The sequence below is a fragment of the Hippopotamus amphibius genome, chromosome X (assembly GCF_030028045.1).
Source record: "Hippopotamus amphibius kiboko isolate mHipAmp2 chromosome X, mHipAmp2.hap2, whole genome shotgun sequence".
NCBI classification, from domain to species: domain Eukaryota; kingdom Metazoa; phylum Chordata; class Mammalia; order Artiodactyla; family Hippopotamidae; genus Hippopotamus; species Hippopotamus amphibius.
In genome coordinates, this window is record NC_080203.1 from 89172974 (window position 1) to 89317152 (window position 144179).

The 144179-nt window shown below is 41.3% G+C and overlaps 5 protein-coding genes and 1 non-coding gene across 13 annotated transcripts; 2 read left to right on the forward strand and 4 right to left on the reverse strand.

Annotated features, from left to right (window-relative positions):
* Nucleotides 1-3759: 3759 nt before the first annotated feature.
* LOC130841619 (transmembrane protein 203-like) lies at nucleotides 3760-5074 on the reverse strand. The gene has a single exon (XM_057717747.1). It carries the CDS (start codon nucleotides 5072-5074, stop codon nucleotides 4664-4666), a length of 411 nt encoding a protein of 136 aa, XP_057573730.1. The 3' UTR covers nucleotides 3760-4663.
* Nucleotides 5075-14816: 9742 nt separating this feature from the next.
* ALAS2 (5'-aminolevulinate synthase 2) lies at nucleotides 14817-32255 on the forward strand. The gene is made up of 10 exons (XM_057717748.1): nucleotides 14817-15030; nucleotides 15694-15816; nucleotides 16644-16754; nucleotides 19094-19316; nucleotides 19870-20054; nucleotides 22645-22824; nucleotides 25499-25663; nucleotides 26223-26491; nucleotides 28030-28192; nucleotides 32012-32255. Exons 1-10 carry the CDS (start codon nucleotides 14829-14831, stop codon nucleotides 32173-32175), a joined length of 1785 nt encoding a protein of 594 aa, XP_057573731.1. The 5' UTR covers nucleotides 14817-14828; the 3' UTR covers nucleotides 32176-32255.
* APEX2 (apurinic/apyrimidinic endodeoxyribonuclease 2) lies at nucleotides 23407-40947 on the reverse strand. 3 transcript variants are annotated; one of them, XM_057717746.1, is made up of 7 exons: nucleotides 40693-40947; nucleotides 39621-39704; nucleotides 38586-38766; nucleotides 37891-38037; nucleotides 37070-37139; nucleotides 33858-34559; nucleotides 23407-23465 (listed from the first exon to the last, which is right to left on the reverse strand). In XM_057717746.1, exons 1-7 carry the CDS (start codon nucleotides 40847-40849, stop codon nucleotides 23442-23444), a joined length of 1365 nt encoding a protein of 454 aa, XP_057573729.1. In that variant the 5' UTR covers nucleotides 40850-40947; the 3' UTR covers nucleotides 23407-23441. The 3 variants fall into 3 exon arrangements, with proteins under 3 accessions (XP_057573729.1, XP_057573728.1, XP_057573727.1); XM_057717745.1 differs by lacking the exon at nucleotides 23407-23465 and adding an exon at nucleotides 27619-29109; XM_057717744.1 differs by lacking the exon at nucleotides 23407-23465 and having other exon boundaries at nucleotides 33264-34559.
* A 2917-nt stretch (nucleotides 40948-43864) lies between these two features.
* On the forward strand, nucleotides 43865-107904 carry PFKFB1 (6-phosphofructo-2-kinase/fructose-2,6-biphosphatase 1). Of its 6 annotated transcripts, none has more exons than XM_057717418.1 (14): nucleotides 43865-44055; nucleotides 45169-45217; nucleotides 84997-85152; nucleotides 85991-86057; nucleotides 86877-86951; nucleotides 87393-87449; nucleotides 89357-89478; nucleotides 92395-92602; nucleotides 95351-95497; nucleotides 98984-99088; nucleotides 103269-103398; nucleotides 106055-106117; nucleotides 107199-107263; nucleotides 107589-107904. In XM_057717418.1, the coding sequence occupies exons 1-14, from the start codon at nucleotides 44028-44030 to the stop codon at nucleotides 107646-107648; spliced, it is 1332 nt and encodes a 443-aa protein (XP_057573401.1). In that variant the 5' UTR covers nucleotides 43865-44027; the 3' UTR covers nucleotides 107649-107904. The 6 variants fall into 6 exon arrangements, with proteins under 6 accessions (XP_057573401.1, XP_057573400.1, XP_057573403.1 ...); XM_057717417.1 differs by lacking the exon at nucleotides 45169-45217 and adding an exon at nucleotides 81609-81734 and having other exon boundaries at nucleotides 85059-85152; XM_057717416.1 differs by lacking the exons at nucleotides 43865-44055; nucleotides 45169-45217 and adding exons at nucleotides 48196-48522; nucleotides 81609-81734 and having other exon boundaries at nucleotides 85059-85152.
* Nucleotides 107905-109764: 1860 nt separating this feature from the next.
* Nucleotides 109765-117667, reverse strand: TRO (trophinin). Its single transcript, XM_057717410.1, is given in 14 exon segments — nucleotides 109765-110213; nucleotides 110216-110544; nucleotides 110546-111531; nucleotides 112316-112430; nucleotides 112985-113056; nucleotides 113473-113515; nucleotides 113609-113688; nucleotides 114385-114476; nucleotides 114992-115047; nucleotides 115309-115332; nucleotides 115335-115369; nucleotides 115485-115588; nucleotides 116216-117334; nucleotides 117623-117667. Coding segments are annotated over 14 exon segments (3549 nt in total).
* On the reverse strand, nucleotides 112665-112793 carry LOC130842801 (small nucleolar RNA SNORA11). Its single transcript, XR_009050578.1, has one exon. It is a non-coding gene; the product is annotated as a small nucleolar RNA SNORA11 (small nucleolar RNA).
* Nucleotides 117668-144179: the final 26512 nt, after the last annotated feature.

Sequence of the window (144179 nt, forward strand, 5' to 3'; positions counted from 1 at the left end):
AGAAAAGCCCATGACCAGATGGTTTCACTGGTGAATTCTACCACACATTTAAAGAAGAATTAATAACCATACTTCTAAAACTCTTCCAAAAAACTTGAGGAAGAAACACTCCCAAACTCATTTAAGGAGGCCAGCATTACTCTGAAACCAAAGCTAGATAAGGACACTACTAGAAAAGAAAACTAGGTGAATATAGATGTAAAAATTCTCCACGAAATATTACCAATCAAATTCAACAGCACAGTTAAAGAATCATTCACCATGATCAAGTGGGATTTATCACTAGGATGCACCAACACTTAGTATCTTTTAATGTTGTGATAATAGCCATTCAGCACCACCAGACCAGCTTTACAACAAATGCTAAAGGAACTTCTCTAGGCAGGAAACACAAGAGGAGTAAAAGACTTACAAAAACAAACCCAAAACAATTAAGAAAATGGGAATAGGAACATAGATATTGATAATTACCTTAAATGTGAATGGATTGTATGCTCCAAACAAGAGACACAGACTGGCTGAATGGATACAAAAGCAAGACCCATATATATGCTGTCTACAAGAGACACACTTCAGAACTAGGGACACAAACCATCTGAGAGTGAGGGGATGGAAAACAATATTGCATGCAAATGGAAATCAAAAGAAAGCTGGGGTAGCAATACTCATATCAGACAAAATAGACATTAAAATAAAGACTATTACAAGAGACAAGGAAGGACACTACATAATGATAAAGGGCTTAATCCAAGAAGATATCACAATTGTAAATATCTATGCACCCTACATAAGGAATAATACATACATAAGGAAAATGCTAACAGCCATAAAAGGGGAAATCAATAGTAATGCAATAATAGTAGGGGACTTTAACACCCCACTCACACCAAAGGACAGATCATCCAAACAGAAATTAAATAAAGAAACACAAGCTCTAAATGAGACATTAGACTAGATGGATTTAATTGGTATTTATAGGACATTCCATCCAAAAACAACAGAATACACTTTTTTCTCAAGTGCACATGGAACATTCTCCAGGATATCACAGCTTGGGTCAAAAATCAAGCCTCAATAAATTTAAGAAAATTGATATCTCATGTGGTTTTGGTTTTCATTTTTGTGATGATTAGTAATAACGCTCAGCACATTTCCATATAGTTGGTGTCCATTTTCATGTTTTTTGGGGGAAAAAGATGTCTGTTTAGATCCTTGGCCCATTTTAGAATCAGACTGTCTTCCTGCTACTGAGTTGTATGAATTCTTTATATATTTTGGCCAGTAACCCCTTATCAGATACACGGTTTGCACGTATTTTCTCCCAATTTGTCCCACCCCCCTTGGTAACCATAAGTTACCTCAGCCATTATTTCTTTAAATAAGCTTTCTACCCCTTCTCCATCTTTCATCATTCTGGGACTCCAATGATGACTTATTTCTTTCTTTTTCTTTTTCTTTTTTAAGAACTTTTATTGAGATACAGTTAACATACAATAAACTGCATATATTTCGAGTGTACAATTTGGTATCCCAATCTCCCAGTTCATAACTTATTTCTTTTGATGGTATTTCATAATTTCCATAGGCTGTCTTCATTCCTTTTCATTCCTTTTTCTTTTTGCTCCTCTGATTGGATAATTTCAGTTGATCTGCCTTCTAGCTCACTGATTCTCTCTTCTGTTTGTTCAAGTGTGCTGTTGAAGTTCTCTATTGGATTCTTCCATTCAATGATTGTATTTAGCTCCCAAATTTCTGTTTGGTTATTTTTTATGTTTTTTATCTCTTTGTTGAACTTCTCATTTTGTTCTTCTACTGTTTCCCTGATGTCAATAAATTGTTTATCTGTGTTCTCTTGTAGCTCTCTGAGCATCTGTAGAATAATTTTTTGAATTCTTGAACACTTCCTTGAGCTCTATTTCTCTGGGGACAGTTATTGGCGGTTTACTGTATTCCTTTGGTAGAGATGTATTTTCCTGATTTCTCATGATTCCTGTAGCCTTGAGTATGTATCTGCACATTTGAAGGAGCAGTCAACTCTTGTAGACTTTATGGACTGACTTCAGTAAGAGAAGCATTTCACCTGTGAATAGAGGCAGACTGTATCATGCTGTGACCTGAGTCTAGTGGTCCAGGGAGCCAAGTATGGGGGTTTATGGTGGCACTGGGTCTGGGAAGCATGATGTCTCTTTAGCTTGGGCCATTGGGGTCCACAGCACTGACAACTAAGTGGTCCTTGGTAAGCATGGTTGGGGGGTACACAGTGGATGCAAGGATTGTTAGGGTCCTTAGTGGCATCTCCAGATTTAGCAGCTGGGGACCAGGGCAGGCAGTGGTGTTGGTCAGAGCCAGTGGTGTGCACACACTCAGCTGCAGAGGCTAGCTGCAGATGCCTGTGCCTGCACACTTTTTCCTTAAGCATGTGTGTTTCATTGGAGGCTGATGATGGGAGTTAGGCTAGGGACATGCAGGTGCACAGCTAGAAAAGCTAGCTATGGGTAGCTGTGGTGTTGCCAGCCAGTGATTGAAGGCAGGGCTTAATCCAGGCCCACAAATAGCTGCAGGCCTGTGGCATTCCTTGTGATCACCTGTGGCTCCAAATCTCCCCATCCCCCTCACCCCAGGCATGTGTACTGCAGTGGAAGCTGATGGCTGATGACTGGAGCCAGGCTGGGAGTGTTCTGGTGCACAGCTGGAAGGGCTAGCTATGGGTAAGTGTAGTAGTGCTGACCAGTGACAGAAGACAGGGTCTGATTTGAGCTCAGAAGCTGTTTCAGAAGCCCTGGCTTTTGGTGTGCCCAGTGTGGCTGCACACTCTTCCTCAGGGTATAAATACTGCAGTGGAGGCATCAGGCTAGTTGCATGTAGATGCACAGCTGGAGGGACTAGCCCCAACCACAATCACAGTGGTGAAAGTCACCCACAGTGCCTAGGCTGGCATTTTGCACTCATATAGATGCAGAGGCTCAAGCAGGCTATGGGTGTGGCTCCAGGGCTCTGCAATAGCAGGTAGCTGGCAACTTATACTTGCATAGCTGCAGGGTCCTAGATGGCTGATGTTATGGTTCCATTCCTGGGCTCTGGCAGGGGTGGGAGGAGGAAAGGAGTGGGAAGGGACTCAGATGGCTGGCATTAGCAAATGCAAATACCTGTGGAGTGAAAGCTGGTGAAATCTACAGGCAATCCATAGCAACTGTGCTGGCTGTTAGTTTCCTCAGTGGTGGAATCTGCGGAATTCGTCTTCAGAGCAGGTCTCTGTGAACTATGATTGCTCCTGCCGTATGTCTGCTAATAATAGCCTCTGCTTTTCTTCATTCTTCTTAGCTAGCTCTACACAACTCAGCTTTGCTGAAAGTTCCCAAAGTGGGAACTTTCTGCAATGCCTCAAGAGGCTGGATAAGTTGCTTGCTCACACCTACTCTTCCTTTCCTAGAGAAAGGAACTCTTTCTAGGTTTAAGTTCCTTCTTGGTGCTAAACAACGCTGGTTTGGGAGATGGGATGATGCAGGTGGAATGAAGTTGTCTTCTTTCTCTGCTTGTGTGGTTCTCCAAAATTCTCAGATTTTTTTGTTCCATTGTGTTGCTAAAATTCCTAGGAGGACTCTAGAGGTTTTCCAGAGCTGTTTTTACTCATGGATAGCCAGTCAATCATTGAACATTTTGGCAGGTGGAGTTGGGGAAGTAGGGTTCGCCTGCATTTCATTTTTCCCCAGAAAATAATAGCTGATTTCTCATCAAAAACCATGGAGGCAAGAAGGCATATTTTTTTTTTCAGCAAAACATTCTCTTATTTTATTTTTATCTCAGCAAATGTTCTCATTTGGCACCTGACTGGCATCAAACCAAAGCCCTCAGGCCGACAGGCATGGGCTGAGACCATCTGCAAGCTTCCCCTGTGTAGGTCTCAATGGCTAAGGCATCAGAGCACCCGTTCATCTCCCTGGTCCCTTAGGGCAGCCTACATGTCTCAGGTGCGCTAACAGTGCTGGCCACCAGGTGGTGGAAAAGTCGTGACATTGCAATCTGCTGGGATAGGTAGCCAAGCAGCGCCTTGAAAGCAAGTTCTTTTCTCAGGCAACAGATCTCCAGATGGGGTTCTGCTCACACTTATTCAACATACTCCTGTCTGCCTGGGCTGGAATGAAGAAAAAGCCATCCTCCCCAGTGCCATTGGGGAGGAGACACAAGCTGGTTTACAGTTTTTAGCACTCAAGCATCTAAGGAAGTCTTGTCTGGGGGGATGGGGCAGTAAGCTCTCAGGTCAGCACTGCTTGCCAGGGGAAACCTTGAGTCCAGCTTTGCAGCCTTTGCACAAGGGGTACTTTCCCAGGATCCATGAAAATACTCAGAGTCCATCAGGACATTTTACTCCTTTGCAGTTTCCAACTGTCAGAGGCGTTCAGGACTGTCTGGCTTTCTTGGGATCCGCTCAAGATCTCAATTCAAGATTAGCTATTCAAAGCATGAGATAAGAGGGAATACATTTTAAGAATCAAGGCTGCTCTCTGTAGCCCTGCTGAAGGAACAATTCCAGGCATGATTGAGAGAGAGAAAGCTGGGCACTGAGCAGGGCACAAGCTGCCGTTGAGACCCAGACCTCTCCCCTGGTGCGGCAGATGCGGGAGCTCAGCCCGGGGTCCGGCAGTCCAGCCTATCCTCTGCGAGGCTAGTTGACCCAGCAGGCGCGGATCATCAGCAGCTGCAGGAGGATGAAGACAGGGGACGTGATCAGGCCGAACCAGAGCTCCCGGGTCTGCTCCACCAGCTTCTGGCACAACAGCATCTCGAAGACGAACTTCAGGCTGAGAACCGTGAGGACCCAGAAGAGGCGGAGCACAGCCAGCCGCTTCTCTCCGTCCTGGAAGAGGCGCACGGAGACGATAGTGGTGAAGTAGGTGCTGAGCCCGTCAGCAGCGAAGGAGGGCAGGAACACGTTCCACCAGGAGAGGCCGGGAGCCAGGCCGTCCACACGCAGGGCCAGCAGCACGGAGAACACCAGCAGGGCCAACATGTGCACGAAGATCTCGAAGGTGGCGAAGCCCAGCCACTGCACCAGCTCCCGGAGCGAGAAAAGCATCGCGCCGGTTGAGCGCGGGCCAGGCCCCGGACAGTCGTCCCACCCGCCGGGCTGCGCCGCCACTCCCCACGGGCCTCGCTGGCGCCTGCCGCCGTTGCCGCCGCGGCGAGCGAGAGGCAGCGAGAGGCAGCGAGAGGCAGCGAGCGGCCCCGCCTGCCCCGGCGCGCCGCCGCTCCCCCGGCCCGGGCCCGGGACCCAGCACTGGCCACCAGCGGACGCCCGCCTCGCTCGGACGCCATGCCCCGCCCGGCGCGGCCCAACAGCCAAGAAGGCATATTTAAAGTGCAAAAAGCAAAAAAATAGTCAACTAAGAATTCTATATCTGACAAAACTAATCATCAAAACTAAAGGAGAAATCAAGACAGCCCCAAACAAACAAAATCAGAAGAATTTGTCACCAGTAGACTTTCCCTACAAGAAATGCAAAAAGGAGTCCTTCAGGCAGAAACAGAAGGATGCTAGATAGCCATACAAAGAAATAAAGAACACTGGTAAAGGTAATTAAATAGGTAAATATAAAATTCAGTATTATTTTATTATTTGTAACTTTTCTTTTTTGCTATATGATTTGAAAGACAAATTCATAAAACAATAAGTCAATACTAGTGGATATACACTGTATAAAGATGTAAGTTATGACAATAACATCATAAAGGGGAAAGGACAGAGGTGTCTAGGAGTATAAGAACAGAGTTTTGCATGCTATTGAAGCTGTTAGTATTAATTCAAACAAAAATGTTATAAATTCAATATGTTACTTGTAATCCCTAGGATAATCGCTAAGAAAATAACTCAAAAATATACAAAAAGGAAAATGAGAAGGGAACCAAAATGGAACACAACAACAAAAACTCAAACACAAATGAAGGTAGTAATGGAGATAATGAGGAAGGAAAAGACATATACGAAAAGTAGCAAAATGGCTGAAGCAAATTATTCCTTATCAATAACAAAACTTTAAACGTAAATAGATCCAAAAATGGGCAGAAGACCTAAATAGACATTTCTCCAAAGAAGACATGCTGATGGCTAACAAACACATGAAAAGATGCTCAACATCACTAATCATCAGAGAAATGCAAGTCAAAGCCACAATGAGGTATCACCTCACACCAGTCAGAATGGCCATCATCACAAAATCTAGAAACAGTAAATGCTGGGGAGGGTGCTGAGAAAAGAGAACCCTCCTGCACTGCTGGTGGGAATGTAAATTGGTACAGCCAGTATGGAAAACAGTATGGAGATTCCTTAAAAAACTAAAAATAGAGCTACCACATGACCCAGTAATCCCACTACTGGGCACATACCCAGAGAAAACCATAATCCAAAAAGAAACATGTACCTCATTGCAGCACTATTTACAATAGCCAGGATATGGAAGCAACCTAAATGCCCATCAACAAATGAATGGATAAAGAAGATGTGGCACATATATACAATGGAATATTACTCAGCCATAAAAAAGAATGAAATTGAGTTATCTGTAGTGAGGTGGATGGACCTAGAGTCTGTCTTACAGAGTGAAATAAGCCAGAGAGAGAAAAACAAATATTGTATGCTAACGCATACATATGGAATCTAAAAAAAAAATGGTACTGGGACTTCCTAGGTTGCGCAGTGGTTAAGAATCCACTTGCCAATGCAGGGGACATGGGTTCAATCCCTGCCCCAGGAAGATACCACATGCCGTGGAGCAACTAAGCCCATGCACCACAACTATTGAGCCTGCACTCTAGAGCCTGTGAGCCACAACTATTGAGCCCATGTACCACAACTACTGAAGCCCACGTGCCTAGAGCCCGTGCTCTGCAACAAGAGAAGCCACTACAATGAGGAGCCCACACATCACAATGAAGAGTTGCCCCTGCTCACCGCAAGTAGAGAAAGCCCATGTGCAGCAACGAAGACCCAACACAGCCAATAAATAAATAAATAAATTTATTTATTTATTTTAAAAAATGGTACTGATGAACCCAGTGGCAGGGCAAGAATAAAGATGCAGATGTAGAGAGTGGACTTCAGGACACGGCAGGGGCAGGGGACGAAGGAGAAGCTGGAATGAAGTGAGAGTAGCATTGACATATATACACTACCAAATATAAAACAGATAGCTAGTGAGAAGCTGCTGCATAACTCAGGGAGATCAACTCGATGATTGGTAATGACTTAGAGGGTTGGGATAGGGAAGGTGGGAAGTAGTTGTGGGAGGGAGGGGCTATGGGGATATATGTATAAATACAGCTGATTCACTTTGTTGTACAGCAAAAACTGGCAAAACAGTGTAAAGCAATTATAATTATACTCCAATAAGGAGCTTAAAATTGTAAATAGAGTAAACTCTCCAATCAAAAGGCATAGATTGGCAGAATGGATGAAAAAATATGATCAAACTATATGCAGCCTACAAGAGTCTCATTTTAATCAAAAGAAACTGGTAGTTGAAAGTAAAATTATAGAAAGAATACTCCATGTAAATAGTAACCAAAAGAGAACTGGGGTAGGTATACAAATATACAAAAATGACTTTAAGTCAAAATGTGTTTCAAGGTACAATGAAGGACATTACATACTGATTAAAGGGTCGATTCACCAAGAAGCTATTATTATAAACATATACACAACTAACAAGAGCATCACAAAATACGTGAAGCAAAAACAGAACAGAAGGAAGAAATAGACAATTCTACAATAATAGTTCCATACTTCAATATTCCACTGTTAGTAATGGATAGAATAACAACCCATAAACAGAAGATGAATAATAGAGAACTTGCAAAACACTATAAACCAACTAGAACTAATAACATATACAGAATGCTTTGCTGGCAATAGCAGAATACATATTTTTCTCAAGTGCACATGGATCATTCTCTAGGATACACCATAAATTGAGCCCCAAGTCTCAGTTAATTTAAAAAGAATAAAGTCATACAAAATATCTTTTGTGGTGACAATGGAATGAAACTGAAAATCAATAACAAGTGAAACCAGAAAATTCACAAATACGTGGAAATGGAACAACACACTATTAAACAATCAGCAGGTCAAAGAATACGTCACAAGGGAAATTAGAAAATACTTAGAAATGGATTAAAATGAAAATACAACCTATCAAAACATATGTGACGCAGCAAGGCAGTGCTCAAACAGAAATTTATAGTTATAAAAACATTTTTAAAAAGAAAAAAATGTATCAAACCAATAACCTAACTTTACACCTTAAGGAAATAGGAAGGAAATAGGAAATTAAAATAGCAAACTAAATCCAAAGTTAGCAGAAGGAAGGAAATAATAAAAATTAGTTATAATATTATAAATCAAGTATACTTCAGTTAAGTAATTAATTAAATTTTTTAAATGATGTTGGCAAGTTGATGAGAGGACACTCACATACTCTTATGTACCATAATTGGGGATGTAAAGCATATGTATAGCAAAAATTGACAGTATCAAAAAATTAAATGTCTATATATCCTTTGACCCAGAAATTTTTTTTAGGATGCTACCATATAAAAAATGTTCTCACACAAGCCCAAAGATTTATTGCTACATTATTTATAATGGAGGGGGGAAATCCCTGGAAGTAACATAAATTTCCATTAATAGGTGAGTGTTTAAATAAATTATGGTAACATTCAGATTCTGGAATAGTATGACTCCAGGAAAAAGAAAGAATTTATATGGAAAGAACTACATGGCATATTGGCATGTGGTCAAATGAAAAAAAAAAGAGGAAATTGTAGATCAGTATATAGAGTATGTTTCCATTTATGTTAATATAATATTAATGATGATAATCTGCTCCACAGATGAAATTGACTGGTTGTGACATAGTCCTGCTGCCCTACGATTGAGAAGGAAAGGAGATAAAGATAGTGAGGAGAAGAAAATTACAAAGGGATAAGGAGACTAATAAAAAGATGAAATAGAGAACTTCAAACTTTCAACTGTATATCCTGAAAGTGAGAATAAGTGCTTAAAGAGTATGCGTTCTGGAACCGGACTGCCTGACTTCATAGTTGGACTCTGAACTTTCTAGCTGGGTAATTATCAGTTATCTCACCTCTCTGAGTCCTAGTTTCTTCATCTGTAACATGGGGATAATAGTACTTATCTCATATGATCCTTATGAAGATGGGCTAAATTAATCCATATAAAGCATTTAACAAAGGTCTGGTGCATCATAAGAACTCAGTCAACATTAGCTGTTATTTCTTTGGACCAGACACTGTGTTGTATTTTCTGTACATGATGTTATTGAATTGTTACAATGACCTGGATGTCATCTATGGAAGCTGACTGTTACAGAGCCCTTCCCTCTTATGCTACAGTTGCTTCTGAATTTTATTGCTCTCCTTTTATAGTTGAGGAAAACAAGGGTCAGAAAGATGGTTTGCTCAAGGTGCCCCAGTCATATAGGGATAGTCTAATGCCAAAGCCCAGCAAACTCATTTTACTACTCCAGAAGGAGACAAGAAAGAAAATAAAGAGGGGAGAGCCAGTGCTGGGTGAGGGGGGAGGCAAGAGGGGACTACATTGGGTTTTATCTCTAGCAAGGGCCTGAGATAACTTTGGGGCCAATGTGGGGCCATGCCAGCAGAAGGCGGGGTGGGTGGAGCTGAGCCAAGGGAGAAGGGATAAAAACCAGGTCCTGACCCACAGCACCCAACCCGTCGTTCGTTCGTCCTCAGTGCAGGGCAACAGGTAAGTTGCTTTCAGCCTGGTGCCCTCTTTCTTGGTCTGCTTGACCACCTCAAGGCTGTATATGCTGCCTCTCTGGCCTGACTAGATCTGACTTTGTTTCTTAGACTCTGTCACTCTGTCATTTTCTTTTCCCCCCATGTCTCTTCCTGTCTTTCCCTGTTTTCAGCTTTCCTTTGTCTTTCCCCCTCTTGTTTCCTCTCCTTTGTTAGTTTTCAAGATCACTCACTTCACTTCATCATTCTCTAACACTCTAGCTTTCTCTTATTTTTCCTTTGAGGTCTATATGTATCTTTTCCCCTAAATCTCTCTCTCCCTTTCCATCTCTTTGTTCTACCCTGTATCTCTCAGTCTTTCTTTCTGTCTCTCTCTTCCATTTATTCTCCGTCTTCCAGGAAGATGTCTTGATATTCTTTCTGGCAATTCTCTGTTCCTCCCTCACTTTGACTCCTTCTCTCTGCTTGGCTGACAGCAGAGCTCAGTGGGTCAGAGCCTAGAGGGCCAGAGGTAGGGAGAGAAAACAGAGTGAATGTGGGGTGATGGGAATGATGAATTGACAAGGGAGAGAATTGAGGGCATTGAGAGATGAATAATTAGCAGAAATAAGAGGAGATGGTGGGAGAAGAATGTTGTGTCACTAAAAGGGCCCTATGCTGAAAGTCAATTGATTTGTTTTCTCACCCTAATTCACTGTGAGGCAAATCATTCAAATTTTGAAAAAAAAAAAGGGCTTGGCCTATGGTTTCCACAACCTCTCCTAAATTTGATTTTGTGGTCTTCTAAATTTTTCTAAGAATTTCTGATTCTTTTTCCAAGATTCTAAAATTCTCTATGATTCTTCCATGATGTGGACAGGGTGCTAGGAAGGCAAGTAAAGCCTGATGCTTCCAACTCCTGAAGAGAAATGACCACATCCCCTCCAGACTTAACTGATTCTTTCAAAGCAGGGCACAAAGGGGAGAGAGGAGTCAAAGAACAATGCAATGAGTGGTTTCTGGCTCTCTGCTGGGATAGAGTTGTGTTGGTCCCTCTGATCTCTGGGACTGCAGATTGGCTGCTAATATGAGACAGAATTTTAAGGTGTAGGGAAAATCTTCTAGTAAGAAGAAGATATTTTGGTGAAGAAATTTCACCATTATCTCTTTGGGTAAAAGCATTGTTTAAGAAGATGCCGGCAAAGATTGGTGCATAAGTTGTCAAATGATGGAATGAATGAATGAATGTTCACCAGTGCCTGAAATTCCACTTCAGTTAGAAATCTGTTCCTGTGGTAAAGGCATTGGTTACAACTCAAAATCAAATGTCCCAGAAAGGGACCTTTTAGTGTAGGAGAGTGGATTAATGTCTAGAGTCAGGCTCTCAGTCAAGAAAGTATGTAGTAATATTTGAATCATAGATCCACGGTGGTTAAGATAGTAGGCTCTGGAACCAGACTGATTGGTTCAAATCCTGGTTCTCCTACTTAGTAGCTCTGTGATCTGAACAAGTTACTTAATCTTTTGAGGCCTCTGTTTCCTCATCTTCGAAATAAAGTTGATTTTAGTATACACCTCACAGGGTTGTTATGAGGATTAAATAAGTCAATGTATGTGAGGCATTTACAAAGGGGCCTGGCACAGTGAGAACTCTGTGAGTGTCTGACTGTTAGAACCAGATGGAATCTATGGAGTTATCTAGTCCAATGTCTATGGAGAAACTGAGGCCCAGAGAAGCAAAGTACAGAGCCCAAGTTCACATAGTAAGTTGTAACATAACAAGGACAAGAATCAGGATTGAGACAAGCATCAGATTTCCAGATCTGGTCTGGTGTATTCATGATGTTACTTCCCTTGGCTATACCTTCACTTTCCCTACATAGAAAATATAGCATATAAAAAATAATAGAAAACACTTTTTCAGTATTTACTCTGGGATAGGCACTCTTCTATATACTTTATATAGATTATCTTACTGAATCTTCACAACACCCCTGTGAAGTAGATTGTCCTTGTTATTATCTACATTTTTAAGATATAAGACATAGAGCAGAGACATGACTTTTCTAATGTCCCAGAGCTAGTGATTGGTAGAGCCAGGATTCAAATGCAACTAGTCTGGCTCCAGAGGCTGTGCTCTTAATACCCTAAATTGCCTAAAATACTCCTTTGATTTGATTTTACTCACTTCAATCTCATGATAGGTAGTAAGACAGAATGGAAACAGAGCCCAGGGTAACTAGACTACAAGGTTATGGGCCATAAAGATGGGCAGGCAGAGTGAGGCAGGGCAAATTCCAGGAAAGGAGTATCAGAACAGAGAAACTGGGACTGAAGCTTGAAAGAACTTGATAATTCAATAAATTCCAAGAAGCAGCCTGTATTTTCCCAGGTCCCTGAAAATATCATGGCTAAAATCCCCTTAGAGATGATGTGTGTATTGAACTTCTCTTTTTTATACCTAAGGGTGGGATTCACCATCATCCCAAGGCAGGACTGGACTTTGCTTCCAATCTTGGGGGTTTTTCTTCACATTACATACCCTAATGTTGTCATTATTGTTATTAATGTTGGGGAAAGGAATTTGCAGGAGCCTGGAATCTAGCCATCTGCTTTGCCTGCCTCTCCCTGGGCCATCCACCCTCCTCACCACCAATAGCCAGGGTTAGCCCCTGCCAGATGCACAGACATGATTCTAGAAAGGAACTCTTCTTCTCTCCCACACCCTGGTCTCAGCCTGGGGAGTAGTCAGTCCCTAAAAGTGATAAACTCTGGAAGCCTTATCTGTGGTCTGCAGGCTCAGCCCCAAGCACTTTTTAGCCTTTGCAAGCAGGCAGAAGGGAAACTCATATCTCCAGATATGAGGTAGGCATCAAATCCAATTCATTACCTACCATATGAGGTAGACATAAATACCTTACATTTGACAGCTGATGAAAACTGAGACCCAAAGAGGGGAAGTGACTTTCCAAGAATGTCCAACAAGGAGTTAGGGAGCTAGAATTGAAATAAGAAAAGCTAACATTTTCTTTTAGGCACTTTCCTAAAGTCTTAACATGAGTTTCATTTAGTTCTTTCAACACCCTTTGGCCTTTCCTAATTTCAGGACCCACACACCCTACCCTACATACCAACCTATGCTCCTATGATAGCCTGTGAGAGTTGGAGGGAGGATGCTCTGAGATGGAACAAGGGGAAGAGGTTGCTTTGTGAGTTAGGAGGAGGGTGTTTGCTCTGTGAGATCTAGAAGGGAGGGATATTGCTCTGTAAGAGGTGAAGGAGGTTGCCATACAACGACATGGCCACAAACTCCTTCTGTTCACTTGTCCCTCACAACATAAGGCCTTAAATACTAGAGGTGCTATTAGGTTCTACTTAGTAGCTCTCCTGGTGGTGACAGGGCCTTGGTCTTCCCACATTCCTCCATCCCTCTCCTATTATCCTGTCCCGTATCTTGTCTCACCCTCTGATGCTGGATGTCTAGTTTCTACTTTTTCTTTTAATCTATTTCTCCCTCTTGCTATCTCTAGTGTGTTCTCTCTCTCTCTCTCTCTCTCTCCATATATATGGAGATATATATATCAGCCCTCCCTCATTCCAACCCTCAACTCACCTTAGCCACCTCTCTGTCTCTATCCTTTGATCTTGTCTCTATTCTCTTCCCTCTGCCACTGTCTCACTCTCATTTCCCTCAGTAGGGAGGGCCAAGCTCCTCTTCCCCTAACACTTCTTTGTTGTTCTCCCTCACCCCCACAAGCTCTGACAGAATTTCTCCTTTACCTTTGTGCCTGACTAACTCTCTGCCCCTGCTGGATTTTCTCCTCTCCTGCTCTCAGTTTTCTGAGTCTTTGTATATTTCTCCATGCTCCTTGATTTTGCCTCATATTCTGTTTTTGTCCCTTTGTCTATCTGTCTCTAACTCTACCTCTGCTCTGTTACTCAGTCTCTCTTCTCTCTCTCTCTGTCTCTCTTCTCTCTTGTCTTCTCTCTTTCATTCTTTCTCTCACCTCAGTCTCTTTCCCTACCTTCTGTATTTCCCATCATCCTCTTGTCCTCTCTTTTTCTGGATCAGTCCTCTTCTCCTTGCTCTTATCTCTATCTATCCCCTTTCCTTCTGACTTTGATCTTTCTCTCCCGCAATTTCTGTTCTTCTAACTCCACCACTACCATTGCATCTTTGTTCTCTATTACTTTCCTCCTTTTATCCTTCCTAACTTTTCTTTCCTTCTGACTCTTCCCCTATTCTCTTTCCTCCACTTGAGTCCCTGCTCATTCATTAATTTACTTCCAAATTCAACAAATATCTATTGAATGCCTATTATGTATATTTATTTTTTCGTATCTTCTCCCTGCCCCCATTCTCTCCTCTGTCAGCATCCACCTCTTTCATTCACCCATAGACTTGTTCCCCAGATACCTTGGGTCTTGCTTTCACCTACATCTCTATCTGTGCTTTTCCAAAATCCTAGAGTAAATCCAAAGACAGTAAAATACCAGACTGGTGGCACATGGTGCCCTTTTGTCCTATTCCCTGAATCTACTTATGCTGGTACGTGTGGCCTCAAGCTCCTTGTCTCTCTGGCTGGACCTGCTCAGGAAACATTCCGAGTGAAGCCTCAGGAGCCCTGGTCAATGGCATCTGTCTGCATTAGCAGGTTGAATCTTCATTTGGCTGTGGCCAATATTCTTCGAAAGAGTCTTAGCCTTAAGTGTTGATCAAAGTGTTGGTGGGTTGTCAACTCTCATCCTGCCACACACAATCACACTTCAATGATCCTTACTATCGTAGAGGGGGTCAGTGGCAGAGTCTGAATCATAATTCAGGCTTTCTGACCTCCAGTGGGAACTCTTTCCTTCACCTCTTTTGTCTAATGATCAGTTTCCTGTTTCTTCCTCTCTGATGCCCTATTGGTACATTTTAACATTGGGAAAGTTCTTACCCTGAAATGACAATAAAGGCATCTCTGGGGAGGGTAGCAAGCATTGGCTGAGAAGCCAAAAGCAAAAGATCAAACACAAGAATGACCTTTGGCTTTTGGCCAGGCCTTCATGGTGGAATCTCATGTCTTCCACATCTTATGCAGAACTTCGGGCTCAAGATGGTGGCAGCAGCCATGTTGCTACAGCGCTGCCCAGTGCTTATCCGGAGCCCCACAGGCCTCCTGAGAAAGATGATTAGGACTCACCAGTTCCTGTTTGGTATTGGACACTGTCCCATCCTGGCCACCCAAGGACCAACCTGTTCTCAAATCCACCTTAAGGCAACCAAGGCTGGAGGGGGTAAGAAGTCACTTTTGGCAAATGGGGAAGAATGTCTTGGTCCTAGACATAAAGTTTCAAGTCATACTGGTCATCATTACCTAATAATTGGGAGGGTTCATGTGTCAAGGAAGAATGAGCTGGCCTAAAAACACACCTGGCCTCTGACTTCTGGCAGTATCTCTAAAAAGAGTCTCACTCTCCTGCCTCTCACATTCTATATACTCCAGTCATGCTGAAACTACCTAAAATTGTCTAGATTAACTCTATGATCTTAAGTTTCTGTGTCTTTGCTCCTGTAAAATGACTCTCTCCTATTATCTTTACCAGAGTATCTAATACTTCTCATACAACATTTAACTTGGGCATCATCTCCTCTATGAAGCCTGCCTAGACTTCCAGACTGTCCAATTCCAATTCTGGGTCATGTCCCTTCCCTCTTCTAGCCCATGTCCTCCCTCCCATCTCAGCACTGGTTATAATGTATCTTCAGTATGTGCCATTCCCAACAACTTAGGAACTCCCCTAGCACAGGGACCAGATACATCTATCTCTGTGTCTCTACTTACTATAGCCTGAGATAGAGCTTTGAGATATATTACTTCTCATTGACCATTGTTAAACTTACAGCTAGAAACTTATAGCTATAAATTCACTGCCACTTACTCTCTTAACTTTGCATAGACTCTCCATCTTGGACCAAGAGCCACTGTCCCTTCATGCTGTCGGAACTCCAGGATGGGAAGAGTAAAATTGTGCAGAAGGCAGCCCCAGAAGTCCAGGAGGATGTGAAGACTTTCAAGACAGGTTGGAGTTAAGTTCCACCTCATCTAACCTCTACACCGAATGCTTGATTTCACATTATCATGTTCCTGAGCTAGTCTAATCCAAGGGCAGCTCATATTCCATGATGGAAGTCCAGTCTTTTCCAGGGGAACCATGGCAGGCAATAGCTTAGACTGTGCACTGAAATGCACCTTCCCCAGCACACATACATGCTTCTGTAACTTTTAGCTATTAGTCTAAAATGAGCTGTCTAGAGTTCTTCCTCCTCTCTCCCAAGTGGCTAAATGGATTCCAACAGACTGGGATCCCACATTTAAGCAATACCACTCTATGACAATCTGTATTTGCATAAAAGAGTGAGTTTTGAAAGCAGGTACATCCTTTAGAAAGGTATGGAGCCCAGGTGAACTCAATTGGTGCAGACCACTCAAGACCACACTTGAGAGTTTGCCATATAGCCAACATCTTTCATAGACCCTTTGAGATATAATTAAGAGTAAAAATTTCAAAATTGAATTTTAATGACTTTCAGAAAAGAGTAAGGTACACTGTCCTGCATCTACCTTCCAAGTGCAAGACTCAGCACTGCTGCTCCAGTTACTTCTCCCAAGGGAAAGTCCTAGTGAGGAGAAGTGTAATTCACCCTATGGATGGTTTCCTGACACATAAGTCTCCACTTGGGGAGATGAGAAAGGGCTCCCTTTGCAGAATACTTCTTCTCTCTGTACAAGGCTTCCCTACTTCCTAACCTTGAATTTTTATATATTGTATTGAGTTTAAAAAGGACAGCACATGCTTTCTTTTTCTCCCCTCTCTTCATGGCCAATGAATCCCATACTCCCTCTCAGATCTGCCCATCTCCCTGGCCTCAACCAGCCTGAGGAAGCCATTCTCCAGTCCTCAGGAGTCAGAGAAAAATTCAGAGAAGGTCACGCACCTGATTCAGAACAACATGGCTGGTGAGTTTGCTGAGGTGGAAGTAAAAGGAGTAGGAATATGGAAGGAATGCTGAAAGGGCTTCTGACACAGTAGAAGGGATGGCAAGGAAGCACTTTAGAGCCAAAGTGAGTCTGAGCTTAAATTTTAATGCTGACACTTGCTGGATCTGTGTGCTTTGGAAAGTAAGTCACTTCCCTGCAGTAAGATTATAATAACTCAAAAAGTTATTATGAGAAGGAAATAAAATTACACCTACGGAAGGGCTTCTAACTTGTCATGAAACTTCATTAAATATTAGATGTATTCCTATTATTTCTTCTCTATGTTTCCCTCAAAAACTCTCATCCTTCACAGAGAGCCTTTTTCCCTTCTTTTTATATGTGTTTATATTCATTTTTCATAATAGAATTTGTTTTATTTTCCCAATATAAAAAGAATATAAAGAGGGAAATTTAAATCAGACTTCCACCATCCACCATTAACTTTCTGTTATATTTTTTCCAGATATTTTCCTATAACTAAATACACACACACACACACACAAAGCTACACTTCCCTCCACACACGTTTTTACTAGAAATGTGATCTTATCCACTGGGAGTTTGTTATTATGCTTTGTTCACTTAACTACTGTCATGGGCATTATTCCATGCCCCTAAACATAGAGGTGCATAGTAATTATTAATGGTTGAAATGTGTTCTATAGCATGAATGAAACATCATTTAGTTAACCAAGCACCTATATTTTAGGTAATTGTTTCCAATTTTTTCTGTGTATTCTTCCACTTTATATTATATATTGGTTTTACATGCATATAAATGTACCCAAAGATAATATATAGTATTATCTTGGACTTAGTATGGCTATACCAGAGACTATTAAGCTATTCCTCTATTGGGTTGCTTTCCAATTTTTCCTATTACAAACAGTAGTGCAACAAACATCCTTAAATGTACCTCTTCATGTACATAAGTGTTTCTCTAGAATACACACTAAGAGGTGGAAATTCTCAGGATGTAAAGGTGTATACATTTTCAATATTAATAAATATTGCCAATTAGTCCTCCAAAGTGGTGTACCGGTTACCAAAGAGAATCCATATTCTCACATGCTCTCCAGCACTTAGAATTATCAAACTTTTAAATCTTTATCAATTTGATGAGTGAAAATTTGCTTTTGCAGTTTGATTTTCCCTGATTAAGCATCTTTTTCTACATTTATTGAATTGTCTGTTCATATTCTTTGCCCACTTTTCTATTGTGTTAAATTTCTTCATTGTAACTGTTCAGAGTTTCTAAAAACTAAATTCTGGATATCCATTTTTCTGTTAAACATGCTGCAAATATGTCTCTAGGTATGTCAGCATGTGCATTTTAAAAACTCTTGGTACATATTTCCAAACATGCTGCAGCAAAGATGTTACCAATTTACACCCCTACCAGATAAGCTGACATCTGCAACAATCATGATTTCTGTCTCATGGATAGAGTTCTGGAGTTTAACAAGCCCATTAGCATGCATTATTTTAATTTATCCTAAAAATAGGGTTGCTCCATTTTGTAGCGGTAATGGTTAAAGCAGTAGACTCTAGGTCACTTATTTGTAGGCCACTTATGTGTTGTATGACCTCGGTCAACTTATATAACCTCCATATGCCTCTGTTTCCTCATCTGTAAAATGGAGATACTCTTAGAACTTTCCACATAGGGCTGTTGTGAGCAATAAATGAAATAATATCTATAAAGTTCCTAAAAGAGAGTATTAATAGGCACTTACTAAATGTTTGCTATAAGAATATTATTTAAAATTATTATTCTTATTACTACTACTACTATATTACAATAATCACAATAATACTACTATGTGCCACACAGTTTGGGCATATTACATTCTGTTTGTCATCAGATGGTCACAACTCTGCAACGAAGATATTATTATCCCCATTCTACAGATGAAGAAATTAATACTAAGAGGATTCATGACTTGCTCAAGATCACAAAGCTAGGAAGTGGCAGGGCTATGACTAGAAACCAGACCTGTCAACACTCTAGAAGTAGTAATTCTAGTAAGGAGGGTGCCATACTAACCTTGGGAAAAGAGATGAGGCCATGCCAGGGGTAGGAAGCCTGAGTGAATGTATAAATATATTACTAAATAAATAAGTCAGTGAGTAAGTAAAGGGATGGTGGAATGAAATAGTAGAGAGTTAATGTGACCCAGTAAGTTAACGACTGATTAAATAAATGAATAAATAGGAAGAGAATTGGAGAACTCCAAATCAACAGCATGAATAAAATATGGACTAGCCAGGAAGTAATTTAAAACGAATTCTTCTCATCCCCATTTCTACTCCTGCAGGAAACCATGTCTTTGGTTATGACCAGTTTTTTAGGGACAAGATTATGGAGAAAAAACAGGACCACACCTATCGTGTGTTCAAGACCGTGAACCGCTGGGCTGATGCATACCCCTTTGCTGAACACTTCTTTGAGGCATCTGTGGCTTCAAAGGATGTGTCTGTCTGGTGCAGTAATGACTACCTGGGCATGAGCCGGCACCCTCGGGTCTTGCAAGCCACACAGTGAGTAGTAGGGTCTGAGCCATGAGCTGTGGGGGGACATTCAGAGAAGAGCCAAAGCTACATATGGAAGGAAAAGGCAGAGCTGACAGTGGAAACCCGTGTTCCACCCAACACCCCTTGTCTAAGGTCCTCCAGCAAATCTAATCCTCAGACATAAACTAAGTCAACAAGCCATGTTTTCCAAACCCTTTGGTGTCCAGTGCTACGAAGGAGTGGATGAGAAACTGAGCAAGGACCACTCTCTGTGAGTTTTTACTCTGGCTGCAGAATAAGTATCACCAGAGATGGTGTGCGACCTCCTCTAGAAGGTCTTGCAAGCTAATCAAGCTCAACCTGGCTTCTCCCTCCATACCTGATTACTTTCAGCCTGAGAAGGAAGGTCCATTTCTCTCCATTGTCTCCATCTCTCCCTCTACTTGGTCATATAGGACACAGCTCATAGAGAATCACTAAGTCAATATTGACCCCCATCAAGGAAGAGAAACCTACCCAGTTCCTCAGTATCTGACAAGAATTTCTTCTCCTTGTCTCCCCTCTGTCCTATCCTGGCCAGAGAGACCCTGCAGCGTCATGGAGCTGGAGCTGGTGGCACCCGCAACATCTCAGGTACCAGTAAGTTTCATGTCGAGCTGGAGCAAGAGCTGGCTGAGCTGCACCAGAAGGACTCAGCCCTACTCTTCTCTTCCTGCTTTGTGGCCAATGACTCTACTCTCTTCACCTTGGCCAAGATCTTGCCAGGTAAGCCCAGGGCCTAAGCTTTGTTCAGGGCTGGTATCCTGCCCTACAGCATCAAGGCTTACTGCCGCCATCACTCCTTCCCTGTCTTTTGAGTTCACTTTCTCCCACTGCCCTTCCTTCTTACCCACCTTGCATATCCTCAACACTGGATGACTATATCTTAATCTCACAGAAGGATAACATCATAAATTTGCTATTTTCTCAACTGCAGTCTTAACACTTATAAACAGTCCCTTTATGTCTCGATATCAGCTTTTTCAAACTTTCTTCCTCCTTCTAAAACCTGTGGCTACCTCCTCCTTCACTCTTAGCAAATAACCTCTCATCTTACAACACAAAGAAAACAGAAGCCACCAGACAGGAGCTCCTTTAACTTATAGCCACCAAATCCACAAATTTATCTGACTGTTCATCTACCCTTCTTTCATTCTTTCCTTTTACAAATTGAAGGTGCACCTCTCCTGCCTAAAGCCAATCCCTTCACTTGTACATCAGATCCATCTGAATCCCATCTTCCCACTCTCCCAATCTCTAGCCAACAATGTTCCCAACTCATATGCCTGTCATTGTTCCATCATAGCCCAACCCTGGATGAATATAACTCTCCACCTTCTCTATGTCAATCCTGGTCTTATATAATTGCTCAGATGGGAGCCACTACAAATTCACAGTCCCCAACCGCTACAGGTCCTCTATGCTTCCTGGCAATCCCATTTTCATAGTCAGCTCTCCAAGTCTCCAAGGTAACTTTGCCAAACACCATTCTCCCCAGCCTTCTTACACCTCCACCTCACCCTCACTCATAGCAGATGACTTTACCTCCTACCACATGGAAAATAGAAGACCCTAGTCAGCCATGTCCTCAACTTCTTACCTCAAACTACCTATAAACTCATGAGCATTCCCACATGTCTTCTCCTTGCTCCTTCTCTCCTTTCACAGTAGAAGAGTTGCCCTCTTTCTTACTGACTAATCCTTACATTAGTGCTCTGTATCCTCTACCTCTTTAGGAACCTTGATCTATGAGTTCCCTCTTTCACTGTATCTTTAGCCTCTCCCTCTCTTTAAACATGTTGAAGTCTCTTGCATTTCAAAAAGCATTTTCCTTCACCACTCTCTAGCTACTGCCCTTCTCTCTCCTCCCCGTAACAAGCAAACTGCTTGAGAGAAGTCTCTACACTTGCTATCCACTTCCTCACTTCCTGCCAATTTTTCAGCACACTGTAAATACCTCCACTGCTTCTCAGAAACTTTTTCCAAGATCATACATAACCCCAACTAAAGCCAACATCTTTGGGAATGTTTTCAGTGAACCCCCTCTTCAGCCATTAGAATTCAACTTCTTTCCATTTCCTCTGCTACCATCCTTACCTAGACCAACATCATTTTCTTGATTTCACCTTTGCCCTCCCACAACATATTCTTCACAATAGTCAGATGATATTTTTAAAATGCAAACCTATCTTTGTTACTCCCCTGCCCCAAACCCTTAAATAGATTCCCCACTGCCCTTAGGACCAAAACCAAACCCTTTATCATGCCTTCTAAAGCCCTCAGTAATCTGGCCTCTACCTACCTCTTCAGGCTCATCTTTTGACACTGCTCCTCTCTTTCATTTAGTAATATCTTAATTCAAATATTCATTCACTCACTTAAAAATCAGTAATTTGGTTTTTTACCCATTCATTAAAGAAAGGTTTGCTTAGCAACTACTGTACACTTAGCCTTAATCTGGATACCAGAGACAAAATGATAATGAGATGTGGTTCCTGCTCCCAACAAACTCCCAGTCTACTTATCTTTCACAGCAGGTCCTTCAGGAAGTCATGCCTAATTTCCACAGGTTAGAAGTGATTCCTTACTCTATAATGAAAGGCCACAGTTCCTTGATGTCAGTGCAGTTTTGGGGCCCAGGAATCAACTCCATCAACCTATTTCCCATCTCTACCTGTTTTCCCAGCATTTTCCAGTAAAAAGCCCTGCATGCCTTAGGTCCTAGAGCAAGGTCTTCCCCTCTCTGGACATTAGCTTCTTCACTTGTACATTAAAGGGACTAGATTCCATGGTCACCAGTGGCCCTTCCAGCTCTGACATGTCATGAACTTGATTCAAACTGTGAAAGTCTGATAAGTATCTACCCTGTAACTATAAGCATAGACATGCTACCTGGAAGAGGTGGGATTTCATCTAGATCAGGAAGAATCTAGCATCAGTCCAAGTCAACAAACATTCCCTGGGATAAACTCCTTTCCAAGGCTTAATCTTGGTGTCTGGGAGAAGGAACCTAGGCCCTGTCCTCAGGAAATTCTCGAGCTTCTTGGGAAATTTAAATTTCCTCCACCCCAAAAAAGTCAAAGGTCAGGCCAGGGTTATAAATGCCTGGAGGGAAGAGTGTAGGGGTCAGATTTCAGGGCAGAGGAGTTCTTCCAAGAGAAGAAGAGGAGTTACAAAGGCTTCCAGAGGAGGAAGAAGCAGAGCAGAGTCTTCAAAGGGAGAAAAGAGTTGGCTCTCTGCCCCTACCAGGTCAATACTGAGGTTGAAGTGTGAATACTGGGACAGAAGCTTAAGCATTATGCATCTGTTTCTTCAGGGTGCGAGATTTACTCGGATGCAGGCAACCATGCTTCAATGATCCAAGGTATCCGCAATAGTGGAGCAGCCAAGTTTGTCTTCAGGCACAATGACCCTGACCACCTGAAGAAACTTCTAAAGAAGTCCAACCCTGAGACACCCAAAATTGTGGCCTTTGAGACTGTTCACTCCATGGATGGTATGTATATGTGTGAGTGTATGTTTACTAAAATTGGTCTCACAAAAACTATGAGGATAATGATAACAGCTAACATTTATAGCATGCTTATTATGTGCCAAGCAAAATTATTAGTATTTTACATGTATTAATTCACTTAATCTTCACAACAATTCTATGAGGTAGGTGCTATTGTTATTTCTATTTATTTATATGAGGAAACAGATACAAACAAGTGAAGTGACTTGCCCAATGTCAGAGTCAGTAAATGCCAAAGGATGGAGGCAGCTATTACACTGATCTCAAAGGTTAAGAAACTAAAGTGCAGACAGAGTACCCAATTTGTCTTGGTTGGCTCAGTAAATTGGTGCCAAAGTGAGTATCTGAACCCTAGGATGCATGATTCCAGTTCTTTCATATGACACTCCCTCCATTAGAAATTATGTGCAAATCAATCATCCCAGTGTCTGGTTTCTGCAACAGAAAATTTCACAAACCATTGCTTGGGAGATTTTTCAGGGTCCAATATGTAGCAGTGGAATCAAAACAGGTTTTCAAGTGAGACAGACCTTGGTTCAAATCCTACCTCTAGCACTTACCCAGCTCTATGACCTTGGGTAGCTCTTTAACTCTGAAGTTCAGCTTTCCCCAAGGCAAAATATCTGCTTGAAAGAATTACAGACAATGGAAGACATTCTATTTATTATCTAAGTAGAAATAAATGACCTTTATCATCCTACCTCTTTTCTTTCCCCAGCTGAAACAATGCTCAGATCATTCTATTGTTGTCCCTCTTAAGCAGAAATCATGTGTTTTAGGCATAACCTTCTGGATTTATTAAAGGGAAGAGGTCCTCAATTCATTTTAACTTGTCACTTTTCCAAGTGAAACACAAAGGAGAGTCCACTGTATCCTCTGATTTAGCCAATGTAAGTGCCATCACATCAAGCAATGGTGATGCACAGGCCGTTGAACCAAACGATCCATGTTCAAATCCCAGAATGACAACTTACTAGCTTGGGCAAGTTTCTTAATTGCTCTGTGTCTCAGTTGCCTTACCTTTAAAAATGGAGATGACAATAATAGGGTAGCTGCGAGAATTTGAGTTAATATATATAAAGAACTTATTGTCATGCCCTCTTTCACAGTTCTACAACTAGCAATGATTATATTTCTACCACTGAGACTACTCTGATTCATTTTTTTTTTTTTTGGCTGCACTGCGTGGCTTGTGGGATTTTAGCTCCCCAATCAGAGATCAAACCTGGATCAATCCTGGGCCCTCGGCAGTGAGAGTGCAGAGTCCTAACCACTGCACCACTAGGGAATTCACTCTAATTCATTATCTTTATAGTGAAAACCATGTTGGGCCCATTCCGCTTCCTTACATTTGCAAATGAATGGTTCCTTATTCTTTTGGTTGAAACCTTGCTTAAACTGTCAATCATAGGGCTGAATTCCTCCCATTGAAATCATGCGTGAGCCATCAGACTGTCCTCTTTGTCTTGGGCTCCAACTCCTGAGGTTTTCTCCCCTCCTGTTGTCCCACCAGTTGCTCACATACTTAAATCCTGGCCTGGAGTCCCTGTTCCCACCTGAAGAAGTTTCTTCTGTATTCCAACTCCCTGCACCATTAGCTTCCAGGGATGGGGAATGGCAGAAGTGTGGATTCCTGTATATGGAGAGTGGCCACAAAGTCTATACATGAGATGCACAGCCATTTGAACAACTATCAGCATAGAAGATGTCTAGAATAACAGGGAAAATGGTAAATCTGCATGGAAAATGTACATGAATACACAGATTACTTCTAATTCACTTTCATTCAATATATTGAGACTGAGTCTGTAGGAGGGTGCCCTAAGGTAACAACATTGACAGAGATGAGAAACACATTCCCACAGAGACAGAAAAGACAGAAACAGAGGCACAAAGAAACTCAGAATGAGACACAAAGATATAGAGAAAAAAAGTCTGAAGTCAGAAAGGTAGATAAAAAGGGACACAAACAGTACAAAAGAGAGAAGCGAGAGAGGAAGGTGAGGGAGGGAGACAGACACTGACAAGAAACATAGGGAGGAAGGGGAGAGGAGAGAGAAAAACAAAGGCACAGAGACAAATATGGAAAAATAGAAACACAGAAACAAAGACGGAAATAGCCACAAAAAGAGATACTGACAAAAAGCCAGAAAGATAGAAATAGGGAGGACCAGTGAAGAATAACGATATTGACAGGGCTGCCAACAGCACTTGGCTGAGGGGGTGAGTGGGATTTGAAATCAGGACTACATTAACCTGGAGCAAAAGGTGACTTTTTTTCAATTTATTTAAACAAAAGCATCATGCAGGTTAGTGCCAATCCTAGATGGAAATACAGACTTGTAGGGGGGAAAAAAAGCAGAGAGAGGCTGGCAAATAGCATAAACAAGAGGACAGATATCATCAAAATGAGGTAAAAATAGAAAGAAAGGCAAGCCTTAATTACAGGCTGGGGAAAACACACACATGCACACACAGCTTGGGTGGGAGTGGGGTGAAATCAGTCAACACATATAAAGAGGTTTGGCATAGCCCCAACTGAGAGTGCACACCCTCCCCCTTTCCCAACCTAAAGTAGTCATGGGTCACAAATTCCATGCTGGAGATGGAGCTGGGGAAGGGTTATGATCTACCTCTATTTATTGGCTTTGCTCAGGTGCCATCTGTCCCCTTGAGGAGTTGTGTGATGTGGCCCACCAGTATGGGGCTCTGACCTTCGTGGATGAAGTTCATGCTGTAGGACTATATGGGTCCCGGGGTGCTGGGATTGGGGAGCGTGATGGAATTATGCACAAGATTGACATCATCTCTGGAACTCTTGGTGAGTGAGTCCCTAGGGTTGCCCTTATATACAATCCAGAAAGAAAGCCCCTAGAAGACCCTTTTCTTCCTCCTCCCCAAAGCTGCAGGAGCTATTTGGTTAGAATTTATAGCCCCAGGCTACGGAACTCCTTGATTCTCTCCTCCCACTCCTACCCCACTGCAGAGTTGCTGAGAAAGTCTGGGAGGGTTTTTTTGAGAAGACCCCTGAGCGGGGCCAAATAGCCAAGTTCAACTCAGTGAGTGGACAGCCACGGTTCTAAACTCCTTCCCCACTAGCCCCAAGCTTCATTTTAGCTCCACTTTTGGGCCTAACCAGTTGAAGGTCCCCACCCAGCTCCTGCATATCTAGTCACTGCATATGGCAGGCCTTGAAAGTCCTATCTCAAAGCAGAATTATCAGCTCTGACTGCCTTGTCATGGACAGGAGAGATGAACAGAGACCTGTGAAGGGAGTCTGGAGCTCCAGCTCCTTGTGTTACCTGGGGCATGACTCTGTTCCTCAGGGGACTGATAATGGGGTCTGTGCATATCCTCCTCATTCTCCTCTGTGTCTCCAGGCAAAGCCTTTGGCTGTGTGGGTGGCTACATCGCCAGCACCCGTGACTTGGTGGACATGGTGCGCTCCTATGCTGCTGGCTTCATCTTTACCACTTCACTGCCTCCCATGGTGCTCTCTGGGGCTCTGGAATCTGTGCGGCTGCTCAAGGGAGAGGAGGGCCAAGCCCTAAGGCGGGCCCACCAGCGCAATGTCAAGCACATGCGTCAGCTACTAATGGACAGGGGCCTTCCTGTCATCCCATGCCCCAGCCACATCATCCCCATTCGGGTGAGAGCCCCACACTGCCCATTGCCTTCTCCACCTATCTCTTCTGGGAACCTCCTCACCCCCAGCAAACCGACACCTGCTCCTGCCAACTCTGCTTTCTTATTAACCATCCTCCTTACTGCCAGTTTTGTTGCCCTTTTTGAAAAATTATGTCATTCTGGGTTAACCAGTCTTTTTTTTTTTTTTTTGCATTAACTATTATTTCATGCTTATTAGACTGTCCTGACCCTCACAGTTTTCTCAAACTGTGGATCAAGACCATTAATGGGTCACAAAGTCTATTTAGTGGGTTATGATTAGCATTAAAAAATAAAATAGAAAATGTTGGAGTACATCACACATAGTAAAGGGAGAACTGAAGTCAGAAAATAGAAAATCAAAAGCCATGGAACTAGCTGCTACTTTGGATTCCCAACTACTTTTGTGTTTACTGCCTTTAAAAATGAACTGCTAATGCTTTCTTAAATGACATCTATGTGCGTGTGTCGGTAAGCTGGGGTGTGGTAAGGACATATTTTGGTGACTTTTACGGATGAGAAAGAAATAGTCACTGTTTTGGGGTAACCCAATGTTCCCTTGAAAGACTGTTTTTGTAAATATGTTTAACCAAGTGACAGTACCCCGGGGGTGGCTTGGGGGTGGTTTATCTTCTTACCCAGAACCACTCCAAATTAAAATACTAGCTAAGTATACTTGCTCTGAAAACAGCTTCAAGACAAGGTCCCTAGCACCACCTCCACCCCCTTTAATTTTTTTTCAATTGAAGTACAGTTGATTTACAATATTGTGTTGGTTTCAGGTGTACAGCAAAGTGATTCAGTTACATATATATATATATATATATATATATATATATATATATTTCAGATTATTTTCCACAATAGGTTATTACAAGATACTGACTATAGTTCCCTGTGTTATATAGTATCAATAAATCCTTGTTGCTTATCTATGTTACGTATAGTAGTTTCTTTCTCTTAATCCCATACTCCTAATTTATCCCTCCCCTATTCCCGCTCCCCTTAAGCATCCATGTTTGTTTTCTGTGAGTCTGTTTTCTTTATAGATTCATTTGTATTATTTTTTAGATTCCACATATAAGTGATATCATATTTGTTTTTCTCTGGCTTACTTCACTTAGTATAATATTCTCTAGGCCCATCCATGTTGCTACAAATGGCAATATTTCACTTTTTATGGCTAATATTGCATTGTGTGTGTGTGTGTGTGTGTGTGTGTGTGTGTATACATCTTCTTAAGCCAATTATTGGCTGATGGAAACTTGGGTTGTTTCCACATCTTGTCTATTGTAAACAGTGCTTCTAGGAACATTGGGGTGCATGTATCTTAAATTTGATTGCTGCGTCTGAGCAACTCCTTGATGGAAATTCTAGACCTGCCACTGACTAAGCCTCTTATGAAAAAATGTCCCAAAATTCAGTGGTGTTCCTTGATCTGGTTCCCTCTACCTACTTAATGGAGCTAGTAATAGTGGGGCCAGGGTGGCAGATACTGACAGGCTTTTTTCCTGAGCCCAGGTGGGTGATGCAGCGCTGAACAGCAGGATCTGTGATCTCCTGCTCTCCAAGCATGGCATCTATGTGCAGGCCATCAACTACCCAACTGTCCCTCGGGGTGAGGAGCTGCTGCGCTTGGCACCCTCCCCCCACCACAGCCCTCAGATGATGGAAGACTTTGTGGGTAAGTCCTCAACATAGGTGTCTACAGCACTCTCCTTCCCTTCAGCCCCAGTATGTGAAGAAGTTGAGAAAGGGTGCCGTTCAGTTTAAAAATATATTCCTGGAACATCTATTATCTGCCAGACCCTATACTAGGGTCAAATGAATGAGAAACAGTTCCTATACTCATAGGGCTTCAGTTTGGTTGAGGAGACCATGGCAGACCCAAATAATGACTTCAAGGGGTGATCAAAGTTCAAAAAAGACAATGTATGGGGGAGTTGTGGGAGCAGAGAGGAGGGCCCTGACCCAATCTGTGGGATTCAAGACAGGCTTCCTAGTGGAGGTGACACCTGAGCTGAGTCTTGCAAAGCTGTGTGATATCAGACCAAGAGAAGAAAGAGGGTATATAAGGGGTATTCCTAGCAGAAGGAAGAGCGTGAAGAAAGGTAAGGAGGAGGGTGAGAAGTAGCCTGGGATATATTAAGAACAAGAAGCAGGTGTTACTGGAACGTAGGGTAGTAAGAATGGAATGGGGGAGGGGAGTGTTTATCTATGAATCTACAAAGACAACACAAGATTTAGAGGTTTGTAGAGTTGAGTAGCTTGGGTTTTATCCTGAAAGATGCCAGTTTAGCAATTCACCTAAAATTTACTGGATTCCTGCTGGATGCAGGGCCTGGCATAGAGCAGGTTCTCATTCTAGGTCTGTTGGGTGAAAGACACATACCCAGTAGATGGTATAGCAAAGGAGACAGACATAAACATTGGTGGTATTTTTCCAGTATGATGAGTTCCAGCACTCTGGGATCTGGAAGGTGTTCATTTATGGCTAGAGAGCATAGGAAGAGTGAAATTAAGGAGGCTTTATAGGTAAGGAAGTCCCTCTGCTGCACATTGAAGTACACGTGGTATGGTGTAAAGACATTCCAGAATAACCTAGAGATAGGAAAAGAGAGGACATGCATTGGCAACAGTCATTCTGTTTGTCTGGAGCATAGGCAGAATGAGTCCCAGGAAAATAAGACACATAGGCGCCATTCATTCATTCATTTAGAAACATCAAATAATGCTAGCCAACATTTATTAAGTACTTACCATGTGCCAAGAACTGTTCTAAACACTTTTTTTGTATTAACTCACCTAATCCTCAAGGGGTAGAGATGGTATTATTAGCATTTCCATTTTATATGTGTAGAAATTGAGCCATAAAAATATATAGTAACTAGTCCAAAGTCACACAGCTACTAGATATAAACTGGAAAGTCCGCTTCTACATCCATGCTCATACCACTAGATCTATTATACTACCTCTCTGAGCTAATGATCTAAACTTCTGGACCTTTTGCTCAGTCCTCTCAATTGCTCCAGGCTTCAATTACAGAGCTCTCAGTACTCTCAGTTCTCTGAATGTTCACTTATGCTGGGCTTCTGCAGGAAAGAAATATGAGAGGCATCCACCATGCCTCCACAGTCAGTTCTTCAATGTCATAGCCAATTCATAGTGGAATCTTGCAAATGTTCTCTACAATATCTCAAATCTCTTTTCTCCACTGCCACTTCTTTAATCCATGTCAATGTGATTTCTTCCTAATTTTCCTATTTCTCTCTTGCTTCCTTCTAATCCCTTATCCATACTGACCACCAGAGGGATTTTTCTAAAAATCTGACCATATAGCTCCCTTGCCTAAACCTCTTCATATTTCCCTACTGTCTAGACTACAGCAGTGGTCTCCAAGGTGAAGTATGCAAGATGATCCATAGGGTAAGGGGATTTATTAGAATTTTATGTTGACTTTTTATCTTAAAAAATAGAAAATTAAGTATTACTGATATTGATCTCTAATATATAGACTAACAATGATATACGTATATAGTATATAAAAATACATACATTGGAGGTACATATTAGAACTTCTGTACTAATAGGATGTATAGCCCCAAAATTGGAGACAACTGGCCTGGAGAATACTCAAAGCTCCTTGGCATGGCATTCATTGACTTCTACATGGTAATCTCCATGCCTTCACTTCTTCCCCACATTCATTTTATTTCTCCAGCTACACTGTATGACTTACAGTTCCCTCATTTTGCTCTAGGCTCTTATCTCTGGGATTTTGCCAATGATGCTCCCTTCTGATTGGAATGCCCTCCCTCACCCCTTACTCTGGCTTACTTCTTTTCATCTTCTAGACTTAATAAGGCATCCTTTCATTCATTCTTTCAACACATATTTATTGAGTACCTGCGTGCTAAACACTGTTCTAGGTGCTGGGGATCCAGTAGTAAACAAAACGGACACAAAATCCCTATCCTTCTGGAGCTTACATTCTAGTGGAAGGATACAGTAAAAAAAAAAAAAAACACTTAAAAAATAAGTGCAAATTAAATAACATGGTAGTTCTAAGCACTATGGAAAAAGAGCAGGAAAAAGGGGATAAAGTGCTGTTGGGGGGGTTGGTACAGGGGCTAGCTTAGAGGAGGGCTGTAGCATTAGAGTATTATGGGTAAAGGCCACTGAAGTGACACTTGAGCAAAGATATGAAGGAGGTGAAGGAGTTAGCTGGGCAGAAATCTAAGAGAAGGACATCCAGGCAGAGAGAACAGCCTAAGACAGGGAAGACCCTAATACAGCAGTATCCCTTCTGTATTTGAAGAACAATAAGTAGATGAGTGTAGATGGAGTGGTATGAGCAAGAGCGAAAGAGAGAAAACTGAGGAGAGGCAATGTGGGCCAGACTGTGTAGGGTATTGTAGGCCACTGGAAGGGCTATGGCTTTAACTCTGAAATGGAGAGCCTTCTGAAGGATTTAAGCAGAGGAGTAACATACCTGATTCAGCTTTTAAAAGAATTTCTCTAACTTCTATATTGAGAATAGACTGAAAGAAAGAGTGGGAGCAGGGAGATCCATTAGGGAGCTACTGTAATATTCCAGGTTAAGAAATGATGGTGGCTCAGACCTGAGGATAGCACTGGAGGTGATGAGAAGTGGTCAGATTTAGAAGATAGAGCCAATGGCATTTGCTGATAGACTGGATGTGTGGTTGGAGAGAAAGAAAGATGAAGGATGGCTCAAACATTTTTGCACTGAGCAATTGGAATTGCCATCAACTGAGACTGGTAAGGCTGAACGTAGGGCAGACTTCGTGGAGAGTAGGGAGATCAGAAGCTCAGTTGTGCTCATGTTAAGTTACAGATGCCTATCAGATATCCAAGTGGAGATATAGAAAGGCAATTGGATATACAAGTCTAGAATTCAGGAGAAAGCTTTGGACTAGAGATGACATTTTCAGAATCATCAGCATATTGATGGTGTTTAAAGCCATGAAACTAGATGAGATCACACAGGGAGTGAGCATGAGAAAAACAGCCAGGGACAGACACACAACTGAGGTACTTCTGACAGCAAAGTCAGATTCTGTCCTCTGTGCTCCCACTCCCTCTAGGAAAAACCCCTGCCCCAGGCTCCCATGTCACAATACTGATGACATTGTGTGGATACTGTCAGTGTCATCTTCCTCACCAGACTAGGAGTTTCCAAGTAGATGGATTCACTTCTTGAACCACAGCATGTCTTGTACTTAGCCAGTGGTTCAGGCAAGGCCAGTACAGCTTCAAATTGTGTCACATGAGTGCTTCTTAAACTTTTATACATCACAGCACCCATACACAAATGGTAACATTCATAGCACACAATGAGCAAACTGAGGAGGCTACTTCTGGTTCTGAGACATCTCATTGGGTTGAGAGGATCTATATCTTGGCACATCTGTAATGTGACACAGGGATTAAGACCTACTCTAACCAATTATTTCCCTCCCTTCCCCTCACCACCTTCAGAGAAGCTGCTGGCAGCCTGGACTGAGGTGGGACTGCCCCTCCAGGATGTATCTATAGCTGCCTGCAATTTCTGTCGCCGTCCTGTGCACTTCGAGCTCATGAGTGAGTGGGAACGTTCCTACTTTGGGAACATGGGGCCCCAGTACGTCACCACCTATGCCTGAGAAACAAGCTGCCTTGGAGCCCCGCCCCACCCCACCTGCACTTCACTTGGGGCTGGGCCACCTCCTGTTTTCTGCTTTGTTGTGTGCCTCTAGCTGACTTGAGTCTGAAAATAAAGAGCAAAGTGCAGCATTTGTAGCCCTTTGTTTGACAGAAAACAGATAACTGGATTATACCTGACCCCTCAGACAAGTGGCAAAGCCATGAGGAAACCACGGATCACCTGTTGGTCTGACCGTTTTAGTGATACGGAAACTGAGATCCAGAAAGAGGAAGAGGCCAAAAACTACACAGTGAGTTGCACAAAGAGCCAGGATACTTGGCAGGTTTATATCAAATGGCTCTTTCCCAATGGTTTCAACAAAAATCCAGGGATTGACTTCATTCATAGACCCGGAAACTCAGGCCCCAGGTAGCCCCTGAGGCTAGATGGAATCAGCCCAAATTAATCTGCCTGGAGGAAAGGAGTGGTTCCCCAAAACTCTGGAGGTATTTTCCAACAGAGAGAATGGATGTCGTCCTCAATCCATTATCCTCTTTCCTTCCCACAGCACATTATAGAAGAGGATTTATCAGTTCTGTTTCCCAAGGTGAGAAAGAGGCTTGGCTATAGCAAGCAACTTGTTCAAGGCAATGCTCCCAACCTTCCTAAGTTATAACACACCAAAAATATTGGCATGGCACATCTGGGTGAATTAATGATATTACTTGTCTAGCAGGCAATCTTTCCTGACACTTATGCAATTTCTGGGCCTGCCTGGTAACTCTAGGGTTGAGGGACCCATTTCTTTCCACCTTGTAAGCCATTTGTGATAGCTGTGAGACATATCAGTTGAGAAACATTGGTTTAAAGCTACACAGCCCACCTGAGCTTTCTGCACCACCACACCCACCTCCTTTGCTGATCCAACTTCAGCAGTACTGGGAACCCAAACACTCAATAAAGCATCTTTATGGCGAGTACCACTCCTCCTTCCTCCCTTTTTCCTGGGAGTTATATATCATCAGGTTACAGGCAGTTGGCAAACTCAGAACTGAGATGATGTCTCTGACTCAACTCCATGGAGTACACCCAAGATGTCCACATGACATGGTGCACTACAACAAAGATGTGGACTTTATTTAGGCACAGATACATTTCCAATAAGGAAGGACGGAATTTAAAATCACAATTTCCTGGAGCAACTGGTTCCTATGTACTTCTGAGAGAAAGGTGGGAAGTGGGGTGGGGGACTGGGTCACAGCTTTAAGGCAAAAGAAGCTCACCAATAAGGAAGAGCTAGGCATGAAGAAGAGAGAGGAAGGGAGGCCTTGGAGGAAGAAGATAAAGAGGAAAGGGAAGGGTCAGTGAGGAAGGTGGAGGAGGAGGAGGAGGAGGAAAGGAGGTCTTGAGGAAGGAGGAGGCAGCTTAGGAGGAAGCTGGCCTCAGACCATGTACAAGGTTAACCATGCCAGACATCCCTAGGCCTGGGTTGGTTCAGCTGGGCCTGCCCCAGAGGAAGAAGTTGCAGCGGGAGGAGGGGTCAGTAGGAGGACCCTGGGGCCTGGCACACATGTAGAAGTGGCGGCCCAGGTTGGGTCCTGGCTTCTTCACAGTTCGCATTACACACGGCTCCCTGTGGCCCCCACAGAGGGGCATGGGCAAGGGCCCCCCCAGCAGAGACTTCCAGAATGAGGTCCGTACCTCCTTTTCATACTTGGCCTCTGAAGCCTTGGCCTGCCGCTCCACCACATTGGCCATCACGTCCTCTTCTGAGGTCTTTGGGGTCATGAGGGCACCCAGGCTAGGAAGCTCCAAGTTAGGAGAAGCTTGGGGACGACTGGAGGATGGCTGGAAGTAGCTCATCAGGTTTTTTTGGCCTCTACTGGAGCCAGCTTGACTTGGCCGAGACCTGGTTGAGCGCACACAGGCTTTGTTTTGGCGCATCTGTACCTGTGTTTGATTTCTGAGCTGTAGCGCTGACTGCTTGAATGCAGGATCTTGTTCAAGACGAACTAGGAATCGAAGGATCTTGAGCTGGGTACCTGCAAACTCAGGGAGGAAGCGGGTACACAGAGGTGGGCACTGTTTTGCCGGCACAGAGGACACGCTTAAGACTGCACCCACGGGGCAGTGGTCAGAGCCCATCACTTCAGGCAGCAAGAAGGAGGCCTGAAAGGTGTCTATGACCAGGGTTCTGTCCCCCAGCACATAGTCAAGCCGGGAGCCACAGTTCAGATGGCGGGCGCCACTGACTATCGACCAACAGGTGAAGGCCCCCTTCTGCTTTGGCTGGAAGCAGCGGTAGCTATCAATGAAGGGTCCTGTATGGGAACCAGCCTGGCACCCCAGGTTACTGAGCAAGCCGTCCATCCACTTGCGCCCTGGGTCCTCTTCAAAGCATTCCTGAGGAAAGGGAAGGGGGATGAAGAAAGAGGCAGAACTAGATACCTAGAACTGGAAGGGATTTAGACTAACTGCTTCATTTTACAGCCAAGAAAATGTGATTGTTTCAAAGAATGCTCAAGGTCATACAGTCCAGAACTGGCAGAGCTGGGATTCACTTTACATGCTTACAGATTTAAAAGCCCATGCTTCTTTTTCCCCTCTGCATCAGGCTACATCTACCTTGCACTGGGCCATAAATCCCAGATCTGAAAGCTTGTTGTTGGTTAAGCAAAGCAATTCTCAGCAAGAGAATGGAAAACAGCAAGTTAAAAGTGGCTAGTCCAGGAAGTAGGGCTGAGGTTAGGAGTTAAGAAGCCTATCGCCTTTTCATGAAAATCCTCTGGTACTATTTTGGTACTATTTGGCTTATCTTGTTGTGTGTGTCAAAGCCCTCACTGACCATCCCCTCTTCCTGAGCTGAGGGGCTCCAGGGTTTCATGTCTGAATACTTCCCTTGGCTCTGATCCCTAATTCATCATCCATCCAATCCACTCACCCACTTATTCAATGCAACAAATGTTCAAAGAACACTGATTATGTGCCGGGCACGATACTATGGACAAAGTGGGACCCTAATCTTGTCTTGGGGACCAACAAGGCTTCCTTTGAAGAACTGATCTGGAGCTGAGAAGTGAAGGCTGAGCAGGAGTAACCCAGGCAGGAGGTGTTACAAATTGACAGTATACACAAAGGACTTGAGGGGCACCCAGACTGTGGGCCAGAATACCAATAGGAGATGACTATCAAGAGATGATGGTCACTTAGACTAGGGTGATGCCAGAGACAAAATGAAATTAAGAGATGATTTGGAGCTAGAATCAACAGTACTCACTGACCAACTGAATGGGAGAGGCGGATAGAGAAGGACAACACTGACACAATTCCCTGGTTTCTGGTTGGAACAACCAAGAGGATGATGGTACCACTTAGGGAGATGAGACTAGAAGAGCCAGTCTTGTGGGAAGTAAACATATTCTTCTATTTTGGAAAGACTGTGTTTGTCATGTGATCTGGTACTATTAGTTCTCTTTCCTTGGGGAAAAAGAACATAGGATGTGCACTTGAGAGATTGAAGATATTTCTGAACTAATTATAGAAGGCATAAAGGTATACGACACTATCACAGGAAGCAGCAAGAACAGACTAAGTAAACACCAGATAAGGAATAAGGTAGGAAGGACTGAAGGCTTGCAGTTTATAGTGTACACTCCCTTCCCCACCACCACCACCACTACCACCAGTCTCTCATTATCTCATTTCTGCTCATTTTCCAAGCTGGAAGACACATTTATGTTCCCATGGCTCTTCTGTAAACTAACCAAGGAATATTCCTATAGCCTCTTCTTTGAGCCAAGCCTAGTGCTGAGTTACTGATCCTTCCCCTCATGAGGCAAGCTATGATGAGAACTGCCTTGGAGATTCTAGGGTAGTGGTTCTCAAGCCTTAATATACAATAAAATCAGCCTGGGAGCTTTTAAAATATACTGCTGCCCTGGACCCACACCCAGTAGATTCTGATTTAATTGGTCTAGGGTTGCACCGAGGTATTGATATTTTTGTAAAAGCTCCTTGTTCTAATGTGCTTTTAGGGGTTAAGACCCATTGGCTTAGAAGGACTCAGAGAAATACAACTCTGGGTTGAAGGGAGGGGATGCCCACCAATTCAGGGTATAGTCAGAAAAGCCAAAATGAGAATAACTTTTGCAATGGGCAGAGAGGAGAGGACCTGGCTGGAGTGGATGGAGGGTGTAGGGGTGCTGAGGATGGAAATGGAGACTGGGCAAAGACAAGAAAGAGCCTTGAATGCCAGGCCTGGGTGTTTTCTCTGCATCACAAAGTAACAGGGAGGTACTGAAGGTTCATGAGCAGGAAACATAATTAGGGAAATTTTCAAAGCAACGTGCAGTTCCAGGCCCTCAAAATCTGACTGAAACTCTCCAGCCCCATCTCTTGCTACTCACCTTCCTTCTCTGTTACCCCCTAACAAAACTGGGACTTGTAGTTCCCAACACACACCAGCCAAATTCTCACCTTGCAGCCTTTGTTCATTATGCTATAATTCTTTGCTCCCCGCCCCACCCCAAAGCTCTGTTCTACTCATCTTTTAAGATTTAGCCATTTTAAGATATCTCCCCTGATGTCCAGGCTGGCCCAGGAATCCTGTTTCCGGGCTCTCCTAACCTCCTAGGTTGCTGTCTCTGCCTCAGCCCTGAAGATACCATTCTATAATTGACTGGTCATGTGTCCATACCCCACCACCATGCTGATAGCTCTGAGGGGCCAAGAGCCAGAAATGACTAGTAACTGAGTCCACAGCATAATCCTCAGTGCTTTGAGAATAGAATTTCAAACTAAGCTCTGCTTTTCCAAGAAGGAAGCTTGCCCCTGGGCCAAAAACCCAGCATTCATTGGCTGGCTGAACAGAATCACAGTCAGGAGTGAGGTCAAAGCCCTAGAGGGAGCCTTACCAGGTTGACTGCATCCCAGTGGTCAATGGGGCGGTGGGCTGTATTCAGGTCACCCAGAATGATAACATGGCTGAAAAGCATAAAATGAATGTCAAGAAAGTGAAGCAGTAGTCCTGGCCCTCTACTTTCTCCTGGGCCCAAGATCTCAGATAGGCCACCTGTCACATTCAGGCCAAGGTGGGATCTAATGGCAACTCATAGTAGCCTACCTCTCCATTTTCACTATAACCTTGGTGCCTTTTACAACTGATCAACTCAATTCTGATCTCCAAAGGTAACACTGTTCCCTGTTTGACACAACTGTCTCACTGATCTCTACCTAATGGTATCTTTCTGGTCCTTCAAAGATGAGCTCAGGTACCACTCCCTCTAGGAAGCATCCCTCAATTACTCCAACCCACCCTCACTTTCCTGTCCCTCCCTGGAACAAAACTTTTCATTTGTTCCCAAGTACATTACCTTCCTCATCTCATTTCATTCTTAACACTATACTCTGAGGTAGGGATTCATACACTTACTTTACAAAAGGGAAAATAGAAGCAAGACTAGCCTTCAGGCTCACAGTGAGTAAAAGGAGGAGTCAGGATAGGTGCTCAGAGATATCTGAGTACAACACCCATATCTGTGTCATTCTACCTGGTCCTCACAGCTCTTAGAGAGCAGGGCCTATTCCAGTGGGCATGCTGGTGTCTACAACTAGGCTGTTAGGCTGTGAATGAACTCAAAAGACAAAGATCCCATATGCCTCCCAATGGACCTTGACACAGGGCTAGGCACCCAGCACAAGCTCAAGGAAGCCTTGCTGTCTAGGTTTGCAGTACCTGCCAGCTGCCAGGAGGGCTTCTGCTCGGATCTGCAGCAAGTGATAGAAGCGCATCTTAAAGGCGAGCCGCTCAGGCTTCCCAGAGTCCGCATGGGGGCAGTACACGTTGATTAGGGTCAAGGTCTTCTCCTTCCCTTCCCATGTGCTGGGGAGAAGAGAACCGGCCCCCCAAAAAAGGGGTCATTTTCAAGCCACCCTTCCCCTCCCCACACCATGTGGCTTCCACTTAACGGTTGTCTATGGGATGGAAGTGAAGCAAAGGGATAGAGAGACATGAATGAGCTGGTATACACAGAACTTGAGGACTGACTACATCTAGGATGACACTTCAGTAAACCAGGTGATGGTGCTGCCATTCACAAAGATAGGACACAGAACGAGAGCAACCTGGAGCAGTAAGTTCAGTGTTGGCTAACTTGCACCTGTGGTAATAAGAAAGTTAGACCTCCCGGCCAGGCTCCCTCTCCCCCAACCCCTCACATAGAAATAGAGAACTCAAGGCTCAGAGGAGCTGGCCACATAGTAGCTGACCATAGTAAGGTCACATAGTAAGTAGCCTATCCAGGACTAAAGTCCAGGAAAGGCAAGTTTGGGAAGTTTTCCATGGTGAATACATGTTTATAAGGCAAGCCTTAGAATCACATTCAGAGTTGAACCAGCAATGCTCTGTGGCATGGGGATGTGGGCTATTACCGGATCTTGTGTTGTGTGAGGAGGGCCCGGCCCTCACTATCCAGAGCTCGAAGCTCCTCTTGGGTGAAGTTATCCAAGTTTCCGTAGCAACCAACGTCCCCATTCTGACTGGCAAGTAGGCCACTCAGGCCTTCTTCAGCAGCCACTGGAGTAGCACTGTCCTTACAGAAGGTGGCTACACCTGGAGACAGAGAGGGTACTCTGAGCAGGCCTGGCAGCCAACAGCTTGTTGCATAGCCTATTGGCCCCGCACAGGTCACCTGACTCATCTTCATCAAATGTGGCTCTGTTGACGACTCTCCCAACTCAAGGGCCACAGATGCCTGGGCAACTCTACTCAAACCCTGGAGTTTCAGTTCCTTCATCTAGAAAAGCCACAGATTAATAATAGCTAATATTCGAAGTGCTTTACATCAGTGGTCCTCAACTTTTTTGGCACCAGGGCCTGATTTTGTGTAAAACAATTTTTCCACGGACCTGGGGGCAGGGAGTGATGGTTCAGATGGTAACGCGAGCAATGGGGAGCAGCAGATGAAGTTTCACTCACTCACCGCTGCTCACCTCCTGCTGTGTGGCCCAGTTCCTAACAGGCCGCAGACCAACACCAGTCTGCGGCCTGGGGTTGGGGACCCCTGCTTTACATGGTAGGTGCTCAGAAAATGCTAGGTATTATTATTATCACATGGCTTATTAGTTTAGTCCTTGTAATAAGCCCTAAGAAGTACACATCATCCCCACTTTCCAGCTGAGGAACTTGATGCATAAAGAAGTTAAGCAGCTTGCCAAAGGGTACACAACTAAGTGAGCTAAGATTCAAACTCAGGCAGTCTGGCTCCAGAGCTCATATAACTAACCATTACACTACTGTGTTTCTGAGATCCAATATTATACACAAAAATTATCTTTCATATGACCTCATGTGGCTTTAGTTGTTTGGATGAAAAGCCTACATTTCTTATTACCTTCTCATTAAATATTGAAAACCCTTTCCCAGCTGCCTCCATCACTTTAAAGTCCCCAGAAAGCCCCATTTACCAGAATAGCCACTACGGTGGCGGCTGAAGCTGAAATAGGAGTTATAGCCCTCAATGATAGCCAGGGGCTCTGTCAGCATATCCCCTGGGAAAAAAAAAAGATGTAAGATTACATCAGAGATAAAACTAGGACCCAGGACACAGAAAAGCCTGGAATTACAGCTTTAAGCTAATTCCTTGCATACACCAGAGCCAGAGTAGGAAGGGAAAATTAAGTATCTATGATTAGAGGAGAAACTAAAAAGCTGGGAACTAAAGAGGGAATTGATATCAGAATTACAAGAAAGGGGAAGACTACCAAATGGGAGGTGAAGAATTAGATGGGAGGAGGCTAGGTGACCAGGTGACTGGAGAAAGTTGGGGGTGGGAAATGGATATATGGGAGAGAGAACTGGGAATCTGAGCTGGGAGTAGGAGAGGGAATTCGAGGATGTGAACTGAGGATGGAGGGAAAGTAGGTAATGAGTCTTAGAGGGTGGTGGGTGGGAGAGGGAAGAAATCAAGGGATTGACCTGGGGGGAGAGGGAATTAGAGGGGCTAAGCTTGGGGTGGGACATGAGGTAGAAATGATGAGAGGCTCTCAGCTGGGGAGGAGAGATGTGGGTAGAGATAAGGAGAACTGGGAATCTGTGATAGAAGCTTAAAAAGAAGGAAATTAGGGAGTCTAACCTGGGGCAAAGATGGGGTGGGAATTAAAGGATATGAACTGAGGGTAGAAAAGAGGAATTGGGGGGCCTGTCTACTTGGGTGTGGGAGATGGAAAGTGTGTGGAGGGAGGAAATTTGGGGGACTGAGCTGGGGCAGGAGAATAAGTAGGAATTAGAGGATCTGAAAGATGGAGATTGCAAGGGGGAGGGAATTATGGTTCTACTGAAGCCAGGAGATGATGTGGGAATTAGGAGATCTAGCTGGAGGGCGAAATATAGAGGGGGGGGGAATCGGGATTCTGAACTGGCTCTAAGGGGAGGGCTCTAAGGATAGAGAAAGGGGCAAGTGAAATGATATGGCGCAGGGGGCAAATGTTACCGGAAAAGGGAAAGTATGGTAGGGGTCCTGAATTCTTGAGTACTCACTGGTTACTTTGGTCTCTTGAAGACAGACGATGTCGGCATCCAGCTTGTCCAAAATGCGCCCCATGGCCGTGGCGGTACAGTTGCTGGGCTCCTCATGACCCACCCCTTGCAGGGGGCTCCGAATCCCATTGATGTTCCAGCTCACCACGCGCAACATGCTGACAGCTAACTGCAATGTCTTTGAGGCCGCCCAGGATAGTCGCGAGCGAAAACCTTAAAACTCCCAAGTCGGCCAGGCCCAGCCTTCCGCGCACACATTTGCGCAGGCGTCCTGGTGCCTGCCGCGAAAGGGACGGACGCACATGGGGCGGGGCTTCAAGCCCCTCAATTTTCATTGGCGGGAGGAGCGGAAGCTGAAGGGGGCGGGGCGGTCGCCAAGGAGGAATGAATAGTGAGAGAAAGGCCTTCTGTTGGGCTGCTGCTCCTACCGTGCAATGCTGGCTTAGGTGCCTGAGTCTGACTGCGTTTCTACTCTGCTCAAAAGTCCCCTTGGTGCTTTCGATTACTTACAAACGAGATTTCACCACTTTTTAAGTGGCGGAACCTTAGGCGGAACCGCGCCGCGACCGAAGCCCCGCCCCCAGTGTTCAGACCGCACCCCTGAGTACTGAGAGGGCTGCGTCGCCCAGCGACCTGGGGGTGGTTGGCTGACGTAACCCCGCTTGTAAATGTGGGAGGGGGAACGTGCGAAGGGAACTTTGCGACTGCAGGAGGGAGCAGCAAGAAGTGGTCTACATTTTGGAAATTAAGCTCTTGCTGGTCGTCGTTTGCAAATACTTTCTCCCAGTCCTGTAGGTTGTCCTTTCGTTTTATTTATGGTTTCCTTTGTTGTGCAAAAGCTTTTAAGTTTCATTAGGTCCTATTTGTTTATTTGCTTTATTGCTTTTGCCTTGGGAGACTGATCTAAGACGATATTACCAGGATGTATGTCAGAGAATGTTTTGCCTGTGTTCTCTTCTAGGAGTTTTATGGTGTCATGTCTTATATTTAAGTCTTTATACCATTTTGAATTTATTTTTGTGTATGGTGTAAGGGAGTGTTCTAACTTCATTGATTTACATAAGGCTGTCTAGCTTTCCCAGCACCACTTGCTGAAAAGACTGTCTTTTCTCCATTGTATGTTTTTGCCTCCTTTGTCCAAGATTAATTGAAAGTAGGTGTGTGGGTTTATATCTGGGCTTTCTATTCTGTTCCATTGATCTATATGCTTTTATGCCAAAAGAATCTTAACTAAAAATGTTTAAAATGGTAAATTCTTATGTTATGTATATTTTACCATAATTAAAAATAGTAATAAAAGGGATGAAGAACCATCACCTCTACATAGTTGCAAAACATCACCCCAAAGGGATACACACACCCATTACCCATTAAGCACTTAGTCCCTATAACCTCCACTGCCAACACCTGGATCAATTTGCTTTCTGTTCCTGTGGGTTTACCTATTTTTGATATTTCATATAAATGAAATCATTGCAAAATGTACTAAATACCACTGAATCGTACACTTTAAAATGGTTAATTTTCTGCTGTGTAAATTTTACCTCAATTTTTAAAGCATTTACACACTACAATATATAAAATGGATAATCAACAAGGGATCTACTGTATAGCACAGGGAACTCTACTCAATATTCTGTAATAACCTATATGGGAAAAGAATCTGAAAAAGAATAGACATATGTATATGCTATACTTTGCTGTACATCTGAAACTAACACAACATTGTGAATCAACTCTACTCCAATATAAAATAGATTTAAGGGGGGGAGAGAATAATAAAATGTTCTATGTGCAGTGATATGGAAAAATCCCAAAATATATTGGGAGGGACAGGCTGCAAAATACTGAGTATTGAAAGTTTTGAATAAAACATGGGGAAAATGAGGGGACAAAAGGAAGAACTCTAATAGGGTAAGACTTAGAAAAGGGCCTCTGGCTTTATTGGGCTGGGGAAGGGGGACAGGGAAGCTGTATCAAGCCCATCCTGTAGCCATTATTTGTCTTGGGCCTTATAGCATCCCTTAGGATGTGGCCTGACAGGTACTTTCCCTTAGCTCCATTTCTCAGATGATTAAAATCAAGGCCCAGAGAATTTAAGTGGGCTACCCAAGTTCCAGAGCAGCACTGTCTCCCAATATAACCCACGGCTCTTCCATATGCATTGTCTTATTTCATTATCAGGGCAACACTGTAAAGGGCATTGAGGCTAAGTAAGAGAGGTTCAGTGAATTCACCCCAGTGTCACAGAAGTAGTAGAGCCAGGATTCAACCCCTATCTTAATCAATTCAAGGAATACTTTCCTGAGTAAGTTTTTTCTAACCACCCATTCACCTCGCCAGGTAGATATTTCCTCTGGGCCCCCACACCACCCTATGGTCCATTCTGTCACAGTATTTACAATGCACATGTACCACTGATTTCTGTCACTAGACTGCCAGCAGCTTGAGAGCAATGACCATATGTGATTCTTCTTGTTAGCCCCATCCCCTAATATAGCACACAATACATATTAGGAGTTAATAAATATTTGTTGAATGAATGAACAAAGGGCAATGTCAAGGGCATCAACAGGTTAGTGATTTGTTTTTGAGAACATAAAAATAGAGATAATAGACATGTTCAATGTCCAGGGAAAAGCATATCTTTGCATCCTTAGGTTCCTCACCCAGAACTGCAGCATAAATACTTTTCCCCCAGAATTCCATAGCCTTAAAACCATCATTCTCAATGTCTGCAAAAAGACCCACAGAGCTGCTTTTCCTCCTGGAAGACTTAAAGGTTACATTCCAGTTGCTGCCATCAGAAAATAGCCCTGCAATTAAAATTAAGATCTTGGTACTTTAAGCTTTTTCATGTTTTGGTGGTTATCGGCTTAGGATTGAGTCCCAAGAGTGGAATAATTAGGACAAAGGAAATGAACATTTTTATTGCTCTTGCTTCATATTGCCAAATCACTTTCCAGTAAAGGATTGTGCCAGTTTACACTGAAGACCAATCTGAAACAGCCCTAAGGAAATCCAGATCTTGCCTGTTTCCATTGCTGGTTTTCATTTCCCCATTCTGCAGTAGCTTGTTAATATTAGTTCTGACCTTTGGGGCAAGGTGAACACATGGTTGGCCTGAAGAGAAAAGGCTCCGGGTGACTCAGGAACTTCTTTGGCAGCTGATATTTCAACAGCAGGCAAACTCCCCCTCTTACCAAGGGTACTTCCCCAGCCTTCCCAGGGAACCAACAAGCGCCTCTAGGCTCCCTGTTTTGATGTCACCCTCTGGACCTGCTTTGGGGGCCTAAATGCAAGAGAGCTGTGTGTCGTGTGTTGGATAATTAACGATGGAAGAAAAAACCTCTAGGAGAACAGGTAGGTGAGACAGAAGGAAAAATAGATACGAGTTAACACAAACCCAAATCCATTCTTTAGGCTCTCTGGAAAGTTTTCTTGGAATAGGTGGTCACTCGAACTGTTCACTAAAGTGTATGGGAAGTTGGGGATGATATGATTTATATATCTCATTATCTATCATCCTTTCTGACCTGTCTTTGTGGAACACTGGCCCTAAGGGCAGTTCCCTAGCACTTTAGAAGTCTCTCGAACTTGGTCTAGTCCATTTTTTGAATGAACTGGATGATAGAGATTAAATCTCTCACCTTCCAGCTGGTGTATAATGTAGGGCTGGTTTGTTGTGGCACTTTGAAAAAGTTTTTTGCTTCTCTAGGCTTCAATAGCCTCCTCACTAAAATGGAAATTGAAGTCCCTAGCCTGTTTCCCTCAGAGGGCTGTCACAAGGTGAAGAGGAGTGGGATGACAGGAACCAAAGCTCTTTGGAAATATTTCAGGACTTCCATGCTCTGTCTTAGTGATCCCACTTTTTCTGTAGCCTCCACAGGCAATACCACCCACAACCCTCCAGCTGCTCTTTTCCCTGAGTGACTATGGCCTGTGGAGAGCTACTCCTATGACTAGGATAGAGCAAAGCTAGGGGCCCGGGCATGGGACTGAAAGTAGTGGGGAGATGGTCAGCCAGGGCAGTGGCTAAGAAGGAAGTGGATCCTAGGCTGCTGCCACAGAAGGCCTGATATTCACATATAGGCACCTGACCTGTAAGCATGCAATCTCCCCTCATTACCCTAATACAAATGCATTCACACCCACACACTCCAAGAATTACCAATAAGGAGACCCCATTTGTGATTTTGATACCCATCAGTACTGTCTTGATACTGTTTTTAATGAGATTCTCCCATGCTCTCCATACTTTGGGAGGATAGTTAGGATCTGTGGGCCTCAGGAAATCATACTTTATGCTTTTCCTCCATAGAGTTAACCACAAATTAGAAGTTGTGTCTTAGCTCTTGGTCTTGAGTGAGTCTCTGATACTGAGTGAAATTTTTTTTCTGTAACCAGTTAATTGGACCTCTTTCTTGCGGGAGTGGGGACTTCATTCTTTTGTTCTTTCTGTTCTGCCCCATTCAGGGTTGAGAAACTTTCTAGATCCTGCTATCACCTTCTACCTTCAGACCAAGTTAGTTCCCCCACCCTGTTCCCTGCATAGCTCTCTTTTATAAAAATTTACCTTGTTGAATGGGGATTATTTGTATACACGTTCATTTCATCTAGGGTAGAGAGATGTAGACTGAGCAAGTCTCTTCTGTGCCAGGGCCTGAGCTGGACACCTGGAAACAGATCACAGATAACTGAGATCCAGTCCCCATCCTTAAGGATCTCAGTGTCTAGTAGGAAAGTAGACCGGTAAAACACAGGTGGATACTTGCTCAGGTAAATAGAAGCATATAGGCAATGTGGGAACCAATACCAAGGCTTCTCAGAGGAGGTGAGCACTGAGCCCAGCCTTGAAGAGTGAGTCAGGTTTCATTGAGAATGGAAGGGAAGAGAAGGCATCCCAGGCTCAGCAAAGGCCCAGAGGCAAAAAAGTACACAGTAAGTTTGGGGGCCCATTGAGTCAGCTGGTACAATTTAACCATGGGGTTCTAAAGAGAGACATGACTGAAGAGAGAGGTTTGATTGAGAAGAGCCAGGACTAAGACCTTTCCATGAAGCTTGTTTAGTTTTCTTACTTCTGGGGATCAGAATTGATAACAGTGGTTACACACACACACACACACACACACACACACACACACACACACACACACACACAGAATTAGTTTCAAGGTAGTTTTAAGTTGGATTTTCAAGCCTAGACCCCAAGTTTACCTTTTCAGGCCTTGTCAAAAGTCTGCTAAACTCCTATCTCAGATTTCCTGCTGCTAAAATTATCTTTCTGCCTTTTAGCAGGGTCATGAGGACAAAATTGTAAACATAGAAGAGTGGTTCATGTGATTAGATTACCTTGGATGAGCCACTTCCCCTCCCTAGACCTCAGTTTCCCTGTGAGGCTAGTGAGAATGTTTAGAAGGAGCAACTATGATAAGGAATGTTTCTTTGTGGGCTATGGAAAACATATATGTAAAGGGTTATTATTAAGATTATTAGCATTAGCAGAGTGATGCCAGTTAGGAGACTTCTTAGGATTAAGAGAGTTGTATATCTTCCAAAATCTAGTTCTAAGACTCTAAATGTTCTGAGCCAATCTGGAAGACTCCATTCCTAAATCAAGCTAGATTGATCAGTTAACCAAAGAAAAATCCTGGACTGGAGAAATCAGACCCCCCCCCCCCCCCCATTTTCTATTCCTGGCTTGGTGACTTAATTTGCTATGGGAACTTAGGAAAATACTTCCCCTCTCTAGGCCTCCATTTTCTTATCTGAGAGGGTTGCATGAAATTATTTCTAGGGGACTTCTGTATCACAAAACCAAAAAAGTGAAAGTGAATTCATCTTTCTAATTGATTGGCATGAGCTCTTTATTTATTATAAATGTTAACCCTTTGTCATAATTTTGTAAGTTTCCTTTACTGAGTGTTTCCTGAATGCTCAGCATCACATTAGAAGTTGCAGATTAGCCAAAGAGGTGATCGATATTTTACTTCACAAAGGAAATCACAGTGTTTGGTAATATATATTGAACATTTCTCAGGTTACTTTATATGTGTTATCACATTGAATCTTCAAAAACCCTAAGGGAGTAAGTACTCTTATGAGATGGAAATACCAGGGCACTGAAAAGTTAAGTCTTCTTCCCAGGGTCTCATAGCAAGGGACAGAGGTGGGATTCCACTCAGGTAGTGTGGCTCCAGAGACCATTGCTTTTAACCACTGTGATCCACTGTCTCAGTAGATTCATTTAGAAGGGCAGGCTCTGAAATGTATTGAAAGTTTGGTATGATTTATACACAACAGCTGGAGGGAATCTAACCCTTATGTAGACTAGAATGCTGAGAATGTATTTTAGGGAACTTCTTAAAAGGCAAAGTGGAGCTGAGAACATTGGAGGTCAAGGATTGGAGATTTGTATCCCCATGAGATTGCCCCAGTGTTGCCCAGCTCAGTGGAAGAAACTGAGCTTCCTTGTAACCAATCACTGGAGGTTTATCAAGGGGTGGGAAGGTTGCAAAAGAATGAAGTAAGAGCACACTTGGACATCTTCCAGGTAAGCTATGCTGTTAGATGAGTTCTACACATAAAAGTTTCAAAACAACCAGGGGGATGGGGGAGGGAAAAGCAGAGACATCTGGGTAGGATGGCTCTGGACTATGGACTTGTCCTACTTTGAGGCCATTGCTCTCTACTCACCACACTCTGCCTCCTGCAGCCTCTCCCCAAGCCTCCATTCCCGTGGCTTGGCATGAAGAACTTTAGTCTGGTTCTGAGTCAGATCACAATGCCTTTCTCCCTAGGGGACCTCATGGCAGTTGGCAGTCATGAGAGTAGTGCTTACCATTTCTCCCCCTAGCAATGTCTGCATTCACTTCTTTTCCCAAGGTGTCAGGTTTACTCTGATTTATTTAGCCTTGGCTGGAGAGAGTATAAAGGTGACCAGATAGTGCCCATCTCTCCAAGAGTGTCCCGGACAGCACATTTTAGGAGAGAGAGAGGCCCTTTGATAGGAAAGGTATTCAGAATTCAGGGGAAGACAGGGGTTGCAATGCCATTTGGTCGGAGGCACTGAGGCAGTAAACTTTCCGCTTCCAGTTGGGGCCTATGATTGCTAGCTCAAAACATGGCGTTTTTCAGTAGGGACTTTGTGTTTGTGTGTTTATACTTGGGAATCTTGCATTTCTGATGTGGATCTCTGTTTCTGGGTTGGAACTTGACATTCTACTTGGGCCTGTTTTTTATTTCGAAGCTATGAAAGCTGCTGAGATCTGCCTCCATCACCTTTGCCTCCCCACCCCACACAGGATATAAGCACATGATCTTTGGTCTTTTATTTGCATACTCTACTAGTCCTGTCTTCATTGGAGGGAAGTGACTGGCCAAACCTGGGCCATCTTGCTGGCTGCCTTCCTTGCTGGGCTCCAACTTATCTCTTAAGTACACAGCCCTTGGAGTTCAGAGGCCTCTGCTGACCTCTGTCCAACCTCTCCTTCTCTGCACCCAAGCCCCCACTGGTACATACAGGAGCAGAGGCAGGCAAGGCAGGCAAGGACTAGGAGACAGGAGAGGGGCTGGAGACAGGCTGCTAGAGGGCTCAAAACCCCAGTGCAGCTCCCTGTCCCAACTCTGTCCACCACCTGCTGTGGCCACAGCAACAGAAGAGACAGCTAATAAGACAGAAAGTGAGGCCCCGTACCTTGTGGACAGTGGTGTCATTAGCTGCGACGCCTAAGATGTCTCAGGAGATGGCAGAGCTCACCCAAACCAGATTGCAGAAGATCTGGATTCCACACAGTGGCGGAAACAGCAGGCTGCAACGCAGGAGGGGCTGTAAGTGGGGTTTGCTTCCATGGGATTCAAGGGAGTGGTGGTAGAGTGGGTGTAGAAGAGCAAAGGACATGCCCCCCATCCACCCCCACCCCAACCTGAAAGTTGGAATAGATGAGCAGCTGGATGAAAAAGCTGTAGGGTAACAAGAGGCTAATGTCAAAAAGGTAGAGAAAGCATGAGAGAAAGAAATACAGAAAGAGAGAGATGAAGACAGAGGAAGAATGAGGATTACATAATGACCATTTTAATCAGATGGATTTTTGACTAGGAATTATTTCTTTCTCATCCAGAGCTTATTTGGAATACTTCTTGCTTGAAATTTGACATTTGTAGTTCAGTGTAAACCTATGTGTTTTATTTTGGTGACCTCAGTGAAGTGTGTGGAAATTGGTACTGATAGTGCTTGGGTGAAATAAGGTGATGGTTCCTGGCATTACTTCTCAGAGGACAGGTGCTGGGTGCACAACAGTGCCATATCACTGGTTGGTTTTGCTCCTCCCCTTTCCAAATCCCCTTCTAATAAGTCTCGGACTGGGTTGGGAAATTCTGGGTGTCCTGTCTCCTTCATTGCCTTCTTGGTGCATATGGACACTTTTGCTGCTCTGGGGATTTGAGGGAGAAGACACTCAGGGAAAGCCTGCTGGTGTAATGTTCACTTTGAAAATTTAAGAAAGAGCAGATTCAAAGGGGAAGCAATTGAAACCTGTAAATATATGTTTTAAGTACAGTATAACATTTGCCATAGATAACAGGGGACAGTTGCGGATCAAGGTGCTTCCAGCCCAAGAATTTTGGCCTGAGGAGCCATAAGGTGGGCGGAGATAAGACAGCTGTGGACTGTGGGACTCAGACATCTCAAGGACCAGCTAACCAAGCTTCCACTATGCTAATGCTAGAGGAGGTCCAGGCTCAGGGCTAGTGATGAGAGGATCCAGGAAGATGTAGGATGTTAAACATACTATGTAGAATGGAGGGTGTGGCTGGAGGGAGGGGAAAAAACAGCTTCCTGTTCTTCTTCCTCCTCCTCTTCACAAGCAGTTTCAATCACTCATCTGGCGATCTAGGAGCCTCGATGGGACTGAGAATTACATCCCACCCTCACCCACACAGCCACTCTTTATCATTTCTAAGGGACTGTTGGGTTTAGCTGGCAAGCAGGCAAGCCACTCTGCATACCTGGGTTAGGGTTAGAGTTAGGGTTAGGATGCTTATATTCCTGGGAACTCTGTCTTTCATGTTGGAGAAATAATATACCTAAATCACCTAATACAGTCTCTGTCATATAGAGAGTACAAAATAAATACGTGCTCACTTTATTTCTGAGCCTATCTTTCCTCAGCTGTAAGACAGAATTAATACCTACTTCCCCATGTTGTTGGGGGTAATTCAGTGATTCAGACTGCCTAGCTTTGAGTCCCAGCTCTGCCACCTCCTGCCTCTGTGACCTTGGAAAATTCTCTTAACTTACCTGTGCTTCCATTTCCTCATCTGTAAAAAGAAGTTAGTAATAGTGTTGTTGTGAAGATTAGAGAGCTAAAGCATATAAAATGCTTAGAAGAATGTCCAGTGCATATTAAGTACTCAATAAATGTTATTATTATTTAAACAAGAAGATGGGTGTGTGGTCTTTTTGCCCATCATACCCCCAGCATCAAGCCCGAAGCCTGGCACATAGCAGATATTCAGTAAATGGTCACTCTGCTACTTCCACTCTACCACTCACCATAGCCAAACATGGGGCTCTGTGTGTACAAGACAGTAACTCATTAATGATTGACTGAATTATGCCAGACTGCAGATGTAATAAACGTAGTGCCCTGGGCAATGTCTGCCTCACCTCCTTTGCTGTGGAGGGCAGGCTATTTACCCCAGACAGATCTGAATTACCTTTTGCTTTGAGCATTCTCTCTACAAGACCTGCCCACCCCCACAGCGGGCAGTAGGGGAGGGGAGGCACACAATGACTTAATGACTGTTCTGAGGATTAAATGCATTAACATGTGTCAAGTGCTTGAACAGCTGTATATATTCATCTGTGACTTGTTTTTCTCATTCACTGTTATTTTTTTGCACCATTTATAATATTGTTGCATGCAGTTGTAGTTTGTTTATTCTCCTTGCTGTTTAATATCACATTTTGTGAATATCCCATGGTTTATATCCATCTTACTGTTGATGTACATTTAGGTAGTTTCTAGTTTTGGGTTATGAACAATTATGCAATGATGATTTTTGTCCCCATAAATTTTGGAATCAGTTTTTCAAGTTATGCACACACACACAAACACAACCTGGGATTTTGATTGGAATTGCAGTCAACCTGTATATTAATTTAAGGAGAGTTAACATCTGTGTGATATTGAGTCTTCTGTAAACATGGTGTCTCTCTATTTAGACTTTTTTGAAGTTATTTGAGTGAAGTTTTATAATTTAAAAGGGCTTATATATTATAAGACTTTTTTGCTTATTTTTGTTGCTATTGTATACCTTTTTTAGAAAATTATATTTTATACCAATTTATTGCTAATGCATACAAATTTAATTGTGGTATTTTTGTATATTACATTTGCAACTAGCAAACCTGATAAACTTTCTTATTAATTTGATAATTTATATATAAATGACAGTTTTCTTTTTTCCTTTCCAATCTTTATCTTTTTTTAAATCTCTTTTTCTTAAATTACTGCATTGCTAGGACCTTCAATACATGTACACCAATGTCAAATAGAAATGTTAATATTGTGCATGTTTATGTTGAACCTAATTTTAAAGGTAATGCTTTTAAAGTTTCACCATTAAGTTTGCCGTAATTTTTTTTTTGTAGATACCATTTAACAGGTTAAGGAAGTTCCAGTTTGTTCTTAGTTTGCCAATAGGATTTTTTAAAGATGAGTAAATGTTGAATTTTGTAAGCATGATTTCTGTATTCACTGAGATGACAGGTTGATTTTCTATTTTAATCTGTTAATGTGAATTACATTAGAGATTTTTCTTATTTTGAACTTATCTTGCAGTCCTAGGATAAATAAAAACTGCTGGATTTTAGTTCATTAATATTTTGTTTAGGAATTTGGCATTCTGTTCATGAATGAGATTGACCTGAACTTTTTCCATTCTCATAGTTCCCTGTTTGACTTTTGTGTCATAAAATGAAGTGGGAACTATTTCCTTTCATGCTATTTTTCTGACAGAGGTTGTCCAGGGAACTATTTGTTCTTTAAATATTTGGCACAACTTCCAAGTAAAAACACCTGGGCCTGGTGCCTTCTTTGTAAGAAAAATTTTAATGGATATAACCTTTTAAATAGTTATAGAATCATTCCAGTTTGCTATTCTTGTCAGTTTTGTTAAATTATGGTTTTCAAGGAATTTTTCTATTTCACATCACTTTTCAAATTTATTTGCATAAACTTAACTCCACATTTTAAAAAGTCTCTTTTGCATTTGCAGTTATATTCTCTTATCCTTGTTTATTTGTACCTTCTCTTTTTCCTCTTGATCAATCTTGCCAGAAGTTTGTCACTTTTATAAGTTTTTTAAAATAGTAAATTTTTGGCTTTCTGATTCTTTCTGCTATGTCTTTGGCTTTTTATTTAGCTATTTTCCTTATTATTCTTTTTTTCTCTTTATTTGGATTTATTCTGTTCTTTTTTTAACTTCTGGAGTTGGATGCACAGCTTATTAATTTTCAGACTTTCTCCCTTTTGAATATAAGCATCGGATGCTATTATTGGCCTACTAAACAGAGCTGATATTCCACAGGTGCACAATTGTATGGACATATGAATTTTTAAAAATATTTCCAGACCATTTGGTAAATAAGCACTGCTCCAGGCTTTCTTAGTTTCCCCATCACTTACCCAGTTGTCCTGGCCACCTCAGTCCCTTTCCCAGAATTGCTAAGACCTACAGATTATCATCTAACGACTAAAGGGTTAATGCCTAACATAGAAGGAGGCCTCTAGTAATTGGTGCCAAACCCTTGAGCCAGCTTCTGTTTTGACAGATCAGTGCCCTTGCCATTTCCAGTTTAATTCCATTCTCCTTAGAGAACAAACATTGTATGATTTCAGTTGTTTGACATCTATTGAGACTTGCTTTATGGACCAACATGTGGTAATTTTTGGTAAAACTTCCATGAGCACTTGAAAACATGTACATTTTACAATTGGGTTCAGAGTACTATATACTTCGATTAAGTCATGTTTCTTCATCTGGCTCAAATGCTCTATATTCTTCCAGGATTTTGTCTACTTCTTGATATGGAAAATTTGTTAATGTCTCCTTGTAACTATGTCAATTTTGAAGCTTTGTAAATAGTTACAAATTTAGAATTTCTGGTAAATTGAATATCAATATGTAAGGAAATTATTTCTGGTAATCTAGTATCACTGGCATTTTGTTCCTGCACTTTTTTTCTGATATGTATATATGTCAGAAATATATATATTTATTGAGGTATAGTTAGTTTACAATATTGTGTTAGTTTCGACTATACAGCAAAGTGATTCAGCATATATATATGTATATATGTGTGTGTGTATATATATATTCTTTTTCAGATTCTTTTCCATTATAAGTTATTACAAGATATTGAATATAGTTCTCTGTGCTATACAGTAAGACCTTGTTGTTTATCTATTTTATATATGTTTGTATATGTTAATCCCAAACTCCTAATTTATCTCTCCCCCACCCCTGCTATCCCCTTTGATAACCATGTTTGTTTTCTAAGTCTTTAGTCTGTTTCTGTTTTGTAAATAATTTCATTTGTACCATTTTTTTAGATTCCACATATAAGTGATATCATATGATATTTGTTTTCTCTGTCAGACTTACTTCACTTAGTATGATAATCTCTAGGTTCATCCATGTTTCGGCAAATGGCCTTATCTCATTCTTTTTTATGGCTGAGTAATATTCCATTGTATATATGTACCACATCTTCTTTATTCATTCATATTTTTTAGGCTCTTTATTGGAATATAATTGCTTTACATTCTTGTACCAGTTTTTGAGGTACACCAAAGTCAATCAGCTGTATTTATACACATATCCCCATATTCCCTCCCTCCCATGACTCCCCCCCATCCTCCCCATCCCGTCCCTCTAAGGCATCACCCATCATTGAGCTGATCTCCCTTTGTTATACAGCAACTTCCCACTGGCTACCTATTTTACAGTTGGTAGTATACATATGTCTATGCTACTCTCTCATTTCGTCCCAGCTTCCCCTTCACCCCCCACTCCCCCAACCTCGTGTCCTCCAGTCCATTCTCTGCATCTACATCTTTATTCTTGTCTTGTCACTGGGTTCATCAGTACCATTTTTTTTTTTTTTTAGATTCCGTATATATGAGTTAGCATACAATATTTGTTTTGCACTTTCTGGCTTACTTCACTCTGTATGACAGACTCTAGGTCTATCCACCTCATTACATATAGCTCCATTTCATTCCTTTTTATAGCTGAGTAATATTCCATTGTATATATATGCCACGTCTTCTTTATCCATTCATTTGTCGATGGACATTTAGGTTGCTTCCATGTCTTGGCTATTGTAAATAGTGCTGCTATGAACATTGAGATGCATGTATCTCTTCAAATTAGATTTTTCTGTGCATATGTGCCCAAGAGTGGGGTTACAGGATCATATGGTAACTCTATTTTTAACTTTTTAAGGAACCTCCATATTCTTCTCCATAGTGGCTGCATCAATTTGCTTTCCCAGCAACAGCATAGGAGGTTTCCTTTTTCTCCAGATCCTCTCCAGCCTTTATTATTTGTAGACTTTTTAATAATGGCCATTCTGACTGGTGTAAGAAAAATATTTTTGATAGAGATAGAATTCACATACCATAAAACTCACTATTTTAAAGTGTACAACTTAATGGTTTTCAGTATATTCACATGGTTGTGTAACATCACTACTAATTTCAGAATATTTTCATCACCCCCCCAAAGAAACCCTATACTCTTTAGTGTCATTCCAGATTCTCCCCTCCCCACAGCCACTGGCAACCACTAAAATCTACTTATTGTCTCCATAGATTTGCCTATTCTGGACATTTTGCATTAATGGAATCATACAATAAGTGGCCTTTTGTATCTGGCTTCTTCCATTGAGCATAACATTTTCAAAGTTAATCCATGTTGTAGCATGTGTAGGTACTTCATTCCTTTTCATAGCTGAATAATATTCCATTATATAGATACACCACATTTTGTTTATCCATTCATGGATTGTTGGAAATTTGGTTTGTTTCCACTTTTGGCTATTATGAGTAATGCTGCCATGAACATTCTTGTATAAGTTTTTATGTGGACATATGTTTTCATTTCTCTTGAATATATACCTAGGAGTGGAAATGCTGAGTCCTCTGGTAATTCTATCTATAATGCTTTGAGGAGCTGATAAACTGGTTTTCAAAGTGGTTTCACATTTTACATTCCCAAAAGCAACATATGAGCATTCTAATTTCTCTATATCCTCGCTAACATTTTAAAAATTATAGCCATCCTAAGTGGGTATGAAATTATATATCATTGTGATTCTCATTTGCATTTTACTAATGACTAATGATGTTGAGCATCTTTTCATGTACTTACTGGCTATTTGTTTATCTTCTTCGGAGAAATGTCTTTTCAAATTCTTTGCTTGTTTTTTTTTTTTTTTTTTTTTTTTTTTTTTTATTATTATTTTATTTTTTTTTTGGGGGGGTACACCAGGTTCAATCAACTGTTTTTATACACATATCCCCATATTCCCTCCCTTCCTTGATGCCCCCCCCCTCGATTCCCCCCCACCCTCCCTGCCCCAGTCCTCTAGGGCATCTTCCATCCTCGAGTTGGACTCCCTTTGTTATACAACAACTTCCCACTGACTATTTTACAGTTGGTAGTATATATATGTCTGTACTACTCTCCCGCTTCTTCTCAGTTTCCCCTTCACTCCCCGCCCCCTCCCATACCTCGAGTTCTCCAGTCCATTCCCTGTATCTGCTTCCCTGTTCTTGTCACTGAGTTCATCAGTACCATTTTTAGATTCCGTATATGTGAGTTAGCATACAATATTTGTCCTTCTCTTTCTGACTTACTTCACTCTGTATGACAGATTGTAGTTCTATCCACCTCATTACATATAGCTCCATCTCATCCCTTTTTATAGCTGAGTAATATTCCATTGTATATATATGCCACATCTTCTGTATCCATTCATTTGTTGATGGGCATTTAGGTTGCTTCCATGTCCTGGCTATTGTAAAGAGTGCTGCAATAAACATGATGGTACACGTTTCTTTTGGGATTATGGTTTTCTTTGGGTATATGCCCAGGAGTGGGATGACTGGATCATATGGTAGTTCTATTTGTAGTTTTTGAAGGAACCTCCAAATTGTTTTCCATAGTGGCTGTACCAACTTACAGTCCCACCAACAGTGCAGGAGAGTTCCCTTTTCTCCACACCCTCTCCAACATTTGTTGTTTCCAGACTTTGTGATGATGGCCATTCTGATTGGTGTGAGGTGATACCTCATTGTGGCTTTGACTTGCATTTCTCTGATGATGAGTGATGTTGAGCATCTTTTCATGTGTTTGTTGGCCATCTGTATGTCTTCTTTGGAGAAATGTCTATTTAGGTCTTCTGCCCATTTGTGGATTGGGTTATTTGCTTTTTTGGTATGAAGCTGCATGAGCTGCTTGTATATTTTGGAGGTTAATCCTTTGTCCGTTGTTTCATAGGCAATTATTTTTTCCCATTCTGAGGGTTGCCTTTTAGTCTTGTTTATGGTTTCTTTTGCTGTGCAAAAGCTTTTAAGTTTCATGAGGTCCCATTCGTTTATTCTTGATTTTATTTCCATGATTCTAGGAGGTGGGTCAAAAAGGATGTTGCTTTGATGTATGTCAAAGAGTGTTCTGCCTATGTTTTCCTCTAGGAGTTTGATAGTGTCTGGCCTTATATGTAGGTCTTTAATCCATTTGGAGTTTATTTTTGTGTATGGTGTTAGGAAGTGTTCTAATTTCATTCTTTTACATGTTGCTGTCCAATTTTCCCAGCACCACTTATTGAAGAGGCTGTCTTTTTTCCATTGTATACTCGTGCCTCCTTTGTCAAAGATAAGGTGCCCATATGTGTTTGGGCTTGCTTGTGAGTTCTCTATTCTGTTCCATTGATCTTCCTTTCTATTTTTGTGCCAGTACCATACTGTCTTGATCACTATGGCCTTGTAGTATAGTTTGAAGTCAGGAAGCCTGATTCCACCAACTCCATTTTTCCTTCTCAAGATGGCTTTGGCTATTCGGGGTCTTTTGCGTTTCCATACAAATCGTAAGATTTCTTGCTCTAGTTCTGTGAAAAATGCCATTGGTAATCTGATTGGGATTGCATTAAATCTGTAAATTGCTTTGGGTAGTACAGTCATTTTCACGATGTTGATTCTTCCAATCCAGGAACATGGTATATCCCTCCATCTGTTTATGTCATCTTTGATTTCTTTCATCAATGTCTTAAAGTTTTCTGCATACAGATCTTTTGCCTCCTTAGGCAGGTTTATTCCTAGGTATTTTATTCTTTTGGTTGCAATGGTGAATGGGAGAGTTTCCTTAATTTCTCTTTCTGCTCTTCCGTTGTTAGTGTATAGGAATGCAAGAGATTTCTGTGCATTAATTTTGTATCCTGCTACTTTACTAAACTCATCAATGAGTGCTAGCAGTTTTCTGGTAGAGTCTTTAGGGTTTTCTATATATAGTATCATATCATCTGCAAAGAGTGATAATTTTACTTCTTCTTTTCCAATTTGGATTCCTTTAATTTCTTTTTCTTCTCTGATTGCTGTGGCTAACACTTCCAAAACTATGTTGAATAACAGTGGTGAGAGTGGACACCCTTGTCTTGTTCCTGTTCTTAGAGGGAATTCTTCCAGTTTTTCTCCATTGAGAACAATGTTGGCTTTTGGTTTGTCATATATGGCTTTTATGATGTTGAGGTAATTTCCTTCTATGCCCATTTTCTGGAGAGCTTTTATCATAAATGGATGTTGAACTTTGTCAAAAGCTTTTTCTGCATCTATTGAAATGATCATATGGTTTTTATCCTTCAAGTTGTTGATATGATGTATCACGTTGATTGATTTGCGTATATTGAAGAATCCTTGCATCCCAGGGATAAACCCCACTTGATCGTGGTGTATGATTTTTTTAATGTGCTGTTGGAGTCTGTTAGCTAGTATTTTGTTGAGGATTTTTGCATCTATATTCATCAGTGATATTGGTCTGTAGTTTTCTTTTTTTGTGACATCTTTGCCTGGTTTTGGTATCAGGGTGATGGTAGCCTCGTAGAATGAGTTTGGGAGTGCTCCGCCTTCTGCAATATTTTGGAAGAGTTTGAGAAGGATAGGTGTTAACTCTTCTCGAAATGTTTGATAGAATTCGCCTGTGAATCCATCTGGTCCTGGGCTTTTGTGTGTTGGGAGATTTTTAATCACTGCCTCAATTTCTGTACTTGTGATTGGTCTGTTCATGGTTTCTATTTCTTCCTGGTTCAGTCTTGGAAGATTGTATTTTTCTAAGAATGTATCCATTTCTTCCAGGTTATCCAATTGATTGGCATATAGTTGCTTGTAGTAGTCTCTCATGATGTTTTGTATTTCTGAGGTGTCCGTTGTGACTTCTCCTTTTTCATTTCTAATTCTGTTGATTTGCATCTTCTCCCTTTTTTTCTTGATGAGTCTGGCTAATGGTTTATCAATTTTGTTAATCTTCTCAAAGAACCAGCTTTTAGTTTTATTTATTTTTCTTATGGTTTCTTTCCTTTCTTTTTCATTTATTTCTGCTCTGATCTTTACGATTTCTTTCCTTCTGCTCACTTTGGGGTTTCTTTGTTCTTCTTTCTCTAGTTGTTTGAGGTGTAAGGTTAGGTTGTTTATTCGATCATTTTCTTGTTTCTTAAGGTAGGACTGTATTGCTATAAACTTCCCTCTTAGAACTGCTTTTGCTGCGTCCCATAGGTTTTGGGTTGTTGTGTTTTCGTTGTCATTTGTTTCTAGATACTTTTTGATTTCCTCTTTGATTTCTGTAGTGATTCCTTGGTTGTTTAATAGTGAATTGTTTAGCCTCCATGTGTTTGTATTTTTTGCAGTTTTTTTCCTGTAATTGATATCTAGTCTCATGGCGTTGTGGTCTGAGAAGATGCTTGATATGATTTCAATTTTCTTGAATTTGCTGAGGTTTGCTTTGTGACCCAAGATGTGATCTATCCTGGAAAATGTTCCGTGTGCACTTGAGAAGAAAGTGTAGTCTGTCGTTTTTGGATGGAATGTCCTATAAATATCAATTAAGTCGAGATGGTCTAATGTGTCATTTAAAGCTTGTGTGTCTTTATTTATTTTCTGTTTGGATGATCTGTCCATTGATGTAAGTGGGGTGTTCAAGTCTCCCACTATAATTGTGTTACTGTCGATGTCCCCTTTTATAGCTGTTAGCATTTGCCTTATGTATTGAGGTGCTCCTATATTGGGGGCATAGATATTTACCATTGTGATATGTTCTTCTTGGATGGATCCCTTGATCATTATGTAGTGCCCTTCCTTGTCTCTTTTAATAGTCTTTACTTTCAAGTCTAATTTGTCTGATATGAGTATTGCTACTCCAGCTTTCTTTTGACTTCCATTTGCATGGAATATCTTTTTCCATCCCTTCACTTTCAGTCTATATGTATCCCTTGGTCTGAAGTGGGTTTCTTGTAGGCAGCATATAGAAGGGTCTTGTTTTTGTATCCATTCAGCCAGTCTGTGTCTTTTGGTTGGAGCATTTAATCCATTTACATTTAAAGTGATTATTGACATGTGTGTTCCAATTACCATTTTCTTAATTGTTTTGGGTTTGTATTTGTAGGTGTTTTCCTTTTCTTGTGTTTCCTACTTAGAGAAGTTCCTTTAGCACTTGTTGTAAGGCTGGTTTGGTGGTGCTGAATTCTCTTAACTTTTGCTTGTCTGGAAAGCTTTTGATTTCTCCCTCAAATCTGAATGAGATTCTTGCTGGGTAAAGTATTCTTGGCTGTAGGTTTCTCTCTTTCAGGACTTTCAGTATATCCTGCCATTCCCTTCTGGCCTGCAGAGTTTCTGTAGAAAGGTCAGCTGTTATCCTGATGGGTTTTCCCTTATATGTTGTTTGTTGCTTTTCTCTTGCTGCTTTTAATATTTTTTCTTTGTGTTGAATTGTCGTTAGTTTGATTAATATGTGTCTTGGTGTATTTCTCCTTGGATTTATTCTGTATGGGACTCTCTGTGCTTCTTGGACTTGGTGAATTATTTCCTTTCCCATGTTGGGGAAGTTTTCCACTAGAACCTCTTCAAATATTTTCACAGACCCTTTCTTGTTTTCTTCTTCTTCTGGGATGCCTATAATTCGAATGTTGGTACGTTTAAGGTTATCACTGAGGTCTCTGAGGCTGTCTTCTAGTCTTTTTATTTTTTTATCTTTTTCCTGCTCTGTGGCGTTTATTTCTTCCATTCTATCTTCCAACTCACTTATTCGTTCTTCTGCCTCAGTCATTCTGCTGGTTAGAGCATCTAGAGTGTTTTTAATTTCAGTTATTTTGTTATCCATTGCTGTTTGTTTTTCTGAGTTCTTATGAACTGTTTCTTGTACTTTCTCTAATTTGTTATCGAGATTTTGTATCATTTTTACTATCATTACTCTAAATTCTTTTTCAGGCATTTTTCCTATTTCCTCCTCATTTATTTGGTCTTGTGGGTTTTTTTCCTGCTCCTTTGCCTGCATGGTGTTTCTTTGTTTCCTCATGGTTGTCCAAGCTTTTGGGGTTGCTTGTCCTGGTGATAGAGGTGTTTATAGAAGACTGTCCAAGCCTCAGACTAATGTCCAAGTATTGGATTAGATGAATATTCAGTCTAGGAAACACATACATGTATAAGACACACAATTATTGAATCCGTTAGGACATAAGGCTCTAGAAAGACCTGACAGAACCCCAGTGTGCTATCAGATATTCAGAGAGAAACCCAGCAGAAATTGACAACTGAAACAGAACAAATCAGAGACAAAAGCAAAAGCAAACAAACAACAAATAACACCCTACACATACAAACATCAATCCAGGGAGATTTTGTAAGCTAGGATCAAATATAGAAATGAGCTGGAGTACCACCAGAGAGAATGGAGATTCTCAGAATGTAATTAGACAACTGTACTAAGAACTAAGATAAAGACAAAAGCCTAATATTAATACCAAGGCAGTGCATCATCTGGAGAATAGGGCAAGGAGTCTGAGCAGACCGATAGTGTTGCTTATAAGTATGTTAAGATAAAATACACTTAAAATGGCTGGAAGAAAGGGGAACAGAAGAGCGTAATGTGGTTGGAAATATGCAAAGAAAAAGAAAGGAATAGAAGTGTATAAAAGAAAGGGATGAAAGGAAAGTATGAGAGATATTTTGTCCGTACTACCAAAAACTTAGCTAGATATAGAAGTATTTTAAAAGGCAAAAAAAAAAAAAAAAAAAGAGTAAAAAATATCCTTATAAAATTATGTTGTAAAACTTGTAGATCCCTTAGAGCTAAGATTGTATTTAATAAATCAAAAAAAAAAAAAATCCAGAACTGATCCCCGAATGGACCAGTTCAATAGGTATTGATACTACTATTTCTGTTTCCTTAGCGTCTCAGCTGTAAGTGTCCTTTTCCTTGCCTTGGGTTTTTTTTTTTGCGTTATTCTGTGACCAGCAGAGGTTCCTTTATTGTTCGTCTGTAAGCCTCGGTGTGTGGGGAGGGAGAGGGTGCAATAGTGGCTCCTTCTCCTGGGAGGGAGTGAGCAGTGGCGCACTGTTGCTTCAGTCAGGCTTGGAGGTGCCTGTTGCAGAGGGCGCTGGTGGCTCAGGCGTACACAGAAAGTCTTAGAGTTGGGCCTCTCTCGGGGTTTTTTCTTTTTGATGCTGGTTTTTTTTTTTTTTTTTTTTCTCTCGGCAGCCTCCCTGCTGCTGGCGTTGCAAGGAGTTTTAATCTAGCCCCGCCCGAGCGCCTGAGGGTGCTTGTTATCCCTGAGCGCCTTATGTGGCCCCGCAGGGCGTCTCTCCGCTGCCTGTTACAGAGGCGCAGAAAGAGAGAGAGAGGCTATGCGCGCGGCTCCTCCCCCCCACCCGGGAGCCTGCAGCCTCCAGCCGCCATCATGGCCGGGCAGCTCTCAGGGATCGGCACTCCTCTCCGCGAACTTCCTCCCTCCTGTCCTCTCGGTCCGTCACCCTACCGGCAACAATGTTTCTCCCCCTGAACCAGCTCTCCGGTTCCCACGCTCCCGCTCCTGGACCCTCCGTTCAGCTGCGGATCGATGTCTCGGTCCGGGAACGCTGAGCTGCGCTGCGGACCCTCCGTATGTTTCTCACTCCCTCCCGTCTGCCACAGCTCCGCCGCTTCACCCTCTTTGAGCCCTCGTAGATGCCTCCCTACCGGCTATGTCAGGTTCTCCGCAGCCCTTTCCGGTGTCCGAGGCCGTCTGCTGGTGTTCAGCTGGTTCTCTGTGGGAATGACTGTGTCCTTCCGTGCATTCCCAATGCATCTGTGGAGAGGGATGCACTCCACGTCTCTCTACTTCACCGCCATCTTTTTCTCTCCTCTCTTTGCTTGTTTTTAAACTGGGTCATTTGTCTTTTTATTTGGGGTCATTGTCTTTTTTATATTCTGGAAACTAGACTCTTGTCAAATATATGGTTTGCAAATATTTACTCCCATTCCACTAGCTGTGTTTTCACTTTCTTGATAATGCCTTTTGAAGCACAAAAGTTTTTAATTTCAGTGAAGTCCAATTTACCTACTTTTCCTTTGTTGCTTGTGACTTAGGTGTTATATCCCAGAAGCCACCATCTAATCCAAGATCACAAAAATTTGTGCTTAGGTTTTCTTCTTCTAAGACTTTTATAGTTTCAGCTCTTACATTTAGGTTTTTGACTCATTTTGAATTAATTTTTGCATATGGTGTGAGGTAGGAGTCCAACTGCATTCTCTGCACGTGAATATGTATTTCAGCACCATTTGTTGAAAACAGTCTTCCTTCTCTCACTGACTTGCTTTGGCACCCTTGATGAAAATAAATTAGAGAGTTTATGCCTGAGTTCTATTTCAATGGTTTATATATCTATCCTTATGCCAGTACAGCACTGTCTTTATTACTATAGTTTTTTTTTTTATTAAGTTTCGAAATTGGGAAGAACTTTGTTCTTCTTTTTCTAGATGATGTTGGCTCTTCTAGGCTCCTTTCATTTCCATATGAATTTTAGGATCAACTTCTCAATTTCTGCAAGGAAGTCAACTGGAATTTTGATAGGGATTTTGTTGAATCTGTAGACCAATTAGAGAATATTGACATCTTAACATTATTGTCTTAGGTCCATGAACATGGGATGTTGTTCCATTAATTTAGGTCCTCTTTAATTTCTTTCAACAATGTAAGTTTTCAGGGGGTAAGTTTTGCATTTCTTTTAAGTATTCCTAGTATTTTTTGATGCTATTGTAAATTGAATTGTTTTATTAATTTCATTTTGTTTGCTCTTGCTTCTTTATGGAAATATGATTTATTTTTATATATTGATTGTGTATCCTGCAACATCACACAACTCATTTATTAATCCTAATAGGGTTTTAGCAGATTTCTTGGAATTTTCTACATGTAAGATAATGTCATCTGCAAATAACGATAGTTTTATTTCTTCCTTTCCAAACTGGATGCCTTTTATTTCCTTTTTTTTGCCTAATTACCCTCACTAGAAACTCTAGTACAATGTTGAAAAGATGAAGCAATAATAGACATCTTTCTCTTGTTCCTGATTTTAGGGGATTACCATACAATCTTTCTCCATTACGTACAATACTAGCCATGAGTCTTTCATAGATGTCCTTTATCAGATTGAGGAACTTCCCTTGTATTCTCAATTTGTTGTGTGGTTTTATCATGAATGAGTGCTTAATTTTTCAGTTTCCTTTTCTATGTGCGTTGAGAAGATCATGTGGTTTTGGTCCTTTATTCTACTAATGTGGTGTATTACATTACTTGGTTTTCAGAGGTCTAATCAAAATTGCATTCCTATAATAAAGCTAACTTGGTGACTGTATAATCTTTTATATTTTTCTGGATTCAATTTGCTAATATCTTGAAGTTTTTGCATCTATATTCATAAAATATTGGTTTATAATTTTCTTTCTCTCTGATATCTTTGTCTGCCTTTGGTATCACAGAAATACTGGTCTCAAGAAATGAGTTAGGAAATATTCCCTCTTATTCTACTTTTTGAAAGTGTTTTTGAAGAACTAGTGTTAATTCTTTAAATGTTTGGTAGAATTCACCGGTAAAGCCGTCAAATCCTGGACTTTTCCTTGTGGCAAGTTTTTAGTTACTTATTCAATCTCTTTACTTGCTGTAGATCAATTCAGATTTCTTCTTCAGTTTTAGGAGTTTGTATTATTTTAATAATTTGTTAAATTTCATCTAAGTCATCTATTGTGTTGGCATACAGTTGCTCAGAGTACTCCATTGTAATTATTTTTATTTCCATAAAGTCAGTAGTAACACCCCTCTTTCATTCCTGAATTTATTAATTTGAGTTTTCTCTCTCTCTCTCTCTCTTTTTTTTTCTTGGTCAATCTAGCTAAAATTTGTTGAGTTTGTTAATCTTTGCAAAGAACCAGTTTGGGGTTTGTTGATTTTCTTTAATGCTTTTCTATTATGTATCAAATTATTATATGCCTCCTTGTGGTTCACATACTTGTGAATTTCTCAAAGTTCTCTCTGATGTTAATTTCTAATTTCACTCCATTATGACTGGAGAATAAGCTTTATATTATTTCAGTCCTTCTAAGTTTACTATAGCTTATTTAATGACTTAGACTATGATCTATCCTAGAGAATGTTCAATATGCACTTGGGAAGAATGTATATTCTGCTGTTTAGATGTGGAGTGTCTTATAGATATCTGTTAGGACTAGTTTGTGTACAGTGTTGTTCAAGTCTTCTGTTTCTCTGTTTACCTTCTGTGCAGTTGTTCTATTCATTACTGAAGTGTAGAATTAAAGTCTCTGACTATTGTCATCAAATTGTCTGTTTCTTGCTTCAATTCTGTTGGTTTTTGCTCCATGTATTTTGGGGCCCTGTTCTTAGATATATATAATTATTATATATTTCTTATGGATTGACCCTTGTGTCATTATATAATGTCCTTACATATCTCTAGCAATGTTTTTTAACATCTCTTTCATCTGATAGTAGTGTAGCCACTCCAACTTTCTTCTGGTTGCTATTTGCATGAGGCATTTTTTACATTATTTTAATTTATCTGAATGTTTGAATCTAAAGTGTATTTTCTGTAGCCATCATACAGTTCGATTGTGTTTTCTTTTCTTTTTCCCTCAGATCTTTATTGGAGTATAACTGTTTTACAATGTTGTGCAGTTTCTGCTGTACAACAAAATGAATCAGATGTATTTACACATAAATCACCATATTCCCTCCCTCTTGAGCCTCCCTCCCCTCCTCCCTATTCCACACCTCTAGGTCATCACCAAGCATTGAGTTGATCTCCCTGTTTTCAAAAAGATACATGTACCTCAATGTTCATTGAGGCACTATTTACAATAGCCAGGACATGGAAGCAACCTAAATGTCCATCAATAGATGAATGGATAAAGAAGATATGGCACATATATACAATGGAATATTACTCAACCATAAAAAGGAATGACATTGATTTGTTTGTAGTGGTGTGGATGGACCTAGAGTCTGTCATACAGAATGAAGTAAGTCAGAAAGAGAAAAACAAATACCATATGCTAACTCATATATATGGAATCTAAAAAAAAAAAAAAACACAAAAAACGGTACTGATGAACCTAGGGGCAGGACCAGAATAAAGGTGCAGATGTAGAGAATGATCTTGAGGACACGAGGTGGAAGGGGAAACTGGGACGAAGTGAGAGAGTGGCATAGACATATATACACTACCAAATTTAAAATAGATAGCTAGAGGGAAGCAGCTGGATTGTGTTTTCTTAATCCAATCAGACATTTTCTATTTGGATTGCTTGATCTATTAACATTTAATGTTATTATTGATGTAGTTGGATTTAAATGAACCATTTTTTTAAAATTTTCTATGTAGATTATGTCTTTTTCCCTCTATTTCTCCTTTATTTTGCATGAAGTTAATGTTATCTAGTTTAATATTTAATTCCCTTAATAATTTTTTTTGCTGTATATTTTTGAGTTATTTCCTTAGTGGTTGCTCTAAGGCTTTCCATATATCTCTTAACTATTAGAATCTGATTTATACTAACTTAATTCCAATAAGATATAGAAATGTTACCACTATATAGCTGTTCCATTTTCTCTTTTTCATGCTATTATTTCATACACGTCGTATCTTTACATGCTAAAAAAACAATAACATATTGTTATAATTATTTTATATAATTTTATATTTCAAAGAAGCCGAAAAAATCAAGAGCACATATATATTTATAAAGTTTTTTTTATTTACTGTCTGATTCTATTCATTTGTTTCTGTGGGTTTGAATTACATTCTTATGTCATTTACTTACTCCAACATAACTCTTTGCTTTGTGACTAGGTTAGGCTATTTTAGTGAAGTCTATTTCTCTGCAGTGTGAAGCCTTTGGTATTACTTCTTGGAAGGCATAGCCATTGGGTTCACTTTGACTGTCTCTTTCCCTGATTATTAAGCTGTCAATCTCATCTGGTATTACACTCTAGGATCCACTAATTACTTGATGCTTGCTATTATTTTTTATAATGCCCCAAGGCATACATTGCTCAGCAGTGTTATCTAGTTAAACTCTGGCAAAGGTAGTCTTGGAGGTTAGCTCTGACTCCAGGAGGGCTCTTTTAACTGGCTCTTTCTCTGGTTCCCTCTGGTGAATTAGCTGGTCTATGGTTTAGCTTGTTGCTCTTAATTAAGTGGACCTATTGTTTTCAAGAGCACCCTTAGGCTCTTGTATTATGGATTGCTTCTCTCCATGGGCAAACTTTCTGATCTACTACTATGGGTGCTGTGTGGGGCAGTGGCCTCTGGTCTTCTCTGTTTGCCTATCCTGGTGTAGAACCTCTGGCCTCTGGTCTTCTCTGTTTGCCTATCCTGGTGTAGAACCTCTGGCCTCTGAGCAAGTTGGAGTGAGGGTGATCAGGCACCCAGTATTCTCAGCCTGTTGCACCTGGTATATAGCCTTCATCCTATGGGTAGGACTAGATGAAGTAAGGACATCTACAACCTCTTAGCTACATTTGCCACTGCAACTTGGAGCTGGAAGGGATGTGAGGTGCTGTCTGCCCCTCCCAGTGAGATACCATATTATTTGATTGGGTGAACTGTGAGGGGGAAAGGAGCCCCATCTTCTTGGCCACACACACACCTAGAGTAGAGGTTCCATTAAACTAAGCTTGGGGGGCAGTAGTGAGGATCATGGCAAAAATGCCACAGATTCTCACTGTTCTTACTGAATTTTGGTAGATTCTTTTGAATAAACACTTCATGTGCTGTATCCCATTAGGATAATTTTCAGAGACTTTAAAAGGTTATTTTTAAATAATATTTGCCAGTATTGCTTCTTTCACTGGGGAATGGGTTTACAGAACTCCTAATGATTTTTGTGTGTTGATCTTGTATCCTGCAACCTTGCCAAACTCACTTATTAGTTCTAAGAATTTTTAAAGTTTTGGGGGATTTCTATGTAGATAATCATGGCATCTACAAGTAGGAAATATTTTATTTATGCTTTGCTAAACTGTATGCCTCATTTCCTTTTACTGACATTGCAGTGGTTAAAACTTTCAGTGCTATGTCTAAAGAGCGGAGAGGGTGAACGTCTTTATATTCATTCTGATCTTAGGGTGAAATTATTCAATCTTTCACTTTTAAGGGTAATAATGACAATAGGTTCTTGTTGTAAAGGTTCCTTATCAAGTTTAAGTAATTCATTTCTATTCCTAACTTGCCTATAATTTTTATCACTAGTGTTTAATATATGAAGTTTTTTCTACGTGCATTGACGTTTTTCTTCTTTAGCTTGTCAATATCGTGGGCTACATTAATTGATTTTTTTGCATGTTCATCTAGCCTTGCATACTTGGACTGAATCCCACTGAATCATTACATAATTCTTTTTATGCAATGTTGGATTCTATTCATCAACATTTTCTTGATGATTTTTATATTTAAGTTCATGAGATATGTTGATCTTATAGGCATTTTTTGCATACTCTACTGGTCTCGTTTCTGTATCAGGGTAATTCTGCCCTCATTCAATTAATTAGGAATGCTTCCTTTTCTTGTTTTCTTGAAGTTATTGTGTAAAATTTGTGTTAATTCTTCTTTAAATGTATGGTAGATTTCTCAATTGAATACATCTGAGCTTAGAGATTTCTATTTCTGGAGATTTTATTCTTAATTCAATTACTTTAATGATTACAGGACTATTCAGATTGCCTGTTTCATCTTGGTTAAGTTGTGGAAAGCTGTGGTTTTCAAGGAATTGGTCTATATATTCTAAGTAGTCAAATTTACGAGCAAAATTCTTTGTAGTATTCCCTTATTAACTTTTAAATACTGCAGGATATGTAATGACATACCCTATTTTATTTCTGATATTGGCCATTTTTGTCTTCTCTCTATATTTGTCAGATCTTTTGTAGGAATCAACTTTTTGTTTTATTCATTTTCTCTATTGTTTTTCTGTTTTCACTGTCATTGATTTCTGCTCTTATCTAATATTTCTTTCCTTCTGCTTGCTTTTGATTATTTTGCTCTTATTTTTCCAGGTGTTTTTTTGAAGTGGTAACTCGGATTATTGATTTAAAACTTCTCCTTTTTCCAATGTAAGCATTTTAGTGTTATCAATTCCCCTGTCAGTACTGTTTTAGCTGCACCCGTCATATTTTTTTATTTAAAGTGTACAATTTGATATATTTTTTCTTATTAGTAATGTATATATGGCAATCCCAATCTCCCAAATCATCCCACCCCAACCCCCGCCCCCCGATTTCCCCCCTTGGTATCCATATGTTTGTTCTCTACATCTGTGTCTCTGTTTCTGCCTTGCAAACTGGTTGATCTATACCATTTTTCTAGATTCCACATATATATGTTAATATACAATATTTGTTTTTCTCTTTCTTACTTACTTCACTCTGTATGACAGTCTCTAGGTCCATCCATGTCTCTACAAATGTCCCAATTTCATTCCTTTTTATAATATTCCATTGTATATATGCACCACATCTTCTTTATCCATTCATCTGTTGATGGATATTTAGGTTGCTTCCATCACCTGGCTATTGTAAATAGTACTTCAGTGAACGTTGGGGTACATGTGTCTTTTGGAATTATGGTTTACTCTGGATATATGCTCAGTAGTGGGATTGCTAGGTCATATGGTAATTTCATTTTTATGTACCCCTCATATTTTGATAAGTTTTTTTGAACTTTAATTCAGTTCTATGCATATTTTCAAAATTTCTTTTGAGACTTCTTTTTTTCCATCATGGATTACTTAGAAGTGTGTTCTTTAATTTACAAGTGTTTAGAGAGTTTGCTGTCTTCCTTCTTTTGTTGATTTTTATTTTGATTCCATTAGAATCAGAGAACACACTATATTTAAAGTCAAACATTTTTTTATTTACTGAGTATTGTTTAATGGTCCAGAACATGGAATATACTGTGGGCACTAGAACAAAATATTTATTTTGGTGTTTCTGGGTGTAGTGCTTTATATATGTCAATTAGATACTGCTGATTTATTGTGTTGTTTAATTCTTCTATACTGTTGCTGATTTTCTGTCTAATGATTCTATTAATTTCTGAGAGTGTATGTTGGAGTCCTCAAATATACTTATGCATTTGTCTTATTTCTCCTTTTAGTTTTTGCTTCATTTATTTTGAGTATCTGTTGTCTGATGTGCATACACTTTGGATTATTATATATTCCCAAGGGACTGATCTTTTATCATTATATAATTCCCTTTTGTATGTAGTAATTTTCTGTGCACCAAAGTCTAATTAACTGGATATTAATAGCCACTCTTGCTTTTTTAAAATTAATGATTTCATTGTATATTCTTTTTTCTTTAAAATATGCATTTATTAACCCACTTAAACATGAAAATAATAAACCTATTACATGTTAACATAAATGGCATATTTTTTTTATAAAAATAACTTTATTTTCCCCAAAAATGGTAAATAAAATTCTTTTATGTACTTGCAAATCTCTTTTATGTCTGGCTTAATAGAACATAGATGTATTCTCATATCTTCTGCATTCAATCTGTTGCAATGTGTTATCTTGGTTGAAATACATGAAGAAAATTTGTCCTCCTATACAGTAACTTGGGAAAACAGCAATATGCTAATAGTCTTTATTTTTACATAATTGTATTTTTCTTTGATATTATACCAAAATTAGACAATTGGTAGTTGCTTTTTTATATTGTGGCAGAAACACTTAACATGAGATCTATCCTCTTAACAATGCTTTAAGTGCATAATAAAGTATTATTAATTATAGGCACAATTACAGTAGATCTCTGGAAATTATTCATCTTGTATAACTCAACCTCTATGTCGTTGAACAGCAACTCCTCATTTCCTGGCAACAACCATTCTACCCTCTGCTTCTACACATTTGAGTATTTTAGATACCTCATGTAAGTGTAAGCATGAAGTATTTGTACTTCTGGAACTGGCTTATTTCACTTAGCATAATGTACTCCAGGTTCATCCATGTTGTCACATATGACAGGATTTCCTTATTTTTTAAGGATGAATAATATTCAATTATATGTATATACCATATTTTCTTAATGCATTCATCAGTTGATGGATATATAGGTTGTTTCTATATCTTGGCTATTGTGAATAATGCTTCAATGAACATGGGAATGCAGATAATTTCTTGACAATGCTGATTTTAAGGATAGTCTCTTAAACAAATGGTAGTGGGAAAACTGGATATCCATGTGCAAAAGAATGAAATTGGGCCCTTATCTTACAATATACATAAAAATCAAGTCAAAATTGATTAAGTATTTAAATATAAGACCTGAAACTGTACAACTCAGAAGAAAACGTAAGGAAAAAGCTTCATGACATTACTCTCGGCAGTGATTTCTTGGATATGACACAAAAAGTACTAGCAACAAAAGCAAAAATAGACAAGTGGGACTACATCAAACTAAAAAGCTTCTGCATGGCAAAAATCACTTAAATGTATTTGAGTGGATCTATTTAAGGGCTCTCTATTCCATTCTATTGATCTATATGTCTATCCTTTGCCCATACTACACTGTCTTGAGTACTATAGCTTTATAGTAAGTCTTAAAATCAAGTAGGAAATTTCCTCCAAAATTGTTCTTATCTTGCAATTATTTTAGTCAATCTAGTTCCTTTTACTGCCCATATTTTCAGAGTATAGGTCTTTTGCCTTCTTAAGTAGGTTTATTCCTAGGTATTTTATTCTTTTTGATGCAATAGTAAATGAGATTGTTTCCTTGATATCTCTTTCTGATTTTTTGCTGTTAGTGTACAGAAATGCAACAAATTTCTGTATATTTATTTTGTATCCTGCAACTTTACCTAATTCATTAATGAGCTCTAGTAGTTTTGGGGTAGCATCTTTAGGGTTTCCTATGTATAGTATCATGTCATTTGCAAACAGTTACAGTTTTACTTCTTTTCCAATTTGGCTTTCTTTTATTTCTTTTTCTTCTCTGACTGCCATGGCTAGGACTTCCAAAACTATGTTGAATAAAAGTGGTGACAGTGGACATCCTTCTCTTGTTCCTGATCTTAGAGGAAATGTTTTCAGCTTTTCACCATTGAGTATGAGGTTAGCTGAGTTTGTCATATATAGCCTTTACTATGTTGAGGTAGGTTTCCTCTATGCCCACTTTCTGAAGAATTTTTATCATGAATCAATGTTAAATTTTGTCAAAAGCTTTTTATGCATCTATTGATATGATCATATGATTTTTATTCTTCAATTTGCTGATGTTGTGTATCGCACTTATTGATTTTTGATCATGGTGTATGATCCTTTTAATGTATTGTTGGATTTGGTTTGCTAGTATTTTGTTGAGAATTTTTGTGTCTATGTTCATCAGTGATAATTGGCCTATTATTTTCTTTTTTGTGGTATTTTTGTCTAGTTTTATTATCAGAGTGATGGTAGCCTCATAGAATGAGTTTGGGTGTGTTCCTTCCTCTGACATTTTTTGGAATAGTTTCAGAAATATAGATATTAACTCTTCTCTAAATGTGTGATAGAATTCTCCTGTGAAGCCATCTAGTCCTGGACTTTTGTTTGTTTGGAGTTTTATAATCACTGTTTCAATTTCGGTACTTGTGATTGGTATGTTCATATTTTCTATTTTTTCCTGGTTCAGTCCTGAGAGATTGTACCTTTCTAAGAATTTATCCATTTCTTCTAGGTTGTCCATTTTATTGGCATATAATTCTTGTAGTAGTCTCTTATGATCCTTTGTATTTCTGTGGTGTTAGTTGTGACTTCTCCTTTTTCATTTTTAATTTTATTGATTTGAGCACTCTCTTTTTCTTGAGTCTGGCTAAAGGTTTATCATTTTGCTTATGTTTTCAAAGAACCAGCTTTTAGTTTCATTGATCTTTTCTACTTTTTTTTAATCTCTAAGTCATTTATTTCTGCTCTGATCTTTATGATTTCTTTCCTTCTACTGACTATGGGTATCTTTGTTCTTCTTTATCTAGCTGCTTTAAGTGTAAAGTTAGGTTGTTTATTTGAGATTTTTCATGTTTCCTGAGGAAAGATTGTATTGCTATAAACTTCCTTCTTAGAACTGCTTTTCCTGTGTCCCATAGATTTTGGATCATCTTGTTTTCATTTTGATTTGTCTCTAGATATTTATTGATTCCCTCTTCAATTCTTCAGTGATCCATTGGTTGTTTAGTAACATATTGTTTATCCTCCATGTGTTTGTGTTTTTTACAGTTTTTATCTTGTAGTTGATTTCTCATCTCACAGAGTTGTAGTTGGAAAAGTTGCTTGATGTGATCTCAATTTTCTTAAATTTACCAAGGTTTGCTTTGTGGCCCAGCATGTGATCAATACTGGAGAATGGTCCATGTGCATTGGAAAAGAACGTGTATTCTGCTGCTTTTGGATGGAATGCTCTATAAATATCAATTAAGTCCATCTGGTCTAATGTGTCATTTATGGCGTCTGTTTCCTTATTGATTTTCCATCTGGATGATCTGTCCATTGATGAAAGTGGGGTGTTAAAGTCTTCCACTATTATTGTGTAACTTTCAATTTCTCCTTTATTGGCTGTTAGTATTTGCATTATAAATTGAGGTACTCCTATGTTGGGTACATATATATTTACAATCGTTATATCTTCTTGGATTGATCCCTTGATCATTGTAGTGTCCTTCTTTGTCTCTTGCAACAGTCTTTATTTTACAGTTTATTTTGCCTGGTATGAGTATTGCTACTCCAGCTTTCTTTTGCTTTCCATTTGCATGGAATATCTTTCTCCATTGCCTCACTTTCAGTCTATATGTGTCCTGAGATCTGAAGTGGGCCTCTTGTAGACAGCATATACAGGGGTCTCTTTTTCTTTTTTTTTCTTTCTTTTTTTTTTTTTTGTATTCATTCAGCAGTCTACGTCTTTTGGTTGGAGCATTTAATCTGTTTAAATTCAAGGTAATTATCAATATGAGTGTTCTTATTGCCATTTTGTTAATTGTTTTGGATTTTTTTATGTTTTTTTTTCTTCCCTTGTTCTTTTGTTCTCTTCTCTTGTGATTTGATGACTATCTTTAGTGTTGTGTTTGGATTCCTTTTTCTTTTTTGTGTATATATCTATTGTAGATTTTTGTTTTGTAATTATCATGAGGTTTTGATATAGCAGTCTCCATATACAAGATTCTTTTAAGTTGCTGGTCTCTTAATTTCAAATGTTTTTCCCAATTCCTGCATTTGTACTCTTCTCCTCTCATGATTGCTGGCTTTGATATCATATGTGTGTGCAGATGATTTCCTACCTTTACTATAAGTTTGCTTTTACCATCGAGCTTTTCCATCTGTAATTTTATTGTTTCTAGTTGTGGCTTTTTCTTTTCTACCTAGAGAAGTTCCTTTAGCATTTGTTTTAAAGCTGGTTTGGTGGTGTTGAATTCTCTTAGCTTTTGCTTGTCTGTAAAGCCTTTGATTTCCCTGTCAAATCTGAATGAGGGCCTTGCTTGTTGGTTGTAGTTTTATCCCTTTCATCACTTTCAATATATCATGCCACTGCCTTCTGGCACTCCCTGCGAGTTTCTGCTGAAAAATCACCTGACAACCTTATGGGGATTCCCCTGTATATTATTTGTTGCTTTCCCATTGTTGCTTTTTAATATTTTCTCGTTGTCTTTAATTTTTGTCAATTTGATTAATATGTGTCTTGGTGTATTCTTCCTTGAGTTTATCCTCTATGGTACTCTGTGCTTCCTGGATTTGGGTGACTGTTTCCTTTCCCATGTTAGGGAAGTTCAGCTATTATCTCTTACAATATTTTCCCAAGCCCTTTCTGTCTCTCTTCTCCTTCTGGGACTATTATAATGAGAATGTTGTCCCAGAGGTCTCTGAGATTGTCCTCATTTCTTTTCATTCTTTTTGCTTTATTCTGTTGCACAGCAGTGATTTCTACCCTTCTGTCTTCCAGCTCACTTATCTGTTCTTCTGCCTCATTTATTCTGCTATTGATTGCTTCTAGTGTGTTTTTTATTTTAGTTATTGTATTGTTCAATTCTTTATATCTTCTAGCTCTCTGTTAAACATTTCTTCTCCATCTCAATCTGTGCCTCCATTCTTTTTCCAAGATCTTGGATTATCTTTACTATTATTTCTCTGAATTCTTCTTTGGGTATTTTGCCTATCTCCACTTCGCTTAGCTGTTCTTCTGGGGTTTTATCTTGTTCCTTCATCTGGAAGATATTTCTCTGCTATCTCATTTTGTCTAACTTTCTGTGTTTGTGGTCACTGTTCTGCAGGTTGCACGGCCGTCATTTCTTTTGCTTCTGGTTTCTGCCTTCTGTTGGGTGAGACTGGTCTAAAGGCTTGTACTGGCTTCCTAGAGGGAGGGACTGGTGCCTGACCACTGGTGGTTGGAGCTGGATCTTGTTGTTCTGGTGGGCAAGGCTGTGTCAATGGTTGTGTTTAGAGGTGGCTGTGGGCTCAGGAAGACTTTAGGGAGCCTGTCTGCTGATGTGTGGGGTTGTGTTCCTGCCCTGTTGGTTGTTTGGCCTGTGACCTCCCAGGTCTTACTGCCAAATTGGCAGCCTCCAAGAGAGCTCACACCAGTGAGTAATCCCCAGAGTCTCTGCCTCCAGTGTCCTTGTCCCCACAGTGAGCCACAGCCACCCCCAATTTCCCAGAAGACCTTCCAAGACCAGCATCTAGGTCTGACCCAGGCTCCCCTCTGAAGTCACTGCTTTTCTCCTGGGTCCTGGGGACATGAGACCTTGTATGCATCCCTATAGAGTGTAGTTTCTGTTTCCACCAGCCCTGTGGAGTTCTTGTGATCAAGCCCCACTGAGCTTCACAGCCAAATGCTCTGGGGGCTCCTCCTCCCAATGCCTGAACCTGACTTGTGAACCTGATGTGGGCCTCAGAACTCTCACTCCTCTGGGAGAACCTCTGTGATATAATTATTTTCCAGTTTGTGGGTCACCCACCTGACAGAATATCTTTTTTGGTAGGTTCCAGTCTCTTTTGTCAATGGTCGCTCAACAGTTAGTTGTGATTTTGGTGTTTTTGTGAGAGGTGGTGAACTCAAGTCCTTCTACTCCACCATCTTGTCTCCAACCCCCATAATCAATCTTCTTTTATGGAAGAACCCTGAAGTATGAATAGGTGGTTTCACACAATTCTAAGGTACAGCTTTCTGAAGGGACAGGAACAGACCAGTAGTTCACTGAGTTGTTATTACAAGGTTCAGTGACATCCCTTGCTCTTCACTACTTCTTTTGGTTCTCCACAGAATACATTTTCTGATCCATTTCATGAAAAGGAAAGGTATCATGGAAATAGTTCTAGAGAGTAGTTGAAGGCACTAGTGAATGCAGGCCAATGAATCCCTGTAGTTGAACCATCCAGTTCTGCCTGGCTCATACCTCTCTGGGTTCCTACTGGGCGGTGTTCCCTCTGATGTTTTTCCCCCTGGGATAATGTGACAAGGTAGCTCCAATACCATCTGTGCAGATTTTTCTCTGTTCTGGTTGCTGCAAACTGGTTGCTGCACTCTCCTCTGAGGCTCTGAAGCTCCCCCTCTGTCCCAGCTGATCTCCATGCTGGTGAGGGGACTTCCTAAGGTGTGGGCCCTTTTCCTCTTTCACAGCTCCCTCCCAGGGGCACAGGTCCTGTCCCAATTTTTTTCCCTCTTTCTTTTTTTTTCTTTTTTCTTTTGTCCTACTCAGTTACATGGCTATTTTCTTGCCCTTTAAGGAGCCTGAGGTCTTCTGCCAGCATTCAGTAGATATTCTGTGAGAACCATTCTACATGTAGATGTATTTTTGATGTATTTGAAGGAAGAAGTGATCTTCATGTTCTACTACTCTGCCATCTTGATCTGCTCTCTCATTCAAGAATTTTTATAATAGATAATTTTAGACAATTCCATCATCTGTGTCATCTCATCATTCATGTCTGTTGATGGTCTTTTTTTATAGTTATTTGTATGTTGAATGATTTTAACTGGTATTGTGGACATAATAAATATCATTTGAGACCAAGAGTATTGCTTTTATCCTATGGAGGTTGATATTTTTGTTTTACCCTTCTGTGTGTTGTGGTTCCAACATCAATTCAGTTTTCAAAACTTTCATAGTACTGTTTAGACCACTACCATATGTGCACCACCTAGTGGTCAGTGTGGGACTTGGGTGGATTCACTTTCCAAATCTTTGGTAGGCTAATTAGGGTCACATCAAAGCACTCACAGATCAAACGTGAGCCCAGGGGTTCAAAACCACTTCTTGCAATTTTGTTTCTAAACTATTCCCTCTTCCATATTTTTTCAGTACTTTCCAGTTCCCGAGGCTCCCATTTTCTGTCCTCTGTTCAGAAACCACCCACTTTCTTTGTTGTATCACTTCCAGAAACAAGTTGTAAGAGGAAAGAGAGGAAAAATTAGTATGAGGCTTAGTTTTGTCCCCTTGATGCCATGGCTCCACCTAGAATTAGGACCTTATTCCTGAGACTTCTCATTCCTGGAGGTTCCCTTTAAGGACTGCTCTTGCTTCTGGACTACCTTTGCTGTCACTACACCCACTATGGGACCAAAACAGAAGTAGAGTAAATAAAAACCTGAGGAATTTCTCACATTCTCTCTAACTTTAGGAGTACTCTTTTCCACTCCTTAGGCCAGAACATCAAGGCTTATCCTGTATTGCATTCTGTCTGTTAAACAATGCTCACTTCTGGGTTTCATATCATGTCTAACTCAGGCTTAAGATGCTAGAGGGAAAAAATAATGTTGAACTCATAACTGTTTAGGTGGTATTTCAAACTCTGATTTTTCCCCAATCCATCTGCCTATATTTACTTTTCAGTTTTCAAATAGGTGTCCATGAGTTCTATCAAGATTTTATATTTGAGTTAGTGAGAGATAAAAGAAGGTCCCAGAACTGAACCCACCTGTATGTGTTTTGTAGATAGCTTGTAGCTGAGCCTTGCTTTTTATCTACTTTGAAAATCTCTGTCTTTTAACTTGTGTGTTTAGAAAATCATCACATTCAAAGTGATGATTAATACAGTTGGATTAAAATCTACCATCTTTCTGTTTTTCCATTCATTGCATTTGTTCTTTGTTTATTCTCTCTCCCTTGACTTTTCTCATTTTATTTGAGTATTTTTATGATCCTATTTTATCTCCATTATTTACTTATCATTTATGCATCTTTTTAAAAAATTTTTAGTGGCTCCCTAGGGTTTACAATGTACAGTTTAAAATAATTTGGGTTTACCTTCAAATAACACTATATTGCTTCACGTGTACTTTACAACAAAATATTCCCAATTTCTTCCTCCTTATCCTTGTGTCGCTATTGGAATCATTTAATTTTTACATTTGCTATGAACACCAAATACATTGTTACTATTATTGCAACAGTAGTCCTGTTGTTTTAATTGGAAATATAGTTGACATGCAATATTATGTTAGTTTTAGGTTTACTACATAATGACTTGACATTTGCATACATTATGCAATGATCACCATGATAAGTCTAGTAACCATCTGTCCCCATACAAAGTTATTATAATATTATTGACCATATTCCTTATGCTGTATATTACATCCCTGTGGCTTATTTATTTCATAACTAGAGGTTTGTACCTCTTAATCCTCTTCACCTATTCACCCCTCACCTCCCCTTTGGCAACCATCCATTTGTTCTCTGTGTCTATGGGTCTGTTCTTATTTTGTTTTGCTTGTTTGTTTTATTTTTTAGATTTCACATATAAGTGAGATCATATGGTATTTGTCTTTCTCTGCCTGACTTATTTCACTTCACATAATACCCTGTAGATCCACCCATGCAGTCACAAATGGAAAGATTTAATTTTTTATGGCTGAGTAATATTCCATTGTTTGTGTTTGTGTGTATGTTTGTGTGTACATATATATACAACACATCTTCTTTATCCATTCATCTATTGATGGACACTTAGATTGCTTCCATATCTTGGCTATTTAAATAATGCTGCAATGAATAGAGGGGTACATATATCTTTTGTGATTAGCATTTTTTGTTTTCTTCTGGTAAATACCAAGAAATAGAATTGCTGGATCATATGGTAGTTCTAGTTTTAAGTTTTTGAGGAAACTCTCACTCTTTTCATAGTGGCTGCACCAGTTTACAATCCCACCAACAGTGCATGAGAGTTCCCTTTTCTCCACATCAGTCAGTTATTTTTTAGAACAATTAAGAAAATGGAGACCTTTCTCACTTTCTGAGGTGGCCCACACTCTGTCTGTGGAGTGTGTTTCTCTCTCAATAAGCCCACTTCTTACCTAAAAAAAAGAATATGGAAAATAGAAAGTATATTTTACCTTCACTTATTCCTTTTCCAATGCTCTTACTTTAATTATGTAGATCCAATTTCTGACCTATATCATATCCCTTCTGCCTAAATAATGTCCTTTAATATGTATTATAAGACAACTCTGCTAGTAATGAATTTCCTGTTTTTGTTTGAAAAAAGTCTTTATTTTGCCCTTACTTTTGAAGGGCATTTTTGCTGAATTTACAATTGGATTGGCAGGGTTTTTACTTTCAGTATTTTAAAAATTTCATTCCACTATATTTTGGCTTCTATGACTCTGATAAGAAGTCTAGTGTAATTCTTCTTGTTCCTCTGTAGGTAAGGTGTTCCCTCCACCCATTTTTCCTGGCTGCCTTCAAGATTTTATTTTGCCTGATTTTCTGCAGTTTGAATTTATGTCTGGGTGTGGTGTGGTTCTTTTAAAAATTTTATTTACCCTGCTTTGTGTTCTCTAAGATACTTGGTTTATATCAATCACTAATTTTGAAAAATGTCAGCAATTATGCTTCAAATATTTTTTTCCATAGTCTCCCTTCTCCTTCTGGTATTCTAACTTGATAGTATCCCAAAGTTCTTGGATGTTATGTTCTGTTTTCTTTTTCTACCCTTTTTTTCCCTCTGCATTTCAGTTTTTGTAAATTCTATTGCTCTATCTTCAATTTCACTGATTCCTCAGATGTGTCAAATTCACTGAAGATATTCTTCAGATCTGTTAATGTGTTTTTTCTCTTGTATTTACATTTGATTCTTTCTTTTTTAAAATAAGTAATAAAAATATTTATTTGGATTTAGCAATATTGAGTTAATTGTTGCAGTTTTAAAATATTCAAACAGAAAGTATATAAATCAGAAAAGTCTTCCCCTACTCATTCTTTCTCTACAGAAGTGACTGAAGTTACCATTTTTTTAGGTATTCTTCCAGATTTTTCTGTACAGTGAATATATGTATAAAGATTATCTATTTTATACAGAAATGGGATCATGCTATACATATTGTTCTGTTATTTGCCTTTTTCACTTGAACACAATTCCTCTACTTCATTTTATGTCAGCTATAGAGATTTAAGTCATTCTTTTAAAGGTTGAATTATTATCTAACTTTCCAATATAATTTTCTATCATGTTGGTAGTGTTTTATTTATATCTGTGTTGTCCAATACAGTGACCACTAGTCACATTGGCTAATGAGCATTTGAAATGTGACTAGTTTGACTAGGAACTGGATATTAAACTTCATTTAATGCTAATAACTTTAGTCACAAATAGTTACCACGTTGTTCAGCATAGACAAACAATTCCTCAAAGGATAAACATTGAGGTTAATTTCAGATTTGCAGCATTACAGACATGGCTTTAGTAAGATTTACTGTATCCACATCTTTCAAGTCTGCATATTTTAAAGTTAGAATCTTATATGTAAAAATGCTGGTTGATTAGGAGTTTGCTTCCAGACATTGTAATAGTTACTACCCAATTCAATTGTAAAAAGACTGTAGTCATTACCAACAGCTACCTATGAAAGTTCTCATTCCTCCACATTCTCAGCAATATTGTATTCTATCTATACTTGTTTTTGAAATCTGTTAAGTGAAAACATGTTAAGTCATTTGTTTCCATTCTCAATGAATTGCCTCAGCTCACAATGGTAAGCTTAACCAAGAGAGGTCACTGAAGGGACATTGCAGGAGGAGGAGGTAGGAATTTGGGGAGCTTCCCCATTCCCATACATTTGATTCTTTCTTATACTTTTTATCCCCTGCTGATATCTTATCTGATCTTGCATGTTGTCTAAATTTTCCAATAAAGTATTTAATGTATTAATCATAGCTATTTTAAATTGCCTGTCTGAAATTCCAGCATGTGTCATAACTGAGTCTGGAACTGATGTTTTTTTGTCTCTTCAGACTGTGTTTTTTCTTTCCTTGATTCTTCCCTTTGCGCAGCGCTCTGGAGACAATTTCTCTCTTGCACCCTTTAAAAATAAAATCCGCTATTATTTTACTTGATTTCTTTTAGCCTGGTAGTCAGGAATAGGGGACTAGGGACATTCAATGTTATTCTGCTTAAGCCTCAGTCTTAGGCAGGCTTATCCTGAGTCATGGAGATGTGACTTCCCAAATGTTCCTGCCCCTCCTCTAAATATAATGGTAGGCCTACCACATATTCCTACCCCTCCTGGGTTAGAACATTTTTTTCCATTTTTCTTCTCCACCTGTGATGAGTTTCCACCAGTGCCCTCAGTTCAATTCCTTCTGCAGATTAAGGCTTGTTTTCCCTAGGGGAGATAGAGTAGATTGGTCTCAGCAGGGTTTTAGTGGTGTTAGATAGTCCTCTCGGTCAGCTGCAGTGAATTTCCACTAGTGCTGTCAGACTACAGTTTCATTGCCTTTCCCTGTGAAGATTAAGGCCTTTGTTCTGCAGGGTATAAAGGCAGAATGGTTTGGGTACAATTTCAGCAATGGCTCCTGTTCTGTTTCTCTCCCCAGACCAGAAATATAGGATATCTTTCTCAGGATTCTTCTCATTCTTCCCTGACAGCAGCTGTTGGAATTCCTAGGGGGGAAATCTGCAAGAGGATTCAAAACTACCTATATCTGAAGCGCCCAGGTGTTTCACATTCTCACACTAACCCACAACCAACTTTTAGCAATTCATTAATACATTTTAGCTGTATCTTCTTATGAGTTTATATGTTATTCAGTAGTATATGTAAAAGATAAGCAAATACCTGGTCACTGTTGCTCCCTGTAGATACCTGTGTCTACAGATTTGGGGGTAGCTTTATGCACTGCAATCTCAGTTTGCTCATGAATTCAGGAGAAGACAATTTGCAATTTTCCAGGTTTTTTTCCTTGTTATAATGGTGGGAGAGATGCTCATTCTAATGCTAAATCTCTGAGCTGATACCAGAATATCATGTGAGCCTGGGGGTAAGATTTGAGGCTCTGTTTGTCTTCCAGCATCCATACCCCAGTTTACAAATTCCCCCACAATGGTGATAATGGTGGGTTTACCAGCTCGCGGAAAGACCTACATCTCCACGAAGCTCACACGATATCTGAACTGGATAGGAACACCAACTAAAGGTATGTCCCTGAAATCCTTTGTTCTACAGACCTCTATAGGCCACTGATGGAAAATAGAGTAAGGTAACTGACTTCAAAAGTACAAAACCACCAGTACAGGAATGTCTCAAGCCATTATTACCAGCATTAGGCTATTACTAATACTATTACTGCTGCTGCTGCTGCTGCTGCTACTACTACCACCACCACCACCACCACCACTACTCTCATAAATTTTTACAATTTCTTAAGTAATACTCTGTGCCCAATCCTATGCTAGGTGAGAAGCTCAGGAAAACCAGTAAGATTAAATTTTTTTTTCAAAAAGCTCCATTTTTGTAAGAACTCAAAACAATCCTATGAGTAATGTACTACTTTTATTACCATTATTATTACTACCACACCAATAATGCTATTTTTATTAGCATTACCGTTTATGCAGAACCTTAAGGTTTTCTTTCAACCTTAGGGGTGTGTGGAGTCAAGCACGTCAAAGCCCCAGCCTGGAAGCCCCCACAACGTCTTCAGTAAAGCAGGGCTCACCTCTCGAGTCCAAAAGGCATCCGCTCTTTCCAAGCCTCTCCTTAGGTCTGAGCCTGTCTGCTCCCCCTCCCCAGTCAGAAGTGATCCTGCCTCTTTCCGCCTCCAGAGGGGTCTCCTTCCCTGCCAGTCAGCCTCCTCCCTCACTCCCTACTTCCAGCTTTCCTTTCTCCCCCATGTGATCCATTTTCTGCTTACTACCTCTTATTCAGCAATCACTCTCTGCTATTCTCCATTTGATTTCTCTGTCCCCCACCCCCCGTATCCCCATTCCTATTTGATCCCTCTGCTGCCCCTAGGAGGACTGTGCTTCCCTGGGCTCCCACACAAATGCTTCCTACAGCCCCCTCTATGCCAACACTAATTACACACTGTAGTGTTGTAGCATGTTGTGTGTCTGGGTCTCTCTCCCCAGGAGCTGCTTTGGGGTAGGGGACTAGATCACATTCGTTTCTATTGCTCAAGTAGGACCAAATTAAGACATTTAGAGGCTCTAAACACTAAAAGTTAGGGTGCCCCGCATCATATGTAATTCAGAACAAAAACAGTAAATGCAAGAAAGTCTACCAAAAATTTTTATTTATCCCCTGATGAGTACATTAATGCTTTTAACGTATATCAACTTAGCTGAAAATTTTTACTGGGACTGTGTTCCTCCTTTACTGGTACTCTGGTACACAAGCGCTTAGCATCTCTCTCTTGTGGAATGGAGCACTGCTCCCCAGTGTGGAAAACAGTTCTTCTCCAGCATTCATTTACTCACTCAGTCATTAATTATTTGTTGAGCACACAGTTGTGCCAAGGTCCTTGTTGGATGTTGGGCACACAAAGACAAGATAGGATCCCTGCCCTCAAAGAACTCACATCTATTCTTAAGTTCTAAGACACCCATGTAGGGGGAACTAGTATTATCATCATTTCACAGTTGATGAAATTAATTCCCAAGAGGTGACGTGTCTTGTCCAAAAGCACATGGTCATTAAGTGATGGAACCAGAATATGAGCCCACATCTGGTTGATTCCAAAGCCCGGTTCCACTGTGCCAGGTCTGATACTTGGCGCTACCGATGGAAAGAGGAAAGAACCCACATTGGCCCTGTACTCTCCTCCATGCTCTTCCTTTCATTTCTCTTGACTATCCCAACACCCTATCTATCTGCCCCTTCCCTCCCTCTCTCCAAGTCTTCTCCTCTCCTTCTCCCATTTCTTCTTTCCCTTCATGTACTTTCTCTTTAATTCACTGATGAAGAGTTTCCCAGTGGTTTTCCATGTGCCAAAACCCATACGATGCACTGGAGATGCAAAACTGGATGAGACTCACACCCTGTCCTTGAAGATTTCCCCATCTGCCTGGGATGCATAAGAATATGACATGTCACTGAAGAATGCCAGAGCGGGGTGCTGAGGGGGCTCACAGAGGAAATCACCAACTGGAAGGCAGTGAAAGCTTCCACATAGGGTATATTTGAGCTGGGTGGGTCCTGTGGGAGGAGTAGGACATTAGCAGAAGAGAAGGGGAGAAGGAATAGTTCTTGTAGGACTGCAGGCTCTGAGGAGCCTCTGCTGAGTGTAGGGGCACATGGGACGGTAGCAGATGGGTTTCTGCTCCAATGCACCTGCTTCCCATCTGTTCCACTCACACAGAGGCCCTCAGAGTCATATTTCAAACACAAAGCTGACCATATCTATAGCCACCAAGGGTTCCCTTGGCCTGCAGGTTTAAATGCAGGTTCCTTAGCCTATCATTCAAGGCCCTCCACAATCGGCCCCTGCCAGCCTCACAGACCTCGGTCACAGTGGATGACCCATGTACTGCCTTCTGCCAATGCCGTTCCTTTGCTCAAACTGTTCTTCTACTTGGAATGTCTTTGTTTCCCTCTCTCACACCCCATGCCTGCCTATAAAAGGCCTGCCTTCCTATAAAGACTGGTACAAATGCTGCTTTCTCCAAGAAACTATCACAGATCACCCCAAGTTTAGTCAGTCTTTCCTTCCTCCTTACTCTTTTGCATGGCTCTGTCAGAGCACTAAAGAAACTGGATGAGAGCTCTCCATTTACTGGTTTACTCTCTGTCCTATGTCCTGGATTGTGAGCTCCTTGGGGCCCCGTCATGCAGATATGGTTCATCTCTGAGACCTCAGAACTCATGTCCTGATTCACAAAGTAGGCCTGGGAAAGTATTTATTGGATAAATGAATGAAATATTACATTATCTCTTTGCCTATTATCCCCTTTCCCCCTTTCCTTCCCTCCTCTCTGATTTCTCACTGTTACAATTGTGAAAGTGTGGCCTAAAGAGGGCAATAAATGTAGATTCTCTGTCCTGATACAGAAAATGTAATAACATTGGATTAGGATTCAGGAGGCCCAGTCTAGTTATGTTACCAGCTGACTCAATGTTTGAGCCTTGATGATTAATTTTACTCCATAAATCCCAGTTTCTTTATCTTTCCAATGGAGTAGGACATTAAAAGTTTTGTAGTTTATGATAAAATGTAATAGTGGAAAGATCATCTTTGGAACCAAACAGACCTGGGCTTGAACCCCAGCTCTCCACTTATTAACTATGAGAGTTACTTCCTTTCTGAACTTTGATTTACTCATTTATAAATGGGATTTGTGATTCCTACTTTTCAGGGTTATTGTGAGGAGTAAATGAGCTGGCAGCTGTAATTTGAAGCTTTGTAAACATATTATATAGCTACAACCTATACCTTCTTTTACCTCTGAGATCTCTCCCAGAAAGGACATTTTTTTGCTACTGGAATCTTCCCAACCTCTTCACCAGGGCTCCCTGCTTTCAGTGTTTAATTTAGGCCAGTATCGACGAGAGGCAGTGAGCTACAAGAACTATGAATTCTTTCTCCCAGACAACATGGAGGCCCTACTTATCAGGAAGTAAGTACCTAACATTTTAAAGACCTGTGCTGCCCCCTGGCTGAGGGAGGTCTTTGTTCAGATGATGGGAGAGTATGGCAGAGCAACCTGGGTTAACAAGGAAGCCACCTAGACCCTCAAGTGTGGTTAGGATAGCTCTTCTACTATCTTAACCGAAGCCTATTTCTGGTCATATCCATCCCCTGCTTAAAACTTTGAACAGTTTCCTACTTCTGACAGGACAAAATAGAAACTTAGCCTAGCATTTAAAATGAGTCTCAATAGCTTGGCCCACTCCAGTCCCATTGATTCAACCTCAAGGTGTCTCTCCTCTACAAGAGTCTGAGCACTTCCAGAACAGAGCCTGGGTCTCATTTATTGATCCACATCCTCATAATGGAACCCAGTAAAGAGTGATCACTAAACAGATTTTTGCCAAAAGCATAAATACAGTTCCACCATCTTACCTCTGCTTGCCCTGTTACATATGACAAGAGTGCCTTCTACTTCACAGACCATATATTCAGGCTCCTTTTGGGTTCAAGAACCAATTCAGCATGAGTGCTATTAGTTCAAGGTTTGGAGCCCTTAATAGTATGACTCTGTCATTAGTCACATTTTCCTGGGTATGTTACATTATACCTGCCCCCTAAGTTGTCTACACAGAGCCACTTTCAACTGCGTGACCTCTGTGGTTGTCATAGTACCTAGAACATAGGACACCCTTTGTAGATATTTAATAGATGAATAATTTAATGTAGGACATCTGAGAGATGGTGTAAAAGATAATGCAGAAAAATAGAGAGGAACCCATCTCGGGTATAGTGGTTGTCTCTGTTTCTGTCTTCATCTTTTTCAGGCAATGTGCCCTAGCAGCCCTGAAAGATGTCCATAACTATCTTAGCCATGAGGAAGGTCATGTTGCGGTAAAGAAATTTGCATTTTCTCTTGGGTTTCTGATGGGATGGAGAAGAGCTAGTATATATTGAGCATTTACTATGTTCTATACATTATTCTAAGCACTTTGTACATATTAATTCCACCCTCCCCCACGAGATAGGTATTATTATTATACTCCATTTTATAGCCCATAAGAATGTCGTGCAGAGATATTAAATAATTAAATATTTTCCCAAGGTGGCAGGCCAGAAGTGGAATACAGGTTGTATAGCTCCAGAATCTACACTCTTAACCATTATACTCTACCACTCCACCCCCAAGAATTCAGCAGCACTACACTAGAATTTGACTGCAATACAAACATTTTTGAGTTCTAAAGATTTACCTAAGCATCTAGTCAATTTAATCTCATAGACCTTTTGGATAGGATTTGCAAATTCTGAAAGGACTTCAAAGAGCTCCAAAGAGATAGGGAAGGAAAAAGCTTCACCTAGGAGTTGAGAAAATCAGTTCCAACTCTGCTTTGTCAGCAACTCTCGGTGACTTTGGTTAAGACAAATCCTTCCTCTAAGCCTCAGCTACTTTACCTGTAAAATGACCCTAATAAAACCCCATACTTTCCCTCTTGCCTTATTATGCCCACAGAATCTGCTACATTTCTGGGCAGACAGCCAGGGATCAATGAGTGCTTGAGAAATTGATATAAGCCATTTCCAAATCCTTCAAAACCCTGTTCAAGATTTATCCCCTTCTGGAAGCCCTCCACTTAGCACAGGGATGGTCAAAGAGTAGGCATTCTATCAGAACCAGATTCAGAGCAAACCAATATCATTGTGTGCCTCTAGGTTTTTGATGCCACCAACACTACCAGAGAACGACGGTCACTGATTCTGCAGTTTGCTAAAGAACATGGTTACAAGGTAGAGTAACTCTCAAACACTTATCCAGAGCCTACTCTTCTATAACAAATCCCAAAGAAAGGCAAACCAGGGGATGCAGAGATGCCAAATCAGCTACCATAGGCTCAGCATTTTAATTTGTTTGTAGGGTTTTTCAGATCACAGTTAGAAGCAGCAAAGCGGAACACAACAGGAAAGAAGAGGTGCCACATTATGCAATGAAAGATAATTGCTGACAAGCTGACAGTGTGGGGGTGGGTATGAGAAAAGAGAAGAGAGAATCACTAGAATTTAGGGCCAATCTGCCTCATAAAACTCAGAATCCTGAAAGCACCACTATATGAAATTATGTTGTCAGAGATACCTCTAAAGGTGACTCAGAGCCATTGAGAAGGAGTCAAGTTATGTTTGGCTCCTATCAAACATAATTCCTTGCTGGAAATCTTTCTGTTTCTCTTATAGGTCTTTTTCATCGAGTCCATTTGTAATGACCCTGACGTCATTGCAGAAAACATCAGGGTAAGGAGTACCTTTCCTTCTTATTTTGTCTCAGATTTGGATCATGCCTATAAATACCTCTGTGCAGTTAAAGGACATCTTCTTCCATGAGCTTCTCCTCCCACTTCCTATAGAAAGTATTCCCTGACCATCCTGGCATACAGTGATTCTGTGAAATTCCTCTAAGTATTGGAGGAAGGAAACTAAGTTTCCAAGAGGAGAAGTAAGTTGTTGAGGGTTCATACAGCCAGGAAGAGGTAGAACTGGCACTGGACCTCAGGCCTGGATGTCTGCCTTGAAAACTCTTTTTTCCTGCCCCACAATTCATATCAGAGCTATCACTGCTCTTAGATTCTAGGCATGTGGTCTAGATTTAGATCACTCACCACATTTTATTGTTCCCTATTTCATCAAATTACTGTATCTCAGGCACAGAGGAGACCTTAAAGGTCACCTACTTCAACACTTCATCAGAAACTTGAAATCTTAGCTAAATGTTTGTCTAGATTTTCTCTTTGTACCTCCAGTGACAAGGCTCATTGCCTTCATTAAATGTAGTCCAATCAAGCTGAAATCTGCCTCCCTGTAATTTCCACTCATTGGTCCTATTTTTGCCTCTTGAGGCATAGAATATGTTCAAATCCTCTCTTTCCTTTTCATCCATCCACCTATCCATTCATTTGTTGATTAAACATAAATTGAATCCATCTACTTGAGCTGAACCATTCTGGGTACTGGAGACAGAAATAGATAGAGGCGAGCCCAGCCCTTGAGCTCACAGTCTAGTGAGGGACACTGACAACTTTATAGACATAACTCTGTGAGATCAGTGCTGAGATGAAGGAACAAAGGAGGCTGTGGAAGCACAGTGCTGAGGACCCAACCTTGCATAGGAAGGCATATCAATGAAGGTTAACGGCTGACCTGCATCTTGAAGAATGCATAGGAATTTGCAGGTAAAGAATGGAAAAGAAGGGGATAGCATATACTAAGCATGGCATCTACGGGTAACTAGAAATAACTTAGGTTGGCTAAAGCAAAATGTGGGGAGATCTAGAGAAGCAATGGGAGATGAGGATGAAGAAATCATTCGGGCCCAATCATAAGAAGCCATATGAGTCACCTGCTAAAATATTTCATACTTTGTCTTAAAAGATATGAGGAAATGGTGAATGGTTTCAAGCAGAGGAATTTCATATTCAAATGTGCATGTTAGAAATATCCTTCTGGCTACTAGTATGGGAAAGTAACTAGACTATAGACAGAGTAACCGGTCACAAAGCGAGAGTGAGCATCCAGGAAAGAGAGAATGGAGGCCAGTTGGAGAGATATTTAGAAGATACAGTGGGGAGGATTTGGTACCTTCTAAGAGGTGGGGGATGATAGAAAGAGACACATCTAGGATGACTCCCAGATTCATTTTAGGCTCAGGTGACTTGAGTAGATGATAGTGCCATTCACTGAGATGGGGAATGTGGGTAGAGAAGGTAGATATTAAGGGATTAGGAGATGCCAGCTCTTCAGAAACCTAAAGTCAACATATGCCATATTATCCCAGTAAACACTCAATACATGTAAACCATTATAACCCCTGGCCACGATCTCCTGTTCCTCTTCTTCAACCATTTATCACACAACAATTTCCAGTCCACTTATAAATGGTTCTCTTAAAATAGTGCATGCTCTAGAACTGACTATAATGTGACAGATCTTGTTTGAGCACACAAACATAAGGAATGAGGAGTTATACAGTTCAGATTCTCAACTGACTGATTTTGTAAACTTGGGCAAGACCCTTTCTCCAAGTCTCAATTTCCTCATCTTTATGATGAGGGATGTTGTACTCAGTGATCTCTAAGGGCATTTCCCAAGGGCACTGTCAGAGTCTCTGTCTCCCATGGTTCTTCTGTCTTTCTTCCTTCTTCCAGCAAGTGAAACTTGGCAGCCCTGATTACATAGACTGTGACCATGAAAAGGTTCTGGAAGACTTTCTAAAGAGAATTGAGTGCTATGAAGTCAACTACCAACCCTTGGATGATGAAGTAGACAGGTAAGAACCCAAAACCCCAAAGTACAGGTCTGGATGCTTAGCCCAGTTTTGATGTTCTATAGGACCTGGAGGAATGCCTTCCCTCTCTGGGCCTCAACTTTATTTGTAACATCAGGGAGCTGTACTTGATCTGTCTTCAAGGGCCCTCCCAGTTCTAATTATCCATGAGGTGGTGATTCCTTGATGTGTAAAGTGTTCACAAGAGGATTGAAGTAGTGTTTTCCTGAACAATATTGACATATTAGGACCCTGATCTCAGGGGGAAAATGCCTCTCTCCTGTAGTTGTTGCTATTATGTTTCCAAAAATATTCTTCACACATGGATGACACTTCAGTTTCCAAACATGTTCACCTTTTTTGTTTCATTGAATCCCCTCGGCACCCCTGTTAAGGAGGCTGAAATAGGTCTTATGATCATAAATTTTCAAGAAGAGGAAGTTGCACCTTAGCTGAAACCACTTGCTCAAGCTTCCACCACTTGCTCAAGTCAGGGGTAGAGCTAGAATTCTAACCACATATTCTGTCTCTTAATCATGTCTCTTTTCACAACACACACCTTCTTCAATCAATAAGTATTTGGATTCTTTGGGCTGTGGTGTACATAGGGGGTGTAAATAAGGGCAAGAGAGGTATGTCCTATCCTCAGGTAGCTTCCATAGTGCTTTGACATATGGGAAGACTCATGAAAAATATGAAACTTTCATTCATAATACCAACTAAAGATTGGAGAGGTGCTAGCTGGCAGTACAAGGAAGGTGTGAGTTTTAGACATAGGGTATTCCCAGAACCTCACTTGCTTTCAAAATGGATTGTGATGAGAAGACACCCTGGCTACTCAGACCCTTTGGGCCCCAATTAGGAAGTATAAGGAGGCTGCTAATAGTCATCACCACCCTAAGAAGTTTAAAGAGCATCCTTCCAGCTTTGTCCAACCAAAGTCCCCAGAGGTGAGCATTGTTACTACCTCACTTCTTAGATGGGAAAACAGACTCAGGGCAGGGCAAGGGCTTACCCTAGGCCACACAATGAGTCAGTAACAGAATATATACTCAAATTCTTATCTTCAAACTTCTATCATTGTTATCCCCCTCCCACATCCCTATATCATAAAAAGTGTCATGTGAGGCTTAGACACTCAGTGCAAGGGGCAGGACCTTATGTACAATTGAGAATATTGTTCACTGTACCAGGTCATGGGTACACTTGCTTTTGTCACTAAGGCATGTGTGCTGGAGTGGGGGAAACTTTTTCAAATTTCCACAAAGGCACTGTATGAACTAGTAGTATATGGTGAAAGAAGTTTGAAGAAGGGAGAGCTAAAGTGAAAGAACAGCATAGAGAAAGCCCCTAGCCTTTAGCCTAGACTCCTGCAGGTGCTCAGTGTTTGATAAATCAGTTTGGGTCTGAAGACAAGTGATTCTGGAAGTTGGCTTTATCTAATCATTTTTCCATCAACAGATATTTACAATCCATGTATCAAGGCCCACCCCTAAGCTGTGCCCTAGGAACCCAAGAGGGAGGGGCTATCTATCTCTGCTCTGATAGAATGCCCACTTGGTTGAGGAAGACAATGGGTATGCAGTTAACCAGAATTGTGGGGATGATAAAGCAAGTGAGGTAGGGGAACACAGAAGAGGGGACACAGCCCAACTTGGAGGAAAAGGTCTGGAAGAGCATGTTTACCCAGTAGGTAGACTATACATGCATTTAGGGCACCAGCAAGGTAGGGTCTACCAAAAATAAGGGAAAAAAAATCTTGAAAGCTTTTAATAGTTTGTATTTCAAAAAAAAAGCATCAAGGTAGTCAAAACAGAAAAAATGTAACCAGAACTCAGTAGAACGTACTAATGTTATAATATAGCTTATAATTTTTATCTTAAATTACATATGATGGGAATAAGCATTAGCTACTATAATACTTTTGATGTGAAGTACCTCTAAATGACTTCACATGATCCTGGGCTCAAAGAAAACTTCCTAAAGAGAGTGAATGTACCGGCTCTTGAAGGATGGATGCATAGGAGCTCAACTTTGGAAATCAGGCCAAGAACATCTTTTCAAGGAAAGAGAACAGTACCTTGTAATGGCTTAGTTAAATCTTAATAAAAAGTAGAGGAGTACAGAGAATATTTCAGCAAAAGCATTAAGGCTAGAATGAAACAGAAGTTATGAGCATGAATACAGAACACTGAGGTGAGGCCAAGCACGGCCAATGTATGAAGGTACCTAGAATGTCAGACTAAGCTAAGGAATTTGGAAGTTCTCTTAGAGCCACTCAGCACCTAGTGTCAGGAATAAGGCAACAAGGCTACATCAGATATTTTCTACCTAGGCTCTGAGAATCATAGATGAGATGGTGGAGAGTTTGACAGTAGGCAAATCACTTCCTCTCTCTGTGTTTGTTTCTTCACCTATAAAACAGAGATAATAATCTCTGCTTTCTAGGGTGGTTATGAGGATTTATGCACTTTGAAGCCCCACCTCTGCCAGATGCACAAAAAAAAATGCTCAGCAAATGTAAGTTGCCTGTGAGATGTTGGAGGCAGTCAGGGACACATAGGATTACTGTGTCTATGTGAGTACATCAGCAGTGTGAACCACAGCAGAGAGAACCCTAGATGCCTGGAGTATGATAAGTGAAGGTAAAAAGACAGCCTGGCTCAAACTTAGACTGAGGAAAGGAGACAAAGGGAGATATTAGCAGGCAGTGAGCTCCTCAGGGTGGCCAGGAACCAAGTCTCTAGAACAGGTACCCAGAAGAGGGCAAGGCATAGCATCTTGTTAGAGGAAAGGTTGGTGAGAGCTGGGTTATGGAGGAGGCTTGAAGGCAGGGTGTGTGGTTGGGGATTTCTCTTGGGACCAGCCTCTCCACCATTAGCCCCTGAGCTGCCCTTGCTCCTGCTTGGGCTGGCCCAGCCAGCTGTCCTACATCAAGATCTTCGACGTGGGCACACGCTACATGGTGAACCGAGTGCAGGACCACATCCAGAGCCGCACAGTCTACTACCTCATGAACATCCACGTCACACCCCGCTCCATCTACCTATGCCGGCACGGCGAGAGTGAACTCAACCTCAAAGGCCGCATCGGAGGTGACTCTGGCCTCTCAGCTCAGGGCAAGCAGGTAGGGAGGGCCCTGTGCATTCGGAGGCATTGGCTGAGCCGGTCCATATGGGCTGCAGGTTGGTGGGGTGGCTGCTACCTGGGTCCTGAGGATGAGGGGACTCAGTGACAGGGTAAAAGCAGGTCTTGGTCACTCCTGCTCTTCTACCCCATCAGCCACTCAGTCTTGACCCATCCTTGAATGGCTCCCACATGCCAACAGCATCTGCAAGACCAATGGCTTTGTCCAGGCACTCCAAGCATTCCCAGATCTGGCTGTTCCTCCAGCCCCATTACGATAAGCACCCTCTCTCCTGCCTGACTGGTCCCCTCATCTTTCTCACAACTCTGTGCCTTAACTTGTGTAGTCCACCCACCGAGGCTGCCCTCCTCTGTCCCCTCTGTCAGCTGGTGACCATCGTTTGTACAGATAGATTCTCTGAAGGGCCCCACCCTTGACTCCATCTTCTTCTGCATTACTCAGGGCTGATGCTATGCCCACAAACCCCCATTGCAGGTCATCACAGAGTCGGCATCCCCCACCAGTTACCACTTATTTCCTGCCCTCCCTCCTCTACCCATTCCAGGACCCATCTCCTGCTCCATGAGCTGGTCCAGGAAGCCTTCCCCTGTCCTCTCCTGCCCTCCTAGGCAGGTCACCTGGGCTCCATCCCCATCCCCCAGTTCAGGCCCATCTCTGACCCTCAGGGCGGGAGTCTCTTCTTTGTAGCTGAGAATGGTGACATGCATGTTATGGGTGCTAGCCAAATAGACACTTTTCCCCATGTTTGGCCCTGTCCCTGGGCTTGTTAACACAGGTATTGTTCTTGCTGGAAGGATGGTTTGGGGTGGGATAAGTGGGAAATGACGTCCAAGAGGGAGGGAGTGCCCTCTTTTATTGGACACCTCTGCACATTCACGGCACCATCTGCTTCCACGTGTGTGGCCTCATTTAATCTTCACAACAGCTCTGTGGGGTGGGCATTACTGTCACTGATTTATGGATGAGGAGGCTGAGGCCCAGACAGGAACAGAGAGTGGCCCCTGGTCACACAGCCAGTAAAGGACAGAACCAAGACTGAAAACCAGGACTTCCTGCTTGCTCCTCAGCTTTCTCTACTGCAGAGTTGGCAGTGTCCCAGGCAAGGCATCGCACCAAAAGGCCCGGTCCTCCTGGCTCCTTTTCTGTTACCTTCAGACTGGCAGCCTTCCCTCAAAGTGGACTCTGACCTCTGACTCTGACCTCTCTCATACCTCAGAGAAGAGTCAGAGGCCCCTGGCGGTGACACCCTAACCCATGACACCACCTACAGCCAGGGGTCTCTTGGTTGGGGCTGTCCTCAGCCTTGCCCATACAATTCAGCTCCTTTTGGACATGTGACCATCTCCACACAACATGCCTCCTTGAACACAAGTGTGTGCATGTGTTCATGCTAAAGGGCATAGTGCACCATGCGTGGTTTATAAAGCACTTTCCCATCAACTGTCACCCACAATCAATCACAGCAGCTCTCACTTACTATATGCCAGGGAGTGCTCTGGGTGCCCCCCGTCCACTATCTAACATGACATTCACAGAGACCAGCCTGGGTGAGGCAATGCTATTTGCATGTTACAGGAAGGAGACATGAGGCCAGAGAGGGCCAGGGACATGCCCCAGGTCACACGGGGACCCTGTGAGGGACCCGGGGTAGTTTAATCCCCACTGCCTGTCTCCCAGTCAGGACTCCTTCCACCAGAGCACACTGACTGCTGACTCATACCCCATAATTAGAATGTGTGTACAGAATGCCTATATTTGTATGTAAAAATGTGTGCCTGTATGTGTACATTTGTGCAGATGTTACTCACACATCATCTGTGATTAATAACACGCCCATATGCGGAAGAAGGGCAAATCACTTGCTCATCTGGGCTCCCACAAACCTAAGTGGTTCCTTTTGGTGCTGTTACTGTTTCCCTCACAGGACTGACCATGTCTTAATAACAGGACACCCCAGTACCCAGCACAGGGCCACACACACTCAGTAAATATTTGAATGTCCTTAGAATCTGGATACCAGGTCTCCTGCGCAAGCAATGAGAATTCACGGGTCAAAGAGAAATGTCCACCACATCCCACCCCCATACACTTCCAGACCACACTCAGAGTACCCAAAACACTAGAATTTCCTGCCCAGAGTCTGCTTCCAATACCTACATGGATCCATCCAAGAGTCTGTTCACCTGAGAATAGACCACGTCACAAAAATGTTCACCCCTAGGTAAAGGGGTAGTCAAGGGGTCACTGTTTGTGTTTCATGGGGATTGGTGGAGATATGACATGGACAGAATTTGTTCCTGTGACTAGATCGTCCATAAGTATGTACTCAAGGCACCTAGGAGTGCAGGATGGAACAGAAATGGGAAAAGAAGGGAGGTAGACTATGAGTGGAGTGCTTCCATTTGTATTTTTGTCCCAGGCTCCACAAATGTTAGAGGTGGGCTGTTTGAATGAATGAATAATCAAGTAGGAGGTTCTGTGAGCAAGCATCAGTGAACACACACATATGCACATATACACACATAAACACATATACTTTTCTATTCCCTTGGTCCTTAGTCAAGTGGGGAAGAGTATGACTTTTTATAAATTGGGAACATTTAAACTTTACTCTTGCTTATTCATTGTCACTACATTATTTGTGGCATATCTGAACTTCTCATGGTCACCCTGTCTTCTTTCATCTCTTTCTCCCCTCCTCTCCTCCTTTGAACCCCCACTCCCCAGTATGCCTATGCCCTGGCCAACTTCATTCAGTCCCAGGGCATCAGCTCCCTGAAGGTATGGACCAGCCACATGAAGAGGACTATCCAGACAGCTGAAGCCCTGGGCGTTCCCTATGAGCAGTGGAAGGCCCTAAATGAGATTGATGCGGTGAGATGGAGGGGAATGGATTTCCCGGTGGGTGGTGAGGCTTGACTTTAGGCTTATCCCCTGGATTGCCTCTGCTCTGGCTCATATGGGGAATGTAATTAGTTCAACAAACTTTTCTTGTCCTAAACACTGTTCTGTGTCTTGGGGATCCAGTGAAGGCCAGAATAGATAAGGTCTTTACTCTCATGGAGCCCAAAGGCAGACAGTGAATAAGGTAGAAGTTTGTGAGAAGGGAAGTACAAGGGACTATAGAGTTTCAGAAGGTAAGGATACTCTTGACAAGAGAGTGGTGGAAGATTTCGAAGGAAGGCTTCCCAGAGGAAGCTGGAGATGAGACAAGAAGCAGGCAAAATGGTCTGGAGTGAAGGAATAATTTTAGTTCAAGGAATAGGGAACAGTTCATGTGAAAGCCCAGAGGTAAGAAGAGAGCATGGCGTGTTCAGGGAACTGAGAAAAAATAGCAGAGAGTCTGGGACAGTGATTGTGAGGTCTGGAGAGAAGGGACATGAAGTTGGAAAGGAAGACAGCTCATAGGGCTTTATAGTCCATGTCGAGGGATTTGGATGCTGCCATAAAAATAGGAAGCCATTGATGTGGTCTAAGTGAAGGAGGAGTGGCCTAAATGTGATTCACATTTTCTTAAAAATAGACCACTCTGGTCACATGTGGAAACTAGGTGAGAAGAAGGCCAGAATGAGAATGCACACCAGTATGGAGATAGCTGCATTAGTCTAGGCAAGAGGTAAGGGTGTGATGGACCAGATGGATATTGGAGATGAAATGAAGAAGAAAAACTTGGTGAATATGTCATCTGACCCTCATGACATGGTAGTCTCTCTTTAGAGGCAGGATTTTGCATGAGCTCTTTGAGAGGTGTTTCCTCTCCATTATCTCACCTGCACTATAGGTACACTGATGTCAGGTAGCAACCGGTTATGATTGTTAGACACTAAAGTCAAAGCTTCACCACAGATGTAGATAACTTGTGTGTAGGTAGGTTAACCTGATTGCCTGCTATATTAATATAGAGAAGTTTGTGTGTGTATACATAACACATATATACTTAACTATAGATGTACAGAGACACATATTTAGAAAAGGGATATACAGCATTGTACATATCACATATATTTGCTATAAAATACATGCAAGCAAACTCTTCATCATAATAGTTCAGTTATTGTTTGTTTCTGGCCCACATGTGGTGTAAACATTTATTGGAAACCTACTGCATTTCAGGCTCTGGAGTGGTGCTGGAGACAGAGATTGATTCCTGTCTTCATTGAGTTTTCAGAAAAAAACGGGGTAGACAGAGGAATACAAAATAATGTGTGTGATACAGGCTCTGATGGACTAGAATATGGGCACATAGATGTTGGGGCAAGGCATCTGACCCAGCCATAATCTGCCTAGAGGAAGTGATGCCTAGCTAAAGCCTGAGGGTTGAGTAAGAGTGAGACAGGTAGAGAGGATCAGGAATGGTATGTCATGCAGAGAAAGCAGCATAATCAAATAGGGAATTGTGTGTGTGTTTGTGTGCGTGTGTGTGTGCACGCACGCGTGTGTGTGTGTAGAACTACTAAGGTTGTAGCAGTGGAGATGGAGATGAAAGGAAAAGGAATAGAATTGAGAATAATTTAAGAGGTAGAATCTCAGGAATTAGCTATGAGGGGATGCGTAAGGAAGAAGGAAGAATTTAGAATGATGTCCAAGTTTCTGGATTATTTTCCATTGTCAATAATATATTACTAATTAGATATATTAATCTAATAATATTAGACTAAATTAATCTATTTAAATTACTATATAATATATAATATTAATAGAATAATATATTTCATTGATTTTTTTAAATCTGCCTTGTACATTCTGTACTAGTCTCTTTTACATGTATTATCTCTAATATTAAAAATACTGTTGTGAGGTAGTTATAATTATCCTCATTTTGCAGATGAGGAAAATAAAATTCAGAGAAGTTAGGCAATTTTCCTTAAATCAATAAGGAGTCAGTGGCCACTTTCACAGGCAACAGGCTCCAAGCATGCCTCCAAATAGAATGTCGAAGCCAATCTGGAAGGACCTTGTATATCTACAGGGTGCACTTTCTCCCATGGGCAGTGTCAGTGGCAGGTTTGACACTACCTATCTCCTTGTAGTTTGGGGAAGGAGTTAACTAATTCTAAGGGAAGCTTGACTGATGGCTCAAAAGACAAAAACCAGAGCTCACTTCTCTCCTACAGGATGGTCTAATTGGAATCTACACGACCAGAAGGAAATCTTATAAACCCAACATCACTTCCCACCTCTACCAGCAGCCACCTCATTTCTGTGGATTTCTCAGTGGGAACTCATTCTTTGAGCCCTTGATTCCTTCTTTGGGTATAGAAAGTGTATTTCACCAAGGACTACTCTGAAACTGCTAGGAACTTACTAATTCCTGCCTTCTGAGAGGTCTGTGGATACCTGTTTCTTTATCTGCCAGAGGTCCTGGAGCAGAGGTGTGCGCAGGAGGGATGGGAAATGCTATAACACAGGAAAGCACTGCTGTGGATGTGCACACACGCATGCACTTGCATACATAGTCACAGACACCCACCACAGGTATGTTTACACTCAGAGATATGCACTTCACATACACATGGATCCACTAGTAAAACACAGATTCATTCTCAGACACATCTACCAATCACATTAGCACCTTTTATGCACACACGAACACACTTACAGACAGACACACACAGAGATACATATCACACTCAGTGTAGATACACATGCAGTCTTTGCATATATCTATATCATAGACACATAGCATCACACACATAACAGCATACCATGGACATATAAACAGTACAGACACATAGCCTCAACCATATTACCACAGAGTTACACAGACCATATAATCAGGGACATACACACTCACAGATACACATACCACAGACATACTGAGACCCACATGGAGAGACAGACCACAGAGACAGCCATGCAGGCACATTCTTAGATGATCAGACACCCTGAAATCCATAGAAGTGAGGTGGCTGCTGTCTCACCCTGATTTGCTGAGACAAATACACAACCAATAACAGGGCCTTAAACATACCATAAATACACACTATAAGCATGCTGCGTATACACAGATAAACACAGTCACAAATCCTTAAGCCTACAAATTTATAAAAATACACACATATGTACAATGTACACCTATAAACCTATTGGGACAATCATAGAGAAACACCACAGATACCCAGAATACACTCAACCCAAACATATCTATACACATGCACTCATTCTCACATCCACACAGCTACACACCTCATGCACACATATACACATACACTTAGACAACAGGCACAGACCTAGAGCTATGTTCACAGAAAGCTAGGTGTTTGTGTGCTAATGTTCCACAATCATTGGCCTCAGAACTACGGTAAACGCTGTGGGGATTTCAACTTGTAAATACTTTTGTCCCCAAATAATTTTTCTCAGGGTGTCTGTGAGGAGATGACCTACGAAGAAATCCAAGAACACTACCCTGAAGAATTTGCACTACGAGACCAAGATAAATATCGCTACCGCTATCCTAAGGGAGAGGTAAGGTTTGGAGGGGTGGCCAGATTTCAGGACTCTTCCCCAGTCCTAAAATCTCTATGCCAATTACCAGGATTCCATATTTTCCCAGACAGCTTTAGAAACAGGCTAAAGCAAATTTTGCAGCATCTTCTGTCCCACAAGGCATATGATTATCTGGCCTCTGGTTGTCTCATTCCTGGCTATAGGCAACAGATTCCTCTTTTTTAAAAGCTACGCATTTCCCTCCTTATTTCCTGTCTTCTTTCAGGAGGGCTCACTTTATCCTAGACTTTGTCTTTGATATCCTTTCACTAAAGGCATTTGAAATAGTTCAATATACTCTAATGTCCTGACATTTTATTGCCAAGTTGCCAAAAGTTTCAGCCTTTCTGGACTGTGGGTTGGAGTCCCAAGCGACAGTGGCTAATGGTTTAAACAACTTCTTTGCCATCACATGAACTAGACTATCAGTTCCCTATTCCCATGTGAGGTGAATCCTCATTGCTTTCAAGCCAGCCTCCATTTAGCCAGTTCCACAGGTTAGAATATTTATTGGTCATACTCCATTTCTGATACAGATTCTTGGTAACAATTATCAGAAAGCAGGATGTCAGAGATGAAACAATAGCTATCCTATGTTACAAAGCACTTTCACATTTGTATTTTCATCCTCAGAAATGACATTATGAAGTCAATCTGACTTTGCCCTCATTTTCCTTTATATATTTTGAGGCTATTTTGTCAGAGGCATACAAATTTAAAGCAATTATATCTCCTTAGTGAATTGTATATTTTATTATTATGTAGTGAGCAAGCTTCTTTTCCCCTAATAATGCTTTTTGCCTAAAAGTGTATTTTATATGATAGTAATATAGCTATATAAGATTTCTTCTGGTCAGTATTTGCCTAGTTCATCTTTAGTCATTTATTTTCAACTTCTCTGTGTATTTTTGTTTTGTTTCTTATAGACAGTGTGTAGTTGGCTTTTGCTGGTTTTAATAAATCTGAAAATATATGTCTTTTGAGTGGTAAGTTGGGTACACTTACTTTTATTGTAATTACTGATTTATTTGAACTTATTTCTGTTTTCTTATTTTGAGCTCTCTAGGCTTAGTTTATTTTTTCTCTTTTCCTCCCTTCTTTAGAATTGATAGAGTTTTTACATCTATGTTTGAGTTATACAATCTCTTTCCATTCTTTTAGAGTTACTCTTAACATTTCAGTATGTATGATTGACAAAATCTAAAAATCAATATCTTTACTCACCCGCTAAAATATAAAAATGTACAATATAAAAATGTTACAACACTGGTCACTCCCTCTCTTAACTTACATGTTAATTGTTGTTTTATATTTTACTTCAAACTTGTATCTTATCTCCCAAATGAATTATTATTGTTATTATTAAATTTATTATTATAAGCACAACTTAGTAAATGTTGACTGAATTAATACTTGCTGAAGCACTTCAATTTACAACAGTCTGTCAATATATCACTGTTTGTTCCTATAATACCAATGTATTATATTTTTGAGTTAAATCAACATTATCAAAGTAGAAATAATTATGAATGGTAGACAAAATAGAGCTAATTCCAAACAATTAATAAACTTTGTACCCACATAGATGGATTTTTTTCTTTTTTAAAAATTTTATTGGATTATACTTGATTTACAATGCTGTATAAGTTTTGGGTGTACAGCAAAGTGATTGTTATACATAGATTCATTCTTTTTCAGATTCTTTTCTCATATAGTTTATCACAAAATATTGAGTAGAGTTCCCTGTGTTATACAGTACATCCTTGTTGGTTATCTATCTTGTATATAGTGGTGTCTGTATGTTCATCCCAAGCTCCTGATTTATACCCTGCCCCCATGTTTCCCTTTGGTAACCATAAGTTTGTTTTTAATATCTGTAAGTCTGTTTCTGGTTTGTAAATACATTCATTTGCATCATTTTTTAAAAATTAGATTCCACATAAGTGTAATATCATGTGATATTTGTCTTTGTCTGACTTACTTCAGTTAGTATGATAATCTCTAGGTCCATCCATGTTGCTACAAATGGCACTGTTTTGCTCTTTTTAATGGCTGAGTAATATTCCATTGTACATATGTACCATATTGTCTTTATCTATTCATCTGTTGATGGACATATAGGTTGCTTCCATGTCCTGGCTATTGTAAATAGTGCTGCAGTGAACACTGGATGCATGTATCATTTTGAATTGTGGTTTTCTCCAGATACATGCCCAGGAGTGGGATTGGTGGATCATATGATAGTTCTATTTTTAGTTTTTTAAGGAACCTCCACACTATTCTGGATTTTATATAGTGGAAAAGGGGGGAAATCACTTATCGAATTAAAATATAATTCTTATTAGCTAAAAATGTTATTGTATACAGTTAGTGTTTATTTAGATTTAACCACATATTTACCAATTCGTTTGATCATTCTTTCTCCTTACGTTTCAACTTTTCCTTCTGGGTTCATTATCTTCCTCTAGAAGTTTCTTTAGGAGGACCTGTTGGCAGTAGACTCACCTTTCTTTTTGTCTAGAAATGTCTTTGGGAGGGGTGGTCCTTAATCCTAGATGGTACTTTGGCAAGGTATAAAACTCCAGAATGGCAGTTTTCTCTCGCCACTTTGGAGATATTATCCCCACTGTTACCTGGTTTCTAATGTGGCTAAGAAGGCTCCTACAAGTCTAATTGTCATTTCTTTTCTCTCTGGCTGCTTTTAGGGTCTTTGGGTCTCTATTGTATTTAAGTTCCACTCTGATATGTCTAAATTATTAATTCCTTTTCATTTATATTGCTTGGGATTAATTGGACTTCCCAAATCTGAGGACTGGAATTCTTCATCTATTCTAGAAAATTCCCAGACATTATATCTTTAACTATTCCTCTCTCATATTTTCTCTATTATCTCCTTCTAGAAATGCAATTAGATGTGTGTTAGTCCTGTCTATATCCATTATGTCTCCTAACTTCTTATTTTCGATCTCTTTGCTATGTTCTGAGTAATTTCTTCAGCTCTATCTTCCAAAACAGTATTTCTTAAATTGTATCTACTCTGCTGTTTACTCTATCCATTTTTTCCATTTTAATGAATATATCTTTCATTTATAGAAATTCTAATTCTACTTAATTCTTTTTCAAATCTGGATCATATATTCAATAGCATCTTATTTCTTCCTTACATTTTTGATTCAATCTTTTATTTCTTTAAAAATCTCAAGCATATTCATTTTATATTGTGGATCCTTTAAGTTGTTAGGGTTTACTTCTTGTTGTTTCTGCTTATTTTTACTCATGATAGCTTATTTTCCTTGCATGTTATGTGAGCTTCAGTTTGATAGTTTAATAGATATTTATCTGTGGGAATCCCACGCAGTCTGAGTTGAGAGAATCTAGAGAGAATTTTCATTTGCTTTTTCCAGACACTCCTGGTAGCTAATGACTTGAAATCACTTGTCATTAAACTTTCAGCTTAGCATTTTCTAAAACACATGAGTAATATAATTCTGAACCACAAATCCACTTGAGGATAGGCTTGTGGTTATACATTCTTACAGAAGGCTTTTCCTAATCTTTCCACCAAGAACCAGGCAGAGACAGATATATTTTCTTATTGTTTTCCTTTGCCAGTGGATATAATTTTCAGTTTATACTTTTACTGAGGATGTAGTCCTTTGAAGGTCTCAGGTTTATGTGAGTGTCTCAGTCCCAAATCCCCACCTTGTACACACCTAAGGCCTTGTCTCATGTTTCTATAATGTTTTAAAAGCTCAAGGCTCTTGGATACTGTGATTGGCAAATGCCTCCATGGGAGCTGTGACTTCTATATCCATTTATCACTCCTTTTTTTCCAAGTTTTTCTTCATTTTGGAACCCTATATTCATAACGTTTCCTTCATTTTTCTTGAAAGATCACCAGTGCAGACATTTGTTTTATTTTTTAGTGGAAAGTGTTATTATTGTTATTGCTATCTACTCTACTATATTGATTAACCCATTTAATAGATGAGAAACTAAGGCCCTAAGAAGGAAGTGAGTTGCCTAAGGTCATACTGCTGGACCAACAACTGAACTGGCACCACAACCAAGTTTTCCTGATTCCTAGTCTAGAGTTCTTCTTCTTTGGGCAAATGTGCCTCATCTCCCCATCTTACCCAAGTGTTTCTCTCCCTTTCAGTCCTATGAGGATCTGGTCCAGCGTCTGGAGCCAGTTATAATGGAGCTAGAAAGGCAGGAAAATGTATTGGTGATCTGCCACCAGGCTGTTATGCGGTGCCTCCTGGCCTACTTTCTGGACAAGAGCTCAGGTACCACTATTCTCTCAGTTCCTGGCATGGGAGCTGCATGTGAGTTGAGACCCTGACACCAGAAATCAGTGGTTTATATCTTAATAGTTAAGAGCACAGTATCTAGAACACGGGTTCATGAGTTCGAGTTCTTCCTCTGTCACAATACCTTTGGCAAAGTACTCTAACTGCTTTGTTCTCAGTTTCTTTACCTATAAAATGTGGAGAATAATGATGAAGCTTAAATAAATTAGCATATGTAAAGATCTTAGAACATTTCATGACACAAAGTATGGGCCGTGTAAGTTTTAGCTGCTATTATTAATACCAGTGTTATTTTGAGTTAACATTTTCAAAGCCAACCTTAACAGTCTGCCTCAACCTGAAAAAGCTGAGCCAGTATTTGTCTGAGGCATGCTGTCATCAGGTGGAATGGTACCTCTTATGGTCTCTTGATTTTGATTATGGGTTCCTGTCTTTGCTATAGGGATGATTTCTCCAAAGTAGTGATGTTTTCATTTTAAATTTTCAAGTGATAATTTTTTTATAAAAAATATCTAGATATTTTAATTTACAGAGTATTTACACACTGACTACAAATACTGAATTGCAAACTAGGGCAGCTGGCCTGGCAAGGGACTATTGTGCCACCTTCACATGTGAGAGTCCATTTCTGATGTGGATGCTGAAGTGTTGGCATCTCCAGGATACTGGAGTGAGGGAGTGTGAGGACAGTGCAAAGTCATATTTGAAGTATACAATGTCCTGCAGACTTTGATCTTTTCTATCATGCTAGCTGCCAAACAAAGGGCACTTGTAATATGGGGTCATCTAGAACTGGAACCCAGGGGACTTGAGAATTTAACATTGGACAAGTAATTTCCTCTTCTTGGTCCTCAATCTCCTCAATGGAAAAAGGGTGACAGGGGCTGGGTGGTGCTGCTAGATTTCTGATACTGTACGTATCTCTACTGCTGAGTACTATTTTTGAGACTGAGGCTGGCCCTGTAACCCCGACTGTGCAGAAGAGGAAATGGAAGCTCTGAGGGATGAAGTGAATTACCCAAGATCACAGGGCTCAGTGGGGCAGGGGGAGGTACCAAACTCAGGTGCATTCCAGAGGCCCCTCACCTCAGACACCTCAGACACACATGCGTGTGGTGCATGGGAAGCACATGCATCTCCCATTTGCACACTGCTTTACCCACTTACTACCTGCTTTCATGCACAGGTCATGCCAGCTTCTCACAGCTGTCCTAGGAGCAGGGCCAGGCAGGGCTGGGCACATGCTCTTACCCCTATTACTCAGGTGAGGAAACTGAGACCCAGAGAGATGGCGTGACTGAGAACTCAGACCAATAGTACCTCAGAGCTGGGTCCAATTCTGTGATATGAGAGATAGGAACTTTGAGGGCCAGAAAGAGAAAAGACAGGGCCGAGGTCACTTGTCCAGGTGGTGGCAGAGCTGGGTCAGAGACCTCAGGCAAGTTGCTTCCCTTCTCTGAATTTATTTTGTCATATGTGCAGTGAGGAACAGTAACTCCTGCAGAGTATAAGTAAGGATGGAGTGAGATAGTGCGCCAAAAGCACTGGGCCCAGCAACTGAAGATGATGATGAAAAAGGCAAGGAGGAGGAGCAGACTGGTTGCCCAGGAAATTGCCAAATCTTATGTGTCAGGTGGCTGGGTAGGCAGTGGCAGGCCTTAAAAGCCCAGGATGAACCTCAGAGGCAGGGAGGCCATGAAGGGTGGGGTTCTGGCTCAGGGAAGAGAGATGGGGAGCTGTATGGGTTGCCTGGGTGGTCAGGAGGGTGGGTGTCTGCAGAGAGGAGAGGCAGGGGTGTCACCCCACAACACTGTGAGTCCCTCGAGGGCAGTGGCAGCGGGCTGCAGTGGGCAGAGCACATATTTGGCCTTAAAGTGCCCTGGGCTCCAGTCCCAGCACTGCCACTTCCTGGCTGTGGGGCTTAGGGCAAGTGTCTTCCCTCTCAGAGCCTCAGTGTCCTCACCCATGGAATGGGCCTGATCATCCCATCCTATCAGGGCTGCCTGGTGAATGACATCAAGGCCGTATGAGCAATTGCATGCGAATATTCAGAACAACTGTATACGTAATCATCAGTAACTGGAAACAAGTGAATCGGTGAATGCTTAGCCGTCAACAAGTGTCCCAGGAGTCAGAGGGCACAGGCCTGTGCTGGGGAGAAAGCTGCGGGAGCTGCCAAGGTGCATGCACACCTCAGCCAAGGCCCCGGCGCATAGCAGGGCCTCAGAAAACACTTGCTGAGACCTGTTGTGGGCCTTTGTGGTGCGGGAGCCTATGGAAGGGCTGTGGCTGGGGCAGGAGGGAGGCCTGCCTTGGTTTCATGATTGCCCTGTGGGTGAGGAGGTCGGCTGCCTCCAAGGTGATCATCCTCGGCTTCTGGGGGACCCAGGGCCTGTCTGCCATCCCCAGGGCCCTCTTTCCTCCCTGTTCCTGAGGCTGCCTCTCTGCTCTCTTCCTCCCTCCCCACCCTGTTCTCAGCACTGCCCCCTGCAGAGTGTGGGGGAGCAGGGCCCAGGTGAAGACCACCATGGGGAAGGGGTGGAAAGGGAGAGTGCTGCAAGCCTGGAGGCCCAGGGAGGTGGTGCCTTCCCCAGCACCCTGTCTCTGAGGGCTGCCCTCTCCTTCTTTCCAGATGAGCTGCCTTATCTCAGGTGCCCCCTGCACACAGTGTTCAAACTTACACCTGTGGCTTATGGTGAGTGCCCCCACCTTCATCTGGGGAAAATCACATAGATGCCATGAGCATGCCTGCAGTGCTTACTATTTGCCCAGCAGAGTCCTGAGGGAGATTCCCTGGGTGGTAGTTGGATATCTTGGTAGAGACGGAACTGGTGGAAGCAAGATGAGAATGAGGAAGGACTGAGGTGGCCTCTAAATCTGGGACCTGGCTCCAGCTTTCTCTGTCTCTACCAGAGCACCAATCATATAGCACAAAGCTATAAAAGAGGGGTGTCTCCAAAAGGGACTAGATGAATAAGTGTATGTTGAGGCCAGATTTGAAGAAAGGGTTCAAAGACCAGCCCAAGCAGTTGAGACTCTCTTTGGGGACATTAATTAGCTATGAAATGTTCATGAGCAGAGAAGAGACAGGTTCAGATCTCTTCTGGGGCATGAACAGGGCAGACAGAGTACTGAAGCCTGGATTAGGGTGCAGTTCACAGGGATGGAGCTAACAGGGCTTCCACAGGCATTGGGCCTCCTCTGCCAGCTCCAGGCCCCAATGATACCACCCTTCTCTTTCTTCAGGCTCCCTAGAACTCCCTTGTGACCTCTGATGTTGCCATAACCACACCTCTGATGTTGCCGTAACCACATAGTTCTCAAAATAAATTTTACCTGGGACTGGTCGCCCCAAGGCAGTGGCCCCAGGACTCTCCATCACTTCAGCACCTAACACAGCTGGGAGGATCCACAGATCTCCATCGTTATTACATAGATTAGGTTTCTGTCTCACAGACAAGAGCTGGGGAGGGGCACAGAAATCATCTCTTCTCATCTCTCATTCCCACTGACAATTGGGCAAGGGAGGCTCAGAGAACTCTGAGACTGTTAGGAGCAGAGCTGGGAGGATGCCCCGTTCCTGCCTCTTAGGCCTGGTGTCTTCCCCAGACATCACACAGCTGGTCTAAGTTCCCCTCCCTAAAGGGCAGTCACAATCTGCACACAGCGTGGAGCTGGGGGTGTGGGTGGTGATGGGTGGAGGAGGGAATGATACCTAACGGAAGATCTGTGCTTACCTGGGTGGCTTATGGATGGCCTGGTTGTTCTTTTCTGAGGCTGCAAAGTGGAGTCCATCTACCTGAACGTGGAGGCTGTAAACACACATCGGGAGAAGCCTGAGGTAGGTGAGGGACTCTGCGGCCTAAGCTGGCACGTGGTGAAAGCACCCACCCCCGCAAAAAGGCAGTCCCAGTCCCACAGAACTTGGGTGTTTCCACCTACAGTTAGAATAACCAGCACCCAGAAATGCAGGAACTGCAGCGAGGCTAGAACAACCCTGCCTAAAAGGCCTCTGGCTGAGCTTCCCCCAGGCTTGCCTGAGAAGAGGGTCAGGATCCAGGCCTGGCTGAAAGAGGAGAGCCTGGCAGTTAGGACAATTGGCAGGGAGGGGCGGGGGCTCCACACTGCTGGCTCCTTCCTACTAATACTGGGTTCTCTCCTCTTAGAATGTGGATGTCACCCGGGAACCTGAGGAAGCCCTGGACACTGTCCCTGCCCACTACTGAGTCCTTTCTAAGACATCAAACTTCCTCTGTCCTCACTACCTTTCATGTTTAGGAGCTGCTATTGTTGATCTTCTCTTACCCTGAGAAAACTCTGGACTTGGCCTCACTGGAAGAGACCTGCTTCCAGTGAAGAAACCCTTTCAGCTCCAAAATGGGTCTTGATTTCTAGCTGCATCCAAGGAGCTGTCTAGGTCAGGATGAAACTTTTTCCTTCTTAATTCCTATTCCCTGATCAATAAACTTCTCTTACTGCCTACAAAAGTGGAAAGGAGGTCTTTGTGAGGCTTCGCCACAAGATCTTCATAAGATCCAGACCCTATGAAATGGCTCTGGTGCTGTGGGGGTATGGACTGGGTGAGGATTTCCTGGCGAGAAAGGCTTTGGAGTAGCACCTCCAAATGTGAGGGTAGAGATAGGTCCATGTGAGTGCCTATGGCCTGTCTTGTTCCTTGGTGGGAAACATAGCTGGGAACATGACACCTTCATCCCTACATTAAAAGAAGAATCTGTACTTAGACCACAGTTCTACTTCCTTCTCTAACTCTTGTTTCCATCCTGAGTGATTTCACTTTCCATATAAATGATCCAAACAATGCCCTGGTCTCCTAATGCCCTACCCCCTCAACTTCAGTGATTATCTTCCCTTCCCTTCTCACTCACTCCATGGACCTTGGCTGGCATCATCTAGACTTCTCCCCAGTCTGACTTCTTAAATATAAGCATCCCACTATCTGACTACTGCCCCCCAAGTCCTTACAACTCTCTGTGTCATCCACAGGATCCCTAGCAGCATGCCTCCCACATAGCAGGCATGTATATAGTATTTCTTGAATGAACAATATTTGTTCTTGTACTGCATCAAAAGTATAGTCCTTTGATTCCTACATTATATCCCAATCCATCAGTCCTCTCCCTCTTCATTGTTCTTCCATCCCTGGCCAGCTTGGATCCTACTTTCTACCTCTTCAGCCTATCTCCACGCAGCTACTATGGGCTGGTAGCAGCAATCCAGTTGTGAAGAGACAGACTCATACACCCCCTGCCTTTTGTTTTTTGGTCCTTCCATCACAACCACCAGCAAGACCCAAACCTTGTATAATCCCCATCACCTTTTTTACTGGGATCTACTATAGGGTTGATCATCACTGCTTGAAGAAAATCTACATTTATCTCATTCTACAGCCACCCTTAAATCCTGTTCAAAGTTAGGGTCATCCTCTATTTTCTGGTATTCTATCCATCCCACCTTCCCAAGGATGGGCTGATTCAGTCAGTTCCTGACTATTCCATATCTATATCCTGTCCTTCTCTATTGGCTTTTGCCCCTACCATCCATGCAACATGTTCAGGTCTCTCTCCTATCCCAAGAAAATCCTCCCGTGTTCCCATGTTCACCTTTAGTTATGTCCCTCTCTATCCCTCCATTCTTACACAAACAGCTCAAAATGAATCTATACTTACTCTCTAGAACCCTCTCCCTTTGCCTTCTGTTCCAGGCTTTCCCCTTCTATATCTTGACTTAAGCTATTATCCCCTTGCCTGTCATGCTTTCCCCAGGTCTCTATCCCACTGAAGTCATGCTTGCCTTTTAGCCTAAAGCTGGAGCCCACCTTCCCCAAAGAGCTATGCTGATCTCTAGCTCTTCTATGGATCCGAAGTGTCACTCACAACAACCTAAGCACATTAAAAGACAGAACAAACTGCAATTCATTTTGCAAATTTAATGTAACTCTGATACCAAATATGACAGGACACAAAAAGCAAACAACAAAGCAGGATTGGCAAACGGATTTTTTCATAGCGTGTCACCCTCAGCTGATTGGTAATATCTGCTTAGATTGCCGCGTGGACAAAGGTTCCAAGGATGTACCTTGGCTCCATGAGAAGGACTGCTGCAATTCATCAGCAGCATCTGTAAACATTGGAAATAAACCTGAAAACAAAACACCAAACAGAAACACATTTTAGCACCAAATGTACTATTTTCTCATACTTCCTTCACGCTCATCTCCCTACCCTGTCCTCCCACCTTGGGGTTTCTTATAACATCTCCCAGCTCTTATACCCATCCCCATGGGCCTTGGGCGTGGAAATGTTGTAATTACCTGAAACCTCACTAGCCATAGGAGAAGCTACAGGCACCAAGGCTGGTGGTTCCACCACCAAAGCCAGCAGCATTGCTCGGTCCACCACCATAGCCAGCACTACTGCTCGGTCCACCGTTGAAGCCAGCATCGGTGTTCAGTCCACTGCCAAAGCCAACAATAGAACTGGGTCCACCAATAAAGCTGGTGCTGGTGCTGGGTTCACCAGTAAAGCCAGTGCTGGTGTTGGAACCACTGCCAACGCCAATGATGGTGCTCAGTCCTCCGTCGAAGTTTGTATTAGGCCCACCACCAAAGACAGCACAGATGCTGAGACCACTACTAAAGTCAGCACTGGTGCCAAATGTGCTGCCAAAACCAGCATTGGTGCAAAGCCTACCACCAAAGATACTGCTGGAAATCAGTCCACCACCAAATCCAGTGCTGGTGCTTAACCCATCGCCAAAGCTGAAACCGGCCTAGTGCTGAGTCCATCACCAAAACTGGCACTGGTAGGACCACTAAAGCCGGTGCTGGTACTAGGAGGGCCACCAAAGCATAGGTTGGTGTTAGACACACTGCCAAAGCAGAAACTGGTGCTGGGGGCTCCACCAAAGCCAATGCTGGTGCTGGGAACACTGCCAAAGTCAGTAGTGGTGTTAAGTGCCCCACTGAAGTCAGTACTGGCACTGAACACACTGCCAAAGCCAGAGTTGGTGCTGGGTGTACTACAGAAGCCAGTGCTAATGCTGACAGCACTGCTAAAACCAGCACTGGTGTTGAGTGCACCACCAAAGCCAAGACTGGTGCTGGAGTGTACCACCAAAGCTGGCAATAGTGCTGGGAGAACCACCAAAGCAGAAGCTGTTGCTTAGTGTACCACCAAAGTCAGTGCTATTGCTAGAAGAGCTACCAAAGGAAACACTGGTACTGAGTACACCATCAAAACTAGTGCTGGTGCTAGGAAAGCCACTGAAGCAGATACTGGTACTGAGTGTGAAAGCAAAGCTGGCACTGGAACTGGGAGAGCCACCAAAGTAGACGCTAGTGCTGAGTGTGCCACCAAAGCCAGTGCTGGTGCTAAGTGCACCACTAAAGACTGCACTGGTGCCAAGTGTACTACCAAAGCTGGTGCTCATAATGAGTGCATCACTGAAGCCAGCAGTGGTACTGAGTATGCCTCCAAAACCAGAGCTGGCTCCACCACTGAAGCTGGTACAGGTGCAAGGTGTGCCACCAAAGCTAATGCTGGCTTCACTGCTGAAACTAGAGCTGGTGCTGGCTGCACCATCAAAGCTAATGCTCGCTCCTCCACTGAAAGTGTAACAAGTGCTGGGTGTGCCACCAAAGCAAATGCTGGCTACGCTGTTTAAGCTGGCACTGGTGCTGCATGTGCCACCAAAGCTAATGCCAGCTCTGCCACCAAAGCCATTACTGGGACTGGGCATACCACTGAATCTAATACTAGCACCATCGCTGTAGCTAGCCCTGGTGCTACCTCCTCTGCTAAAGTCAATGTTGGTGCAGGCATTTGCATTTTCTTGGGCTCTGGCCTCAATTTCAAGTGAAAATCTGCTGCAGGCCTCAGCATCATCGCCTAACTCTTCCCTTGTTAGGCAGTCGATATCCATGTTATCCCAATTCCAAGGCCCAGCCACAGCTTCCTCTCCAATCCCCATTTGGGCTCTTGCCTCAGCCCTGGCCTTAGCCTCAGCTACAGCCACAGCTGCAGCTTGGACTTCCATCTCCACTGCCTCCTGGTACTGTGCAGCCCAGTCCTTGGGGTCTTTCTTCTGCACCTGAAATGAGAAGTACAATCATTATAAGAAAAATAACATTTGTAATTATATATTAAGTACCTACTATGGGCTTTGTTAAAACCAATAGTAGCATTTAAAGAGTCTTAGTTGTTGGGGCTTTATCATGAGTCAGTCCTGAGATCCAATTTCAGTTCTGATAATTTAGGTGTTGTGTGACCTTGGACAAGCTACTTAATCTCACTGAGCCTAAGTGTCTTCATCCGTAATATGGGAAATGATAAGAGTATGTTATGGATTGAATATTTGTCTCCCCCCAAAATTCATATGTTGAAGCACTAACCTCACAAGTGACTATATTTGGAGGTAGGTCTTTATGGAAGTAAAGTTTAATGAGGTCATAATGGTGGGTTCCTGATCTAATAGGATTAGTGTTCTTATAAGAAGAGACTCTTTCTCCACCATGAACACAGCAAGAAGGTATTCATCTGCAAGCCAGGAGGAGAGGCTTCACCAGAAACTAACCCTGCTGGACCTTGATCTAGGACTTCCAGCCTTCAGGACTATGATAAATAAATTTCTGTTGCTTAAGCCACCCCATCTATGGTATTTTGTTATGGCAGTTGAGGAGACATACAAAGTATGAATAATGAATGAAACAATGTAAACTTTATATCAAGCAGCATTCTGGGATATAAATGAAGTTCCATATGCTTATATATGAACTGCAGGCTGCCCTATACCTGCCCATCCCTGTACACTGCCTGCCCCAGCCAGGGACATCCTATACCCTTAATATGCCAAGTCAGGGCAGCTCTCCTATTACCTTGCATGCAAACTTGAGAACTTTCATCTTGCTCGTCTCATGGTAGGAGCACAAGCCCCAGAAGAACTCATATTCAGGTGGTCTGTTGTTGGGGACCCTCTTGTATGCCAGGTACCTTGGAGAAAGGAAAAGGAACTTGCTTCTGACCAAGCAAACCTATTGTTTGGCACCACTTGGCACCAGGTGGCAACCTCCTCCAAATAAATACTAAACTCAGCGCCTGGAGAAGGATTTCCAAGGCCCTTCTTCCCCAGAGTCACTCCAAAACACTTTTCATGGTCTTGACCTCCAATATTCAGCCATTTCCCATTGGCCCTGTGCAAAGCAGTCACTTGGTATTGCGGGGAGGCTGTATAGGGCATGGTGTCACAGGGAGGCCAAAGTATTCTGCCACCTGTGAGGAGTAAACCCAAGTTTCTATTGGGTGTGTTGTAAACAGAGGAGCCATTCTTTGGGCATTCTGCTCTGAGCACACCCCATAGCAAGGGCCTTGTGTTTGGTTTGGTCCAGCCCTAGTATGGTCCACCATGGTAATTATGGATAAGACTCAGTTCTAGGGAACAGGATGCCCATACCTCTAAAGCTAGTGTAAGAAAAGGGCTGATCAAGCACTTTCTGGACCAGACCGGCACACCCAGAACACTTCAGGGCCTGACAAAGCCCCAAAACACCACTTATGTCTGCTTCACAAACTCGTCTGTGATGAGCTCCCACACTTCCCCAAAGTGTGAGTGCCTTACCCTGAAAATGGGAAAAATAACCCATGAACCAAGATCAGAACTTCCCACATGGGGGCAGAGGAATTTCTCAATGTGGAAGAGACCTCTCTAGCACATGAGGACACCTCAATGAAGTCAGGAAAGTAATGAACACATGGTCACTAGAAGCAGGCAGTTGAGGACAGGTGGTTCTTTGTCAGAGATGCCCTGAAGATCTATCTTACATATCAGCTTAGAACAGAAAAAGGACATAGGAGAAAGGGGAAGTGGAAAGTTCAGGACCATTTCCCTATCCACCCAGGTCAGAACCCTGGACCCTCTACCCAGTCCAGAAACCCCGCCCACTCCACCAGACCACCAGGATGATGCAATCCTGGGACCATCCTCTCTTGCCAAAGGACAACATGGACAGCAAGCGCTGACAGAGCCCAATCATACCCAGGGTGCAGCCCCAACTTGCGCAGCACCTCCCAGATGACAGCTGCAAGGGGAGGCAAAAGGAAACAGGGATAGAAAATGAACATGTGGAATTCTGACCATGACCCCCCATTCAGCTGCCAGCCCAGCCACTCACCCTCATTGGCCTTGTTGACATTCATAAAAATGACACTCAGAATCACCATGAGAAGATCTAGTTTTGGTGTGTCCTTGGTCCTAGGGGAATAATGGGACAGAGACAAGGTTTACATCCAGCAGCCATCTGAAAAATAAACACACCAGCCAGCTCACTATGCTAGCTTTTCCCAGATTTGTCAGATATAAGAGAATTCTGCCCAGTCTATGCTTCAAGCACTGTGTGACCCTGGGCAAGGCACTTAGTCTCTTGAGCCTAGTTTCCTATTCATAAAATGGGAAAATCACATCCTCCTCTCTCCAGGTTGCTGAGAGGATAGAAGAATGCCTGTCAACCTGGTACAATTCAGGCACCCAGCCAATGTGAATCCCTTCTTGCTCTCCCAGACCCCTCAGCTCCAAGAGAATTCTAGACACGGCCCCACTGATGCTCCTGCCCTTCAACCCTCAAGATTCAGCCATACCAGGAAGCCCTCCTGTGAGAACCACTCTACCAAGGTCAATAGGAAGAGACAAGCAACGACAGGGAAGCTTCAGGATAAACAGAAAACTTGACAGTAGGAGTGCCCTGCCCCAGGCTTCTACACCCTCCAGTCAATCATAATCAGGCACCACTACTGTGTGCAGGGCTCCAACTATGTGTGGGAGATAGAAAAGGGGTTTTTAGGCTCCGTCTTTCCTGACTTCCTAAGGGGATGTGGGGAGAGGACATGGATGGAGTAGTACTATGGGCAAAAGCAGAAGCCTCCCTCCCATCCCAGCCCTATCCCAGCTTACGTTGCCAGTATGCCTGCAGAGGATTCCTGAATACTGATGAGAATATACAAGCTACTTTGTTTATCAGTTTCCTTCAGATTGACTCGAAACATCTGCCAAGTAAAAGAATAGCCTGTGAAATCACAAAAACTCAGCCTAGGCATCAATGAAATGGCTGAGCGTCCCACAGTTCCCTGTTTACCTAGGGTTTTGTGAATGTGTGTGAGTAATCAGTGAGATAATACATGCAAAGCACTTAGTTAAGTGGCCGGCACACAGCAAACAGGTAACAAATGTTGTTATCCAAATCATCTTTATGATTAGTGGGACTCTAGTGAGACAGAGAATGGGGACTGGAAGGGAGAGGTAAACATCTGAAATACACTACAGGACATGTCCAGCAATAGACGGAAGCCAGGACTAAGCTGAATGGCTTGGGTCCTAGCTGTACTTGCTCTGTGACCCCAGGCTAGTCTATGCCCCTGCCTAGGCCACCACCTGCTCATCTGCACGGTGATGGGGCTGGATTAGCGAGTCTCTGTGGTCCCCCCCGCCAAAGGGATATGTACACCTTTGTTCCATTCAATACTTCCCCATTGTGCCCATCCCCCAGAGGATGCCCCTTCACCTTCTCCAGAGCATAGCTTGCTCATTCATATTCTTGGATGACATCCTTCAGCATGTTTGCAGGAAGGGAGAGGTGGGAGCAGCTGGGCTGAGAAGGGGTCACAGAGCTGCAGGCCTTTTTGCCAGCCCTGTGGGGTCAGTGCAGTCTGAGTCCTGACTTGTGTTAATGGGAGATACCAGCTATATCAGAGTATGAAAAGGGCAGGGGAGGACATATGAGACAATGAAGAGGCCATAAAACTAAATGGTTACCCCCAGGGCAGGAAGGAGAGGGGAGTAGAAAGGAAAGCTCAGGGATGAGGGTTGGTATGACTCTACCTGAGCGCTTGATGGGGATCTTTGGTCCTTAACCAACAGGTATTTCACTGACTTATTTGCCTGGGAGAAGAAGAATACATGAGGAGATCTCAATATGTCTTCATAAAACTTGCAAGAATGACAGAGAAGACAGCAGGTGAAGAAGAGAAGAGATAGGACAGTGTTGGATTCTTATCCTTTCTTGCAAAATGGCCACATCTCTGGATAGAGGAGGCCTCCAGCCCCATAGAATCCGCCTATAATAACCACCACCTCTCTCATCCCCATTCAGATGCTTGGACTACATCATTAGACAGAAGGAAAATCACCAGATGAAAGAGATGGCTCTGTCTCCTCACCCTGCCTATTCCTGAAAGTCCCCTAAAACCCTCCCTGTAGGGGTCCTGACCTTACTATTAGCCACACTGAGTTCTAGATTTGTCTTTCATTGTCTTCTTGGCAGGAGTTTCATTTCCCTGCCAAGACAGGAGCAACCCAAGGGCAGGGTTTGGTTCCTCTTCTTCTTTTGGCTACCACTGGCTCTACTAGCTGTACCCCTTCAACAAGTACTTTACCTCTCTGGGACTTCGTTTTCTCATCTATAAAACTGGGACCTAACTGGTAAGAGTTACCTTAAAACATAAAAACACAATCTGTGTGACTATAACCAACACAAAGCCTGATGCAAGTTGAATTATATCCAGTTTGTAGCTAAGTGTATGGATGTCTTATTTCCCCACCAATCTGTGAACTGCTATGAGCAGGAACTACATCACATTCTTCTCGGCATCTCTCACAGCCTGTGTGAATGCAGGGACTGGCTCAGAGTAAAAAGGCTCAGTAAACTTAAAAGAACAAGCGAACAAACCAGGAGGATAGGAATGGAAAAGAAGCACAGAATTAAGGATGGTGATGTCAGATATCTCACCTTTTGGTTCCTTTTACCCCAGGTCTTGGTTGTGGGCTCCAGACTTAACTGAGCCAGGTAGTCATCTGCCAGAGACTGGATAGCAGCGGCAACCTGAGTCTCAAGGTCACTTATGTTGGTCTGAGAGGTGGCCATCTTGGCCTGGGCCCCTTGGTGAATTTGATTCTGGCTTTCAGTTGTCCAGGCCTTAGTGTCAACTTTTCGAGCCCTGTACCCTCTCCTGACGCAGAGAGTGGCTGCTAGGGCTTTGTCTGTGACCATTTGACTGGCATGTGGGGCATCAGAGATCTCATAGGCAGAACTTGGGCCCTTATAGGCAGCCTTCTTGCCCTTGGATTTTTTTGGCCAGAGAGCTTCTGCTGAGGCCTCAGTCTGCCTGGTAGCTGTCTCAGTGGCATCTTGGGCCTCTAGGAACTCAGCATCAGTATTTGTGCCCTTAACAGTTGCCTTCTTGGCTCTGGAGACTTTCTTAGTTCGGATGGAGGTAATTTGGCCTTGGGTGGTAGCTGTGTAGGTGGTGGATGGAGCCAGTGAAGTCTCAGTGGCACTAGCTATGGTCTTATTGTTAGCCTTCTTAACCTTGGAAGCCTTCTTAGGCTTGGTGGAGGCTAACAAGGCTTAAGAATTGGCTGACTCACTGGTAATTAGAGCCTGGATAGTCTGTGGGATGACTGGCAGGTTTAGGGCCTGCATGGATAACTTGATCTGTGTAGTGACACTCTCACTGCCAGTTGGAAATTGGGAGCCTTGGGCTGCCTTAGCAGTAACTCTCTTTGTCTTGTTGGCTTTCTTAGGCTGAGCAGTGAATGAAGAAGCCTGAGTATTGGCTACCTCAGTGGTAGCTGAAGCCTGGTTGATCTGGGGGATGATCGGCAGGTTTAAAGCCGGAAAAGTTATTTTAGGCTTGTTGGTGGTAATCACATTGGCAGATGGAACTGGAGAGGCAGCAGGTATAGTCTTAGTGATAGCCTTAATAGGGGCCTTCTTGGTCTTGCTTTTCTGAGGCTGGTTGGCAACTGGTGGGTCCATGGCCAGGGGGTCCTTGTCTTCTTCTGTTGTCTCAGCCTGTACATCTGGAGGGAAGTGAAGCCCCCGGCTCCCAGGGGGAGGCAGAAGGCCCTACACACTTAAAGATTATGATGTGCTGAGCCATCTGACCTCCCTACAGCCCACCCCTTCTAGAAAATCTCCCCCTTCTCTGAAAGGTAACTGATTGAAGGGGAAGGAGAAGTAAAAGGAAGGGAGCAAGAAATAGTCAGGATTTTCTCACTCCTCCTCCACCATGCAGGGGAAGACTAAAACAGGTTAGGCAGGGAATTATGCAACTACAGAGTGGTAGGGGCTCAGCAGCAGTAAATGAACTCAGAACAGGGCAGATGGCCTTCTGAGAACGCAGAGAGGCCTCACCTGGAACGGGGTCATCTTATAATCGGAGTCATTTCTCCTATCCATTTTTCTGGAAGGCCGAGAAACAGATGAGCCTGATGGGAAGGGGCCTGAGATAGGAAAGAATGAGAGGGAGGTGGAGATTCATCAGGCCTCCTGCCAATCCTGAAGGAGGGGGTTCTCATCAAACCTCGGGCCCCAAACCCTTCAGCTACTGGGTTCTCACACCTAGAAACCCAGACCATCGGGCTTCCAAATCCTAGCTCCTTTTGCCTCCAAGAAAACGCGTCAGTTCCTAACCCCGCCCCTTTACGCTACACACGCCCCTTATCACAATTCAATAGTGCGCATGCGCATCAACCAGAGGCTTGGGGGCAACCGCAGGCGCTCAGCGCGCATGTGCTTTGGTGGCCTGGACAGTCTGACCACCCCAATCCCACGTAAGCCCTTTACCCTCAGAGCAGCAGAACATCTCCAAGCCACCCGTGACCCACTCTTTCTAACTGTATCTCATCTCATTCCAACCCTTCCCCCAACACCGGCCCCTCTCCCTCCGCCCTCTGCAGTACCTCTTCGTACCACCCTTCCCAAACACCATCCACCTCTCCTCTTCGGTACAGCCTGGCACCAAACCGCCCCTTCCCGAAACGCCCCCTCACTCTGCTCTGCAGTACTTCTCCGCACCTCCTCTTCCCTTTATATGCACCCTCCCTCTGCTCTGCAGTAAGTCCCTACACCGTCCCTTCCCCAACACCTCTCCCCTACTTCCACGTCTGCAAGTGACCATCCCTCCTTTACTGCAACATGGTTACCCCATCCACAAATGCGCTGGTATTAGGATTTTTGTGTAACCCTTGTTCCCGAACGCTACCAGGTTCTGTCCCTTTCCTTTTCAAACCGGTATCAACCGGGCCCTAGCCCCTCTTTTCTACCCTCTGAGCCCTGCCATTTCAGCTGTTCAATAGGGATTCTGCCCCTTACTTTTTCTAGCTCCCAATCTCCACTTTCAGAGGCCCAAACCAGGTCCTGCGACCTCTCTCCAGTTTAATGCAGTCTCCTATCGCCTATCTCCCTGCCGAATTGGATCGTGTTCTTTTCTTTGTGTGGCCTGAACTATTTCTCCATCTTTCTTATCTGCAGCCCCAAATGGGTCTGCATCCCTCCTTTATGCAGCCCGAACAGAGTCCATATCTCTCTTTCCGTTGCCAAAAGGGCATTCTGCCCCCTCCCTTCTCCCTTGCAAACCGAGTCCAGGCACCGCTAAATCCGACCACTTGGATGCGGTTAGCTTCTGATCCTCTAGCAGGTTTTCTTTCAACCTTAGGGGTGTGTGGAGTCAAGCACGTCAAAGCCCCAGCCTGGAAGCCCCCACAACGTCTTCAGTAAAGCAGGGCTCACCTCTCGAGTCCAAAAGGCATCCGCTCTTTCCAAGCCTCTCCTTAGGTCTGAGCCTGTCTGCTCCCCCTCCCCAGTCAGAAGTGATCCTGCCTCTTTCCGCCTCCAGAGGGGTCTCCTTCCCTGCCAGTCAGCCTCCTCCCTCACTCCCTACTTCCAGCTTTCCTTTCTCCCCCATGTGATCCATTTTCTGCTTACTACCTCTTATTCAGCAATCACTCTCTGCTATTCTCCATTTGATTTCTCTGTCCCCCACCCCCCGTATCCCCATTCCTATTTGATCCCTCTGCTGCCCCTAGGAGGACTGTGCTTCCCTGGGCTCCCACACAAATGCTTCCTACAGCCCCCTCTATGCCAACACTAATTACACACTGTAGTGTTGTAGCATGTTGTGTGTCTGGGTCTCTCTCCCCAGGAGCTGCTTTGGGGTAGGGGACTAGATCACATTCGTTTCTATTGCTCAAGTAGGACCAAATTAAGACATTTAGAGGCTCTAAACACTAAAAGTTAGGGTGCCCCGCATCATATGTAATTCAGAACAAAAACAGTAAATGCAAGAAAGTCTACCAAAAATTTTTATTTATCCCCTGATGAGTACATTAATGCTTTTAACGTATATCAACTTAGCTGAAAATTTTTACTGGGACTGTGTTCCTCCTTTACTGGTACTCTGGTACACAAGCGCTTAGCATCTCTCTCTTGTGGAATGGAGCACTGCTCCCCAGTGTGGAAAACAGTTCTTCTCCAGCATTCATTTACTCACTCAGTCATTAATTATTTGTTGAGCACACAGTTGTGCCAAGGTCCTTGTTGGATGTTGGGCACACAAAGACAAGATAGGATCCCTGCCCTCAAAGAACTCACATCTATTCTTAAGTTCTAAGACACCCATGTAGGGGGAACTAGTATTATCATCATTTCACAGTTGATGAAATTAATTCCCAAGAGGTGACGTGTCTTGTCCAAAAGCACATGGTCATTAAGTGATGGAACCAGAATATGAGCCCACATCTGGTTGATTCCAAAGCCCGGTTCCACTGTGCCAGGTCTGATACTTGGCGCTACCGATGGAAAGAGGAAAGAACCCACATTGGCCCTGTACTCTCCTCCATGCTCTTCCTTTCATTTCTCTTGACTATCCCAACACCCTATCTATCTGCCCCTTCCCTCCCTCTCTCCAAGTCTTCTCCTCTCCTTCTCCCATTTCTTCTTTCCCTTCATGTACTTTCTCTTTAATTCACTGATGAAGAGTTTCCCAGTGGTTTTCCATGTGCCAAAACCCATACGATGCACTGGAGATGCAAAACTGGATGAGACTCACACCCTGTCCTTGAAGATTTCCCCATCTGCCTGGGATGCATAAGAATATGACATGTCACTGAAGAATGCCAGAGCGGGGTGCTGAGGGGGCTCACAGAGGAAATCACCAACTGGAAGGCAGTGAAAGCTTCCACATAGGGTATATTTGAGCTGGGTGGGTCCTGTGGGAGGAGTAGGACATTAGCAGAAGAGAAGGGGAGAAGGAATAGTTCTTGTAGGACTGCAGGCTCTGAGGAGCCTCTGCTGAGTGTAGGGGCACATGGGACGGTAGCAGATGGGTTTCTGCTCCAATGCACCTGCTTCCCATCTGTTCCACTCACACAGAGGCCCTCAGAGTCATATTTCAAACACAAAGCTGACCATATCTATAGCCACCAAGGGTTCCCTTGGCCTGCAGGTTTAAATGCAGGTTCCTTAGCCTATCATTCAAGGCCCTCCACAATCGGCCCCTGCCAGCCTCACAGACCTCGGTCACAGTGGATGACCCATGTACTGCCTTCTGCCAATGCCGTTCCTTTGCTCAAACTGTTCTTCTACTTGGAATGTCTTTGTTTCCCTCTCTCACACCCCATGCCTGCCTATAAAAGGCCTGCCTTCCTATAAAGACTGGTACAAATGCTGCTTTCTCCAAGAAACTATCACAGATCACCCCAAGTTTAGTCAGTCTTTCCTTCCTCCTTACTCTTTTGCATGGCTCTGTCAGAGCACTAAAGAAAATGGATGAGGAAAGAGGATTAAGATGGCGGAGTAGGAGGACGTGTGCTCACTCCCTCTTGAAAGAGCACCGGAATTACAACTAACTGCTGAACAATCATCGACAGAAAGACACTGGAACTCACCAAAAAGATACCCCACATCCAGAGACAAAGGAGAAGCTGCAATGAGGTGGTAGGAGGGGCACAATCGTGTTAAAATCAAATCCCATAAATGCTGAGTGGGTGACTCACAAACTGGAGAACAGTGATACTGCAGAAGTCCACCCACTAAAGTGAGGGTTCTGAGCCCCACATCAGGCTTCCCAACCTGGGAGTCCAGCAACAGGAGGAGGAATCCCCAGAGAATCAGACCCTGAAAGCCAGTGGGATTTGATTGCAGGACTTCCACAGGACTGGGGGAAACAGAGACTCCACTCTTGGAGGGCACACAAAAAAATGTGCTCACCAGGACCCAGGGGGAAGGAGCAGTGACCCGATAGGAAACTGAACCAGACCTACCTGCTGGTATTGGAGGGTTGCCTGCCGAGGTGGGGGGCAGCTGTGGCTCACTGAGGCGGCAGGGGCACTGGCAGCAGGGGTTTTGGGAAGTGCTTATTGGTGTGAGCCCTCCCAGAGTCCATCATTAGCCCCACCAAAGAGCCTGTGGGCTCCAGCGCTAGGTGGCCTCAGGCCAAACAATCAACAAGGGGTGAACACAGCCCTATCCATTAGCAGACAAGCAGATTAAAGTTTTACTGAGCTCCGCCCACCAAATAGGATTAAAGCTTTACTGAGCTCCACCCACCCAGCCCTACCCACCATCAGTCTCTCCCATGAGGAAGCACACAGGAGGCTCCTAGATAGCTTCCTCCACAAAAGGGTAGACAGCAGTATCAAGCAGTATCAGCAGTATTTCGTCTTGCAGAACTGAAAACCACAGCCACAGAAAGATAGAGAAAATGAAAAAGCAGAGGACTTTGTACCAGATGAAGGGACAGGATAAAGCCCCAGAAAAACAACTAAATGAAGAGGAGATAGGAACCCTTACAGAAAAAGAATTCAGAATAATGTTGGTGAAGATGATCCAGGACTTTGAAAAAAGACTGGATGCAAAGATCGAAAAGTTTACCAAAGACCTAGAAGAATTAAAGAACAAACAAACAGAGATATGCAACACAATAACTGAAATGAAAAATACACTAGAAGGAACCAATAGCAGATTAATGGAGGCAGAAGGGTGAATAAGTGACCTGGAAGACAGAATGGTGATAATCACTGATGCAGAAAAGAATAAAGAAAAAAGAATGAAAAGAATTGAAGATAGCCTAAGAGACCTCTGGGACAATGTTTAACACACCAACATTTGCATTATAGGGGTCCCAGAAGGAGACAAGAGAGAGAAAGGACCTGAGAAAATATCAGAAGAGATTCTAGTTGAAAACTTCCCTAACATGGGAAAGGAAATAGCTACCCAAGTCCACGAAGCACAGAGAGTCCCAGGTAGGATAAACCCAAGGAGAAACATGCCAAGACATATAGTAGTCAAGCTGACAAAAATTAAAGGCAGAGAAATGTTACTAAAAGCAACAAGGGAAAAATGACAAATAACATACAAGGGAACTCCCATCCGGTTAACAGCTGATTTCTCAGCAGAAACTCTGCAAGCCAGAAGGGAGTGGCATGATATATTTCAAGTGATGAAAGGGAAGAACCTACAACCAAGAATACTCTACCCAGTAAGGATCTCATTCAGATTCAACAGAGAAATCAAAAGCTTTCCAGACAAGCAACAGCTAAGAGAATTCAGCACCACCAAACCAGCCCTACAACAAATGCTAAAGGAACTTCTCTAAACGGGAAACATAAGAGAAGAGAAGGACCTACAAAAACAAAAACAAAACAATTAAGAAAATGGTAATAGGAACATACATATCGATAATTACCTTGAATGTAAATGGACTAAATGCACCAACCAGAAGACACGGACTGGCTGAATGGATACAAAAACAAGATCCATATATATGCTGTCTCAAAGAGACCCACTTCAGACCTAAGGACACATACAGACTGAAAGTGAGGGAACGGAAAAAGATATTCCATGCAAATGAAAATCAAAAGAAAGCTGGAGTAGTGATGCTCATATCAGATAAAATAGACTTTAAAATAAAAAATGTTACAAGAGACAAGAAAGGATATTACATAAAGATCAAGGGACCAATCCAAGAAAAGGAGATAATTATAAATATTTATGCACGCAATATAGGAGCACCTCATTACATAAGGCAAATGCTAACAACTATGAAAGAGGAAATGCAAGGCAGAAATAGAGACACAGGTGTAGAGAACAAACACATGGACACCAAGTGGGGAAAATGGGGAGGGTTGGGGGGGAATGAATTGGGAGATTGGGATACCAAATTTTACACTCTAAATATATGCTGTTTATTGTCTGTTAACTGTATCTCAATAAAAGTTCTTAAAAAAAAAAAAGAAAAGAAACTGGATGAGAGCTCTCCATTTACTGTTTTACTCTCTGTCCTATATCCTGGATTGTGAACTTGTGTCCTGATTCACAGAATAGACATCAGAATGAAATACTACATTACCTCCTCTTTTTTTTAATTTTTATTGGAGCATAGTTTCTTTACAATTTTGTGTTAGTTTCTACTGTACAGCAAAGTGAAGCAGCTATATGTATACATATATCCCCTCTGTTTTGGATTTCCTTCCTATTTAGGTCACCACAGAACACTGAGTGGAGTTCCCTGTGCTATACAGTAGGTTCTCATTATTTACCTATTTTATACATTGTATCAGTAGTGTATATATGTCAATCTCCATCTCCCAATTCATCCCACTCCCGCTTCCCCCTTAGTAAGTATAAGTTCATTCTCTACGTCCATGTCTCTATCTCTACTTTGCAAATAAGATCATCTGTATCATTTTTCTAGATTCCACATGTATGCGTTAATATACAATATTTGTTTTTCTCTTTCTGACTTACTTCACTCTGTATGACAGTCTCTAGGTCCATCCACGTCTCTACAAATGACCCAATTTCGTTCTTTTTTGTGGCTGAGTAATATCCATTGTATATATGTACCACATCTTCTTTATCCATTCCTCTGTTGATGGACATTTAGTTTGCTTCTATGTCCTGGCTATTGTAAATAGTGCTGCTATGAACATTGGATGCATGATGTATCTTTTCGAACTAGAGGTTTCCCCAAATATATGCACAGGAGTGGGATTGTTGGATCATATGATAACTCTATTTTTTGTTTTTTAAGGAACCTCCTTACTGTTCCCATCTCACTCCATTACCACCAACAGTGCAAGAGGGTTCCCTATTCTCCACACCCTGTTCAGCGTTTATTGTTTGTAGATTTTTTGATGATGGCCATTTTGACCAGTGTGAGGTGATACCTCATTGTGGTTTTGATTTGGATTTCTCTAATGATTAGTGATGCTGAGCATCTTTTCATGTGTTTGTTGGCCATTTGTATGTCTTCTTTGGAGAAATTTCTATCTAGGTCTTCTGCCCATTTTTGATTGGGTTATTTGGGTTTTTGGTATTGAGCTGCATGAGCCGTTTATATATTTTGGGGATTAATCCTTTGTCAGTTGCTTCATTTGCAAATATTTTCTCCCATTCTGAGAGTTGTCTTTTTGTCTTGTTTTTGGTTTCCTTTGCTGTCAAAAGCTTTTAAATTTCATTAGGTCCCATTTGTTTATTTTTGTTTTTATTTTCATTACTCTAGGAGGTGAATGAAAAAAGATCTTGCTGCAATTTATGTCAAAGAGTATTCTGCCTATGTTTTCCTCCAAGAGTTTTATAGTATCCGTTATTATATTTAGATCTTTCATCTATTTTTGTGTTTATTTTTGTGTATGGTATTAAAGAATGTTCTAATTTCATTTTTAACATGTAGCTGTCCAGTTTTCCTGGAACTGTAGATTGCCCTGGGTAGTATAGTCATTTTCACAATATTGATTCTTCCAATTCAAGAACATGGTGTATCTTTCCATCTGTTTGTGTCATCTTCAATTTCTTTCATGAGCATCTTATAGTTTTTGCAGTACAGGTTTTTTGTCTAAGGAGACTTAGGTAGGTTTATTCCTAAGTTTTATTCTTTTTGATGCAATGGTAAATGGGATTGTTTCTTTAATTTCTCCTGATTTTTTGTTGTTAGTGCACAGAAATGCAACAGATTTCTGTGTATTAATTTTGTAACCTGCAATTTTACTGAATTCATTGACGAACTCTAGTAGTTCTCTGGTAGCATTTTGTTTTTATTTCCATTACTCTAGGAGGTGGGCCAAAAAAGATCTTGTTGTCTTTTATGTCATAGAGTGTTCTGACTATGTTTTCTGCTAAGAGTTTTATAGGTGTCTGGTCTTACATTTAAGTCTTTCATCCATTTTGAGTTTATTTTTGTGTATGGTGTTAGGAAGTGTGCTAATTTCATTCGTTTGTATGTAGCCGTCCAACTTTCCCAGGACCACATATTGAGGAGGCTGTCTTTTCTCCATTGTATATCCATGCCTCCTTTATCAAAGATAAGATGACCATATTGCATGGTCTCTCTATCCTGTTCCATTGATCTATATTTCTGTTTTTGTGCCAGTACCATACTGTCTTGATCAGTGTAGCCTTGTAGTATAATCTGAAATCAGGGGGACTCATTCTTCCAAATCCTTTTTTCCTTCTCAAGATGGCTTTGGCTATTCAGGCTCTTTTGCATCTCTATGCAAATTGTAAAATTCCTTGTTCTAGTTCTGTGAAAAATGCCATTGGTAATTTGAGAGGGATTGCATTGAATCTGTAGATTGATTTGATAGTATAGTCATTTTCACAATGTTGATTTTTCCAATCCAAGAATATGTTATGCCTCTCCATATGTTTGTATCTTTTTTGATTTCTTTCATTAGTGTCTTATAGTTTTTGCATACAGGTCTTTTGTCCCTTTAGGTAAGTTTATTCCTAGATATTTTATTCCTTTTGTTGCAATGGTAAATGGGAGAGTTTCCTTAATTTCTCTTTCTGATTTTTCATTGTTAGTGTATAGGAATGCAAGTCATTTCTCTCCATTAATTTTGTATCCCACTGCTTAAATAAATTCATCAATTAGGTGTAGTAGTTTTCTGGAGGCATCTTCAGGATTTTCTATGTATAGTATCATGTCATCTGCAAACAATGACAGTTTTACTTCTTTTCCTATTTGTATGCCTTTTATTTCTTTTTCTTCTCTGATTGCTGTGGCTAAAGCTTCCAAAACTATGTTGAATTATAGTGGTGAGAGTGGGAACCCTTGTCTTGTTCATGTTCTTAGAGGAAAAGCTTTCAATTTTTAACCATTGAGAATGATGTTGGCTGTGGGTTTGTCAAGTACGGCTTTCATTATGTTGAGGTAGGTTCCTTCTATGCACACTTTCTGGAGAGTTTTTATCATAAATGGGTGTTAAATTTTGTCAAAAGCTTTTTCTGTGTCTATTGAAAGTCTCATATGGTTTTATCCTTTAATTTGTTAATATGTTGTATCACATTATTGATTTATGTATATTGAAGAATCCTTGCATTCCTCAGAGAAACCCAACTTGATCATGGTGAATGATCCTTTTAATGTGTTGTATTCTGTTTGCTAGTATTTTGTTGAGGATTTTTGTATCTATATTCATCAGTAATATTGGCCTGTAGTTTTCTTTTTGTGTGATATTTTTGTCTGATTTTGGTGTCAGAGTGATGGTGGTCTCCTAGAATGAGTTTAGGCATGTTCTTCCCTCTGCTATATTTTGGAAGAGTTTGAGAAGTATGAGCATATAAGTATAAATATAACTATTGTATAAATATTTGATAGAATTCACCTGTGAAGCCATCTGGCCCTTGGCTTTTGTTTGTTGGGAGATTTTTAATCACAGTTTCAATCTCAGAGCTTGTGACTGGTCTGTACATATTCTCTGTTTCTTCCCCATTCCATCTTGGAAGGTTGTACTTTTTAAAGAATTTGTCCATTTCTTCCAGGTTGTCCATTTTATTGGCATATAGTTTCTTACAGTAGTATCTCATGATCCTTTGTATTTCTTCAGTGTCAGTTGTTACTTCTCCTTTTTCATTTCTAATTTTGTTGATTTGCATCTTCTCCCTTTTTTTCCTGAGGAGTCTCACCAATGGCTTATCAATTTTGTTTGTCTTCTCAAAGAACCAGCTTTTATCTTTGTTGATCTTTGCTATTGTTTCCTTCATTTTGTTTTCATTTATTTCTGATCTGATCTAAATGATTTCTTTCCTTTTGCTCACTTTGGGATTTTTTTGTTCTTCTTTCTCTAATTGCTTTAGGCATAAAGTTAAATTATTTATTCAAGATTTTTCTTGCTTCTTTAGCTAAGATTATATTGCTATAAACTTTCCTCTTAGAACTGCTTTGCTGCATCCCATAGATCTTGGGTCATCATGTTTTCATTGTCATTTGCTTTACATATTTTTTGATTTGCTGTTTGATTTCTTCAGTGATTTCTTGGTTGTTTAGTAGTGTATTGTTTAACCTCCATGTGTTTGTATTTTTAATATTTTTTCCTGTAATTGATATCTAGTCTCATAGCATTGTGGTCAGAAAAGATTCTTGATAAGTTTTCAATTTTCTTAAATTTATCGAGGCTTGATTTATGACACAACATGTTGTCTATCCTGGAAAATGTTCTGTGTGCACTTGAGAAGAAAGTGTATTCTGTAGTTTTGGACAGAATGTCCTATAAATGTCAATTAAGTCCATCTGGTCTAATGTGTCATTTATAGATTGTGTTTCCTTATTTATTTTCTATTTGGATGATCTGTCCATTGGTATAAGTGGGGTGTTTAAGTCCCCTATTATTATTGTGTTACTATTCATTTCTCCTTTTATGGTTGTTAGCATTTGTCTTACATATTGAGGTGCTCCTATGTTGGGTGCATAAATATTTACAATCGTTATATCTTCTTGGATTGATCCCTTGATCATTATGTAGTGTCCTTCCTTGTCTCTTGTAATAGTGGTTATTTTAAAGTCTATTTTTTCTGATATGAGTATTGCTACTCCAGCTTCCTTTGACTTCCATTTGCATGGAATAACTTTTTCCATCCCCTCAATCTGAGTCTATATATGTCCCTAGATCTAAAGTGGGTCTCTTGTACACTGTATATATACGTGTTTTTTGTTTTTTTGTTTTTTAATGCATTCAGCCAGTCTGTGTATTTTGGTTGGAGCATTTAATCCATTTACATTTAAGGTAATTTTTGACATGTATGTTCCTATCACCATTTTCTTAACTGTTTTGGGTTTGATTTTGCAGGGCTTTTCCTTCTCTTGTGTTTCCTGCCCAGAGAAATTCCTTTACCATTTGTTGTAAAGCTGATTTGGTCATTCTGAATTCTCTTAACTTTTGCTTGTCTGTAAAGCTTTTGATTTCTCCATTGAATCTGAGTGAGATTCTTGCTGGGTAGTGTAATCTTGGTTGTAAGTTTTTCCCTTTCATCACTTTAAATATATCCTGCCACTCCCTTCTTGCCTTCTTGCCACTCTCCCTTCTTGTTGATCTTACTGCAGAGTTTCCGCAGTAAGATCAACTGTTAACCTTATGGGGTTCACTTGTATGTTATTTGTTGCTTTTCTTTTGCTGCTTTTGATGTTTTTTTCTTTGTGTTTAATTTTTGTTAGTTTATTAATATGCATCTAAGCATGTTCCTCCTTGGGTTTATCCTGTATGATACTCTCTATACTTTCAGGACTTGATTGACTACTTCCTTTCCCATATTGGGGAAGTTTTCAACTATAATCTCTTCAAATATTTTTTCAGACCCTTTCTTTTTTTCTTCTTCTTCTGGGACACCCATAATTTGAATGTTAGTGTGCTTAATGTTGTACCTGAGGTCTCTGAGACTGTCCTTCATTCTTTTCATTCTTTTTTCTTTATTCTCCTCTGCAGAAGTTATTTCCACCATTCTATCTTCCAGCTTACTCATTCTTCAGCCTCGTTTATTCTACAATTGATTCCTTCTAGAGTGTTTTTAATTTCAGTTATTGTGTTGTTCATTACTGTTTGTTTTCTCTTTAGTTCTTCTAAGTCCTTGTTAAATATTTCTTGAATTGTCTCTATTCTGTTTCCAAGATTTTGGATCATCTATACTATCATTACTCTGAATTTGTTTTCAGGCAGTTTGCCTATTTCATCTTCATTTATTTGGTCTTATGGGTTTTTATTTTGCTCCTTTGCCTGCAAGATATTTCTCTGTCTTCTCATTCTGCCTAATTTACAGTATTTGAGGTCTCTTTTTCCTAGGCTGCAGGGTCATAGTTCCTCTAGTTTCTGTTCTCCACCCCCAGTGGTTGTGTTGATTCAGTGTCTTGAGTAGCCTTCCTGATGGGAGAGACTGGTGCCTGCATTCTGGTGGATGAAGCTCAGCCTTTTCCCTCTGATGAGCAGGGTTGTGTCAGGTGGTGTGTTTTGGGGTGTCTGTGAGCTGAGTGTGACTTTAGGTAGTCTGTGCTCTAATGGGTGGGTTTGTGTTCCTGTCTTGTTTGTTGTTTCGTGTGAGTCATCCAGTGCTGGGAGCTGAAGGCAGTTGGGAAAAGCCAGTGCTTGGATTCTGATAGAGGCCTCTGTGAGAGCTCACAGTGATTAATCTTCCCTGTGGCTGGGAATTCTCAAGTGGGGCAGCATCCTGGACTTGGTACTACCATGCCAGAACCTCAGGCCTGACTTCTAGTCAAGGAACCAAGACCTCACAGGTTACTCATCCCAGCAATAAAGGGGATTTAAAAAGAGACTAACCAAGCCACAGACTAATGGTAAAAAGTTAAATCAAACAAGCAGAAACAGAAAGAAGGAAATACGAACATGCAAAAAAGAAACAAAAACAGAATGAAATAAAACCTAAAGCAAGAGAACAACCACAAAAAAAAAACCCAAGAACAAAATCAGACAATTAAAAAGAAAATCAACAAAAACACAATGTCAAAAAAGCAACACCAAAGCATAGTGCCAACTGAACAAAGAAGCAAAGAAACAAAACAAACTGACAAAATTGATTTAAAAGTGAGAGAGAGAGAGAGAGGGAAAGGGGAAAGAAGACAGAACAACAGAAGAGCAACATAGAAATAGAAATATTTAAAAATTTTTAAAAAAAGATAAGAAAAAAAGACAAAACCCTTGAGAAATGGTAATAACAAAGTCAAACAAAAACAGAAGCAAGGAAACACACACTCACATAAAGAAAGAAAAACAGAACCAAGTAAAACAAAAAACAAGAGAAAATGACCAGATAAACAGAAGAATCCAAAAAGAAATCAGACAATTAGAATCATAACTAAGAAAAACATAAAACCTAAAATCAAAAACCAAAGTAGTGTGTGAACTGAAGAATAAAGCAAGGAAACAGAATAAACCATTAAAAATGATTTAAAATATGATACAATACAATAAAATAAATTGGAGGAAACAGAACAACAGAAAAGTAAAGTAGAGATGGAAATTTTAAAAAATTAATATATTAAAGAAAAAGAAGAAAAAATAAGGGAAAATAACACAGTACAACAGAAAAGCAAACTAGAAATAGAAATTATTTTTAAAAATAACAAATAAAAAATATGTTATAAAACACAAAGATCCCATATGAGTAAATTTTTTTTAAAATGTTAAAACAATGACAACAAATAGACAAAAAGGGGGGGGGGCAGAAACAACAGAACAAATCAGAACAATAGAGTTAATAATAATTATTATATTTCCTTGGGGTCTCAGCTCTAAGTGTCCTTGCACACGCCTTGAGCCACAGGCCACCTCCACCTCCCCAAGAGGCCCTCCTTTGTCTCTGGGTTGGATGCTGGACCATCTGTGGGCCCTGTAGGGACCACTCAGACTCTGATCTGGCCCAATTCCTGAGTGCACTTAACCCCAAGTCCACAGCTGCCAGAGCTAGAACTTTTTCTATTGTGGGAACACTCATTCTCTACTCAGATATTCCATAGATTCAGGGTCTACCCAGCTGATTGCAGGTATGCAACCTGCACCTAGTAGAACAGATGGAAAGATTTTTAATCCTCTTCCTTAGTCCCTCTGTCCCTGACATTCATCTTTGGTTTTATCCTCACCTCTGTGTGTGCTTCACCCACAGGAGTCTGGTCCTGAGGCTGCCTTAGAGTTCTTGAGTCTGTCTCAATGAGGACAGAGCACAGAGGTGGTTTGACTGCTTGGATCATGGTAGCCCTGGCAGAACCAAATGCACAGGGAAGCTGGTGGCCATGGGCACAAGAGCTATGGCCCTAGTTAGGGGATTTTCTGTTGCTGAGCATAAGGTGCATGAAGGCCAGGCCTCAGGGGGCTCTTTTTATTACTCGTCAAGTGGCACACAACCACCAGCCCTGGAGAGGGCCTCCTTTATTGTTCATTGGCAGGTGTTGAGAGAGAGGCTACAATAGTGGCTCCTCCCCCTGAGTGTGATTCAGCAGTAGGGTCCTGCTTCCATGGAAGCCCAGTCTTCCCTGGTAGGCATTCCCTGCTGCAGATTTCTTCTCTCCTGTTCCCTCAGCCCATCTCCCCACATCCAACAGCAGTTCTCACCCCAGGCCTTTTCTCCAATCCCCACACTCCAACTCCCAGCCCCCTTACACACCTGTGAACACACGTCTCAGTCCAAGGCATGTAGGGCCATGGTGACCATTTGTGTATTTCTCACTCTGTCCCATGTTCCACAGATCAGCTACTTCACACTCTTCCAACAGGCTCAAATGCTTTCCTTCTGTCCCAATCGATTTCCCTGTCAGAGAGGTAGGTCCCGTATTGTATAGGAGGTTTCCCCAAATTCAGGAATCTCTCCTCTGCTTCAGCTCCCCCACCTTGCGGTGCAGGTCCTGTCCTGTTTCCTCTCATTCTCCTTTTCCCTTCTTTTTTTTATCTGTCCTATCCAGTTATTCAGGGATCTTTATAGTTCTTTCTGGTGTCCAAGGTCTTCTGCTAGAGTTCAACTGGCTTTCTGTGAGAATTGTTGCATCTATAGATGTTTTCCTGGTACATCTGTGGAGGGAGAGGAAATACATGTCCTTCTACTCCACCACCATCTTCCTGTCTGCTTTAGCTTTTTGGGCATATTTAATTCAGTTGTTTCTAAGTCTTTGTCTAGTAAGTCTGAAGCCTGTGTGTCTTTGGAGATGGTTTCTGGAACTTTATTTTCCTCCTTTAGAATAAGCCATGTTTTCTTATTTCTTTGTGTGCCTTGTAATTTTGTTGTTGTGCTTGAAAATCGGGCATTTAAGAAAAAAACTGCCAACTCTCTCAGTTTTTGCAGACTGGCTCTGTGCTGGGGAAGTCTTTCACTAATTAGCTGTGCCTTGGTTCTGAGCTTTCTGATAAGCATGAGGAAAAAGTTTAATATCTCCTCAAATATTTTTTAAGTATGATTCTAGCCTCAGCCTGTATGTAACTTTTTAAAAATTTCTCCTTATATTTGGGTGCTTTTATTTTATTTTATTCTTTTTCTTTTAGTTGCACTGGGTCTTCATTGCTTTCTCTAGTTGCAGGAGCAGGGGCTAATGTTCCTTGCAGTGCATGGCCTTCTCATTGTGGTGGCTTCTCTTGTTGCACAGCATGGGCTTTAGGTGCATAGAATTCAGTAGTTGTGGCATGAGGGTTCAGTAGTTGTGGCACACAGGCTCTAGGGTGAGTGGGCTTCAGTAGTTATGGTGCACAGTCTCAGTAGTTGTGGCTCATGGCCTCTAGAACACAGGCTCAGTAGTTGTGCCACACAGGTTAGTTGCTCCGTGGCATGTGGGATCTTCGTAGACCAGGGGTTGAACTCATGTCCTCTGCATTGGCAGGTGGATTCTAAACCACTGCACCACCAGGGAAGTCCTTGGTTGCTTGTAAATATCATAATTTCTGAAAGAATCTTTTCCTAAAGACTTTGATGGTTTGGTGTATGTTTCCACTTGTCAGTATTTCTGTATCCTTCCCAAGGTGTCACCACTGCTTCTCCTATCTGAGAAAAAGTTGAGCAAAATAGGGAACAGTTCCTTAGACAGCCCTCAGTTAATTTTTTTTCATTTATTTATTTTTTAAAGCTCTTTATTGGAATATAATTGCTTTAAACTGTTGTGCCAGAGAGAAAGATGGTGGTGAAGTAGAGGGATGTGGAATGCATCCCTCTCCACAGATGTATTGGGAATGCACCAAAGGATGCAATAATTCCCACATAGAAACAACTGAACACCAGCAGACGACCTCGGACACCAGAAAGGATGGCAAGGATCCTGACATAACCAGTAGGGAGGCATTTATGATGGCTCAAAGAGGGGGAAGAAGCTGAGCTGTGGCAGATGGGAGGTCATGAGAAACATATGGAGGGTCCACACCATGGCTCAGCATTCCCGGACTGAGATGTCAATTCACAGCTGAACAGGGGGCCTGGGAGCAGGAGCGTGGGAACCAGACAACTGGTTCAGGGTGAGAAAGATTGTTGGCAGTTGGGAGACAGGCCAAGAGGACAGGAGGGAAGAAGTCTTCAGCAAGGAGTGCCTGCCTTGGAGAGCTGCGGGACCATGGTGGCAACTGGATGCTCCTGGCTCATGGGCGGGGGGGGCAGGGAGGAACCATGGGCATAGCCTCTCTCTCTCTCTCTCTGCACCTGCAATGGGCAGAGGAAGGACCCCTGTGGGCCAAGCTAAGGCACTAAGGGATAAAAAAGGCCCTCGAGCGAAGCGGGCTTAGAGTGCTGGCAGCCAAGAGCAAAAAAGCCCAGAGAGAGGCCCAACTCTGAGACATTCTGTTTACACCTGAGTCACCAGTGTCCCTCTGCAACAGGCACCTCCAAGCCTGACTTAAACGCCATGACCCAGGCAGTGCACCACTGCTCACTCACTCCCAGAGGAAGGAGCCACTATTATACCCTCTCCCTCCCCACACACAAGTGCTTACAGATGAACAGTAAAGGAAGCTCTCCTGGTCACAGAATAATACAAAAAACCCAAGGCGAGTAGAAGAACACGTACAGCTGAGATACCAAGAAAACAGAAATATTAGTACTAATTCTATTGAACTGGTCCATTCTGGGGTCAGTTCTAGTTTTTTTTTTTTTTTTCTTTATTAATTACGACCTTAGTCCTAAGGGATCTAAAAGTTTTATAACTTTTTTTATTCTATTTTTTATTCGGTTTTTATTTTTAGCCTTTTTATATATTTCTATTTCTAGCTAAGTTTTTTGTAGTGCTGACTATATATCTCTCCTACCTTCTTTTCATCTCTATCTTTTATACATTTCTATCTCTTTCTTTTTATTTTCATATTTCCAGTCACACTACACTCTTCTGTTGCCCTGTCTTCAATCTTTTTTTGGTTTATTTTATCTTAACGTACTTATAAGCAACATTATCCACCTGAGCACTCGCCTTGCTTTATTCTCCAGATAACACACCACCTTGGTATTTATTATTAGGTTTTTATCTTTATCTTAGTTCTTAGTATAATTGTCTAATTTCATTCTGAGAATCTCCATTCTGTATGGTGGTACTCTAGCTCTTCTTTATATTTGATCCTAGCTTTCAATATCTGCCTGGATTTGTTTTTGTGTGTGCGTGTGTTGTTATTTGTTTGTTTGTTTGTTTGTTTTTGCTTTCGTTTCTGTTTTGTTGTTTTGGTTTGGAATTTCTGTTGGTTACTTTCTGAATGTCTGATAGCATACTGGGGTTCCTCTGTCAGGTCTTTCTAGTGCCTTATGCCTGATTGGATTCAGGAATTGTGTGTCTTATACATGTATGTGTTTCCTAGACTTAGTATTTGTTTAACTCAACACTCTTGCATTAGTCTGGGGCTTGGACAGTCTTTTTAAACCCCTTTATTGCTGGGACAAGCAACCTCTGAAGTTTGGACTACCATGAGAAAACAAAGAAACACCATGCAGGCAAAGGAGCAGGAAAAAAACCCACAAGACCAAATAAATGAAGAGGAAATAGGAAAAATGCCTGAAAAAGAATTCAGAGTAATGATAATAAAAATGATACAAAATCTCAATAACAATATACAGAAAATAAAAGAAACAGGTAATAAGGACTCAGAAGAACTAAAGAACAAACAAACAGCAATGAACAACAAAATAACTGAAATTAAAAATACTCCAGATGGTATAAACAGCAGAATAATGGAGGAAGAAGAATGAATAAGTGAGTTGGAAGATAGAATGGGGGAAATAACTGCCACAGAGCAGGAAAGAGAAAAAAGAATAAAAAGAATAGAAGACAGTCTCAGAGACCTCAGTGATAACATTAAGCATACCAACATTCGAATCAGGCATCCCAGAAGAAGAAGAAAACAAAAAAGGGTCTGAGAAAATATTTGAAGAGGTTATAGTGGAAAACTTCCCCAACATGGGAAAGGAAATAATTAACCAAGTCCAAGAAGCACAGACAGTCCCATACAGAATAAGTCCAAGGAGAAATACTCCAAGGCACATATTAATCAAACTAATGAAAATTAAACACAAAGAAAAAATATTAAAAGCAGCAAGAGAAAAGCAACAAAGAACATAGAAGGGAAAACCCATAAGGATAACAGCTGAACTTTCTACAGAAACTCTGCTGGCCAGAAGGGAATGGCAGGGTATACTGAAATTCCTGAAAGAGAGAAACCTACAGCCAAGAATACTCTACCCAGCAAGAATCTCATTCAGATTTGAGGGAGAAATCAAAAGCTTTCCAGACAAGCAAAAATTAAGAGAATTCAGCACCACCAAACCAGCCTTACAACAAGAGCTAAAGGAACTTCTCTAAGTAAGAAACACAAGAAAAGGAAAACACCTACAAATACAAACCCAAAACAATTAAGAAAATGGTAATAAGAATACACATGTCAATAATCACCTTAAATGTAAATGGATTAAGTGCTCCAACCAAAAGACACAGACTGGCTGAATGGATACACAAACAAGACCCTTATATATGTTGCCTACAAAAAACCCAATTCAGACCTAAGAATACGTATAGACTGAAAATAAAGGGAGGGGAAAAGATATTCCATGCAAATAGAAATCAAAAGAAAGCTGGAGTAACAATACTCATATCTGACAAATTAGACTTTAAAGTAAAGACTATTACAAGAGACAAGGAAGGATGCTACATAATGATCAAGGGATCCATCCAAGAAGAACATATCACAATGGTAAATATCTATGCCCCCAAAATAGGAGCCCCTCAATACATAAGGCAAATGCTAACAGCTATAAAAGGGGAAATCGACAATAACACAATAATACTGGGAGACTTGAACACCCCACTTACATCAATGGACAGATCATCCAAACAGAAAATAAATAAGGACACACAAACTTTAAATTACACATTACACCACTTCGACTTAATTGATATTTTCAGGACATTCCATCCAAAAATGACAGAATACACTTTCTTCTCAAGTGCACACGCAATATTTTCCAGGATAGATCACATCTTGGGTCACACATCAAACCTCAGCAAATTCAAGAAAATTGAAATCATATCAAGCATCTTCTCAGATCACAAAGCCATGAGACTAAATATCAATTACAGGAAAAAAAACTGCAAAAAATACAAACACATGGAGGCTACACAATTCACTACTAAACAACCAAGAAATCACTGAAGAAATCAAACAGCAAGTCAAGAAATATCTAGAAACAAATGAGAATGAAAACACAACAACCCAACACCTATGGGACTCAGCAAAAGCAGTTCTAAGAGGGAATTTTATAGCAATACAATCCGACCTTAAGAAACAAGAAAAATATTGAAAAAACAATTGAAACTTACACCTAAAACAATTAGAGAAAGAAGAGCAAAGAAACCCCAAAAGGAGCAGAAGGAAAGAAATCATAAAGATCAGATCAGAAATAAATGAAAAAGAAAAGAAATAAACAATAGCAAAAATTAATGAGACTAAAAGCTGGTTCTTTGAAAAGATAAATAAAATTGATAAACCGTTAGCCAGACTCATCAGGAAAAAAGGGAGAAGATGCAAATCAGCAGAATTAGAAATGAAAAGGGAGAAGTAACAACTGACACCACGGAAATACAAAAGCTCATGAGAGACTACTACAAGCAACTATATGCCAATCAATTGGATAACCTGGAAGAAATGGATACATTCTTAGAAAAATACAATCTTCCAAGACAGAACCATGAAGAAATAGAAACTATGAACAGACCATTCACAAGAACGGAAATTGAGGCAGTGATTAAAAATCTCCCAACAAAAAAGAGCCCAGGGCCAGATGGCTTCACAGATGAATTCTATTAAACAGTTACAAAAGAGCTAACAGCTTTCCTTCTCAAACTGTTCCAAAAAAGAGCAGAAGAAGGAAGACTCCCAAACTCATTCCATGAGGACACCATCACCCTAATATCAAAACCAAGAAAAGGTGTCACAAAAAAAGAAAATTACAGGCCAATATCACTGATGAATATACATGCATAAATCCTCAACAAAATATTAGCTAACACAAGCCAACAGCACATTAAAAAAAATCATATACCATGATCAAGTGGGGTTTAACCCTGGGATGCAAGGATTCTTCAAAATATGCAAATAAATCAATGTGATACATCATATCAACAAAGTGAAGGATAAAAACTATATGATCATCTCAATAGAGGCGGAAAAAGCTTTTGACAAAATTCAACATCCATTTATGATAAAAACTCTCCAGAAAATGGGCATAGAAGGAAATTACCTCCACATAATGAAAGGCATATATGAGAAAGCAAAAGCCAACATCGTTCTAAATGGTGAAAAACTGAAAGCATTCCCTGTAAGAACAGGAACAAGACAAGGGTGTCTACTCTCACCATTATTATTCAACATAGTTTTGGGAGTTTTAGCCACAGCCATCAGAGAAGAGAATGAAATAAAAGGAATCCAATGTGGATAAGAAGAAGTAAAATTGTCACTCTTTGCAGATGACATGGTATTATACACAGAAAACCCTAAAGACTCTACCAGAAAACTGCTAGCACTAATCGATGAATTTAGTAAAGTAGCAGGATACAAAATTAATGCACAGAAATCTCTTGCATTCCTATACACTAACAATGAAAGAGCAGAAAGAGAAATTAAGGAAACTCTCCCATTTACCATTGCAACAAAAAGATTAAAATACCTAGGAATAAACCTGCCAAAGGAGGCAAAAGATCTGTATGCAGAAAACTATAAGACACTGATGAAAGAAATCAAAGACGACACAAACAGATGGAGGGACATACCATATTCTTGGATTGGAAGAATCAACATTGTGAAAATGACTCTACTACACAAAGCAATTTACAAATTCAGAGCAATCCCTATCACATTACCAATGGCATTTTTCAAACAACTAGAGCAAAAAATCTTACGATTTGCATGGAAACACGTAAAACCCCAAATAGCCAAAGCAATCTTGAGAAGGAAAAACGGAGTTGGTGGAATTAGGCTTCCTGACTTCAAAGTCTACTACAAGGCTACGGCGATCAAGACAGTATGGTACTGGCACAAAAATAGAACGGAAGATCAATGGAATAGAGTAGGGAACTTAGAGGTAAGCCCAAGCACATATCGGCAACTTATCTTTGACAAAGGAGGCAAGAATATATAATGGAAAATAGACTGCCTCTTCAATAAGTGGTGCTGGGAAAATTGGACAGCTACACATAAAAGAATGAAATTAGAACACTTCCTAACACCATACACAAAAATAAACTCAAAATGGATTAAAGACCTCAATGTAAGGCCAGACACTATAAAACTCCTAGAGGAAAACATAGGCAGAACACTCTATGACATCCGTCAAAGCAAGATCCTTTGTGACCCACCTCCTAGAATCATGGAAATAAAATCAAGAATAAACACATGGGACCTCATGAAACTTACAAGCTTTTGCACAGTGAAATAAACCATAAACAAGACAAGAAGGCAACCCTCAGAATGGGAAAAAATAGTTGCCGACGAACAATGGACAAAGGATTAATCTCCAAAATATACAAGCAGCTCACGCAGCTTAATACCAGAAAAGCAAATAACCCAATCCACAAATGGGCAGAAGACCTAAATAGACATTTCTCCAAAGAAGACATACAGATGGCCAACAAACACATGAGAAGATGCTCCACATCACTAATCATCAGAGAAATGCAAGTCAAAGCCACAATGAGGTATCCCCTCACACCGGTCGGAATGGCCATCATCAAAAAGTCTAGAAGCAACAAAATGTTGGAGAGGATATGGAGAAAAGGGAACTCTCCTGCACAGTTGGTGGGAATGTAAGTTGGTATAGCCACTATGGGAAACAGTTTGGAGTTTCCTTAAAAAACTAAGAATAGAACTACCATATGATCCAGTAATCCCACTCCTGGGCATATACCCAGAGAAAACCATAATCCAAAAAGAAACATGTACCATAATATTTATTGCAGCCCTATTTACAATAGCCAGGACTTGGAAACAACCTAAATGCCCATCAGCAAATGAATAGATAAAGAAGATGTGGCATATATATGCAATGGAATACTACTCAGCTCTAAAAGGGAATGAGATGGAGCTATATGTAATGAGGTGGATAGACCTAGAGTCTGTCATACAGAGTGAAGTAAATCAGAAAGTGAAAAACAAATATTGTATGCTAACTCATATATACGGAATCTAAAAAAAAAAAAAAAAAGGTACTGATGAACCGAGTGACAAGACAAGAATAAGGATGCAGATGCAGAGAATTGACTGGAGGACAGGAAGTTGGGCGGGTGGGGCTGAAGCGGAAGCTGGGACGAAGTGAGAGAGAAGCATAGACATATATATACTACCAACTGTAAAATAGGTAGCCAGTGGGAAGTTGCTGTATAACAAAGGGAGATCAACTCGATGATGGATGATGCCTCAGAGGGCCAGGAGGGGGACAGTGAGGTGGAGTCGAGGGAGGGAAGGAATATGGGGATATGTGTATAAATACAGCTGATTGACTTTGGTGTACCTCCAAAACTGGTACAAGTGTAATGCAATTATATTCCAATAAAAATAAATAAGTAAATAAATAAATAATTAAACTGTTATGCCAGGTTTTGAGGTACACCAAAGTGAATCAGCTGTATTTATACATATATCCCCATATGCCCTCCCTCCCACAACTCGCTCCCAACCCCCCATCCTGGCCCTTTAAGTCATCACCCATCATCGAGTTGATCTCCCTATGTCATGCAGCAACTTCCCACAAGCTATGTATTTTACATTTGGTAGTGTATATATGTCAGTGCTACTCTCTCACTTCATCCCAGCTTCCCCTTTGCCACCCTCCCACCTCATGTCCTTAAGTCCTTTCTTTACATCTCCAACTTTATTCATGCCCTGTCACTGGGTTCATCAGTACTATTTGTTTTAGATTCTGTATACATGAGTTAGCATACAATATTTGTTTTTCTCTTTGTCTTACTTCACTCTGTGTGACAGACTCTAGGTCTATCCACCTCATTACAAATATCTCAATTTCATTCTATTTTATGGCTGAGTAATATTCCATTGTATATATGTGCCACATCTTCTTTATCCATTCATCTGTTGATGGGCATTTAGCTTGCTTCCACATCCTGGTTGTTGTAAATAGTGCTGCAATGAACAGTATGGTAAATATTTCTTTTTGGATTATGGTTTACTCTGGGTATATGCCTGAAGAGGGATTGCTGGGTCATATGGTAGTTCTATTTTGAGCTTTTCAAGTTACCTCCATACTGTTCTCCATAGTGGTTGTATCAATTTACATTCCCACAAATAGTGCAAAAGGGTTCCCTTTTCTCCACACCCTCTCCAGCATTTACAGTTTGTAGATTTTCTGATGATGCCCATTCTAACCGGTGTGAGGTGATACCTCATTGGAGTTTTGATTTGCATTTCTCTAATAATTAGTGATGTTGAGCAGCTTTTCATGAACCTCTTGGCCATCTGTATGTCTTCCTTGGAGAATGCCTATTTAGGTCCTCTGCCCATTTTTTGATTGGGTTGTTATTTTTTTGATATTGAGCTGCATGAACTGTTTATATATTTTGAAGATTAACCCTTTGTCTGTTGATTTGTTGGCAAATATTTTCTTCCATTCTGAGAGTTGTCTTTTTGTCTTGCTTGTAGTTTCCTTTGCTGTGCAGAAGCTTTTAAGTCTCATTAGGTCCCACTTATTTATTTTTGTTTTTATTTCCTTTACTCTAGAGGGTGGATCAAAACAGATCTTGCTGTGATTTATGTTTAAGAGTGTTCTTCCTATGTTTTCCTCTAAGAGTTTTATAGCGTTTGGCCTTACATTTAGGTCTTTGATCCATTTTGTATTTATTTTTGTGTATGGTGTTAGGAAGTGCTCTCATTTCATTCTTTTACATGTAGCTGTCCAGTTTACCAAGCACCACTTACTGAAGAGGCTGCCTTTTCTCCATTGTATATCATTGCCTCCTTTGTCATAGATTACTTGACCAAAGTTTATCTCTGGGCTTTCTATCCTGCTCCATTGATCTGTATTTCTCTTTTTGTGCCAGTACCATACTGTCTTGATCACTGTAGCCTTGTAGTAGAGTTTGAAGTCAAGAAGCCTAATTATACCAACTCCATCTTTCCTTCTCAAGATTACTGTGGCTATTTGGGGTCTTTTGCGTTTCCATACAAATCGAAAAATTTCTTGTTCTACTTCTGTGAAAAAATGCCATTGGTAATTTGATAGGGATTGCATTGAATTTGTAAATTGCTTTGGGTAGTAGAGTCATTTTCACAATGTTTATTCTTCCAATCCAAGAACATGGTATATCTCTCCATCTGTTTGTGTCTTCTTTGATTTCTTTCATGAGTGTCTTATAGTTTTTTGAGTACAGGTCTTTTACTTCCTTAGTTAGGTTTATTCCTAAGTATTTTAATCTTTTTGTTGCAATGGTGAATGGGATTTTCTTAATTTCTCTTTCTGATCTTTCATTGTTAGTTATAGGAATGCAAGAGATTTCTGTGTGTTAATTTTGTATCCTGAAACTTTAGCACATTCATTTATTAGCTTCAGTAGTTTTCTGGTGGCATCTTTAGGATTTTCTATGTAGAGTATCATGTCATCTGTGAACAGTGACAGTTTTACTTCTTTTCCAATTTGGATTCCTTTTGCTTCTTTTTCTTTGCTGATTGCTGTGGCAAGGACTTCCGAAACTATGTTGAATAGTAGTGGTGAGAGTGGACATCCTTGTCTTGTTCCTGATCTTAGAGGGAATGCTTTAAGTTTTTCACCATTGAGAATGATGTTTGCTGTGGGTTTTTTGTATATGGCCTTTATTATGTTGAGGCTGGTTCCCTCTATGCCCACCTTCTCAAGAGTTTTTCTCATAAATGAGTGTTGAATTTTGTCAAAAGCTTCTTCTGCATGTTTTGTGATGATCACATGGTTTTTATCCTTCAATTTGTTAACATGGTGTATCACACTGATTGATTTGTGTATATTGAAGAATCCTTACATTCCAGGGATAAACTGCACTTGATCATGGTGTATGATCTTTTTAATGTACTGTTGGATTCTGTTTCCTATTATTTTGTTGAGGATTTTTGTATCTATATTCATCAGTGATATTGGCCTGTAATTTTCTTTTTTTGTGACATCTTTGTCTGGTTTTGGTATCAGGATGATGGTGGCCTCATAGAATGAGTTTCCTCCTTCTGCTATATTTTCGAAGAGTTTGAGAAGGATAGGTGTTAGCTCTTTTGTAAATATTTGATATAATTCACCTGTGAAGCCATCTGGCTCTGGGCTTTTGTTTGTTGGGAGATTTTTAATCACTGCCTCAATTTCAGTGCTTGTGATTGGTCTGTTCATATTTTCTCTTTCTTCCTGGTTCAGTCTTGGGAGATTGTACTTCTCTAAGAATTTATGCATTTCTTCCAGGTTATCCAACTTATTGGCGTATAGTTGCTTGCAGTAGTCTCTCACGATCTTTTTTGTATTTCTGTGGTTTCAGTCGTTACTTCTCCTTTTTCATTTCTAATTCTGTTGATTCACATCTTCTCCCTTTTTTTCCTGATGATTCTGGCTAATGGTTTATCAATTTTGTTTATCTTCTCAAAGAACCACCTGTTAGTTTTATTTATCTTTGCTATTGTTTCTTTCATTTCTTTTTCATCTATTTCTGATCTGATCTTTATGATTTATTTCCTTCTGCTCACTCTTTTTTTCTTTCTCTAATTGTTTTAGGTGTAAGGTTAGGTTGTTTATGCGAAATTTTCTTGTTTCTTGAGCTAGGAGTGTATTGCTATAAACTTCCCTCTTAGAACTGCTTTTCCTGCATTGCATAGGTTTTGGGTTGTTGTATTTTCATTGTCATTTGTTTCTAGGTATTTTTTTATTTCCTCTTTGATTTCTTCAATGACTTCTTGGTTGTTTAATAGCATATTGTTTAGCCTTCATGTGTTTGTATTTTTTGCAGTTTTTTTCCTGTAATTGATATCAAGTCTCATGGCTTTGTTGTCAGAGAAGTTGCTTGATTAGACTTCAATTTTCTGGAATTTACTAAGGCTTGATTTATGCCCCAAAATGTGATCTATCCTGGAGAATATTCCATATTCACTTGAGAACAGAGTATATTCTGCAGTTTTTGGATGGAATGTCCTATAAATTACAATAAATTTAAAATGGCCTAATGTCTCATTTAGAGCTTATGTTTCTTTATTTACTTTCTGGTTGGGTGATCTGTCCATTGGTGAAAGTGGTGTGTTTAAGTCTCCTACTATTATTGTGTTACTGTCAATTTCCCCTTTTATGGCTGTTAGCATTTGCCTTTTGTATAGAGGGGATCCTATGTTGGGTGCATAGATATTTATAATTGTTATATCTTTTTCTTGGATTGATCCCTTGGTCATTATGTAGTGTCTTTCTTTGTCTTTTGTAATAGTCTTTACTTTAAAGTCTAATTTGTCTGATATGAGTATTGCTACCCCAGCTTTCTTTTGACTTCCATTTTCATGGAATATATTTTTCCAACCCCTTTCTTTCCATCTGTATGTGTTCCTAGGTCTGAAGTGGGTTTCTTGTAGACAGCATATATAAGGGTCTTGTTTTTGTGTCCATTCAACCAGTCTCTGTCTTTTGGTTGGAGCACTTAAATCATTTACATTTAGGGTAATTTTTGACGTGTTTCCCTGTTACCATT

Coding starts and splice junctions, on each gene's coding strand:
- LOC130841619 (XM_057717747.1), bottom strand. CDS start 5,074: ATGCTTTTCTCGCTCCGGGAGCTGGTGCAGTGGCTGGGCTTCGCCACC.
- APEX2 (XM_057717744.1), bottom strand. CDS start 40,849: ATGTTGCGCGTGGTGAGCTGGAACATCAATGGGATTCGGAGCCCCCTG. Junction 39,705..40,692: donor TCAAGAGACCAAAGTAACCA/GTGAGTACTCAA, acceptor TTTTTTTCCCAG/GGGATATGCTGACAGAGCCC. Junction 38,038..38,585: donor CTCACACAACACAAGATCCG/GTAATAGCCCAC, acceptor TCTTCTCCCCAG/CACATGGGAAGGGAAGGAGA.
- ALAS2 (XM_057717748.1), top strand. CDS start 14,829: ATGCAGAACTTCGGGCTCAAGATGGTGGCAGCAGCCATGTTGCTACAG. Junction 19,317..19,869: donor CGGGTCTTGCAAGCCACACA/GTGAGTAGTAGG, acceptor TATCCTGGCCAG/AGAGACCCTGCAGCGTCATG. Junction 28,193..32,011: donor GATGATGGAAGACTTTGTGG/GTAAGTCCTCAA, acceptor CACCACCTTCAG/AGAAGCTGCTGGCAGCCTGG.
- PFKFB1 (XM_057717416.1), top strand. CDS start 48,426: ATGTCTCAGGAGATGGCAGAGCTCACCCAAACCAGATTGCAGAAGATC. Junction 86,058..86,876: donor ATGAGGAAGGTCATGTTGCG/GTAAAGAAATTT, acceptor GTGTGCCTCTAG/GTTTTTGATGCCACCAACAC. Junction 106,118..107,198: donor ACTTACACCTGTGGCTTATG/GTGAGTGCCCCC, acceptor TTCTTTTCTGAG/GCTGCAAAGTGGAGTCCATC.